The 115,878-nt window shown below is 41.9% G+C and overlaps 2 protein-coding genes across 3 annotated transcripts; one reads left to right on the top strand and one right to left on the bottom strand.

Moving 5' to 3' along the window:
• The first annotated feature begins 56,156 nt into the window (after positions 1–56,156).
• On the top strand, positions 56,157–57,353 carry NKX2-4 (NK2 homeobox 4). 2 transcript variants are annotated; one of them, XM_069955012.1, is made up of 3 exons: positions 56,157–56,526; positions 56,689–57,144; positions 57,214–57,353. In XM_069955012.1, the coding sequence occupies exons 1-3, from the start codon at positions 56,157–56,159 to the stop codon at positions 57,351–57,353; spliced, it is 966 nt and encodes a 321-aa protein (XP_069811113.1). The 2 variants fall into 2 exon arrangements, with proteins under 2 accessions (XP_069811113.1, XP_069811112.1); XM_069955011.1 differs by having other exon boundaries at positions 56,689–57,353.
• Positions 57,354–61,660: 4,307 nt separating this feature from the next.
• On the bottom strand, positions 61,661–114,899 carry XRN2 (5'-3' exoribonuclease 2). Its single transcript, XM_069954863.1, has 30 exons — positions 114,765–114,899; positions 101,786–101,913; positions 101,591–101,702; positions 100,574–100,685; positions 100,039–100,097; positions 99,874–99,963; positions 99,380–99,452; positions 99,233–99,283; positions 97,449–97,606; positions 97,290–97,364; positions 97,037–97,170; positions 96,877–96,934; positions 95,409–95,516; positions 95,272–95,316; positions 94,072–94,200; positions 92,634–92,719; positions 88,712–88,847; positions 86,428–86,535; positions 84,961–85,050; positions 81,358–81,430; positions 80,234–80,317; positions 79,565–79,662; positions 77,690–77,769; positions 76,449–76,505; positions 76,293–76,361; positions 76,074–76,208; positions 75,829–75,962; positions 64,407–64,470; positions 62,908–63,007; positions 61,661–62,488 (listed from the first exon to the last, which is right to left on the bottom strand). Exons 1-30 carry the CDS (start codon positions 114,837–114,839, stop codon positions 62,426–62,428), a joined length of 2,784 nt encoding a protein of 927 aa, XP_069810964.1. The 5' UTR covers positions 114,840–114,899; the 3' UTR covers positions 61,661–62,425.
• Positions 114,900–115,878: the final 979 nt, after the last annotated feature.

The following is a 115,878-nucleotide window of genomic DNA, read 5'->3' as shown; positions in this document are numbered from 1 at the left end:
AGATTTATCAAACTGGTGTAAAGTAGAATTGTCTTAGTTGCCCCTAGCAACCAATCAAATTCCACCTTTTATTTTTCAAAGAATCTGTGAGGTATGAAAGGTGGAATCTGATTGGTTGGTAGGGGCAACTGAGCCAATTCTACTTTACACCAGTTTGATAAATCTCCCCCATAGATTGACCAGTCTAAAACTGCACCAGATTTATCACAGTGAATCGGCTCATCTGCTGATCGCTGTCGTTATAACGCTATCTGCCTGAATTGGCCTGATGTGGCAGATAATTGCTCTGTTTAATAGGGCTCTAAGGTGCATGGGGACCTTTATCCATGGGATAGGGGATAACAAGCTGATCACTGGGGGTCTGACTGCTGGGACCTGTACTGATCCTCAGATGGATGGATGGATGGATGGAGTGCTCCCAGCTGCTGCGTGGCCACTATAGACTGAGCTCTATTCATTCTCAATGGAGCCGCTGAATTCTTCCTAGTTGAGATTGGACTATCACTTTAAGGATCAGGTGACTTCACTGTAGGGTTTTACACAGAGTTGCCATTAAGATAAGAGCAAACACTGGAAACGGGATGTGAATTGGATGGCAAAAAGAGTGAAAATCATTGTCAATTCCATAACGTGTTACCAGACTGTCAATGTAATCGGTAGCCGTGTGTCCATCTGGAAGTGAACAATAAAGGTTTCTTATTGGATGACAGAAAGCAGAGGTCTGAAAATCATTGCAACTTGATACTAAGCATATTGGAAACTTTTATTACTGTTTATTATACAATAAATATGTTTTATTTAATCTTACTACCTCTTTTAGGTATACTGGGGGAGATTTATCAAACATGGTGGAAAGGGAAACTGGCTCAGTTGCCCCTAGCAACCAATCAGATTCCACCTTTCATTCCTCACAGACTCTTTTAAAAATGAAAGGTGGAATCTGATTGGTTGCTAGGGGCAACTGAGACAGTTTCACTTTACACCATGTTTGATAAATCTCCCCCAGTATACATAAAAGAGGTAGTAAGATTACACCATGTTTGATAAATCTCCCCGTACATCTCTCTACATTTAGGACACGCTGGTTTGGGTTAAAAAAAAAAACAAAAAAACATAAGGCGGGTTTACAATTATCCGGCGATCCAGCTGTGTTTCCCTCTGGTTCAGTAGAAAAGCGCTGGAGGGAAACGCATCTTGGAACTGATCCCATGGGACAATGTGTTAACCGTGCTGCCAGATAGCCAGACACGTCATATGTCAGAACATATCTTGACACATCTCGCAGCGTTCTGGCGTACGGCCTGTCCGGTGATCCGGCCCCGCATCCATTAAACTCTATGGAGCGCAGTTGAAATCAGTACAAACTGATATATGTAAACCCATCCTAACTTATTAAAAACTGCCTGAAAACTGCACTGTGTGAACCTGACCTATAACTGACTAATAGACATCAGTCACTTTTGAATGCAGCATTTACTATATTTGTACCTAGGTAATCGCTTGCAGACTCTCAGGACTCTCAGTACCTTGTAACTCCTTCTCTCCTTCTCCTGCAGTATCAATGTTTTAGTCTTGTGCATCTTCATGTTTGAAATGTTCACTGCTCCTCCTCTCCAATATTTCTTTAAACTGGTTTTCTAGGATTAGAAAAAAAAAAACAGCTAATTTTTTCAAGATCAGTGCCACCCCTGTCTCCACCCCCTAACTAACCTGCAATACCACATACAATCTAAGGAGGAGAGTGGCGCTGTTTTAAGAAGAAAGCAGCTATGTTTTCTCTAATCCTGAATAATTCCTTTAAGGGTAAAATAAAATCCCCAGGTTTTACAGGCTACTGGAACTACTCTCAATAGCATTCGGGTGCTGTTTGTAAATACACTTGTTAGTGGCTGTGCCATTTTGCAGATAAACAACAGCTTTCCTCCCATAACTCATAGCCAATACCAATAGATGCAAACCATGGCCACATGGCCACAATTCGTGTTCTGGCAGCAGGGAAGCCTGACTAGGTGGGTCCACTCAAAAAGTTGCTGTGTGGATAAAACATTAAAAAAAAATGTCATCTGGACTCCATGATGCTGACTTTTGTGTAGACGGTAAAGGATAGAAAATATGTAAAATGAGGAAGATCAACTATGTGATATTAGTATGTGATTTTAATGAACCTTTTCAGATTTATCATTTCCCGTACCAGGAAATGATAACTGATGTGCGAAAGTGTCTGTCCTTGGCTATTTCAATTACATAGGGTTATTAAAGGGGTACTCTGGCAAAAACTATATTATTATTATTATTATTATTATTATTATTATTATTATTATTGTTATTATTTTCAAATCAACTGATTTCAGAAAGTGACATGGATTGGTAATTTACTTTTATTTAAAAATCTCAAGTCTTCCAGTATTTATCAGCTGCTGTATGTCCTGCAGGAAGTGGTGTATTCTTTCCAATCTGACACAGTGCTCCCTGCTGCCACCTCTTGTCCAGAGCCAGCAGCAAATCCCCATAGGAAACCTCTCCTGTTTTGAACAGTTCTTGTCACAGACAGAGGTGGCCACTTCCTGTAGGGCATACAGCAACTGATAAGTACTTGAAGACATGATATTTTTATTAGAAGCAAATTACAAATCTATATAACTTTCTGACACCAGTTGATCCTAAATAATTTTTGGGGGGCTATGTTCACACACAATATTATGGTCAGTATTTTGCAATAAAATTCAGGAGTGGATTGAAAACACAAAAAGGCTATGTTCACCCACTGTGGAAATCGAGTGGATGGCCATCATTGTATGGCAAATAATAGCAGTTATTTTAAAACATCAGCCGTTATTTGCCATTAATTGGCTGCCATCCATTCAATTTCAGCAGTGTGTGAACATAGCCTTTCTGTGTTTTCAACATCTCGTGGTTTTGGTTGCAAAATACTGAGCGAAAAATACTGTGTGGGAACATAGCCTTAAGGTACTTTCACATGAGAGGGGTACACTGCAGGTTATTACTGTACCAGCATGAATTACATTTTAAGAAATCTACTACTGTAAGTAAGGCTAGGTTGACATTTGTGTGCATCCGTTTTGATCCGTTTTTCCATTGACTTCTATTGTAAAAAAAAACCCAGATCAAAACGGATCCGTTTTTTTTGATGGACACAAAAACGTAGCTGACACTATTTTTGTGTCTGTTAAAAAAAACGGATCAATTTCGATCCTTTTTTATACAATGGAAGTCAATGGAAAAACGGATCAAAACGGATGCACACAAATGCATCCGTTTTTTCCAAAAAACGGATGGAAAAAAGAACGGATAGCAAAAACACATTGTGAACCTAGCCTAAAATGCACACAACAATCAGCAATGAGATTTAGCTGCAGTATGATATGGTGGTGAGTTGCTGCTGCATCCTGAATAAAAGTACCCGTAGAAAAGTGTCAGGTTTGGTTGCAGAAATTTCTGAACAATCAGTTTATCCATCTGAATAGGGTTATTTCAGCAGCAAGCACAGGAAGTTCTGCAACTTCCAATCACACAACTCAATTCCTGCTAACCCATAACTATTTTGCCTTTGGAGATGACCTATACCTCCAGCGAATGGGGACATCAATGGGTTCAAGATGTGCACCCCAGTATGCAAATCTTTTTATGGCAGAACTGGAAGGAGCATACCTATCCACATGCACCATCAAACCTATGACTTACCTTCGATACATTGACGATATCCTGATTATCTGGACTGCAGGTGAGGAGGCCTTGCTTAAATTTCATGAAGACTTCAACAACTTTCACCCCACCATAAACCTCAAACTAAGCCATTCCCATAGTGAAATCAACTATTTGGACACAACTATATGCATTAAAGACCACTGGATACTTACATCAATATACTGCAAACCGACAGACCGAACTGCTTACCTGAGAAGCGACAGTTTCCATCCCAAACATACAAAACAATCTATTATATACAGCCAGGGTACAATCATATCTGCTCAGAAAAAGCAAACCTGGACCAGCACCTCCTTAATCTTAGGACTGAATTCCTCCAATTGGGCTACAAACCAAACATGACGGACAAACAGATCAGCCAAGCAGCAGCCATTAACAGGGACACTCTCCTCACATACAAGGAGGCCCAAGATGAACCCCGAGTGCCCCTAGTTGTCACCTACAATCCACAGCTGGAGATCCTACGAAAGATTTCTAGGGAACTCCAATCTGTGCTACACAAGGACAGCAGACTAAAAGAAGTATTCCCAGTACCCCCGCTGCTTTCATTTCGGCAACCACCAAACCTGCGACAAATCATTGTCCGCAGTGCTCTAAAGGCCCCAAAGATAATAGCACCTCACCCTGCCTACAAAACCGGTGCAAAACCTGCCCACATACCCATACCTCTGACAGTGTACCAGTCCCACAGTCACAGGAGGTACACACAATCAAGGGAACATTTCCTTGCAGATCTTCCAATGTGGTGTATCTGATCATGTGTGTGCGATGTCCCACTACAGGCCTCTATGTGGGGGAAACAGGGCAGAGACTTAGTCAACGTATGAACTCACACCGATTTACTATTAACAACGGCCGGACAGATCTCCCTGTGGCTGCACATTTCTCTGGAGAGGGACACACAGTAGAAGACCTGCGGGTTACAGTCTTAATGGGACAATTTAAGACACAAAGAGAAAGAAAAGAATGGAAATATAAACTAATGCTCAAATTTAAAACTTTGCAACATGGTCTCAATATCCATGCCAGCTTCATGTCGGCCTATGTGGGACCTGTTCTGGCTATAAAGACCATTAATTGCTATCAGGCCATTAATCTGACAACAATCAGATAGCAACAAGAGCTTATCATCCTCTTGTCACGCCTCACCAGCTTTAGTTTATTGATTTATTGTTGTAAATAGCAGACCCTGTGTATATTGCATTTTGTTATTTTTAAAGTTTCTAAAATCCTTTGATGATCTCTGTCTAGTGTGTATATAAGGGCCCTATTCCACAGTAATGATAATCGGCCGGATCTGCCCCATTTGGCCCGATTCGGCCGATTATCGCTCTGTGAAATAGAGAGAACGATCAGCCGATGATCGTGTCATCGGCTGATCGTTCATTTAGGGCCAGACCTAAAATCATTGTTCCTCCACCACTCATCGCTACGGTTGAATAGCGGTGCGCGGCAGGCGACGGAGCTGACGGAGCTGACGGAGCGCTCAGCCAATCACAGGCCAGGAACATCGTGTCCTGTGATTGGCTGAGTGTGGCCTGTCAGCTGACCAGCCATTCTGAAGATAGAGAGCGCGGGACCCGGGAATGAAGACAGCGCGGAGAAGAAGCCTGGACAGGTAATGTATGATGCTGCAAGGGCTGCAAGGACATCGGTAACGATGTCCCTGCAGCCCTCGCTCAACGATCATCAGCCCGTGGAATAGGCCCAGTAAACGAGCTGCGATCTAGCAGATACATCATGTCTGACGAAGGGAGCTAGACTCTCGAAAGCTTACAATCAAATATACTCAGGTAGCCTCCAAAAGGTATCGCCTGATTTCTTCTCTATTCTACTGATGAATAGCACAGGAACAGAAATCTCTCCCCCCAAAAAAATCTGCTCTGTGTGAATCAACCCTTTAAAGTTTCAGACAATCGAATTTTATTTTTATAATATAGTATAATTCCACTAGCTCCCACCAGCCTGTGGTTCTTCATATAATTAAGGGATAGGAGCACTGAAGCCATTATTATATACATTTTTAAAGGTTTATTTTTGTATGTATCCAATTTCTTTTTGCTGTCACTCAGTAGTATCTATAGTGTTCTTCAGCGGATACATAGTGCAAGAGGAATAGGAGATCAAAAGGTGTCCTGGTCATGTGATGGACAAATGGATACAGGGCATGTTACACACAGAGCTCATATAACTGCATTGTAACTGTATTGAGCCCTGCCCCTGAATATCCTAATAAAGGGTCACCCAGGGGTGCAAGGTGTTAAATGCAAAGGCTGATGTTGCAGTACCGCTACACAGGGGTCGGAGTGGTAGTAGCAATCCACAGCTACCAGCATGAGCCTGTTAGTGTCCAGACACTAATATCCCTGATAGAATAGTATGGCTGTTAAAAGTACTAGATACGAGCAGGGAAGTAGTCATGGTAGGCGGCTCCCCGCTCGTATCTAGTCACTGCGCTCTGCCTGTCAGCGCACTCAGAGGGGATGATTGACAGGCCGAGAGGTCCTTTCCTGGCCTCTCTGCCTGTCAATCATCCCGCTGAGCGCGCTGACAGGCAGAGCGCAGTGACTAGATACGAGCGGGGAGCCGCCCACCATGACTACTTCCCCGCTCGTATCTAGTCACGAGACGGGGAATAAAAGTCATTTTCTCCGTTATAAAGCACCTGCTGCGGCCGCGACCGGTACGTGCCGGGACCGCTCCAGGTGCTTTATACAATGCTCAAGGGAAAGATATCAGCTCAAACGGGCTGATTGGTTCCCTTTAAAGGGAATTTGTCAGCTCCTGGGCCCTATCTAAGGTGCTTACCGTGTGCTGTAGTTGGCAGTCCTCTAGTGAGCATGCTGCTTTTTGGTAATTTTCTATGCAGTCGATTATGCACAATTTTATATCTCCTACTATACTTAAGAGGCAAAGAGGAGTTGTTTGTGCCACACTTTCTGGCACACCTCATCACTCCTTCCCCTCCCTCCCCTTCATGAATAATCAATGCTGCCCAGCCTCCTGCTTGCTCGGCTGTCAGCCAGTGTCTCTGATTGCAGATCAGTCCTCTGTGGGCAGTTTATGTCTGAAAGAAACATTCAGATATAGTTGAAGCTGTGGTCTAGGGGTAACTCTCCTGTCTAGAGACCTGCCAGCAGTTCATTCTCTGGCTTAAATCCCCTGATGGAAATGAAATATAGGTATTTATTGATTTATGTTTTAATCATAATTGTATGATTTTTAAGGCAATGTTCACACGCAGTATTTTTGCTCTTTATTTTGGTCAGTATTTTGCAGCCAAAACCAGAAAGGCTATGTTCACATACTGTTGAGTTGATGGCTGCCATTTAATGGCAAATAATTACTGTTATTTTAAAACAACTTCTGATATTTGCCATTAAATGACGACCATCTGCTCAATTTCAACAGTGTGGGAACATAGCCTTTCTGTGTTCTCAATCCACTCCTAGTTTTGGTTGCAAAATACTGAGCAAAAATACTGTGTGCAAACATAGCCTTAAAAATCATACAATAATGAGAAAAAAAAGACCTCTATTTTGCATATGTATAGAACCTATCACCCCTCCCCCTTCCCTGTATCCATCCCCTCCTTGGTTGAACTTGATGGACATGTGTCTTTTTTCAACCGTATTAACTATTTAATTTCCATCAGGAGATTTAAACCAGAGAATGAACTGCTGGCAGGTCTCTAGACAGGTAAGTTACCCCTAGACCACAGCTCCAACACATTAGGGAGAAGAGATTCAATTATACCTGAGTGTTTCTTTCAGACATAAACTGCCTACAGAGGACTGATCTGCAATCTGACAGCTGAGCGAGCAGGAGGTCGGGCAGCATCGATTATTCATGAAGAAGAGGAAGGAGTGGCAGAGTGTGGTACGAACAACTCCTCTTTGACTCTTCATTACAGTAGGAGACATAAGATTGTACATAATCTGCTGCACGGAAAATTACCAAAAAGGCACCATGCTTACTGGGGGACTGCCAGCTACAGCACACTGTCAGCACCTTAGGTAGGGCCCAGGAGCTGACAGATTCCCTTTAAGAGAACAGGAAATGTCTTACCTTGTCTTCTCTCTTGCACTCAACTTCCTCCCTCTGCCCGTCTCTGCTGATAACTCCCGCAGATGAGAGGGGGACAGCAGCATGTTTCGGACAGTGATCAATAGCTGCCCAATGTTACTGCTCGGGCAGCTATTGGACATTACTTGCAGGCGTGGTTTCACCTGCATGCAATGCCTGCAACATGATCGCACCTCCTCTTGTCTGTGGACATTATCAGCACAGAAGTGCAGAGGAAGTAAGCGGAGCACTGGAGAGCAGAAGAGGTAGGACCTTTCCTGCTCTCTGGATAGCCCCTTCAAACCGGCCCCCTAAAAGGGCCACTTTTCAAACCACTACAATGATACTAATTGTAAAAAAAAAATAATTCACCCAGATAGAAATGTTGGATTCCTGCAAAACCCTGCATGCAGTTATGTCCCAGATATGGTCTTAAAAGACATTAGTTTAAAATTCTTCCCTTCCCTGGCTGCCCTAAAAAAAGGCCTTGAGGCTACTTTTAGTAATATACCTCTTGGTGAGAATTCATTGACTACTAGACATATCTTTATAAGGAACTCAAAGACATTTTCCGGGGTGAAAGACAGTAAGGAGGGCTATTCATTGGACTGAGAAGCAGGATAATCTTTTAACCAATTGCCATTGTTGTCTAAAGGCCGTATTCCACAGGGCCGACTGACAGACCGATAATCATTCCATGAAATAGGGCCTTTAGTCTTTGTGACTAAGCTGGTAGGATGTGTTGGGAAAAGTAGTTAGGTGAGAGCAAACACATACACATATGATAAACGGGATCTTGACGGCCAGGCAATCCACCAGTGGAGGACTATTTGACCCACTGAAAAGCATAAGCAGCTCCCAGTTTCCTTTTTCACCATCCAGACACAGAATGGAGTTACATACCCATCTCTGCCATGACCATTTCCATTATGACCTGCCACTGACAGCCACTGTTGCTTTCATTTGCATTGGTCTCATGAATGAGAAACCTGAATTGCTATGGACTGGAACCATATCATCTTACGGAATGAGAGCATGATGATGGTCAGGTTCATTCATGGTTAGTACTTTAATTCTGCCCTTGCTTTGGGGTGACACACTGCTCCAACTGCTGGTGTGATGGTCTGGGGAGCCATGGCATCCGGCAATTAATCAGCCCTTGTGGTGATACGATGGACACAAACAACTTAATATGTACAGGACATTCTGCAGCCACATGTGCCAACACTTCCTTGGCCTGCCAAGTACCCAGATTTATTACCAATTGAGCATTTATGGGACCTGTTAGGACACCAGCCTCAGCAAACTGTGAGCATGCAAGATCTGTGGGCAAATGTGCCACTTGATGCCATACTAATCCTGTATGCCTCCATGTCCAACCATATTTCATCCAGGACAGAGGTGGCCCACCGGGAACAAGAGGCTTTCAATTGTAAAGTTTTCCCCAATAAACTTATCCTTTCGCGCTAGTATTGTAACCAATCTATCATTATAGATTAGATTCCAACAACTCCTTCATGGTGCAATACTGTTCTTTGTCAATGGGGGTGTCATTTCTGGGGAAGCGACCCATACTCTGAGCTGCCACCACACCCACTTCCCTCACGGATGCCGAAGCCCAGCGCCACCTCCCCTTCAGACCCTTAGGGCACCTCACCACACTATGCTCCAGCATTCTCTCTTCGGAGCTGACGCGCGCTTTCCCCCTTAATTGCACCTGCGCTCACAGATTTAAAGGGGCACTACGCCCCTAATTTGATGTTTGCACAAGCACTTCCCCTGCCCCGACCCTCCCTGTTAGAGCCTCTGCATTGGTATCCTAAGCATTGCAGTCCCAGCTCTGTTACCCATGATTCCTGCCCGTAGTTTCTAGCCATGAGTCCTGCCTGTGCTACCTGTTATGTTCCTGTCTGCTGACCAGCCCATGCTATCTCCAGCAGCACCTCGCCCACCACCGCTAGCAAGCCAAGCCAGGGGTAGCGACCTGTGGGTCACCTGCCGCAGCAAATCGATCTTGCTGCAATTTATCCCTGGCAAAGGCCAGCAGCCTCTTATGCCATTGAAAGTGGAGATCCAGTGGATCCATGACTCCAGTCATTACAGAGTGTAGATATCTTTACTGTCCATCTACCTGGTGCGGCACCTACAAAAGTCCTTCATCCTGTATTGGATTTTTCCTGATCTATGAATGATCTGATGTTTCTTTAATATCTAGTATAGCTATTCTTTTCGGTTTTAAACCCAGATGGCACAAATGTCCCCTTAATTGTCTCTGGTATAAAGTGCGCCCATTCTTTTTTATTTTTTTTCTCCACGTTGTCTCGTTTTTGCAAAGGACAGTAATTTTCCTATTGTCCTATTGTCATGTGTGCCAAATGTGAACAGAAATATTAGTAGGTGGACAAGAATGGCTGGCCCAAATAGCCGTTCTCGGCAGAGAATTACTGTGTTTGTTTTTTTGTTTGTTTTATTTTCCAAACCATAGAAAATCTCATATTGTGTTTCATCAATAAATTAATCATAGATGAACACAACAAGTATATATTTTACATGTATTTTCAAATCATAAACCACACAACATTGTCTGTACCCCACTATTATGTGTGCCATCTAAATGCAAGCCTATCTATTCCTATTCAAATCCCAAGAATGGGGGCAATGTTGATGGATTCATCCACTTATTATTTTTGTATCACTAACTTATCATTGGAAAGCCTATTTCATAATGTTGATTATTTTTACTAAGTGCTGAAATAACCATAGCAGCTGTGTGCGATGACGTGACCAGAATATGTAATCATTTCAACTTTATGATTAAACATTCCAAAAATGTGCACATAATAATAATGCCGATTCTTATCTTCTTCTTATGAGAAAAATATGGTCAGTATAAGAAATTAAGGGATACCTTATACTTGTCTCCTATGGGGACTAAAAATGTATGTAGAAAAATGAAACTATATTTTTGGCAAAGAAAAAGAAAAAAAAAATGAATAAGATGCAATAAAAAAGTCCAATCCAAACCAAAGTGGTACCGATGTAAAGAACAGTAGCTGAAAATGAGCCGTCATATAGCTCCATAGTGTAATGACTGGAGTAGTGGATCCACTGAACCACCACTAGCGATTATGTAGCCACACCAGGGAGTCTAAGGGGCCGCATGCAGAGGCTCCTGACTAAGGTAAAGGCAGGGCAGAATTTATAGGGAGGTGTTTAGTGCGCTTAACCAATTAGGAATATACTGTCCCTTCAAATTTTACAGAAAGTGGAGAAGCAAGCAGGAGCGCGGAGTGGTAAGGCATCCTGCAAGGCTGAAGGGGAGATGGTGCTGGGCTCCTGCATCAGGGACAGCAGAGGAGCTGGGGAGCCCAGGGATCAGGTGCAGTGGCGCCGGCCCGGAGCACGGGACGCCGCCACAGCCATGACACATTGGTGGGGGTAAAAAGGGTCTGAATAGGGCACTTTTAGGCCTATTCAATAAAATAAAATAAAACCTATATAAATTAGTTATCATTGTAAGAGAATGAAGGTACTGTCAGTTTTACTATAAACTGCATTGCGTAAAAATGAAAGCACCCAAAATTACCAAAAATGCATATTTTTTTCAATTTAAAAAAAAAAAAGGATTTTTTTCCCATCTGAGTGTCATTACAAAGTAAATGTGGTATGTGGCTGAGACTGTACCAGTAGTCAGGTTTGTTTGTGTTTTGTATTTGTCTGAACACTGTCCTACTCCTTCTACCTCAGTAATTGATTTCTTTACCACACCCAACTGTTCCCTGCATAGTTCCCTCAGCTCACTTCATAGTTAACTTTGTTTTGCCTTGGTGATTTCTGTGACTGGCAGCTGTTCCTTCCAGTCAGTGTGTTATGTTATCAGGTGTCTGTGGTTGGAGATCAGGGGACTGGTCCAATCCTGTCCTGGACCAGACCCCTCACCTCCTATAAACCATCTCTAGGGTATTAACCCCTCGCTGGCTATTAAGTCTAGTTTCCCTTAGCAAGCACAGTGTTCCCTGTTACTCTTCTGCATTAACCTTCTGGCTTTATCTGACCCCAGCTTTCTGTACCTGACTTATCTGATTATCTGACTTCCCTCACCTTTTCACTTTTGGGACCCGACCATTGTCTGGCTTATGTGTCTGTATTTCCACTGCCCGTTTGTTGTGACCTCAGCTTCCTGACCATCCCTTTCCGTTTGTACTGTCATGTCTGTGTTCCGTGTTCCACCTTTGTCGCAGGTGAAGGACCATCTTTGTGGTTGTCTGCAGTCGCTTAGGACTGTTCAAGGCAGGTCGGAAGGGACAGTGGGCGGGGACAAGTTCAGGGTTCACTGTCTGTATCCACCCCGTCCCTTCCCTGGCCGAACTCTACTTACAGCCGTTACAGTCCCCTAAGGGTTAAATAACATTGATTGCTTAACCATTGCATCTTTATTTGCAGGTTATCTGCAGGTCGCGTCAGACTTTTATATACTGAACACTGTACTGTATTTGTTGTGTTTTGTGCTTATTGCAATATCTCTGCAGCTTGGCAATATGGCTGTGGGCAATTCTGGTCTTGTGCACCATACTGCTGTTAGGTAGTTAACCAAGGCCTTGCAAGCTCAGAGAGTCCAAAGCATCCCAGAAATTCACGAGAATCCATACTGAGGTTCATGGCTGAATATATCTTCCATTTTGCAGGAAAGTAGAAGGGAAGAAGTGTTTACTGGCGCAAAGCCCGTGCCACAGGTGCCAACTTCTTATCTCCTAGGCTGCAGAATAAAATCCTGGACATCGTATGGATATGCAGAACGTTTTTCCTTTATTTCCTTTTCAGCGTGTTTTGAAAACATAACTGCTTTCTTCATCAGGCATTGTTCCATGCTTCCATTGTGAGAATGTCAGTATATTGCCCATCATACATACATACAGAAACTAAGAATATATTAGTTATTTGTCAACATCAAACATCACATAGACAGTCTTTAAAAGAAAAATTGATTGATATGTAGGAATAGTGGGAGTGCAGACTGGCAGATACTGTATTTTCCGGCATGTAAGGTCACTGTGCGTATAAGACGACCCCTGACTTTTAAGAAGATTGTCAGGGTGTCGCCTTGTAAGCCGGAAAATGTTAACCCCTGCCTGACCGCAGCCCTGCTGCCTTCAGGCAGGGATTAACTGCAGCTAAATTAAAAAAAAAAGTTAACTCACCTGGGGCCCGTTCCCGGCATCCGCGCATTTTCTATCCTGTTCCCAGGGCACAGGCTTTCCCAAGCAAAAGCTCATAACAGAAGCTCAGAGACGCTCGGCTGCCAAGAGAGCTTTGGAAGAATGACAGAGGCTTCAGGTACTTCCGGAGCCTCTGTCATTCTCCCGAAGCTCCACCAGCAGCTGAGCTTCTCCGATGAGATGCTCAGCTGCTCAGGAGAGCTTCGGGGATCCCCAGCCGGGAACAGGCCCCAGGTGAGTTAACTGTTGTTTTTTTTTTATAGTGGTCGCCCCATATGGTGGGGATGCGGCCATTTTTTAGCTCCCCCACCGTATGGGGCGACCATACCCGGCGTATAAGACGAACCCCGACTTCTAAGAAGATTTTTCAGGGTTAAAAAGTCATCTTATACGCAGGAAAATATGGTACTTTATCCCTGTAGTATTAAGCTTGTCAGCAACTCATGTGCGATAAATTGTGGCACCCAGCTTTCCTCTTAGTCGTCTTTCCTAAGTTACAAGGACCTTAATCTCAGAACCAACATATAAAATGGCACCTTCCCTGGATAAAGGTGAACTGACTAGTGCCCTCTCAAGGAAAAAAGTCCTATTGGCCAGGTAGACTAACGACCTAGGAAGGACTTTCCCAGTGCCATACTTATGGACACCAATTGGCCTTCACTTAGTATAGTGTGGGGACTTAGACCATAAACAAAACACAGTACAAAAATAATGATCAACACAGAACCCACACACTTTAGTAAGGGAACGTGTAATACATGCCATGATTTTCCAGTACGGCCAACCCCTTTCACCATCAACATCATCTGTCGGTGGTTGTTCGGGGGGTGGGGCCCAATATACTTTAGACTTTTGTAGGCTGAACCCACCACTTGTGGTGGATTTGCCCATCAGTTTAGCAGATATGGGCCCTGTCCCGAACATCCACCGAGAGATGACGTTGGTGGTGATTGGGGTTGGTCGTACTGAAAAATCTGAGATATCCCTTTCCATAGAGAATACAGGAACACTCAGCCATGCAGAATGTTCCTGTGTATGGGGAGAATGGGTGGTGGGCAGTAGATATAGCTGATGGCCAGATGATTGTTCTTATTTAGGCTGGGTTCACACTACGTATATTTCAGTCAGTATTGTGGTCCTCATATTGCAACCAAAACCAGGAGTGGATTAAAAACACAGAAAGGATCTGTTCACACAATGTTGAAATTGAGTGGATGGCCGCCATTTAATGGCAAATATTTGCTGTTATTTTAAAACAATATTGAATATTGAAATAATGGCAGTTATTTACTGTTATATGACGGCCATCCACTCAATTTCACCATTGTGTGAACAGATCCTTTCTGTGTTTTTAATCCACTCCTGGTTTTGGTTGCAATATGAGGACCACAATACTGACTGAAATATACGTAGTGTGAACCCAGCCTAAAAGTGTATGGGGGGCCTTTAACAGTGTAACAGTGGAGTGGATCACATTTTTGAGAGAGTAAATACATCATTCATTTCTTCTGATGTGCCCAAAGTATCTATGTCCAACATGAAAGGGAGAGAGAGTGAGAGAGAGAGAGAGAGAGAGAGAGAAGTTGAGAAATATAACAAAGAAATTACAAAATACTAACTGTTATACACATTGAGGCTATGTTCACACAACTTACTATTTTTGAAAAGAACAGTCACTGTTTTCTATTAAAACATCAGCCAATCTTTTCATACTGCAATGATAGACTATGTTCACACAATGTCAAAAAAAGAGAAAAGACGTCCATTATTGCTGACGGACATCCAATGCAAACAGTGCGTAAAATGACAGACTTTGTCTGCACTGACGTCAAAGTAATGATCATGTCAATTTTTTTCCGACTCTTTACTAATAAATTCAATGAACTTTTTTTTTCAATTAAAGACACAACCAAAGGACAATTACTTCACCTGAGCTAGAATAACGTACCAGCAGCTGTCATTGCACTGACTGGCGGCCAAATGACGAAGTGATAGACGTTAATTTAACCTCAAAATGTCATTTTTTTCTTTTCAAAAACATTAAGGAAACGTTAAGGAACGTTAAGGCCGTTGTTCAATTCATTCTGTGACCTCAACACATATAATTGCAGTATGAAAATAATTTTTTTTCAAAAATAGTACATTGTGTGAAAACGGTTGTTTTAATGGAAAAGAGCGGCCGTTCTTTTAAAAAATAGTACATTGTGTGAAAACGGTTGTTTTAATGGAAAAGAGCGGCCGTTCTTTTAAAAAATAGTACATTGTGTGAACATAGCCTTAAACAGGATATTAATTCTTCATGGCAATTCTAGACATAAAAAGTGTTTTTCAGCTATAACTGAATAAAAAATTTGTGAACATTTTTAAATTGAAGAGTGTAAAATAAATAAATAAATGTTTAGAAGTACAGTAAGTGGATTGCCTTTTGAACTTGAAGCCACAATCTAGCACAATGATTTCTTTACTAGTGCTTTGTAAAAATTAGGTGCATCTGGAAGCAAATTTCAGCACAATAGAACAATATTCTTTCTCCAATTGTCCTGGTTTTTATGTAGCAGATGGAGTCACAAGGCAATCAGATATTTTCTTTTATGGGAACAAAACCTTAAGAATTGTATATCAGACTGTATGATAACATGAGTTTTTATCTCAGAAGCTATGCCCACCATTGAAAACTATTTTACAAAAGCAGAATAACTTTTTTTTCTAAAATGTCTTCACATCTTTCGGTACTTATCAGCTGCTGCATGTCCTGCAGGAAGTGGTGTATTTTTCCTTGTCTGACACAGTGCTCTCTGCTGCCACCTCTATCTGTGACAGGAACTGTCCAGAGTAGTAGCAACACCAGTTTATTTAAAAACTTGTTTTTTTTCCCTCTGGAGAACCAATTTAACCCTGTTCTATGACATCCCAGTTTATTATTACCATATCGTTTCTTTGTGCACAATCCCTACATTGTGTCTTTTTTAAAACTAGAAATATGCACACAATACTTACACACGTTTAGCCAAAGCAGTGGGACTGTGTTCAAAATGGATTCACACCCAAAAAGCCCTAAAATCTCACTGGTTACGATTAGAGAGGAGTTAACCTGGAGCATGCTCAAGTCCATCCGAACCCGATCGTTCGGTATTTGATTAGCTGGGGCTGCTGAACTTGGATAAAGCTGTAAGGTTGTCTGGAAAACATGGATACAGCCAATGACTATATCCATGTTTTCCACATAGCCTTAGGGCTTTATCCAACTTCAACAGCCACCGCTAATCAAATGCCAATCGTTCGGGTTCGGATGGACTCGAGCATGCTCCAGGTTCGCTCATCTCTAGTTACAATGTAAAACACAAAAAAATCTTAGAATCTATGTAGCAACTACAAAAAAAAAAAATCTTTGCATTAACTGAGGCTTCTAGTGCACGTTTTGACCCACATTTGTCCTATAGGTGTCAATAAATAGGAATAATATGAATAGTGATGTGTAACTCACAAACAGCAAAAGTGGTCACCTGGAAGAGAGTACCTGTAACTTTAAGAAGCCAAAAGGGCAGTGGTTGCCTATGTCTTCTGTTCCTGCAGCCTCAGAGGAAGAGCCCGTTCAGTGGAATCTGTAGGGAGCAGCTCTGGTGCAAGTGGAGTCTGGTCACACAGGTAAAATCACTGCTGGGAAGAGTCTGCAGGTCAGTCTGGACCTTCTGGAATACAAGGACACCTGGAATAGGAGAGGCATGGCTGTAAGTGATTACTGAGTAGGGTTATACTAGAGCAGAGACTATTACCAAGCTCCCCACTATGTCAAAACATGTTATCCTTATTTGAGAGACTGAACTTTCATACTGACTTTTTTTATTTAATTTTTTATTACATTTTGTACAATTTGTAAATTTCTACAACAAAGGCCCATAAACAGGCCTGAATAACAAATAAAGCACATCATACATAAAGGTATATCAGCAAAAAACAGAATGAACACAGTAATTCTCTATATGTTCGAATAAACAGATAATAAATTCTACTTTGCAAAGGGCGAAGAGATCCATGTCTTCCAGTTTTTTAAAGCCTTCACATTAGGTAATGAGACAGGAGATTCATACTGACTTTTTGAACACTGCATTTGTTGTTGTTGTTGTTGTTCCTCTATCTGCAAGAATCCAACCTGCTGATATCTTCCTATTGCACACAGGGTGCTGGAGATGAAGGTAAGTTGCGAAATCTGTAGGCGCTATACAAATAATATTAATATTATTATTTCTTTCATTCTCTGCACCTTTTCCATGCTATTAGGAGTTTAATTCCTATTCTAATGAGGCATTTTGGTGCACTTGGGGCGGGGACTACCTCTTACAGTGCACCTATCCTCGCAGGGCAGCTTACTGATATTCATTGAGGTGGTGGAGAGCTTGAAGAAGATTAGTGCACTGGGAACAGTGGTTTTCTGTGATTCTCTTGTTTATCCTATGAGTTTTGTGTCCGGGACTTGGTCTCCCTTATAGGTCTCTCACACCTTTCAGTCTGTGCTCTTGAGAGCTTTGTCCAGCTTGTCTGTTCAGCTTGATCCAGCGTTTTACCTTGCAATCTGTAATCCTGGCCCTAGCCTGTTTCTTTCCTGTCTTTGTCTTCTGGTTCTGTGCCTCACTTTGTCCTCAGTTTACCTTGCTTAGTCCTCAGTCTGCCTCACTTAGTTCTCAGTGTGCCTCACTTAGTCCTCAGTGTGCCTCGTTTAGTCTTCAGTGTTCCTTGCTTTGTCCTTAGTTCATCTTGCTACTATCTCTGGCTTTTGGTTCTCTGTTTACCTTGTTGCTTCTCTGGCTTTCGTCCTCCATTCGTTTGGTCCTCCTTTCCTCGCTGCCTTCTTGGTCTTGTCCTTCTATGTGTCTTTGTGACTTTGTCTTGTCTATTATCATTGTACCTTGTTCGCCTGTATTTTGTCTTGTCTGTATTTTTTTTGTCTGTGTTTTACACTTATTTAAGAGCAGGGACTGCCGCCCAGTTGCAGACGGTCATTTAGGACTTGCTCTGCAAGCAGGTAGGGACAGGGTTTTAGCCATAGGGCCCACTTGCCCTCAAGATCCTTAATTTTTTTTTTAAACTTTTTACCTGAGGCCAGTAATGAACTCAGCACAGGAGTTATATACACAAAAACACAGAAAAATGCAACAGCTCACCGCAATGGCAAGATACAGACCCACTACAGATATGAAAATAGTTAAAAGCAGCCCCCCCAACTGCTAAAAGAAATTCCCTCAAAAATAATGAGGCTCTTGGTTACCATTTGCAAACAGTGTAAACCACCCCACCACGATAAGGTAGCCTCATATCGGGGCAGACTCTACACTGTACTATGGCCTCTCCATGGCGTATAATATACCTATGCTCTGGACATGCAGGATCCATCTTATACCTGCAAAAATAATTGCACCACCTGGGTGGGATCAGTGGAGTGCACGACCAAGTAGAGGCAGCCACTCCCCCCATCTGGAACACAGAAAAAAAAGACAAGTTTGGTCAGCTCTCCTAGAACACCATTTACACTAGGCAGGAGCACGTTGCTATGGCTGAAATTGTAAACACAAATAACAGAAGTTATATGCCCGTTTTGAGGGTCTTGCTACCCTTGTTTTTGAGCTGGCCAAGAAGTCCAGCTATTGGCCCAGAAGCTACTTGCTACCACTCCTGCCACCCCAGTGGTTATGCTCAAAGATGCTTGGGTTAGCCACCTCACCCCTAACTCCCTTGAATAGGCAATTTCTCCAGCGATTTCTATGAATCGCACGCTCAGGGAACGTTAAAAAATATAAATCAAGCCAAGATCACCCCTGTGTCATTGATGTTCCTTCCCTTTGTCTACTCTGAGCCTCTGCCTACTATGTCTTGTCCTCTGGTCACCCTGGAGGAACCTTCAAAGCTGGAACAACTTAAAAGTTCCCTGGTATGCAAAGAACACATAAGAAGGAATGGACTCTGCTTTTATTGCGGTGACAGTGTGACATTTCATCAGCTTTTGTACCAAGCATTCCTCGAGGCCAGATCATCAGCGTCCAGATGACTACCAGAAGAGTCATCTGGGCGCACAGGTGCATGTGGGTGGTACTGACGTGCATTATCCTGTTGATGAACCTGTCAATGCTGTATCTAAGAATTCATGTAATGTGGAAGTTGGCTATGTGAATCCCGCTGAGGATACCATATCTATGAATTCATGTAATGCGGAACTTGGCTCTATGACTGGTACCGATTTGAGGGGTGATGAGAGGGCTGTCAGGAGACCAGCTGTCCGTCACCTGGATTCTGACTCTGAGTGGGAGACGGACGATGATATTCCTGGTGACATTGAGACGTGCATTGTAAGAGGTCCTTTTCGTTCTAGGTCTGGTTTATCTAGTGAGGGTCTTGAGGCCCCTCATAAAAGGGGGGGGGATAATGTCATGATCGTGTCTGAAAAGGCATCAGTGCCACCCTCTATGCTTTTGGCCTTAAGTCCGTTCCTGGTTTTATTATGTTCTTTGCTGTTGTCTTCTGTGATCTGTTCCATGTTTCTTAGTTCTCCCTGCACTTACCTTGCTGTGGCTTTCTCACTAATAGTCTCTGCTGTGTTCTCGTGGACAGGTCTCTTCAGCTCTGGCTTTCTGTGTTTCTCTGGCTTTACCTATCAGCTTGGAGTCCGGGACTTGGTTTCCCTTATAGATGTCTCTCTCCTTCACTTTGGGCTCTTGATAGCTTTGTCCAGCTTGTCTGTTCAGCTTGATCCAGCGTTTTACCTTGCAATCTGTATTCCTGGTTTCCTGACCCTGGCCTGTTTCTTACCAGTCTTTGTCTTTTGGTTCTGTGCCTCGCTTTGTCCTCCGTGTACCTTGCTTAGTTCTTAGTGTGCCTCGCTTAGCTTTCAGTGTGCCTTGCTTAGTCCTCAGTGTTCCTTGCTTTGTCCTTAGTTCATCTTGCTACTATCTCTGGCTTTTGGTTCTCCATTTACCTTGTTGCATCTCTGGCTTTCGTCCTCCATTCGTTTGGTCCTCCGTTCCTTGCTGCCTTCTTGGTCCTGTCCTTCTGTGTGTCTTTGCCTTGTCTACTGTCATTGTACCTTGATTGCCTGTATTTTGTATTTTCTTGTCTGTATTTTGTTTGTCTGTGTTTTGCACTTATTTGAGAGCAGGGACTGACGCCCAGTCGCGGACAGTCAGTTAGGACCTGCTCTGCAAGTAGGTAGGGACAGCGTGGGGGGTGTAAGCCATAGGGCCCACTTGTCCTGTGTCTCTTTGTTCCCTGGGGCCCTGACACGGGGTCTCACTGCTGAAACTGGGAAAAAAATATTTTTGCGGTAAAATTGAGAATAAAATGCAATTTTTTGGGGTTTTATGTTTACGCCATTCGCCCTATGGTAAAAATGACTTGTTATCTAAGTTTGTCAAGTTGGTACAATTACAATGGTATGCATATTCATTTTATTTGACAGTTTTAAAAAAAATTAAAACCTTTTGAAAAACCTAAAAAATTGCTGTTCCTTAAAATTGCTTTATGTCCATGCTTCTAAAGTTTCTATTTTTTGGTCTATGAGAGGTGCCATTTTTTGCGCCATGATCTCTACTTTCTATCAGTACCTTGCTTGCATATATGCAACTTTTTGATCACTTTTTATTACAATTTTACGGGATTTGATGCAACCAAAAATGCGCAATTTTACACTTACGCTGTTTACCGTGCGAGATCAAGAATGTGATAATTTAATAGTTCAGGAAGGGCGCATGCGCGCGGCTCAGCGGTGAGGACACACCTCATGTGAGCTCCACTCCGTCTGTGCATATACCGGCCTCCTACAGTGCCGTTTCACGGCTCCTGCGCACTCCACCCGTACCCACCGACTGGGGAACATGTCTAGAAGAACGAAGAAGACAAAAAAACGATTTCTGTAGTGCTTATCTCAGTCAATTTACGATATCTTCAGAACCATGCAGGCCTCACAGGACAGGGCGGGCATCATCTTGGACGCGCTGCAGGCCTCGGAGGAGGGGGACAATGAGGAGAATCCTACCGATCCCTTAGATGCACCGGTTCCGGTCCATTAAGCAGCTTTTCAGGCAAGAATTTCAAAAAGCCCTCGCTAAATTCACTACGCAGGTTCAGGAACTGGGCCAGCGGGTCTCCGACGCTGAACATAAGATAGATGAGATTGTCAATACCCTAGAGGCAGACCACCTAGACTTTAACGAGTATAATGAACGTCTAGATCTTATGGAAGTAAAACTAGAGGACCTTGAAAACCGGTCACGCCGGGCGAATATCCGCATACGTGAATTGCCTGAATCGTACACCGATCTTAAAGGTACTGTGACTGCCCTGTTCAGGACACTGCTCCCATCCTTCCCCAGTGGAAACGGCTCAATAGAATGCCCAGGGCCCTAACCAAGCCACGCAACGCAGACGTCCCACGGGACATGATCCTAAAGCTACACTACTCAGAGCAAAGGGATCCTATAATGGTGACTGCCAGGAACCTAAATCCTTTACCGGTCTCCTTCCCTCGGTTCGCCTCTACACTGATTTGTCACCTTCCACCCTTGAAAGGAGACGCCAGCTACGCCCTATTACCATGGCCTTAATCAAAAATAATGTAAAATATCGTTGGGGCTTTCCTTTTTCTTTCAATTTCACTGTAAACAACCACAACTACATGGTATGCACTCTGCACGATGTGCGCGAAGCGCTGAAGAAGGAGGACATTCTGTGTGATGACTCTGACCCGCCTCTATTACAACAGAGACAGCCCCGACCTATGGTTCCTGGTCCACAGTGAAATCAACCTCTAGGAGACAAGCCGCCCGCGTGGGCGAGGACGCTGTACCCTCATGAGCCTCCCTTTACTAGTTGTCACAAACAGTTTTACATTCTTTGTCCCTGATTGCTAGCCCCAGTTTTGGTGGTAATCGGATATATAGCCGGTCGCAGACGGTTAACCATGTTGCCTACCATACCCTTGGATATGTCTGGATTAGGCTGGCCAGACCTTGGACTGCCAGCCCTTCTGGTATAATTTGGTTCTTTGTTTGTTAGTTTCTCTGTTGGTTTTGTTTTTTATTTGTTCACTCATGTCATCTTTACCTTTGTTTGTACCGTGTCATGTCTCATATATGTTCACTGTTTGGGGTCCGATTGGGTACCAGTCCTTGATGGCGGGGGAGCTGATCGCCTTAGGTGTCGGCATCTTCCTTCTGCACTGTTTCTTTCCCACTAAATGTGTAGAATACTGTCCCACAATGTATGGGGGTTTAACTCCCCGGTAAAACGTAAAAAGGCATCTCGGGATTATCTTAAACATGCCCCTGATGTCATTGCTCTTCAGGAATGCCATTTTACACCTCATTCATTCCCTAAATATTTTCACCCCCAGTACTCTACAGTTTGCATTGCCCTGTTCCAATCTAAAGCTAGAGGAGTTATGTTCCTTATCCGTAACTCCTTTAAATATAAATAATAGACCCGGAGGGTCTATTGGTCTTATTGGGTATAGTGTATGGGAAACAACTGTGTCTGGTATACTCATATGCTTTTTTACTAGGCTGTGTTCGCTTATTTCTGATTTGCAATTTGATATGCTGATCTGGGCCGGTGACTTTAATATGGTTTATAATGGCAAATTGGACAGGTCCAATGACGCCCCCTTGCACCGTACTGGTGCCAAGCAGCGTCTTTTGACCTCATCCTTTTCTGACCTAGGGGTGGCAGATGTGTAAAGGGAACATAATGGCACTGCAAGAGGTTATACCTATTTTTCACCCACTTATCATTACTATACCAGAATTGACTGGGCTTTGACCTCCACATCCACTCTTCCTGCACTTTTATATGCTAGACATGTTCTCTCAGTCTGGTCAGATCACAACAAAGTGTTGGCTGAATTTGATTTTGTAGGCAAACTCTCTATGCCTTTTAAATGGAGGCTAAATAAATCCCTACTGACGAACCCCCATCTGTGCCACCAGCTTCAGGACGATCTTATTTCTTATTTTAGAGCCAATGCTGTGCCGTCATCTGACCCTTGCTGGGTGTGGTTGGTCCATAAGGTGTTCATGAGAGGTAGACTGATTTCCTTGGCTACTGGGGTGAAGAGGGAACGTAATAGGGCCCAGGCCATAAGAACAAGCTCTTAAGGCTTTCCATTGCACACCAACGTAACCCTACTATATATTTATCGAAAGCTATGGCAAATTACAACTTGACGCGGTTCTCACCCACAGGACAAAAAAAAGTGGTCCGCTGGACACAATCCACGTATTACAAATGGGCCAATAAGCTGGACAGACTTTTAGCTATCCGTCACCTAAAATTAGGAAAAGCGCCCGGCCCCAGTTGGGTTTTCAGCAATGTACTATAAAAAGTTTTTTTTTCATATTGTTCACCCCTTAACTCAATTTTTTAATTCCCTCTCTGATCGTTCCTGTGTCATCTCTGAGTTTTTGGATGCCCTGATTACACTTATTCCCAAACCTAATAAGGACCCTACCCTATCCGCTAACTATAGGTCCATTTCCCTAATAAATTTAGATGCCAAACTTCTCACCTCTATTCTCTCTTCCCGCCTTAATCCCTTTCTCCCCCGACTAACATGTAATGACCAGGTGGGGTTCATCCGGGGGAGGCAGGCCCCAGACAATATCTGCAAAGTATTGGATATCATTTATTGGTCTAACGCCTCCACAACGCCATTGATGCTGTTGGCACTTGATATACAAAAGGCGTTCGACAGTCTATCCTGGGCCTTCCTCTTCTGGGTTTTATGCCGCATGGAATTTGGGGGGTCGTTTTTTAATATATTACGTTTACTTTACTCCTCGCCTTCAGCATTTCCTAAACTCCCGTCATTTACTGCCACTACTATTCCTATTCTACAGGGCACTCGCCAGGGGTGTCCATTATCACCAGCCCTTTTTGCACTGGCAATGGAGCCCCTGGCAACTGCTAACCGCCTCAACCCTGACATTCAAGGAGTTGACATTGCCTCTCACACGTACAAACTACATTTATTTGCGGATGATTCCCTACTTACTTTGACCCAGCCCCTTGTCTCCCTCTCAAATCTTTTTCATACTTCCGCTCGCTTTCCTATCTTGGTGTAAAACTTACTGACTCTTTATCTTCTCTGTACAATTCTAATTTCCCTTCTCTCTTTTCTGCTATAAGAGCAAATCTTCAGAAATGGAATGTGCCCCATCTCTCTTGGCAGGGTAAATGTGGTGAGGATGTTGATTCTGCCCAGGGTGCTTTATTACTTTCGCTGCTTACCGATCCCCCTGGCTCGCTCAGATCTATTGAGCTTAGAGAGGGATATTTTCCGTTTTATTTGGAATGGCCGTAGGCCCCGCATTGCTAAAAAGGTTATGTTCATACATAAACGGTCTGGTGGCTTATCAGTCCCTAACCTTCATACCTATTATTTAGCAGCTAGGCTTGCGCAACTCATGTTGATTAATGCAACCGAGGATCGCCCCCAGTGGGTCCAGCTGGAATCAGACTTGGTAGCCCCCAACACCTTTCCTGCTCTCATGTGGTCCAATCTGCCTACTCTCCCCAGACTCCATGCTTCGGCCCAAATAGTTTTGCCTTCTCTAGCTTTATGGTGTAGGGTAAGCTTAAAAAAAACTTGCAGTCTCCAGTCTCACCTTTATTGCCCTTACTTGGTAATCCCTCATTTCCCCCGGGATTGTCTCCCCTTATGTTTCAATGATGGGTTGCCAACAAGTTTATTAGGCTCCACGATTTTTTAAAACGTAAACAACTGTACTCGAAGGAGGAATTTATCGCTCACTCCCATATGCCTACTTCTGAAATGTTCAGGGCTAACCAGATCTTCTCATATTTTACAACACTAATACCCAGATCTAAAGAGGTCTCATTGACCGACTTTGAACGGCATGTACTTACCCCCCTTCTAGGACTGGCATGTTGTCCCTTCTGTATTCTCTGCTTAACCACCTACCTATGGACGAGAGATTACCCTATATGGCACAGTGGAAGGCTGATCTTCACATATCTTTGTCTCCTCTCCAGTGGAAAACAAGCAGTGAAATTCTCAGCAAAGGTAGCTGGCAGGTTTCCTTGACAGAGACTGCTCTTAAAGTACTGCACACGGCTTACTATGTACTACTAGACTCCATGCCATCTATCCAGATGTTTCCCCACTGTGCTTTAAAGGGTGTATAGCAGATGGTAGTATGCACCATGTTTGGTGGTCGTGCCCTGTGGTTTACTCATTTTGGGTATCAGTGGTTGGGGTCATAACCAACGTGATTGGACGTAACTATCCACTGACACCCCAAGCCTGTCTTTTTGGTGTTCGGCCATCCAAGATGCCGAATCAACTGTTTAAATTGTCGCAATTTATCCTTCTTGCGGCATGTATTCATATAGCTTCCTGCTGGAAACAATCTCATCTTTATCTAGATAGAGTCCTAGCTAGAGTGAACAATATTATGCTATCAGAAAGAATAGCTGCTATTTGTGGGGACTTGGTCGCCCTATATGAGAAGACCTTGTCCCCCTGGTTTACCTCCTCCTATGTACTATGTATCGCTGTGAGATCCAATCGCCTTCCCCCCATTTATTTTGCACTTACTATTTACTCTGTATTTGTACATGATAGAGTACCTTGTATTCCTTTCCCCTTTTTTTTGTTTTGTATTTTCCTTGTTTTTTAAAAGTTGGCCATGTAGGCCACTGATTGCTGTACTTGCTTGTCTGGTGTTTAAATAAACTTGATATGTTTGACACTAATTTAATAGTTTGGGCGAATATGCATGCGGCGATACCAAATATGCTTACTTTTTTATTTATGTATTTATTTTTATCTATGTATTTATTTTTATTAATTATCTATTACTCTGGTCTGCTGCAGACCATATCTATCGATTGCCGAGCCGAGATTAGCGTCTTTGTACTTAAGGCTATGCTCAAACAATGGTTTTTTTTTTAGCTCCCTTTAAAATGACGTATGTCATTTAGCTGTCGGTACATTATTCTAGTTTGGAGTTACTAATTGACCTTTGGGTGTGGCTTAATTGAAAAGTCCATTGAACTTAATAGTAAAACTGGAGAAAAAACTGTGTGTGAACAACTAATAATAAATGTCCGCTGTTTGCAAAAGACATCCGAAAATAATTGTCTTAAACATTATTTTGCTGTCCGCGGTGATAACGTCCGTTATTCAATGCATTATGTGCATTGGATGTCCATTGCAAAAGCGGACGCCTTTTCACTATTTTGGATGTTGTGTGAACATAGCCTAAGGGGTTAAAATTTTAGTAAAACACTAACAAAAACGCCATGGCCACATGTTAGCTGGAAGTCAATGGAGTAGTTTTTCCAAAACACAGTATGCTGAGGAAGTGGTGTTCTTTTTGGCAAACTGTGGTGTGTTTTTTTCCCCATAGAGATAAATGGAAGTTCTTCTCTCCAGCAAAAATACCATTGTTTACGTGTATGATGTTTTTAGTGGTGTTTTTGGGGCCAAAAAAGTAACAACCTGGCTTCCAGGGGGTTAGGTTAGCTCCCCGTGGGACAGACTGTGCTCTGTAGTGTCTTGGAATCAAAAGCTTCTGGAGACTGGACCCGGATTTCTGGTAAGTACAGCTTTGTTTCACAGCATGATAACAACAAAATAATGAATGTAAATTGCAAACTTGCTTTATATCACATCAACAGTTGATTAAGATTTTAAAAGTTATAATGACAGGTACACTTTATACTTTGTTGCTAGTTGCAAGTATAGTAAAAGGGGAAACTGTATCACTTTATGCTCACTTAAAACTAAGTAAACTTACACAGTAGTATGAGCTCCCAGAGACCCATAATCTAATCTCAAAGAGATATAAAAATTTCAGTTGAGCTTAACGACTGTGGTGCCCATAACTCCGCCCCTTCCATGATGTGATTGGGATTTAGACCCACCCCCTCCACAGCTATTGATTTGGGCCAACCTAGATGAGGTGGGGCTTTAGCCTCTAGGTCTGCCCGTTCCAAAGCCTGTGAAGGGGGCATGGCCTACACAACGACATCACAGAGGCGGTGAGGCCTATAGTTCAGGTGTTGGCAGAGTTATGGGGCACCACAACAGTTAAGCCCCGCCCCCTTGCACTATCCACCAATAACATGCATTTTTGAGGCGAGAGACCACCAATCTTACCACTTTCTTTGATAAGATATGAAAGGTCCAGAACATAAGCTTAGGAATGGTGCTGAGAACTGCTTATATGCAAAGGGGGGGGGGGGACAATATGACTTTATTAATTAAAATACTCTTTTATGTGCGATTGATAATACAAAAAAATTGGCTCTCCCCTACCCCTTCTGTAAAGGCTGAACTATGTAAAAACAACGGAAAAGTTCCGGCATAGTATAAGGAAGGAGGGACTAGCCAAATTCCAGAAAGCCTGGGAAAACTGGGAATAGGTGGAGGTTTATCTATATGTCCTGTTATGTTCTCCCTAGTCCCTCCCTCACCATTGCTTGTTGGGTGAGGGGAGGTAGAGAAGGGACTGAGGTTATGAGGTTATCTTGTTTGTATTGAGAAGAAAAAAATTAAAAGATTAGGAAACACGGCAGGAGGATCTGGTACCATCGGAAAGGTGGTGGGGGAATTGGGGGACATGACTATATAAAAGGTGACTTCCATATAACCGATTAGTCCCTGAACAACCAATTTAATTGCTCTATAAATACCTGTATAAATAAAAACTGCAGTTTGTATAAACAAAACTCACTGTCCAGTACAGAAAATCTGGCAACTAAGCAGCGGCTGAGCAGCTAATGACGCGCTGGAGGGGGCCTCCTGAAGATGTGTTTGACCCAAGATGGCGGCCGGGGTCGACAGTGATTCGAAGAGTATACGGAATCACACTTCCGCTGGGGGAAACACGGGGAAGGGGGGCATTCACTTAAATAACAAACATTACAAAGTTGTATAACTTTGTAATGTGTGTTATTTAGTGAATAAATGTGGAACACCGCACTACCCCTTTAAATGCTATGGCAATTATACTTAGTGGGCATTATTTTTAATAACTTTATCCAAGGAACCATCCAAAGCAATGTTTTTCATCCCAGAGTGACCTAACACAGCGATTTTTAAATAATTTATTTCTTCATTTTCAGCATTTGATGATGCTATGGCAGAATATCAGGAAATGTAAGTTATAGGAAAAAAATTGTGCTAAAGTGGTCCGAGGTCTTCCTGACCTGGCAACAATAAAAAGATGACTGATAAGACTCCAGAACCCTAGAAGTCTATTACATTTTACAAGCTGAAAGTTCTCAATAAAGAAATTATACTCTGTAAAAAAAAAAAAAAAAAGGTCAAGACCAGCGGTTCCCAGCAAGGGTGCCGTGAGAACCCTCCAGGTGCTGCGGGATCCTGGTGGGAATAGTCACTTTAAGCATCCCTAGAAGCTTCTAGGGATGCATCGCTCACTTTGATGTTTCGCCTGCTCACTGTAACGCAGGGTGAGCGGGCTAGACATTAAAGTGAACAGAATGTAGGAGCAGGAACTGTCAGCGTCCTACTTCTGTGTTCAATCCCATAGACTGCAGACACTTCTTGCCTGCAGCCTATTGGACACTGGAACATGATCTCTCCAGCAGGTGCAGAGATATGACGTCATTACTAGAGATGATAGAACAGCGGAAATTTTCAGGTTTGTACCGAACTGGCACCATCGATTTTGAATGAAAAGCGGATGGTTCGAGTTCAAACAAATCTGAAAATTCCCGCTGTTTGATCATCCCTAGTCATTACGCCTGCTGGAGGATCCGTCCCAGCGGCTTGGATCCATAAGAGACAAAACTTGTCCCTGTCCTGCATCCACACAGCCTGGTTTAGGTGAGTATGATGTTTGTTGGTGCACATTTGGGGGGGGGGGCTTAGTACTATGGGGGGAACAGCATGGGGTACATTATTACCATGAGGGGCACAGCAGAAGGGCATTACTTCTATTGAGGCCACAGCAAGGGGCATTATTTTTATGGAGGCCACAACAGGAGAGCATTATTACTAACGTATGGAGGGCATAGCAATAAGCATTTTTATTATGAGGGGCACAGCAGGGGCATTATTACTATATGGAGGTTCCATCAGAGGGCATTATTACTACTATAAGGAGGCCACATCAGGGGGCATTAATACTGTGGGGGGCAAAGTAAGGGGAATTATTACTATGGGGGCATAGCAGTGGGGCACAGCAGGGGGCATTATTACTATATGGAGGACACACGAGGTAACATTAATACTTTTGGGGGGCAACCCAAATACCTACTCACTTTACTGCACATAACAACAAACAGCACAATTACTACAGTTTAGGACCCTATATGAGGGAGAAAGGGAAGGAAGTTGCTGGAAAAGGGCAGAGCATAAGGTTTTTGTCTGGCAGGTACTAAAATGCCTATTATGGCAAAACCAAGAGGAAAATAAAGATTTCCACATCTTAATAAATTGTATAAAACATTCTCATCCTTTTATAAGGAAAGCCTTGCAGCATCTCACATATGTTTCATATTGGGGAAACAGGGGCACAGAACATATACTACACACTGCAGTTGCTGAAGAAATAAGAGGAAGCATTAAATGACGGCCAAAGGCCGGCCTGGGGGAAGGAGCTGCGATCGGTGACAGACTGCAGGCAGAGATAAGTAGTGCCTGGGCAGCATTGCTTATCTTTGTATAGTCAGGTTCTGACATCAGAATGAATAGAAATAATATTTACAGGGATGTCCATGGTAAATCACTATTGATGTGTATGATACAGATATTTCATCGCTCACATTTATACAATTCAGCTATGGAAAACGCAGTCCTTGCTTTGATAGGCGATTAATTGTGGTCAGTGCTTTTCTAACTATCACAGCAGTTATTGTAAGTTCCACTTCAGATACGTTATTAGCGACATCTTTATCAGCAGCCACAATGCCTTTGCCTCAACTGTTTTTTGAAGTATGCTTGGTAAGGCTTGATGGCACGACTATTTGATACAGTATTCAGTGGTAAGCAGCATGACCCTCATGTTGGAGAGCAGTGGATGGTCCTTCATTGATAGGAAGCCAGTGAGACATGTTTTCATCTGAGAGACGAGCAGGATCTTTGACTTGGTAGAATTTCCAGGCACCCTGGAATGTCGATAATTAATAGCGTTTTCATCATCAGTAGGAAAATTAGTAAAAGGACGTCTATTGTTGGACAAAGAGACATCAGAAAATGCTTTTGTACTTATTTGCAGTATAAAGAGAAATATTTGCATTCAGAACTGAAATGCAGATAGCTTGTAAGGAACAAAAGCTGGACTTATGGCATATGGCACCTGATATAGTGACAGGGATGCTAGAATATAAAAAAAAAACAGCTAGTTGTGGAAAAGCATCAATATTATATTTATTTAAAGATCAAATGAACTAGTGTATTATGTCGAATAAAGAAAAGATGGTCTCAGCATACACTAAATATATAAAAAATATATATATATATATATATATATATAAAAATATATATATATATATTATATATTTTTTCCATGTACAATCACAACTAAATTCACTATATATAAAGTGGAAAACATTACCAGCCAAAGGAGACTCCTTAAATGCATTAATGTAGCAGATAGATAACATGCAGCAAAAAGAGGGGGAAAAAACAAAAACATAGTCTCATACATATACATTACTCACAAAAAGTTAGGAATATTTAGCATATGGGTGAAATTTATGGAAAATGTAAAACTTTATTATATCTATTATACGATTATTATGCTATTATATCTTGAAAGAAGGGTGTTTGGGTGGGTTCATACTGAGGAATTCTTGCGGATAATGTCTGCGCAATTCTGCTGTCTGTCCGTGCGCACGGCCGCACGGCTTTCCGCCAGCTCCATAGACACCATTCTATGGGCCGGCGTATTCCGCTATCCGCTGAAAGAAGTGACATTCCTCAGTATTAAACAACCCTTTAAGTGGAAGCAGCAAAGGTGATTTCCTCATCTTAAACTATTTGTTAAAACAAAAACCAACAACAGTGGTTTGGTGGGAAATTTTACCACTAAACCAAATATCCCTAACTTTTTGTGAGTAGTATACATACATAAACAACATATGCACACAGTCGTTTCACAGCTAATTAGCAATATAACTCCTACTACAGAAGTCGGTGTTCTTAGATGCATTTGCTTTGCATACACACTAGTGGTACTTAGATGTAAGGTGCCGATTGGCTGTATGATAGAAAACACCATATGGGAGGAGCCTCCCTAGCCCAGTCTCTCCCTCCCTAGAATAAGCATATTCTTGGGGAGTCTAGTCTAGTTTAGAGAGATGAAGGGTGAGGAGCACCTAATCTCCTACCTTTCATTAATTAGGCCTCAGTGTCTGTTACTGTTTGGTGTAGACTTACTCCTGCGAGGAAATGATTATATACCCTGGAGCGTTACGTCCATCAGCCAACGTAAGAGATTTGTATATACAGTATATTCAAAGATAGAAGACCTTGCGGACAGTAGTAAAGGAGCCCCATGGCACATCTAGGACCTTCAAGGGCTTCAGGTTAAGCCTGAAGACATTGCGGCTGCCACAGCACAGTTATCTAAATACCTGCACCCACAGCGGGCACTGCAGCTCAGCTTCAGGGAATACCTAGCAACTAGGGATGTTCCGAACCTGCCAAGGTTCGGGTTCATATGAACCCGAACGCTCGGCAACAGAATCCCGCTGTCTGCCTGCTCCGTGGAGCGGGCGGATCCAGCGGCAGTAACGCCTGGAAAACTGGGATACAGCCTTTGGCTATGGCTGTATCCCAGTTTTCCAGGCGGTCCTCCCATTGTATCCACCCTCTCCACGGAGCGGGCAGACAGCGGGAATCATTACCGAGGGTTCAGGTTCGTACGAACCCGAACCGAACTCGGTTCAAACCATCCCTACTAGTAACTAATTTTAAAAACCTCAGGACTGGTGTAACTCAGGACTGATCCGCATTCGCCACATCATTTTTCCCAAGGTGCACCTCCCTCACGCCAGTCATCATATTGTATGTTCCTCTACAACTGTCTGTGTATTTGTCGTGGAAGATTTCTTCACAAAGCTCTCCCAGTAAAGAACTGTGTTATCTTTTAAGGATTCTCGTGCCCAGATGTTTGTCTGCACACTCAAATGAAAGCTACACAGTGTGCTCCTCGGGAAACATTTCACCATTTTGTCATGACTGCACCTGTTGGGAACTTGGTGTGGTCCTCGGTTTGTAAGAAACGCAAGAGACCACGCTTTTGGCCATGAATTTGCTCTTGTTCTATGTTTTGTTTGCATTTTGAGCTCAGTCTGAACACTGTATACGTATTCTTCCTGCTCTGGTAATTTTCCCTACCCCACCCATCTTTTTTCTGGCTACTTCACGGTTGACTTTGTTTTGCTTTAGTGATTGACAGCTGGTCTTTTTATTCATCCTTGCTGTTTTATACTCCTTCTGTGGTCCAATCCCCTTCTGGACTGCGTACCTGGCCTCCAATAAAAGGTCTGTGTCTGCCTATACCTAGCTGGCTATTGAGTCTAGTTTCTCCTAGCAAGCTCAGCTCTTCCTGTGTCTTATCTGACCTCTGCTCTGATACTCTGATTATCCTGGTTTTCCGCCTGCCCTGGCTTTTTGGCTTGTGACTTCTTTTCCCTTTGGATTACGTATTTGTACCTCTGCTGTACGCTTGTTGTGACTTCGGCCTGTTTGACCACCCCTACTTGTTTGTCTGTTCTGCCTTTGTTCTCTGTTTACACATACTTTAAGTCAGGGCCGGTCACCCAGTAGTCCCCATCCGCCTAGGGCTGACCGTGGCAAGTAGGCAGGGGCAGTGGGCGGGGACAAGTGTAGGGTTCACTGTCTGTGTCTTCCCTATCCATTCCCTGGCCGAGTGTACCACTATTCATAACACATTTATACCAACTGTTGACCCCCCCATTACTGTGTCTACCCATTCAACATTGGAGAATCCAGTGGAAACTTGCGGGTCCACTTGACCTCAACCTCAACTATTGTACCCAGCCTTTTCACTGGCACTATCCTCGGAGACTGGAGCCACCACAATTTCTTAATAGCGTAGAATAGTGCTTAAATAGAAGTGTTTCACTATAAGATTTTTTTTTATTGCAGCCAGTGGTTTGGTGGTGGTGATAGCAGAAAGATACCACATGTAAGGGGTGACACTGATTCACTGATGGGTCAAGTACGGAGGAATGCAATTGTAATTGGTTGACAGCAAATGGAAGTATTTCAGTGGCAATTTAAAAATTCTAATTTAAAATGAAAAAATAAAGCAAAAAAAATGTAAAAATTATTTGAACAACCAACTGAGAAAAAAAGAACGTTACAGAACGTTATAAAAATGCATGTTTCGTGGTCACGAAAGGGTGAAAATGGCCCAGTCTTGAATTAGATAATGTGTGATTACCCCTATGATTTCAGAATAATTACAAAATATGTAAATAATATATCCTTTTATTGAATAATAGCGAGATCAGCTCAGTGCGTACACAGCACACAGTATTACTCCCCGAACAATCAGGGTTATTATTGTAATGTCTGACCTGTAAGGCTGCAATACAATATACCATTCTGTGTCTTACTGCAACATCCATTTCCCGACTGTCACATATATTACCAAAGGATTACAAAGAAGGCTCTAAAGAGGATGAAAACAGATTTAAGTGAAAGGTATTGTGAGATATAGTCTATTCACTGGTGAACTGTTGCTAGGGGACAATCCTCATTCAGAAGAAGAGGCCTTTAGTGGAAGAAATATTTTAGCAATCCTCTTTAGATCAATATACATTAGAGGGAATATAACAAATACATGTGGCCATCTGGGATATCTAACATCTATTAGCCTTTACTCCATTATACCCATTCCTTTTATGATGTTCTTTAAATATCTTCTATTTCTGATCAAGATCTAGAATACTATTTAATGTGGCTTCTGGTTTAATATGGAGGATGATAGATAACTTATTAATATAACTAAGAATAACCTTTGTATTTTCCAGCTCGGCACAGCTTCCCATAGTTATAGCAGCTGAACAACAGCAGTTTCCGTAGCCAGGTCAGCTCCAGATTTTAAAGATGTTATAAAGTGCTGCGTGTCCTGAAACTCCCTGGAACCAAGCTGGGTTCTCTGCTGCATCTCCCTGTTGTCTGCTCTTCCCCCACTGTCCTCTCTCCTGCTGCATCTTCCCATTGTCTGCTCTTCCCCCTCTGTCCTCTCTCCTGCTGCATTTCCCTGTTGTCTGCTCTTCCCCCTCTGTCCTCTCCCCTGCTGCATCTTCCCATTGTCTACTCTTCCCCCTCTTTCCTCTCTCCTGCTGCATTTCCCTGTTGTCTGCTCTTCCCCCTCTGTCCTTTCTCCTGCTGCATCTTCCCATTGTCTGCTCTTCCCCCTCTGTCCTCTCTCCTACTACAAAACCTCATTGTCTGCTCTCTCCTGCTGCATCTCCCTGTTGTCTGCTCTTGCCCCTCTGGCCTCGCTCCTGCTGCATCTCTCTGTTGTCTGCTCTTCCCCTTCTGGCCTCTCCCTTGCTGCTTCTCCCCGTTGTCTTCTCTTCCCCCTCTGTCCTCTCTCCTGCTGCATCTCTCTATTGTCTGCTCTTCCCCTTCTGGCCTCTCCCTTGCTGCTTCTCCCCGTTGTCTTATCTTCCCCCTCTGTCCTCTCTCCTGCTGCATCTCCCTGTTGTCTGATTTTCCCCCTCTGGCCTCTCTACTGCAGCATCTCCCCGTTGTCTGCTCTTCCCCCTCTGGCCTCTCTCCTGCTGCATCTCCCCATTGTCTGCTCTTCCCCTCTGTCCTCTCTACTGCTGCTTCTCACTGTTGTCTGCTCTTCCCCCTCTGGCCTCTCTCCTGCTGCATCTACCCATTGTCTGCTCTTCCCCTCTGTCCTCTCTACTGCTGCTTCTCACTGTTGTCTGCTCTTCCCCCTCTGGCCTCTCTCCTGCTGCATCTACCCATTGTCTGCTCTTTCCCTCTGTCCTCTCTACTGCTGCTTCTCACTGTTGTCTGGCCCCCTCTGGCCTCTCTCCTGCTGCATCTCCCTGCTGTCTGCTCTTTCCCTCTGTCCTCTCTACTGCTGCTTCTCACTGTTGTCTGCTCTTCCCCCTCTGGCCTCTCTCCTGCTGCATCTACCCATTGTCTGCTCTTCCCCTCTGTCCTCTCTACTGCTGCTTCTCACTGTTGTCTGCTCTTCCCCCTCTGGCCTCTCTCCTGCTGCATCTACCCATTGTCTGCTCTTTCCCTCTGTCCTCTCTACTGCTGCTTCTCACTGTTGTCTGGCCCCCTCTGGCCTCTCTCCTGCTGCATCTCCCTGCTGTCTGCTCTTTCCCTCTGTCCTCTCTACTGCTGCTTCTCACTGTTGTCTGGCCCCCTCTGGCCTCTCTCCTGCTGCTTCCCCTGTGGCTGTAGTTCCTGGTCTGCCCTATAGAGCCCATGATGTCTGCACCGGCTGCAAGTTTAGGGCCAGTGTGTCTTTGGCTAACCTGGCCTCCACCTATCTCTGCCTGGTTGTCCTGCCCAGTCACATGCCTGGGTAATATTGTAGCTTGACAGGAAATGTCCAGGAAAGGTTTTCTATGGGTATTTGCTATTGTTGTGGACAGATGGCGGCAGCTGAAGATTTCGTGGTTGATGAGTATACTTTTTAATGGGGGGGGGGGGTTGTTGAGGGGGTGGCATAGAGAAGGGGGCGAATACCTGTAATTAAAGAATATTACAAGAATATAAAACTAAGTTGTCCCTTAAAGCTGTCTCCGCTATTTAAAGTTTCACTCATATTTAATTCCTAATACCCCCTTTCACATTTTTTTTTTTATCTCCCTTTGTTCCCCTTCACCTTACCTGATGCACTCTGTTATCAGACGACTCAAGCACTTTATACCACCACACCCACAGAGGCTTGACTGTAAGTAACCAGGTCCTGATAGGGGTGTGACACAATGATGGTTCCAATCCACAAAGTAAAATCATTTAATAAGAACAATAAGTACAGCACTGTGTCAGCATATGGATGATCAATGTTGCAAAGTCCAAGGAAATGGTTCTCAAACGCAGTAAATCTGCGATCATAAACATAGTGATGTCACAGCTAATGCCTTATTACCACAGTGATGTCATAGTAAATTCACGGCATCATATTGCACGGATAGTATACATGGCGATTTCAGTACAGACATAATGAGCATAGTAAGGTCTCAGTATGAGAATAATGGGGCAGAATTAGAGATGAGCCAATTTTATATACCTTCATTACAAAAAATATATATATTTTTGAATTTATTTAACCTTTTCCATTGAGTGGCAGCAGAATAAGCAGATTTTTTCAGACCGGAATAAAAAAAATGCTTTTAAAGGGGACAACCAGAATTAAAATAGAACAACTTTTAAAAACAGTGCCACACCTGTCCTTAGTTTGTGTGTAGTACTACAGCTCAGCTCCACTGAAGTGAATGGAGCTGAGTTGTAATACTACACACAAATTGAGGACAGATGTGGTGACATTTTTGGAAGAACACAGGTATGTTTATAAATCCTGTATAACCCCTTTAGACTGGGTTCACACTATGTATATTTCAGTCAGTATTGTGGTCCTCATATTGCAACCAAAACCAGGAGTGGATTAAAAACACAGAAAGGCTCTGTTCACAGAATGTTGAAATTGAGTGGATGGCCGCCATTTAATGGCAAATATTTGCTGTTATTTTAAAACAACGGCTGTTGTATTGAAATAATGGCCGTTATTTACAGTTATATGGCGGCCATCCACTCAATTTCAACATTTTGTGAACAGATCCTTTCTGTGTTTTTAATCCACTCCTGGTTTTGGTTGCAATATGAGGACCACAATACTGACTGAAATATACGTAGTGTGAACCCAGCCTTAAGGGAACACATAATTCACACATTGGATCGACGACTGACTCAAGTGGAAAATCTTTGTGTAAATTTTATCACAGCTACTTTGGTGTCTCCTAATCCTAGATCGGGGCACCAGTGAGCTTGTGGGCCACCTAATGGCTGAAATATACCTCTCAATCGAGAAGTGTCTACACCAGTCTTAACCAGGCACAATGGATTGCCGCGAAAAATGGCCATGGTTTGCACAGCACTCCTGTGAGCTAAGAGAAGATATGCTGTCCATTTCTGTGGACAACATGAGGGAAGGGACAAAAACTGTGTACATATCCCATGCTAGATAATATGTCACACACAAAGACTCCTGTGGCTTAGCACCGCATGTCCTAATGATGTGCAGGGCTTAGATGAACTCTCTAATGTTTCCTAGGCCACAGGCAGCATCCAAAAGAGGCCAGGAGCATCTCTTCCTTAAAGGAGAAGTCCGGCCATAATTTGGCAGCCAGCAGGGGGCAATTTGATAACTAGTACGAACTAACCTCCCCCCGTGCCTGCAGTGAGTGGTGGGACTAGCCATGGGTCCCCGCCAGAAGGCATTTTCCCCAGGTTCTACAGAGGTGAGTGGCTGAAAAAAGTTATAATAGCGGTCTGGGACAGATAGAGAAGAAAATGGAATGTGAACGACTTCAATCACGTCACCTGTGAGTCACGGGATATAACAGCACTATAATCACTTATATACAGTGGGCCAAAATAAAAAAATTGGACAAGGTCGCGGGCGAACCTTGATATTTAATGAAGAGTGCATGCAGTGTTTCTGGCACTGCCTATCCTACAGTAATTGTCCCCACATGGTAGTTACCCATTATATCCCTCAAGCAGTGCCCGATGTAGTACCCCCACCCCCAATAGTGCCCCACATACTAGCCAGGCCTACTATTAGAGCCCCACATAGTAGCCAGTCCTCCTAATAGTGACCCATATAGTAACCAGCACACGTAATAGTGCCCAATATAGTAGCCAGCCCTCCCAATAGTGTCTCATCTAGTAACAGACACCAATAGTGTCTTATATATTAGCCAGCCCTCCTAATAGTGTCTTATATAGTAGCCAGCCCTTCCAATAGTGTCTTATATAGTAGCCAGCCCTTCCAATAGTGTCTTATATAGTAGCCAGACCTCCAAATAGTCTCTTATATAGTAGCCAGTCCCTAAAATAGAAGATTAATGGACAGCGCTCCATGGCTAAACAAACGGTAAGGGAATTGTGTATGGCAACCCTCACCTGGTCAAGTTGTGCTGACAAAGAATAATAGAAATACAAGCAAACAACCTCCAGCCACCAACACGGGTCTCCGGGCGCAGGTCCAACATAGACAACCAAGAAGGTACTGTAGGTATCCAAACATAAAATGGTTTATTGTAAAGATCCAACGCTTTTCAAAACCGTACCGGTTCATTTTTCAAGAGTCAAACAGGTATGATTGAAAAAAGAACCGGTACAGTTTTGAAAAGCGTTGGATCTTTACAATAAACCATTTTATGTTTGGATACCTACCTTCTTAGTTGTCTGTGTCAGACCTGCGCTCGGAGACCCGTGTTGGTGGCTGGAGGTTGTTTGCTAGTCCCTAAAATAGTCTCTCATATATCAGCCAGCCCTCCCCAGTAGTTTTATATACTGTAGTAGCCAGCCCTCCCCAATAGTTTAATACAGTAGCCAGGCCTTTCCAATAGCCTTATAAAGTAGCCAGTCTTTTATGTAGAAGCCAGTTACTAAAATAGTCTCTTATATAGTAGCCAGCAAACCCCAATAGTTTTAAATAGTAGCCAGCCGACTCCAATAGTCTTTTATAGAAGCCGGCCCTCCTAAAGTCTCTTATGTAGAAGCCAGCCCTCCAGAATAGTCTCTAAGATTTAACAAAGCAATGGAAAAGTGCAGCGGGCCAAAAATAATGGCATGACATGACTGGTCTATATGGTCTGTAGTGATAGTGGTGATTCATGGTGATTATGGTGTTATTCAGGTATTTTATGGTGATATCATTGGTAATATATTTCTATTCATATAGTGCATTTAGCTCAGTAGCAGTATGAAGGTAACATTTCTTTACTAGTAAATCGACAACAATGTTATATGATGGTAAAAAGGAGAAGATCCACAGCGTCCAAAAAAAGCTTTCTTGTCTTTATTATGAGGCATATAAAAAGTTACAAAAGATAAAAACGTAGGCCAACGTTTTTATCTTTTGTAACTTTTTATATGCCTCATAATAAAGACAACAAACCTTTTTTTGGACGCTGTGGATCTTCTCCTCCTTTTTACCATTATTACCGGGTGCGGCCCGCTACCACTCCACTTGCTCCTGCCTGAACGTCCACCATCACACAACAAACCACCTATGGTGAGCTGAGTTTTTTCTTTGTTCATGAAATGTTATATGATATATAATGTATATGTGCATCACATTACATATCTAATAAAAATATCAATGACTGACAGACATATAGATGGTAACATAGATAAATAGACTTAATGTCTACATATATGGTAAAGAAGGTAACTGTATATAACTAAATCCTAAGCTAGGATTGGTGATTGCATTGAAAGAAGATGCATTGGCTTACTTTCTGCACCCTGGCCCTCAAGATGAATGTTGTAATGACAGTGTAATGTGATACAACAGGGCATAGGGAATTATACTATCTTATATAAAGAGTGTACAAACATTACATACACTGAAGCTATACCTATTGTTCATATAGGCTAAATAGACACAATAGAATCCCATCAATGGATGCTTTATTAAACTGTAGCATTGTTGAGTTGAGACCATGTGAAGAATACAGTTCAAGGTGCTTACCATGATACAGAAGGAAGGTGTTCATGAAGAAATATATGTATAATACACAACAAAAGATGGTTGGAGTCTAATAACAATGGCATTGCTTATGGGATTTGCACAAGGCCCAATCTGGGATGTATAAAGCTTTATGATCTACTCGAATCATGGTCAAACCCTTAATGGGTCGAACCATTAAACTGACTCTGTGGCACTTGAGGCCTCTATAAAACCCCTCATATACAAAACATACAAATAATGAGAGCAACACCAGATACAAGGGGAGACGCAACATACACAGTTTACATGTAAGATGAGGGTGAGCCATGAAAAAGAGAGGATAGATCAAGTATAAAAGAAGCTGTATACAAGGATAAATCACAACCAATGCATGTCTTTCTTTTTTGTCATTTGGACACATTACTATTGGTGGTGCCAACCCTTATGATATTTTTCAGTGCAGTAGAGAACTGTAAAAGCAATAAAAACAATAGGCTATGGGGGGTCACAAACTTGAAATAAGTTACACTGGTGTCTGTAACAAAACTCTTTTTAGCCATGCCTGCTATGATTTGCTTTTTGGCAGCAAGAAGACAGAAGCTCTCCCTTTGTTTCTGTGGACCTTTGAAAGTCCGATGTGTCGTATGTGGAGCTAAGTAGATGGTGGACCAACTTAAGTTGCTTGTTATATGCAAGAGAATCTGTAGCCAAGTGAACGTGGACTACTTGCTTTGGCATCACTTTTTTTTTCTTCCACATCCTTTATAATGTTAGGTGCCGATCACTGAGAAAGCTGCATAAACAGAGTGCCCTCCAAATCATGTGATCTTCATCAATGACCTTGTTAGCTACATGACTTGGCCATAACCTCTGATATTATGACTATTAAAGGGGTAGTGCGGCGCAAAGAAATTATTCACAAAATAACTTACATTACAAAGTTATACAACTTTGTAATGTATGTTATGTATGTGAATGGCCCCCTTCCCCGTGTTCCCCGACCCCCACCCGTGGACCCGGAAGTGTAGTGCATTATATATACCTGATTCGCGCGTTCCCGTCCGCCGTCTTCTGACAGCGATGTAATCTTTGGGAGGCCGGCCGACCCGCTCCTGCCGTCCCTCATGTCGGCCCCCCTCTGCTGCGTCATAACTATGCTCAGCCGCAATTGGCTGAGCACAGTTATGCTCAGCCAATCGCGGCTGAGCAGCTGATGATGCGGCACACGTCATCAGCTGCTCAGCCGCGACTGGCTGAGCACAGTTATGCTCAGCCAATCGCAGCTGAGCACAGTTATGACACGGCAGAGGGGGCCCGGCATGAGGGACGGCAGGAGCGGGTCGGCCGGCCTCCCGAAGATTACATCGATGTCAGAAGACGGCGGACAGGAACGACGCGAATCAGGTATATATAATGCACTACACTTCTGGGTCCACGGGCGGGGGTCGGGGAACAGGGAAGGGGGCCATTCACATACATAACATACATTACAAAGTTGTATAACTTTGTAATGTGTGTTATTTTGTGAATAATTTCTTAGCGCCGCACTACCCCTTTTAACATGAATAAACATCTCTTGGAAAGCTGTATATGGCTAAACCAATTGCAGTGACCTTGATCACTGGTCTCTAGAACCTTCTGGTATCTTCCATGTCCTGCAAAATACAAAAATTTAGGATTAATATAGAAAGACAGTGTGGAGACAGTAACAGCAAAATATAAATGAATACAAATGGACCATAAAACTGCAGCGCACAGTGATTTTAGGGGAACCACAAGAGGCTTGTAGTTTATGCCATTTCTTCACACACCCCTCCTTCTCCTTCTTCCACTTACTAGACTTCTATGGGCAGCAAGAAATTTTACAGATTTTTTTCCCACTTTTTTTTTTTCAGTTTCATTCCAAACCTGAGCGATCGATTGTTCTGTAACACAAAGCAACAATCCTATATCCAATGTGCCCTCACTGTATAAGGTCTTGAGTTAGGTAGGGCCTAAGGGGAGATTCAGATGGCATATTTTCCATTACTGTATTCACTGCAGTCAAATCCGCACTGAACATTCCCCTATAGCAAAGATAGGGAACCTGCTGTCATCCAGCTGTTTCAATGGGTTTGGCTGTCCAAGCTTGATGGGACCCAGGAGCCAAGGCGGGACTCTGCTACAGCCGCTGAATTGCTGAACTGCCTTAAGACGAATTAACATAATAATTTTAGCTTCCCTTACGTCCCATTGGCATCACAACATATGGGGAATTTAGGAAGTATGCTCCCCAAAGGGCGGGTTATCAATCACAGCCGCATTAAGAACAGCTCTTGCAAAGGTTGTTCTTGAGGAGAAGGAGGTCTCCAACCTGTAATGTCTCACAAATGTAACAAGCGAAGACCAGGTCTCCGCCTGGCATATGTCCTCAAGGGGAACAGAGGCACTCTCTGCCCAAGTGGAAGCTACAGCGCTGGTAGAATGAGCTTTGGTGAATTCTGGAGGATCCAGGTTAGCAGAAGAGTAGCATAAAGCAATAGTGTCACAGATCCATCTGGATATTGAAGGTTTTGAAGCCTTCTTCCCTCTATTTCTCCCTGTGAAGAGAATAAAAAAAATTTCTTCCTTATGAAAAACACTTACTCTCTCAAGGTATACTCTGATAGCTTTCGAAACGTCCAATAGAGAGAGGTCCAAATTTCCTTCGGAAGACTCAGCGGGAGAGTAAACTGGCAACACCACAGGCTGGTTGATGTTAGAATACGATGCCACTTTAGGAAGGAATCCTGGAAGGAACCTTAGGATAACTTTATCCTGGGAAGAAATTACATACGGAGGTGCGGAGCCAAGCTCTTCAGAACAAAGTAAAAAAAGACTGGTGATTGGGGGAGGTGGAGCCTATTTATACCACCTGGAGGAGGGGAATAAAAGATTTATTTCTTGTGTTCATTAAATATTCCTTCGTCCCAGGGGCTCGCAGGGGCGAATATACCCCATATGTTGGGATGCCAATGGGACGTAAGGGAAATAGATATTAGGGGAAATATATATATAGGGAGCAATCAGTGGAAACTCTTAAATGAGTACTCCATTGGATTTTTTTCACTGATTTCCCCGAGTTCAGTGACTGTTGTGTTTTGTTGGTCTATTTTTCATTGCCCCTGATAGCCAGAATCCTGGTCCACACTGTTGAGGGGCAAATACCCCAAAACGGCTGTCTGTGGATGGATGCCTAGCCTTGGTAACCCTTGTCTTCTGTCGTTACACTCGCAACAGAGTTAGACTTTGACTTATAGGGGCCACCCTGGTGTTTCCCTATTTAGGTCCCAATGCTCGCAACAGAGCGAGGACCTGAGGGACTACGTATCAGGGTGGTTTGGTGCTCTCCCCACTAGGAGGCACCCCATGGCAACAGGCTTCCTTCTCTGAAGAGAGGGATATCTGGCTATTCCCGTGTTTTGAGACTCGCAAATGAGGCTCCATGGACCCCTTCTTTGCATATTCAAATTTTGTAGGGGGCAATCAGTAGAGACTCTTAAATGAGTACTCCATTGGATTTTTTTCACTGATCTCCCCAAGTTCAGTGATTGTTGTGTTTTGTTGGTAATATATAGATAAACTGATTTTATTATCAAGTGGAGTAATGCCTATTGTGCCACACAACTCCTTTACTGTGTAGCAAAACCAATTTACTGCAGATGGTTGCAGTTTTGCTGTGTGGTGCCTGTTAGTGCATTTTTCATCTACCCCACCTTTCAGCTGGTAAGTACTACATTGTAAAACTCCTTAACTGGCAAGTCCTCATATATGCATATAGCAACATAACCCTAAAGGAAAAGTCCAGCGAAAATTTTTATTAAAGTATTTTATTGCCCCCCAAAAGTTAAACAAATCCCCAATCTACACTTATTACGGGAAATACTTATAAAGTGCTATTTCCCTGCATTTACTACTGCATCAAGGCTTAACTTCCTGGATAACATGGTGATGTCACGACCCGACTCCCAGAGCTGTGTGGGCTGTGGCTGCTGGAGAGGATGATGGCAGGGGATGCTCAGTGTCCCTCCAGTGCCCTGGGTCCCTCTGCTATCATCCTCTCCAGCAGCCACAGCCGCACAGCTCTGGGAGTCGGGTCGTGACATCACCATTTTATCCAGGAAGTGACATCACCATGTTATCCAGGAAGTGAAGCCTTGATGCAGTAGTAAGTGCAGGAAAAAGCACTTTATGTGCATTTTCCATAATAAGTATATACTGGTGATTTGTATAACTTTTGGGGGGCAATAAAATACTTTAATAAAAATTTTCACCGAACTTCTCCTTTAAATGTAATATAACCCAAAGGATTCAATGTACAAACAGTAGAGATAATCACAACTCGAGCGTGCTCCATTTGAAAACCGGTGGCTGTCAAATGCAAAGTGAATGGACTCAGGCATGATTGAGCTCTGCTCATTTCTAACAAGCAGTCTAAACTGCTTCATTGGTGATCTGTGATCAGGTGCTATGTAAATAAACTAGGAACCGCAAATTGAGGAGTGATTTCATGTACTGCTTAACTGCTGAGTAGTTACATAGTTACATAGTTAATACGGTTGAAAAAAGACACATGTCCATCAAGTTCAACCAAGGAGGGGATGGATACAGGAAAGGGGGAGGGGCGATAGGTTCTATACATATGCATTTATATTATTTTGGTCTAAGAACTTGTCTAGCCCCGTTTTGAAGCCCTCTACTGTTGTTGCTGTGACCAGATCCTGTGGTAGACTGTTCCACAGATTCACAGTTCTCATGGTAAAGAAGACTTGTCGCCTCCGGAGAGTGAACCTTTTTTTCTCCAGGCGGAGGCAGCTCCCCCTTGTCCTTTGAGGGGGTTTTACCTGGAACATCTTTTCCCCATATTTCTTGTAGGGGCCATTTATATATTTAAATAAATTAATCATATCTCCCCTTAAACGTCTCTTCTCCAGACTAAACAAATGTAATTCTTTTAATCTCTCCTCATAACTAAGATGCTCCATTCCCCTTATTAGTTTAGTTGCCCGTCTTTGTACCATCTCCAGCTCTAGAACGTCCTTTTTATGAATCGGGTTCCAAAACTGGACGGCATACTCCAGATGGGGCCGCACCAAAGCTTTATAAAGCGGTAATATTATATCCCTGTCCCGAGAGTCCATGCCTGTTTTAATGCATGACAATAACCTGCTGGCCTTAGAAGCAGCTGACTGACATTGTGTACTGTTCTGTAGTCTATTATCTACAAGTATACCCAGATCCTTCTCCATCAGTGACTCTCCCAGAGTAACTCCCCCCAGGACATATGATGCATGCGGGTTATTAGTACCCAGGTGCATAACTTTACATTTATCCACATTGAACCTCATTTGCCAAGTGGACGCCCAAACACTTAAGGTGTCTAAGTCATCCTGTAACATCTGCACATCCTCCATAGACTGTACTGTACTACAAAGCTTGGTGTCATCTGCAAAGATAGAAACATTGCTGTTAATTCCATTCTCAATATCATTAATAAACAAGTTAAACAGAAGAGGGCCCAGTACTGACCCTTGGGGTACACCACTTATTACCGGGGACCATTCGGAGTAGAAATCATTGACCACCACTCTCTGGGTACGATTATTAAGCCAGTTTTCAATCCAGTTACACATTAAATTTTCTAAACCGATAGACTTTAACTTACCCATCAGACGTCCATGAGGAACTGTGTCAAACGCTTTTGCAAAATCCAGGTACACTATATCCACAGCCGCACCACCATCCAGGCTTCTACTTACCTCTTCATGGAAAAATATTAGGTTGGTTTGACAGCTTCTGTCCTTAGTAAAACCATGCTGGTTATCACTTATAATACTATTAGCCACTACATATTCCTGGATGTAGTCCCTTATAAGCCCCTCAAATAGTTTCCCCACAATGGACGTTAAGCTTACGGGTCTATAGTTACCTGGGGAAGTTCGAGAGCCCTTTTTGAAGATCGGTATTACATTTGCCTTACGCCAGTCCCTCGGCACAATACCAGTAAGCAAAGAATCACAGAATATTTCATACAAGGGTAGAAAAATTACAGAACTGAGTTCCCTAAGAACTCTGGGGTGCAATCCATCAGGCCCTGGAGCTTTGGTTACATTGAGTTTGTTTAATTTATCTTGGACCATATCTATAGTAAACCAGTTCAGTACATTACATGTGTTAGCTGCACTGGCCCCACCCACCTCTGTACTGGCCCTACCCACCACAGCTCCATCCTCTTTTGTGTATACAGAACTGAAGAACCCATTAAGTAACTCAGCTTTCTCCTGATCCCCAGTTATTAATTCCCCGTCACCATTATTTAGGGGTCCTACATGCTCTGACCTTGGTTTTTTTGCATTAATATATTTGAAGAATTTTTTGGGGTTTCTTTTGCTTTCTATAGCTACCTGCCTTTCATTGTGAATTTTTGCTGCTTTTATTACATTTTTACAGGTTTTGTTGACTTCTTTGTAATGTTTAAATGCTACAGCTGACCCCTCTGATTTATATTTTTTGAATGCCCCTTTTTTCTCATTTATAGCCCTTCTAACCTCGGTTGTAAGCCATGTGGGATTGGATTTTAACCGTTTATATTTGTTACCCATAGGAATATATTTGGCAGTACAGTTATTTAATGTGGATTTGAAGATTTCCCATTTATTAGCTGTATCAGTATGCGACAGCAGCCGCTCCCAGTCTATGCCCTGAAGTTCTGCCCTTAACCCAGGAAAATTGGCCCTTTTAAAATTAAGAGTTTTTGCCCTCCCAACATGTTTTTCTTTTCTACACTTTAAGCTAAAAGTCACTATATTGTGGTCACTATTACCCAGGTGTTCATGGACAGTGACATCCCCAACCAGCTCAGCGTTGTTAGAAATAACCAGATCCAACAAGGCATCACTTCTAGTTGGCTCCTCCACAAACTGGCCCAGAAAATTATCCCGCAGGAGGTTAAGAAATTCCCTCCCCTTTGTGGTTTTAGCTGAACCGTGACCCCAATCTATATCTATAGTTGTTAAAGGGGTTAACCAGACAACGTAACCAGTGTCGAGATTCCATGCGGAACCCCCCCACCCCACGTGGACTCGGCGCCGAATCCTGCCTTCTATTTGTTTGAATGGGAGGGCTTGCATGCCTCTGCTCAAAGAATTGACGTGTTCGTGCTGGGGGGGGGGGGTTCTGCACTGAATCTTTACGCCGTAGTGTGAACGGGGCCTAATGGTGCGTTTACACAGATAGATTTATCTGACAGATCTTTGAAGCCAAAACCAGGAACAGACTATAAACAGGGATCAGGTCATAAAGGAAAGACTGGGATCTATCCTCTTCAAATCCATTCCTGGCTTTGGCTTCCAAAATCTGTCAGATAAATCTTTCTGTGTAAACGCACCATTAGGCTCCTATTAGAAATTTTTAACAATTAACAACTAACAATAAACTATCGCAAACTAGATTCTTCATCATCAACATGAAATTGCTCACCATATTACACAGAACTATAGTCGTTAGTTACAATCATTACTACGATCATTACTACAATCGTTTACTCTACCTGATCCCAGCAAAAGAATGAACAATGTGCAATTACACTGAATGATTAGTGACCAAATATCGAATTACAGTTAACGACTGTGGAGTTACAACAAATAATTAGCGATGATTTTAGGGTCAGATCTAAATCAACGATCAACAACACGAACAATTTTTTGGTTGTTACTTGCAATTACACAGGAGATTTATCAGGCTCTGGCCGCTTGCTTCATTGTGTGCTATGAGAGCTCTGATGGGGGCGCATGCTGATGCGCCCGCATCAGAACACTGCGGCCGGAAAGATCATCTGGCCGGTACTGCAGTATCGGCCGGGATGATCTTTGCAGAGACCAGCCGTTCCATGACCCGGCGGGGTCACGAAACAGCCGGTCTTTCACGTAGTATGAACATAGCCTAAGGGTGCGTTCACACGTACAGGATCTACAGCAGATTTGATGGCGCAGATTTGAAGCTGCAGATTTGCTTTGAATCAGGGAAGGATTCAACAACTCCACTCGTAGGCACCTGTGAAAGGACCTGTCCGCCATGATAGGTGAAGGTGTTGTAGGAGTGAACAAAAAAAATTACAATTCTCCCGTTGCCTGGATGTATTACCTGGAGTGCACAACTGACTATATAGTCAGAAAGTTCACTTTACCTATAGGTTTTATTCTTTGAGTTTTTCTACAATAACGTTTTATGTTTGTAAGCCTTCGGCTTTCTGAACTTTTATGGGCCTTGACTACCACTGGGTAGTATTTTTTGTTTTATATATATATATATATATATATATATATATATATATATATATATATTAGAGACATTTGTACTGGGTCATTTCCTTTCAATAATTTGCCTTTGTATTATAGACCCAGGAAATGTTTATTTTTTTACTTATTGGGAAATATTACATAGTATGTATAGTCTCAACATTCAACTCAAGATGTAAAGTCTGGCAAACGTATATAGAAATAAATATATATAAAGTATTCTGTAATTGTGAGTCATATGTATTAGAATGATGAACATGAGCATTATTAACCTATGTGGTTTATGGAAGCAGGAAAGCAGGTGCATTAAGCAAGGAAAGGGGTTAATCTACCATAAGGTCACATTCCTGGTAGAATGTAGAAGTTGTGGAGGTGGTGGTGAGGGTATTGAAGGCATGGATCTTTGTTGCTTTTCAGCAGACAGGCCTGTAAGCTTTGCCGTTCAGATCTTTAATAAGCATACGAATGTAGTGACTAGGTGAACCTCATTAACTGAAGAGGGGGATAAGTGTCCCTGCACAGAACAGTCCAGAAAGGGTACTTGGCCCAAGCAGAACAAAGGCAAAACCTAAAGTTCAGCTGCATCTCACAGCCTCCCATAATACACCCACAGTCTGGAGATATTACAATGTCCAAACTACCGGAGTCTGCATTATTGTGACTAGTTTGGTCTAAATTCAGCCAAAAATGTGGTTGCTACACAAAAGGAATGGAGGAGGGGCAGGTGGCTTTCTCTGTCAGGGATTAAATTAAGATGGAGATTATGCTATTTATTGATATTGTTTACTAAACACCCTAAATATTTACAAATAGTAGCATTTAACCCTCTAGAGACTGCTAAATCTGTTGCTGAACACATAATAATTGAGAAGACAGATAGGTGACCCTTATTTTCACATTGTTAGAACATAGCCTAATACTGGTACAGAGATGGTAAGAATCCCAAATTTCTAAAATACGCAATAACAATGGAATAATGTAAGAAACAAAGACCAAATTCAAGACACAAATGGTACACACATTCAATAGTCATCAATACACCTTTTAATTTTGTTCTTATAGGTAATATGTGTTTTATTTCATTACTTACATTTCTTTCTTTAGCTTATTTTGTAGGAGAAAAAGATGCAAAAATACAAACAAGTGAAAAATTACAAAACAAAACACATGGCGTGAAAATAGCTATTCAAAGATGGAGGTAAACTAATGATATAATGATGCCAAGGCCATCACTGTATAGCTCTATAGGCTTGGCTGTAGCGGTTAGGATTTTACAAGATTTTATAGATTATTCTGGCATTGAGTACAAATAAGGTCATGTATCCATTAATTCATCTTTTATGACTAACACATCTAGTGGTTTGAGTTACTCCGCTCTACATTTGTTGATCTAATAGTTCATACAAGCTGATTGGCATGAGTATAGAGGGTAGTCATGTAATACAAGCAAATCGTAAGTGGAGATATATACAGATGTGTTCATATTAAAATTTTTACCTCTAGTCCATTGAGGAATAAAAGTATACTGCAAACTAAGATATAGGCATCTGTCTTAAATATATGGAAAGTATACAGAAAAACATGGATGTGTATGATATAATATGAGAAGTCCAGGTGGCAATATATTATCCATTACTCAATCAACTTAGAATGTACAAATATAGGCAATACGGATGGTTAGCAAAGCCTCTATTTACTAAAGGATTACCTCTTCTGGTCAGTAGCCATCATGTCCAAGTAGGATCGAGAGGATAAGCTTTGCAGCATGGAGGTCAACTGGGCACAAAAGAAAAGAATATACAAAAAATATATGCACAAATAAAGCATTTGTTATGCGGAACCTCGGCTACCAACATGATTTAAGTAGCTCTTGACACATGTAGTGTTACCAGATGGCCAAGAGCAAATGTAGTCCTCCACCGTGGCCTAAAGTGAAAGCAGTGAACTGGTTTCTTTTATTTAAAAAAAAAAAGTAATTTGGATGACTAATCTTCCCCAGCAATATTAGTGCAATTTCGACATGACGATAACAATAGTCATTTTAATAATAGGTATTCTAATAATAGGAACAAATTCTGGCCATGTTAGAATTTGGCCCTATCAGTAGAATACCGACCTGGTGTGTTTGTGACCCTATTTTGGGTGTAAAATATATCAATAGTATGACAAAAATATGTAGACTATGCACCGCCAATATTACAGGGTGCACAGGAGATGACAAGAATCTGGATAGTACCAACCAAAACGAAAGGAAAGGCCTGATATATATATATATATATATATATATATATATATATATATATATATACATACATACACACACACACACACACACACACACACTCACTCACTCACTGGCACACCGAACAAATAAAGAAGGAAATATGTATCTTTATTTCACATAAGTCAAACTAACAAATATCACACTGGGACATAAACAGTTAAAAACATCTAAAAAACACACAAAATACATCAAGGGATAAGCCCCAAGGACACTCTGATATATCAATAGGACTACTCTAAAGCTTGTATTTTCTTGAACCTTTGGTTCTCATTGCATGATGGGAGTTGTAGTTTTGCATCTCGAGAGCCACAGGTTGGGAAATACTACTGTAAACCATTACCTGCTAGTGAAACTATAAACCATTGATTCCCAACCTGTGGCCATCCAGTAATTGCAAAACTACTAGTTCATTTTACCCTGATATTCGCTGTCAGGGTATGATGAGCATTGTAGTTTTGCAATAGATAAACAGGAACAAGATGGGGAACACTGCTGTAAACCATCAATAGCCATATATTCTCGGGGGGGGGGGGAGGGGAATAACTTTGAAGTAGTTGTTGACCACCTTCTAGCATGTACAGCGTACTAGGAAGACATAAAGGAAAACAAATAAGGGTATTCATTTAAGCTTTGGTACTAGACTGTAATAAGAGAGACACCTCTGAAACATGGTTGTATCCTTAAAGTATTCATGGGATGAATGGTTACCTCCCATGTGTGTTTAGTAGACAGTGAGGAAGATCAAAAGTAGAAAACCTTAAGTAATGAAGACCACAATAAAGTTCATAATTCTTTCAGAATTCTTCTTTCTTCATTTGCTTTTGCTGTTATAAGGATCTATTGCTATTAGATACAATAATCCCACACCCAGTATTTAATATAAAACATTCATTTTCAGAGATATTTCACCATTACCCTCCCCTAAAATCTAAATATTTTTCTATATTCATTTCAATACGTATTATCCAGGGATTGGCCACCTAGCAGGAACTATCCCACCTGACATCAGTAAACTAGTTAAATGACGGCAGTAGCCATCTTTAGAAAATGTAATGTTTCCATGACGACACAATGCATCCCTTACCATAGGCCAAAAATTGGCTTAGTGATTAGCCAAGACTTTACATCTATTCACCGTACTGCTCAAGAACATGTTTAATTGCAGCATTGCCTTTGTTTTCATTTTCCAATTATAAAAACAGAGTTAGACCAAAAGCTCCATTTGGTATCTGGAGTATTTCTGTGTAATCGCTGAACAATTACATGTAGTGCGGTGACTAGGGATCTGAAATTGGGTTTAATTACTTTAGAAGCTATTTGTTAGGAAACTGATATTAGTGATAGCAAGTGGGCAAGATAGATATGATATAGATGGATGGATGGATAGATAGATATTAGATAGACAGATATATAGGAGATAGATAGATAGATACTCTCTCTCCTTTCTTTTCTATTTATTATCTATCCTTCTAATATCTACAGTATCTATGTCATATCTATCTACCTACCTATCATCTATATGTCCTGATATCTATCTATCTATCTATCTATCTATCTTCTTATTCATTTTTCTATCGATCAATTGTATATCAATATAAGAGATAGATATGAGGATAGATAGAAAAATAAATATGAGGACAGATAGATGATAGGTAGGTAGATAGATATGACAGATACTGTAGATATTAGAAGGATAGATAAATAGAAAACAAAGGATAGAGAGAGGATAGATAGAGATAGATAGATACTAGAAGGATAGATAAATAGGGAAAGAAGGAAGGAAGGAGAGAAAGTGGACAGATAGATAGATACTGTAGATACAAGAAAGAAAGAAAGAAAGAAAGAAAGAAAAAGAAAGAAAGAAAGAAAGAAAGAAAGAAAGAAAGAAAGAAAGAAAGAAAGAAAGAAAGAAAGAAAGAAAGAAAGAAAGAAAGAAAGAAAGAAAGGGTGATGACAATCTCTGTGCGCTATATAAATAGCTAAAACAGACAGATGGCTAGATAGAAAAGAGATATATGGATATGTTAGAATAGGAGATAGATAGAAAATAATAGATAGATAGATAGATAGGAGATAGATAAACAAATACCAATGTGAGTAATGACACTCGCTGCACCATGCGGCAGAATATGTTGTTACTATATATACACAAATAAATAAATACCTAAAATAGGAGGGAAAAAAGAAAAGAAAGCCATAAATTGGCATTCCAACAAAAGTGGTCTACTGAATTATATCGAAGTGTTGATAGCTACAATCCATACAATCCAAGTGTTCTCACTCTTATATAATGCAAACACAAATATTTACACATCATTTTTCTTTTAAAGAATAAAAAAGTAGTTAGACTTAGAAGGGCTGAACTATATGATGACCCAGATCTACCTCAGCAAGCAGTTTATCATTAAACACATTGTTAGTAAGCCAATCCTGGAATACAGAATATAGAATTGTCTAGTACTTGCAGATTCATTACTTGCTGAAATATTGGTTAAAGACAAAATATATATATATATATATATATATATATATATATATATATATATATATATATATTAGACACATTTATAACAGAAGTGTAATCACATTGGGGACATAACTGATAAGAAAATAATAGTCATAATATGTGTATTGGTATCTTCCCATAATAACAACGTTGCTTCAAATTCTTGAATTATATCTCAATATCTCATAGCTGGAAATTCATTGACACCCTGTTTATTTGTTCACCATGCAACTTTCTATTAGTTTCCTTAGAAACTGCCCAAACCCTTTCCCTAACACAAAGCGCACAATTCTCAAGAAAATGAGAAAAAAAGAGAAGTCAGTGCTTGACTTGAGCTGACGGCAGAACTGTATTCTTTCATTATATTTAATGTAATTATTCATTCTCTTTGGAGGTAGAGAATTTTAAAGACGTGTCCTTGGATATCTATAGTTTCCTTCATTTTTTTTTGTCTGTCGGATTGAACTCATACCATGAATAGTCATTAACGTTACTAGTACCTAATAATGAAACCCAATGACAATCCACCATGAAGAATATAGTACTAGATAGGACCAGTTCCTTGAGCTCTATGCTATTGTTAATAAGGTTCTGCACATTTTCTGGTAAAAACAAAATAGAGATATAGGTAGACAATATGATAACTTATATTTATTAGGTACAAACTTTGAGTCTCCGATTATTATTTAATCATAAAACAAATGACTTCTATGGTCTATAAAATATACTAATTTTATTTCATATATAGTTTATATATTTACACATAGAAGTATATACGCACTACATAAAAATAGAACATTGAAAACATTCATGTATTACATGTATAAATAATGGCTACATAGATATTAAATAGAAAGACTGAAAAGTACATAGATGGGTATAAGCGCTGCGGAATCTGATGGCGCTATACAAATAAATATATTATTATTCTGAGATGTAAGTTAAGATGGATAAATTCCATGCCGAACGTAAATCACAATAAAGTTAATAATACATATCTAAATGATAGATAGATAGATAGATAGATAGATAGATAGATAGATAGATAGATAGATAGTATAGTATAGTAGAGGCATTCATATTGCAACTAAATCCTTCACTGAGACTACATTTAGTGAATGGGTGAAAGAAGATGCATTGGCTTACTTTCTGCACCCTGGCTCTCAGGATCAGTGCTGTAATGTGATACAACAGGACATAAGGGATTTTACCTTCATACATACAGAGTGCACAAAAAGAAGATACATTGAAGCTATACTTACAGATGTATGGAGTCACAATAGGCTCCCATCCATGGAAGCTCCGCTAGCTTGTAGCATTGTTGAGCGGAGACCATGTGAAGAATACAGTTCAAGGTGCTTCCTATGGCACAGAAGGAAGGTGTTCATGAGGAAATATATGTATAATATATAACATAAAGATGGTGGGAGTCGAATGACAATGGAACTGCTTGTGAGATTTGTACAAGGCCCAATCTGGAACATATAAAGCTTTATGATCTCCTCAAATCAAAGAGTTAAACCCTTAATGGGTCGAACCATTGAGCTGTCTCCGTGGCACTTGGTAAAGTAGCTCTCAATATGACTCAGGCCTCCTGAGCACTCTCTGACCCTCTTATACATATCTACAGAACCCCTCATGTACAAAGATACAAATAATGAGAGCAACACACACCTTTTATTTCTAGTTTTAAGTAGCTAAGTGGGGGAAAAAAAATCTTGATTCTTACTTAGCTCATGAGGATCCATTAACCATATTTTACCGCATGCTTGTTACCGAGCACCTACGCCAGTCACATCCCCTTACAAAGTTGAACACATCCAGACAATAATATATTGTACTGAACTCAAAACACTATAAATATCCGTAATAACAAGAAATGTGCTGCCAAGGAGGAAGAATGATCTGATCTATTAAAATGTAGCCGTACCGCCAAAGCATGGGGGCACTGATACCTCTTCTATGTCTTCTATCAAATATACAGTGTCTCTAATATTAAATACATGAGTTGAAAGTAATATTTCTAAATATTATTTCTATATTATTGCTATTATTATTATTATTATTATTATACCCTTAAGGACGCTGCTGCTATGTATCTTGAAGGCAGTATACCATCTATAAGGGTCATGAAGTTTTCTTTCCTTAAGGTAACCTGAATAAAACAATTAAAATGAGAGTCAAGTACACAATGGATAAACAGCATAGAAATCAAAAGACTAGATGAATAGATAGATAGATAGATAGATAGATAGGAGACAGATATATTTTCTTTTTTTGCTTTATAAGGAAATTACATAGATTTTTTGTAGACTTTAATTATTTATACTGTGTTGCTAATAAAAACCCCTAATAAAAAGTTACTATATATATATATATATATCCTGCTGTCGTAAAAAAATTTATCTAATAGTTACAATTAAACATGAAGTGTATTGCCCAAAGTCACTTGATAGAGACATCTAATAATAGTTTATGTACAGCGGATACAATACAAGGATATTTTTCAGATGTTACAAGAAGACAATGGCAGGAATCTTAATGAATACATGTCATACTCCACTTTCCTTTGGCACTGCAGATAGGACTGTGCATAAGTTCTGGAGGAAAAAAAAATAAGGTGAAGACAGGATATCTTTATGACTGTGAAAGTGTCCTCAGCAAACACTGCATCGTATACAACTTGTTGCTTGTAGTCAGTGCCAATGCTTATTCATGAGACGTAACAATTTGGTGGCTAGCGTCAGGAAGAAATATGAAAACATACTTACATTTTCGGGGAGGTTGAATGTTCTTCTTGGTGTCTCAAAATACTTGAGATTCTGTACAAGGGTCCTTTCTTCTTCATGTTTCTGTTTCTCAGCAGGTAGAGATGTCAAACTATTTTACTATTACTAGGAGGTGTCTACTCTTGATTATTCATGGATGCTAAGAGTTATTTACATCCCTGGCCCAGGAATGTGCTTCCAGGAATGGCTTTAGCTGGTTTACATTAGTGTCTTCATTAGGAAAGTAACTGCATCTTTAGTCAATTATCTTGGAAATGTGTGAATGAGTATTGTGTGATGGTCTCCCTTTGCCCCTCCCAGGCCTCCCCCTTCCCTCCCACTTCAGTGAGTGTTGTAAACCTGGCTACAGGCTAAAATAAACCCGAGATAAGAGAGCTTAGGTCTCGCCTACTTTGTAAGGCGATCAATCGGATCTCAGGCGTCCTCCAAGCACTCTCTTACGTAGACAACATCCATAAGGAGAAAGAATTGACACTACACAAGGCTGATCAGATCACCAGTTTTTTACCTGCTTGGTTGCTGAACCATGTCGTTGAGCCCAAAGCATACTACACCTTTTTCAGTGACCGACATCCTGAGTCCCATTGAAGAAACCTACAAGAAGTTTGCTGGCATGGACAACACTGGTAACCTGAGCACCTCTCTAGGAGCCTATAGACAAACTCACGTCTCTCAGACAGGGATGCAGCAGCACTCCATGGGCCACAACGCCACCGTGACCACCACCTACCACATGCCACACAGTGTTTCCCAATTTTCACATGGTGCAATGGGTGGTTACTGCAATGGAAGCATTAGCAATATGGGAGATATCTCTACTTATCAAGATACCATGAGGAATAGCGCAGCAGCGACTGGATGGTATGGGGCCAACCCAGACCCTAGATATTCCACAAGTAAGTATTTTTTTCTTACATTGATCATATTATCTTTCACCATTATTTGTATAGTTAGTATATGTGATATTGATAACTAATGTATGAATGTTGAGATAAAGGTCAAGTGAAATGTTGGATGAAGACCTTGCAATGTCAACAAGCTAATCACATGTATGTCAGTTTCTAGATTTATGGGACCATCTACTGGTATGAACATGGCTGGGATGGGCACATTACAAGGTATAGCAGAAGCTGCCAAGTCAATGGCTCCTCTTCATGCAGCTCCTAGAAGGAAGAGAAGAGTCCTTTTCTCTCAGGCTCAAGTGTATGAGCTAGAAAGGAGGTTCAAGCAACAGAAGTATCTCTCAGCACCTGAAAGAGAGCACCTGGCAAGCATGATCCACCTTACTCCTACTCAAGTAAAGATCTGGTTCCAGAATCACAGGTATAAGATGAAAAGACAAGCAAAAGACAAGGTCACACAACAACTTCAGCAAGAAAGTAATCTGTGCCAACAACAATCACCTCGCCGAGTGGCAGTGCCCGTTCTTGTAAAAGATGGCAAGCCATGCCAGAACAGTTCCAATAGCTCAACAACTGGACAAGTAGCACAGCAACAGCAAAACACCTCCAACGGTGTACTGTCGTCTTCTAACAGCTCTGTACACCAGCACCAGAATCAACAGGTTAACTCTTTAAACCAAGCTCCTGATTTAGAAGAAATGTCTCCTAGCCCACAATCTCTCCATAATCAGGTGGCCAACATAGCACAAATGGACAACTCAAGTGTAGACTACAGCAATGGCATGGTCAATCCTGGAATGCTCTATGGAAGAACGTGGTGAGGTTAAAGCCCTGGGCATTTGGATGCACCTCCAGGTCAACAGCTACTGACCGTCTATGCTTTCCACTGGAAGTCTACACCTTCATGGAAACGGAAAAACTGATGAAATTTTTCCTCTTTACTGTAGACTGCAAAAACTGGCAATAGGGCAAAAAGACATCATACTTTGGTGCACATGTTTACCTGCAGACTACAGTGAGATTTTAGTGGAAAAAAAAAGGCAAAAATAAAATCCTGAAAAATGTAAAACAAAGAACAGTTTATATTTTTCTTATGACGAGAAACTAATAACGTGACAATATTTAATTGACACAACTACTCAGTCAACAGGACTCCTTCAGCTGAATACAGGACAAACTGACCAGGCTGTTACTATGTGTTTAACAAACTTTTCAAGGATAGTATTTTATAGACATCCTCTTTACAGTATTTTATAGATTTTTTTTTTATTGTTCTTGTTTTCGGACGTTATGTGTACAATGAAATAATACAAGTGTAATAATATTTATAGAAAATTCTGTAAAGTAGCTGCAATGTATTCCTGAGTATTGTATATTTTATTTTATTTTTACATATCTTAGTATTTTACATACTTCATGTAAAAAAAACAAAGTCAAAAAGTTTCAAAACCCAAATCTTTTTTTCTTCATAATAGAGTAATTTAATACCCAGCAATTGTAGGACTGCATTTTCATATGAAAACGGTTAATTGGTTAATTAATTTTTTCTTTGAGCACTCATTGGATTTGTCCTGTATTTATTATGATTTTTGACAATTCTGCGTTGGTTTTAATGACTTCCATTGGTTGGATTTGTTTTGTAAATGTTTGACATGTTGTTGCCAACAAGGAAAATTAAATCTAATTATTAAGACACAGCTAAATAATAATTTAATAAAAAACACAACAACTAACTTTAAGCGCATGTCTAATGATTGTGTTGGTGCAACGGGTAATTTCAGTTCAATAACATGCATTGTATTTTCACATTGACAATGCTTTCTTGAGTTATAGAGCAAATCAACTCATGTTTTTGACATATGTGGAAAATCGCCAATCTGTTCAAGGTGCAAAGTCTGATTAATGCAATATATAAACACACATATATATATATATATATATATATATATATGCGCATGTCCACATATAACCCAACTATGGATTAGCTGCCACATGTATTAGAATGATGGTCATAGATGATAATTAACCTTTGAGGTTTATGGGAGCCGGAAAGCAGGTGCAGTAAACAAGGAAAGGGGTTAATCTACTAAAAGAACACATTCCTGGTAGAATGTAGAAGTAGTTGTGGTGGTGGGGGTATTGAAGGCATGGATCTTTGTTGCTTTTCAGCAGACAGGCCTGTAAGCTTTGCCGTTCAGATCTTTAATAAGCATACGAATGTAGTGACTAGGTGAACCTCATTAACTGAAGAGGGGGATAAGTGTCCCTGCACAGAACAGTCCAGAAAGGGTACTTGGCCCAAGCAGAACAAAGGCAAAACCTAAAGTTCAGCTGCATCTCACAGCCTCCCATAATACACCCACAGTCTGGAGATATTACAATGTCCAAACTACCGGAGTCTGCATTATTGTGACTAGTATGGTCTAAATTCAACTAAAAAATGTTGTTGCTACACAAAAGGAAAGAGGGGGGCAGGTAGCGGTCTCTGTCATAGTAGTAATTAAAATGGAAATTCTATATAGTTTCTATAAATTCAATGGTATAGTTTAACCACCTGTTTTTTGTTTTGTGGTCACTGAACATGATATCTGAGCAGTAGGTAACTACTACACATACATAGATAAGCTTTAATTTAACATTCTATAGCGATATGTATATATTCTACAGCATGTCAAGTTCTAAGCTTTACTGTATGGAAAATTTATAAGAATAAATGGGATTACCATCTAGACAATATAAACTTGTTAGGATTGAGGGGGCTCCAACCTTTAAAACAACTTCCATAAATAAAAGCATAAAAATAATGGCCAAAATTAGAATCATTCACATATTGAGGATCCAACATTATTCATTTTGTTATTTCAGATAAAATTAGCTTCATTCTAAATATAACATTTATGTAATGTTTTGATCAGGAAACATAGTAAAACTATAAAGAAAATAAATCCCTAGATAGTAGGGTTTGCTCCATGTAAATATAACTAAAACTGTGGAACTTCGAGATTTAACAGCTTGTAATATTAGATCTTATAAATATAATGTACTGCTGTAAAAGGTGCTGTACTCCTCTATCATGACTGTAAGAGCTACACTCACTTACATTTGTAATAGTTAAAAAAGGAGCAATGCTTTTTATGGTGTAATAGAGTACAACACACTTATTAACCTAAGGTAGTCAATACTTTGTATACAGAGGATATCAGTTTCATAATAAACCATAGAGATATGTATATGGATACATGACTATAGTCCTAAAATATTTTTGGTATTAGGTTTTCCAAAACATACACAAGTATTATATAAATACAGGACGGCCATTTAGGGAAGTAACGTCCGCCATTTAATCATGGAATTTTGCAACTATTAGAAGTTTTGCTGTTTGTAAAGCCTGTATTTAGCAAATGATTATCTCCCCGCCAGTACCCTTTTGCATCCATGTTGGGTTGAGGATAAGGTTTATGTTTAAGGTGGATGTTGTCTGAATAAATATTAAAAGATATGTTAACCTGGTGTAGATTATAAAGTGTCAGCAGGTGATATATTCTTGCAGAAAGAGGGTGTCACAGATCATTATGTCAGGAAGTGCTCTTGCCTGTGGCAGACGTTGACCGTTTCCACAGTTATTCAAAATCTTATCGATCAGAAATCTCCTTTACTGTTCAAGTTGAGGTTTTGTATATGCGAGCACCACTCTAAAATTATAAATACATTCAGCCCAGTTGTAAGATAATCCAACATGGTGACTGTGGTGTAAGTGTTGTATAATTTAAGGAAAGGGATACATTATAGGATATTTGCCTTTCTTACCAAGTCATCAATAACTGAAAACACATCAAATCTACTTTTAAAATCAAAGTCCTCAAAGTAAGGATGCCTTTACACATTGTCTTATATTTATCTGAGATATTTATCTGACAGATTTTTAAAGCCAAATCCAGGGGTGGATTTGAAAAGGAGAAATCTCAGTATTTCCTTTATGAGCTGTTCTATGTTTATAGTCTGTTTCTGGCTTTTGCTCTCAAAATCTTACAGGAAAATCTCTGTGTAAAGGCACCACAAGTATTAGCCCTGATGCCCCACCAAGTTCGGCTACCAGTCCTTTCCAATCTAATGGATAAACATCTCTTTATACATAAGGTAACCATAAGGCACAGGATCAGAAAATTCTACATGCCAATCTATTGTTTATTTGAGACCCAATTCTTAAAATAATTTAGGATTATTTTGTAACCAAACAAATCTACGTCTGTCCCAAATTTCTAAGATCCTGACAAGAATAATTTTGGACTTTGGACTGGAAGATATTATGAACTAGTGTTGAGTGGGCATGCAGAACTGTTTGAGCTTAGCAACGTTCTCAGAACCCTCGGCATTTAACTCCCAGTGCCTTGAGAAGTTGAATCCCACCCTCCAACTTGTCCAGTCACCGTGAATCAAATGCCGAGGGTTCGGAGAATGTTGCCAAATCCTAACAATATGGCAAGTCCGCTTAACAATTCTAGGAACCTAAATAAAAAAAATGGAAAAATTTGAATTGAGATATTGGATTCCAGCTAAATGTTACAGGAAAGTTTTCATGGTCTTAAGTCTTATTAAAATAAACATAACTTTTATTTTAGTTAACTGTGAAAGTAACCCTAAAACTCCAAATTCAGGCAGGTTTTAGGTCTAAGGAAAAAAAAAAGCAGGGTTTTATGGTTTAGCTCTAAGGACACATCCACAGTGGCGGTGTAGAAAGTTTCTATGGGTAAAATTACATCAGTCTCCAGCAATACACAGGATACATATTTTTTGCCATTTCCTTTGAATAAACTGCTGCCATAAGTGTTAAATTTTAAAGCACTGAATGTTCCTTATTATAGGATAACATTACTCATAATAAAATGTGCACAAATCATTAGTGTGCAGTACTTAAAGACTTTTTCTTAAATTTTGAAAAATTAAATATTTGATAATGGAATTTGTATTCAAATATCCAGATGGTGAGCTAATGTATAACCTTATATGAAGCCTATACATTTCAAATGAGAATTGTTGAATGCAATAAAGTATATTTATATAGATAGGTAGATAGTAAGGTAGATAGTAGGATTGAGAAAGTGCAAACAAAAACCACACCAGACATAAGTGCAGTGCTAAGAGATACAAAAGTATAGGTTTATTTGGTCTGAATGTATGACGTGATGTTGTAGTATTAAGACAAGATAAATCATAGCCATGATATTATATTTTTTCTTTAAACAATCAGTTTTTACGTATTCTAATGAATTTTACAGATGTGTGCACAGTTTACTATAACATACAAAAAACAGGATCTGAAAAACTTCACTGGTGAACTGTGACTAAACATTCATATAAAATAAAAGAAAATGACATAATGCAAGGGAAAAAAAACAGGACGCTGCAACTTCCATGAGTCTCATATCTTTATAAAATTCATTTACGAAGAAAACAAAATATAAGACAAGGAAACGCTGCTGAAATAAGATATGCAGGATATTTTTTTTTCCTTTAAAACATTTCACACATTTAGCTACAAAATAAAAAAAACAAAAAAACTTTTCATTAAAATAGGTCAGGCTCTTTGGGACCTCTGCCCATGCTGCATGATGCCCTGTCACACAAAGGTTAAAAGCCAGGTTTATACAACCTTTCAGATTGGCCACATGGAGTGGCCAACAATAAAAATTCGTAGAAATGCATTCTTTTAAGAAAAAAAAAAAACAAAAACAAAAAACCAAGACTGGAAACACGACACAATGGAATCAAAATCAATCCGCCTGCACAAAATAAAAGCACATTTACACAGTATTTTTTAATAAATCGTATCAAACAGTCTACCAGCAGAAGGACTTAAAAATAAGAAGTCCTTAAAAAAAAAAAAAAAAAAAATTTAGTTCCAGTTGTATCTTCCCGACGGACGCGGCATTGGGTAACTTCTCCCTTGGTTGTAATTCTGAAAAACACACAAAATAAGAAGAGTTTGTTTACAGGATTAAAATACACAATAGCAAAAAGCTTTATTCGGACAAGCCGTACCCTAACAATGATTTCATAACAAAAGCGACGAGGCAGAACTAATCAGAAGTTACAATATGCTCAGAACATCTCTAAACACTGCGTAAAAAGGGGAGATTTGTTCGACAAGCATTGTCGGCCAATAAACACAATAGTACATGGTCACAGAAAAACTACAATGGAGACCTCAGCAGATCTACTACATCCACTTAAAGGGAAACCAATGTACGAACAATCGCTCTGTTTCTAGGAGAAGATGTACAATACAGTTGCATATAATTGACTTAACATACGCTAAATTACATTAAAACCGGATAGGACTAGCTAAACTAAAGCCCTGGAAATGTTTTTAGTTACCTGCCGGTTCCTGTCATCTCTAGGTCGCTGGTAGTAATTGCTCGGTCCACCTTGTTGGTTTGGATACTGGTGATGCGGATTCTGCATGAGTCCATAGTTTCTAAAATAGATAGATATGGGTCAACCACAAATTATTTCTAACCCTAATTACTATTTAATACAGCTAGCAATGCTTTCGTTTAGTTCAGTTGTGTGTGTGTCCTTCCTTCTGAACACTAGATTTCCAAGTCAAAGTGCATTATCCAAAGGGTAAACATAAGCAACACCAGAGAATGCTTTTTTTTCCCCCTGAAGTCCAGACCCTCTAAGGCTTGCCATTCTTTTGAGTTAATTGCAGATTGCAAATGAATTCTTACAGCAAAGAACGCTGAATCTAGGGTAGGGTCCTTGTCAGATTTTTTTTTTTCCCATCCATTATTCTCTGCAATATGTCAGAAGGTCTGATCAGGCAAAAAAAAAAAAAAACCTTTCCAAGTTCTATTGATGTGGTTTTCAATTGACCGCCGTGACCTAGCAACATCAGCACTAATTGGCATAGACTGACATTTGGTTTACAGTTTATATGGGAACACAAATTCAACATCTATTATGATCTAGATGGGCATCCCATATTACGAACAGCAACAAATTTTTTAATTGCCTTGGTGTAGCAACCCAATTCAAAGACCATTGGCGGACTTGTACCTGCATGCATATACACCAGTCACACCAGAGGTGGATGAACTGAAAAATCTGACTTTTCGCAATGAGGTTGGTGGAGAAATAAACCCTTATTAAACAGCCACCGGACAGGAAAAAAATGTAACACGGAATGTAAGTGTCCAACTGGTAGTATAGGCTATAGGTACGTAATTCAGAAAATTGCTACAGTCCAAGTCTTATTTACTCCTTGCGGTTTAAAATGAGTTCATTAGAAGTTTTACAATGGAGACAGACAAGTAGGGACCTTTACAAACTTCTGTGTTTTGTCAGTGAACATATGTATAACATCCCTCATTATTAAATCAAGTCACATTCATTCCATTGCACGGTACTTATTAGTCTGTGGATTCTATAATCCTTCAAGACCCTTTTGCTTTTAATTCAGTTGAGTCTTAAGTAGTTAAAGAAACTGTTTTCAGTGGCAACTAATAACTACTGACCTACAGTGACACTGGCCTACAATGGGCTTGTCAGCCTTGAAAAAGTTGCACCAAAGAAGTTGATTAGAACTTCAAGAGGTTTGTAGCAAGAATCAATAGCGGGTCTGTACTAACACGACGGTTCCAGCATGGAGCTTAGGACGTGGGACATTAGTTATGCCTCGTTAATTTCCATGCAGCTTCTCAAAGGAAATTTGTTTAGCCTATCTTACAGCCAAATCTTTGTTCAGCTTCAAAACTTAGCTATCGATATCCGACAACTGAGAGTCGTTTCTATGGGATGTCCATGGCAAAGCGTTGCCATTGGAAGCCTGTTTTTTGTCAGGTCTCTTAGTTAAAGTGCTACATGAACCTTACCTTTGCGGAGGTGGCTGGCTATAAAGAGGTGGACGATTTGACCATGAATTTGGTGCTCTAGGATCTATAAGAAGAAGGAAAACAAACAGTTAGTAGAATGCAAAATGTATGGACAATACACAGTTATAAAGACAAATGTGGCCCTTGCATTAGCCACAGGCTGTTTTACCCTCCGGCCTATCCTTAATAAAAATCACGTGTCACAGTACCACTCTTACCCTCAACAACTGACCATATTATGCTAATATTGGTGGTGGTGGGGGTTGTAGTTAGAGAAACAACTTATTCAAGCTAAATATATGAAGAAAACAGAAAAAAGGAGGGGGGCAGGTTCCCTTACACCCCTTCACCATCTACAAATTCACCCCTTCACCATCTACAAATTAAAAGGAAATTAAGCTTTTTTTTGGCAAGGAAGATCTCTGTTCTACAAGACATTAAGGGGTATGCCTAGGTTTCATTTGTAGAATAGAGGTCAGATATCTGGTTCAGATACAAATCATCTTCGGGCAGAGCGTGAGTGTATGTGAGCTGGAGGACCACCCACTCTTTCCTTTGTTTCAGACAATACTACAGTAGAAACCTAGCCACAACAAAACAGGCAATTAGATGGATGCTCTTCTTCTAAACAAGATTGGCCAGTGCACAGCATGAAAGGCTTCTAATCAATAGATACTCATTCAGTACACAGCACTCCAGAAATTGTGGAGCTTGCAAATCTTTGGCCTTCAGTGAGATCATCATTGTTTAAGTGAGACCTAATTATAAAGGCCCAGACAAGTACCTTGGTCCCTAATCGATATAGCCATTTTGGCCTTGTGCACTAAAAATATTGTAGAATTGTGACAAATATATCTACATTTATTACTCTCTAGATACATATACACAAGTATCAATGTGTGTGTGTGTGTGTGTTTGTGTGTGTATTTGAACAATGTTTGTTTCACCTCCCTTGACATACTATGCAATTTTAAGACAATTGTTATGTATCCAGTTAGTATGTGCACAATACTAAGTGAAAACTAATTTCTGGCTGACACTGCAGCATAACCACTGCTTACCTGAATGACCTTAGCAGTAGTACCAGACACGGCCCCATGCATAAGGGCAGGGCCATGTTAAATTAAGCAGTAGGGAATCTATCAGCTCTATATCCAGCTGAAAGGGAGATAAAACAAGTGGCAAGGGAGATAAAGTGGCTGATGGGTGTTATAAAATTGTGTTTTCCTTCCAAGCTTAAAGGGGTTATCCAGTGCTACAAAAACATGGCCACTTTCTTTTAGAGACAACAAGACTCTGTCTCCAGCTCAGGTGTGGTTTGCAATTAAGCTCCATTCACTTCAATGGAACTGAGCAGCAAAACCCCACCCAAGCTGGAGACAAGAGTGGAACTGTATTTGGAAGAAAGTGGCCATGTTTTTGTAGCGCTGGATAACCCCTTCAATAGTCATAAAGGGAGTAGTGAGCTGCAACACGCATGCTTAAACCACCCCCTCCCACCCTCGAGTGATATACAGCAAGGATAGGGAACCTTGGCTCTCTTGCAGTTGCAAAACTACAACTCCCATGATGACTGGACAGCCAAAGCTAGTAGTTATGCAACAGCTGGAGAGCCTTTGTTCTCTACCCCTGATATACAGGGTTTGGGGTCCAGGACTGAGCCTTGTGCATCATTCATGCAGGCTAAGGAGAGGGTGTGCATGCTGCAGCTCAGCACAGACTGACACTTAAAGTGTAACTGTCATTTCAGGGTCATTTCTCTGAAAACATTAAATATCAACAGTATAAGCGATTTTAAGAAACTTTGTAATAGGTTTTATAAACCAAAAGAGTTTCCTTCTGGACTGAAAAAGCAATCTCCCAGCCTCCCCCCTCACATCAAATGAAGCAGGATTTCTGTCTCCATTATGTGGCTATGGAGAGGGGAGGGGCTGTTAGGAGTGACTGAGCACGGAGGATTTCTGCAAAGCACAACACCCTGCAATCTTCTTCTCAGTAAGATAAGCACTGACCTTTCTGACACCTGAATTTAGCGTTTTAGGTGCCCAGAGAGTCTACAAAGAGCTGACCTTCACGTCACCTCTTCCTGCTCCCTCATCTCCCTCGGCCCCTCCCCCCTTCATAGGCTTACAATGGAGAGAGCAGAACCCGTCTTCACTGGCTTCTCTGTAATGAAGACGTGTTTGCCTGATAATGAACAGATAAGAAGTCAGGGGGGAGGCTGGGAGATTGCTTCTTGAGTACAGAAGGAGGCTTTTTTGGCTGATGAAACCTATTACAGAGTTTCTTAAAATCGCTTATACTACTGATTTCTGCAATAAAAAAAAACATGACAGTTACGCTTTAAGCTTGGGAAGAAAAATATATTTTATAACTCTGCAGACAGCTATAATCTAAGAGACAGATATTGCTTGTTTTATCAGCTGTCTGTCCTCGTCTGCAGCTCAGAGCATAAAACAGGGCTAACTTTTTCCTTTTTACTACTAAAAACTCAGAAAGACTTTGGGATCTCTGGGTTGCTACATTGTTTTCTAGCCCCAAGACCTCCACTGCAAAATGTTTCTAGTCAGAAAGAAAATATTCACCTTTGTGCATAGTTAACAGAGACATGAGCATCAGCTCGCTGTTCATGTAGTTCCGTAAGCTTTTAATATTCCCAATATAAGCTGTTGGGCCTCCCACTGACTGAAACATCACTTGTGCACTAATGAACCCTGACCTCTGCATGGAGTCCCACATATTTTTACTTGCAGGCACTCTGAGAATGCAGGCTGGGGGTCATCAATGCAGATGTGATGAAGTAGAAACACCCTGTGTCATGGTGCTTAAAGGGAACCAATCACGCCGAAATTGCCCCCATTGATAAGGAAGCGTGCTGGTACATCAGCCAGCACGCTTCCCAAACATCCCCCCTGTCCCCTCCGTCCCCTCTTTTATTAGCCCGTAATCTTACTTTTGTGATGTCCCGCACCGTATGCTAATCAGCCCCAAGTAGTCAAGGTGGGCTGAACTAGTCAAGGTGGGCTGTACTAGTCACGGTCCTGGGCGCTGTAATCTTCGCTCCACCGACGTCATCTCTGGCCCGCGTTCACGTGCGGAAGACGTCTACGTTGGAACGCAAGCGCCGCCGACGTCTTCCGCACGCCGTGCACGCGCAGTACGTCAGCGTCTTCTCCCGCCGTACTGTGCATGCGCGGCATGCGAAAGACGCGGCGCGCCGCCGACGTGAACGCGGGCCAGAAATGACGTCGGCGGAGCGAAGGTCTTTGAATCACGCCCCTCTGGGCGTGATTACAGCGCCCAGGACCGTGACTAGTACAGCCCACCTTGACTAGTTCAGCCCACCTTGACTACTTGGGGCTGATTAGCATACGGCGCGGGACATCACAAAAGTAAGATTACGGGCTAACAAAAGAGGGGACGGAGGGGACAGGGGGATGTTTGGGAAGCGTGCTGGCTGATGTACCAGCACGCTTCCTTATCAATGGGGGCAATTTCGGCGTGATTGGTTCCCTTTAACTCTTTGTGCTGCAGAAACTAAGTGACAAAAAGTTCACTTACATGCTGCAACACAGAAAGGGTTAAAGAGCAGGACACAGGACATTTTTGCTTCATCCCTCCTGCACTGATGACCTCCACAGGTAAGTTCGGCAAGTGTCGCCGCCATCCATGCTCTGAGGCGGGGGGCAGTGCTCAGCCATTGGGTGCTGTGCATATGTTTTTAACCATAAGGGCGCATAATAAGCCCTTATGGTTAAATACAGTGAACCAACCAGCCATTGGCACCCTGCCCTGCCAGTCACTCTGCCTCTGGCCACAAGAGGCCGCTTTCTCCTACAGCTCCCCAATCCAGGAATGACAGAAGAGACTTCGTGGATGAGCTAACAACCGGTGGGGTGGGCGCTACCTATATGGATGCACACAGGGGCCTAACTACCAGGGCTGTGGAGTCTGTATACCACAGCTCCGACTCTGACTCCTGAATTTTATCAGGCACCGACTCCAGCTCCTTCATAAATGGCCAGACAGACACGAGGGGGGGGTATTCTTCAAACTCGTGTAAAGTAAAACTGGCTTAGCAGCTCTTCTTCGTAATGGCCTACATGATCCTGGGAGTGAATAAGGCAAAGAAATAAAGCACAATCTCCTCTTTGATTGAGCAGCGGATGCAGTTAGCCTCCAGCCACCACGTCCTAAAGAACTCATTACAAACTACTTCCCATACACAAACGGCTAACAATGCCAGATAGCTGTGAAGTAGTGGTCAGACATAGGCTCAGATTTATCAGCTCTGTCAGTGTCTGCGATCCTCAATCATGGCAGCTCCACAGGAACTATCCACTAAGCCAGTGGCATTTCTCAGTGGAACCATGACATCACAGGATCGGGAGTTCATCGTGGAACAATGTGCCGGGATGCAGCACTAAAGGGGCACGAAGATGGGTAAATTTGACTCCTTTATTATGATCCCACCACCCTCTGTTCCCCCTGGATATTTAACTGTTGCCCAGAATAACCCTTTAATTTCTGCCTCTCAAACACACACAGCCTACTGCAGCCATAGCACACTGATGAAAACCAAAAAACGGATCAGTTTTTATCTTTTTTTAGAATGTAATCCAATGGAAAACAAATCAAAAACGGATGCAAGCACATTCATCCGTTTTTGCTCTGTTTTTTGCAAAAAAAAAAAAAAAAAAAAGATGAAAAAAACGGATTGCAAAACAGTGTGAACCCAGCCTTGGGGCTTCGCCTCCTCTTTTTTACACAGGATATCTTCATATTACACTACTGCTCATATATAATCGTACAGCATCCAGGCAGAGAACAGCACAGATCTCCCCCCACAAAGCAGACTCTTCCAACTGCCCAATAGTGACAGCCACTTTTTCTCGACCATCCTTATTTAATAGGGCCAGTGCTTTATTACCGCTATATGGAGGAAATGCTTCACCCTTTCTAAGTAAATGCATGTAAGAAGGTGTTTTCTGATTTTATAAATAAGAGCCTTAGATTAATAGAACAAAAAAATATAATAATGAGGAACATTTATGAAATTCACACGAAAATTCAATAATAAAATTTGAAAGTTTTTTTTCTAACTACTATAAGAATGCACAGAAAATAACTTCTATACTATATGGGGGCACAGAGCAGTCTCTGTTACTACATGAAGCAATACAGTTGCTGCTTCAAACACAAAACAGTATCTGAGGCTGCCTGCAAGTAGAAAAAAAAGTTTATTTAGCCCACCCAAAAAACTCTTGATTTAAAAATTGTAAATCGCCCATAATATTTGAAAAAAAAAAAATCTGGCCATATAGCCCTTTACTACATAAAAAAAAAATATATATATATGTACTGATATATACTGACGGTACTGTTCCCCTATACTTCCAGACCCTGCAGGACATGCCCATTCAGTCGGGGGCGGGACACTGCCTCAGTCAGTGATTGGCAGAGGAGCCATACTTTTACGAATTGAGAAATACAGGAGACCACTGGTGGATCAGGAATGGTGGTGCTAAGGCACCGGGATAAGTATATATAACTTGTTTAATATGTTCTTACTAGCCCCTAGCCTCAGTATAGGCCATGAATGTTATAAGGCTGGATCAACCTTTTAAGCAGCTGGAACCTCAAAGACTCATTTACTTGTCCTACTTGGGAACTCCCTTACTTTAACTCAAGTACCAAAAAACTCTGTTCTCAGATCTTCTTGTATAGCAGATTGATTAAATATTTTGCCTCAATCCAGATGTTGGGTTGAGATCACCTTTTTGTACACCTCTACTTCACTGACTGCAAGCAGAGATCTTAAAACTAAAAAGGAGATTAAGGCAGCGGTCCACAAAACTCAAAGGGAGAAAGGCAGGTGGGTACTGCTGCTCCTGGGTCCCGCTGAGGGTTGCCGGATGTCATTTTCGCCTGGAATCCATGTACATCACCTATCCGGCTCTTCCAGCTCTAACATCACAGCCTGACTGAGCTACTGCCTGCTCAGCCAATCAGTGACTCAGGCAGTGTCCCATCCCAGTCACAGATTGGCTCAGCCAGGCACATGATGTTGCAGCTGGAAAAGCTGCATGATACCGGCGGCTGTCATGGGGACCAGTGTTCTGTGGTACAAGGATGGGTAATTTTACTTTATTATTTTGCTGCACCCCATTGTAATTTTACTTTATTATTTTGCTGCACCCCATTGCCTTTTTTCCTTTTTAAAATTTCTCAGAACTTACCTGCTCCTGCTGTGGAGAAATCACCGCCCGTCGGGGAGCGATTTCTCTGCAAAGGTACTGGCAGGAGCAGGTAAGTATCAGGGACTCTACTGGGGGGGGGGGGGGGGGGGGGGGGGGGGGGGGGGGGGGGGAGGGTGCGAGCTCTGCAAGATTCCCTTTAAGGAAATGTTTTCAAAAATAAAAAGGAGATAAGGTTTACCCACATAGAAACACATACAACGACTCACAATCAGATGTTACAAATAACTCCAACAGAAAAGTGTCCAGACATTATTTTGCACTCCAGGCTGAACAGACGTAATGGTAAACGCTCTATATGTTGAGACGCTCCTAAATATTTACAAGTGCATATTAATACGGCAATCTCTTATAGGAGATCGATTTCCTACACTGAACTCAAGCCATGAATGTATCTGATGAAAGTAAATGGCACTTCTAAAAAGGAGGAGATGGTCGAGGGAGATAAAGGCTATGTGTGACGCTAAAGCGCCGATGACAACAAACTATAAACTAAAGGCTCCGAACAGCTACTTGACAGAGTATTTAGCTAATCAGCTCGGCAATCACCGGCGAGACCTCATGTTTACTGATTGCACTAATCACAATCACTCTCACACTCAGCTAACTGACAAGTTTACCGAGTGCCGGGAAGAAAGTCAGGAATCACACACTCTGGTTTGCATAAACTAAATCTGCCATTCACTGAGAGCGCTAGCAGACTGTACTTGACTCCTGCAAGTTATCAGCATATAGCCAATTATTCATCAGCTGAAAATTGGCACATCAATGTCAAATCAAGGAAAAAGCAGAAAGGAACACCCACCACGGCCACTTGAAAGAGGTGGCTGTTTGATTGACCGCACTGCCCTTCTCCATAGTAATGTCACTTTGCGCGTGTACCAGACTGTGATCCCATAAATATATGGAACACATTTCATGCGCCTTTTCTTTGAAGACACAGTTATTCTTCAATCTAGTTGTCATTCACTACAGCAGCTGGAGCAATGCAATTTCCATTAATATATCCTTTCATACACAGAAATATGCTGCCATGCTCTGAAGTTTGAGGCTTCTTCAGAGGTTAACCGATGCTATGCCTCAGCGACGGCAAACTCTACTAGACCCTGTACAATGTATATTTAGGACGTCGACTGAACTTGTTTAGACATCTTGAAGGTGGTTCACCACTTCATGTCGACCATTTACTCTATATATTCTCTTAAGGGCAACTAATCACAAACCACAAAGCAAGGGGCAAGATTATATAAGTCTGTACACTGGCTACTCTTCTCCCCAAGACTAATCAGGTTTTTATGCGTTAAACATCAAGACTTTTTTTATTTTTTTTATTCCATAATAAAATAATCCTGGAAATTTGCAGATGTCATTCTGACCATTGAGTTTAAAACTGAGCCGACCCTTCCTGTTCTGCATAAGTCACTTGCACAGTTTCTACCCATCCTTACAGACAGAATTACAATGAAAGGTGACACCATTCACAATAGTTGATATGCAGAGCAGAAGAGGTTTTCTATGGGGATTCATAGAAAACCGAGACAGAGTTCCTGTCTCGGGCCGGAGAGGTCAGCAGAGAGCACTGTATATGAATGAAAATAGAACAACATTTCCTGCATAACTTTTAGTAGCTAATAAGTATGGAAAGACTTGAGATTTTTTAATAGAAGTAAATTACAAGTCTATATAAACTTTCTGGCACCAGTTGATTTGAAAGAAAAAGATTTTCGCTGGACAACCCCTTTAAGCTCAGATAGAGTGCAATACAGCTACTCTGTGTAGGTGCACCTGTTAATAAGACAGACTTTTGGAATGTCACAGGAACTAGGGCTGGGCGGTATACCGTCAAAATACCGATACCGTCACTGGCGTCGGTTAACCGACCTCAACTCTGCCAGGACGGTATCTGCGGTATTTCACCCCCCCTCACCCGGCGGCCGCATGCTCTGCATCCCTCAGATCTCTCTCCCTGATCCTCCGATTCACCTCCCAATACCAGCCAGGGCGCACATATGCAAGGTATGGAAGAACCTGCTGCGGGGGGCTGAAGATGAAGAGACTGACAGGCTGCGCACAGGCGTGCTGTGTGCTCAGCGCTGCCGCCGGCGGCTCATTTCTCCTAGCTTCTTTGGAAGCTGCACCGTGTGCCCTGCCCCCCCCTCTCCCGTACATGAAGTGGCTGCAGGAGGTCAGCTATAGGTCGGCATATCCTCGCTCCCATGGGCACCCCACTCTCTCCAGCACAGGAATCCTCGGCGCCCGTTATCTTTTGCTGGAAGCAGCCATGTGTGACGCTCTGCCCGGGACACAGATACATGTGCTACATCACTGAGTGACAGGGGCCGAGGATTCCTGTGGGGGGTGCGGAGGGGGGGGGGGGTGAAGAGAGAGAGCGGTGCCCGGGGAGCACGGAGGTGCCGACCCATACCTGACCCCAACTGTGTGTGTGTGTGTGTGGGGGGGGGGGGGATAGGGGGGACAGAACAGCATGTGACAGTGACTGGGGGTAGAGAGATGAATAGATAGGAGGTAGATAGTGAGATAGACAGGAGATAGATAGAGAGATAGATATCTCTCTCTCTCTCTCTATCTCCTATCTATCATCTATCATCTATCATCTATCTCTCTCTATCTCCTATCTCTCTATCTCCTATCTATCTATTATCTCTCTATCTCCTATCTATCTATTATCTCTCTATCTCCTATCTATCTATTATCTCTCTATCTCCTATCTATCTATTATCTCTCTATCTCCTATCTATCTATTATCTCTCTATCTCCTATCTATCTATTATCTCTCTATCTCCTATCTATCTATTATCTCTCTATCTCCTATCTATCTATTATCTCTCTATCTCCTATCTATCGATTATCTCTCTATCTCCTATTTATCTATTATCTCTCTATCTCCTATCTATCTATTATCTCTCTATCTCCTATCTATCTATTATCTCTCTATCTATCTATCTCCTATCTATCTATTATCTCTCTATCTATCTATCTCCTATCTATCTATTATCTCTCTATCTATCTACCTCCTATCTATCTATTATCTCTCTATCTATCTACTTCCTATCTATCTATTATCTCTCTATCTATCTACTTCCTATCTATCTATTATCTCTCTATCTATCTATCTCCTATCTATCTATTATCTATCTATCTATCTATCTCCTATCTATCTCCTATCTATCTCCTATCTATCTATCTCCTATCTATCTATCTATCTCCTATCTATCTATTATCTATCTATCTATCTCCTATCTATCTATTATCTATCTATCTATCTCCTATCTATCTATTATCTATCTATCTATCTCCTATCTATCTATTATCTATCTATCTATCTCCTATCTATCTATTATCTATCTATCTATCTATCTATCTATCTCCTATCTATCTATTATCTATCTATCTATCTATCTATCTATCTATCTCCTATCTATCTATTATCTATCTATCTATCTCCTATCTATCTATTATCTATCTATCTCCTATCTATCTATTATCTATCTATCTATCTCCTATCTATCTATTATCTATCTATCTATCTCCTATCTATCTATTATCTATCTATCTATCTCCTATCTATCTATTATCTATCTATCTCCTATCTATCTATTATCTATCTATCTCCTATCTATCTATTATCTATCTATCTCCTTCCTATCTATTATCTATCTATCTCCTTCCTATCTATTATCTATCTATCTCCTTCCTATCTGTCTATCTATCTCCTTCCTATCTGTCTATCTATCTCCTTCCTATCTGTCTATCTATCTCCTTCCTATCTGTCTATCTATCTCCTTCCTATCTGTCTATCTATCTCCTTCCTATCTGTCTATCTATCTCCTTCCTATCTGTCTATCTATCTATGCTGTATAGATATCAAAAAAAGAAGTATCCGTAGCACACCAGCGTATAGTGAAAAAAGGAATAGTATTTATTGCATGTGGCAAAAAACACAAGACAGGGATGCAACGTTTCCGTCTACTCCAAGACCATTGTCAAGCATGACAATGACATGCTTGACAATGGTCTTGGAGTAGACGGAAACGTTGCATCCCTGTCTTGTGTTTTTTGCCACATGCAATAAATACTATTCCTTTTTTCACTATATGCTGGTGTGCTACGGATACTTCTTTTTTTGATACTTGTTGGGATCCCTAGCCAAGGGACTTACTCCTACAGCACCCGCTATCTGGAACTGGAGGTGCGGCTTCTCCCCTTTTTCTATGCTGTATAGATAGATAGATAGATAGATAGATAGATATGGCTAACAATATAGGCAGCACACTAAACGAACTGTGGGTGCCAGCAGACGAATCCCAGACCTTTGACCAAGTCAGCTTGTAAAAAAATACTCTGCAGCACTCCGATGGTAATACAAACGTGAAAATGTGAATTTATTCCATATAACAATGTGCAGCAAACTTCACAAGTAATATATGACGTTTTGGCGTCTCCTATGCCATTTTTAAGTGCCACTTGAAAATGGTGTAGGAGATGCCAAAACATTGTGTATTACTTGTGAAGTTTGCTGCACATTGTTATATGGAATAAATTCACGTTTGTATTACCTTTGGAAAATCGGGTTTTCAAAAGGGGTGTTGCTTTTAAAAGGGGCGTGTCATAATTATCGTTGAATTTATCGTTACCGCAACGACATGTACGATAAACCGCGATATTCATTTAGGCCATTATCGCCCAGCCCTAACAGGAACACATTAATAGTTTTGATCAGTCAAGGTTTTACTGCAGAGACCCTCACCAATTATGAGAACGAGCTGGGAGAAGCATGCATAGAATCCACTTGGATGGCAGTACAACATTAAAATGCACACCCACGTTTCTCCGGGCATACTGATCGATGGGGGCAACAGCAGTGGGCACCACATGTCCTTGTGACTTGTTCGAAATTTCTCCTAATAGGCAGCACCCATTTAAACTATTGCTGTAAAAAAAAAGGGGTGCAGAGACCTCCATAAACCGCTGAACAAATAGGGAGACTCACAGCTGTTTCTCCCAACCATCCCCTTGCTGCAGGAGATGGGCTCCATGGGTATTATATAGAATTCATCTCCGGGATGAGCACATACTTGCTAGGCAGCAGGAAGTGAGCCAACATTAGATTTATAACAGAACTTTAAACATACACTTTTACTTACTCTGCATCAAATTGGGCATCTGCTGGCGATGGCTGGGCATTCTGTATGCGTTTACAGGATTATAAGTATTTGGTGGTGGGGCACTGCTGTATTGCCCACCTCTTGGGGGTCCTCTGGACTGTGGCATGACATGGCTAAAAACATATAACAATTGTTAATATATTTAACATTTAGAGAACCAGAAAAATATTTTTATCTGCAATTAAATTGCTCAAAACTAAAATGGAGTAATGATGTCAACTTACCCCAAAGTTCTGAAAGCCGATTGGTCCAGATGAACTGGTTTTCTGTTTGAGTTAAAACCAAGCTGTGGCCTCCAAGGCCTGCCATTGTTATTGGTCCTCTCCCAATCACCTGGTTTTAATGTAGGTGCTGGTTTTCTATATTAGCAGGTGAAAAAAAATATTTTTGACATAAAAGCAGGAATAATCGACTCTCAATCCCAATATACGAATGTTACTTACTTTGCCCCTTGTAAAACCACAGCTTTAAATACAAAACCATCTTCATACTGTGGGTCTTTGAACTTGATGCTAAATTTGATAAAAAAAAAAAATAAGTGTCCAGGGTTTTAGCACAATCTCTTCTGCCAGCACATTATAGATTTGTAGAATACATACCTTATTGAGTAATTGTGTGTTAGACTTCTTAACATAGGCACAGGCGACTCCACAACCCTAAAAAGCGAAAAACAATCTGAATTCAACTAACCATTACCAAAAGTAATAAAAAAAAAGGCAACACATACAAATATCCTAAAGGAGTCTAAAAGGTCCCTATACACTTTATACATTTGTTCGGCCATCAGTATACGGTGCATGGGGCTCTCCAGATTATCCACAGACAGATGATGTTGGTGGAGATAGTGGTCAGGTGCGATGGAAAAATCACCACCCAACCCCTTTGGGCCCTATTCCACCGGACGATTATCGTTTGCATAATCGTTAACGATTAACAATCTCAAACGACCGCTATTGCGAAAGACCTGAAAACGTTCACTCATTTCAATGGACCGATAATCGTTACTTATGATCGTAATTGCCATAGTTTTTTCTTCGCTCTTTATTCGCTATTGCGTTCGACCGAACGATGTCTTATTCAATGCGAACGATTTGCGGACGTTTGGCGAACGAGCAAGGATAAAAATAGATCCAGGTCTTATAAAGCGATCAACGATTTCTCGTTCGTCGTTAATCGTTAACTGCATTTCAACCTAACGATTATCGTTCAGATTATCGTTAAATCGTTTGAATCTAAGCGATAATCGTCCGGTGGAATAGGGCCCTTTGTTATGAGAGAGATAAGACGCAGCCAAAGCTCTCTGGCTGCGGCTTATCCCTCCCCTCCGCATTGAGAACACAGGATCGCTCAACCGTGCTAAACATATGGGAAGGACGGGGCCAGACGGGAGGGATAATGGACGTCAGTTATTGAAGGTGTATGGCCACCTTAAGAATTGCTAAAAGGTTTTATGGAACTGGTCAACCTGTTCAGTATCAGATGCCGACTTCATTGGTTTCACTTATGTGTGCATGCATTTTAATCTGGTAGAACTCACTTTATTCTTTTTAGTATGATGTCAGTGTAGAGAAGCTGTTCATATTACCAATAGGAAGCACATTATCTAACTTTTCCATAATATTAAAGTAGTCATCATACGGCATGCTATGGGCAACAGTAACACTTTGTTAAATATGTTTTCAGGCAGGGGGACCATGTGTTTTGTGCACACATCTAAAAGAATGACCGTGCATCCCAATGGATTATTTATATGGGTGCTAAATGACCAACTGTGTGCAAGTGAATGGAGACCCAGAGAAACACCGAGCTGCCTCACATAAGGAAGCAGTGCTTTTCTTACTCATTGGGGAGGACTGCTCCATCATCAGTTTCCAGCATTCCCCCAATTCCATGGCATAGCTCTGGTGGGATTCCAGTCGGCTGTGGAAAGAATTCAACAAACATGCACAAAATTAGGCTATACAAGCTATTCAACATACCTTACAATACAGGAAAAAGGGGAAAAAGTAAACATTTTATTTTAATTATGGGTACACAGAAAAAGGGGTGTTTATTTCTATTCCATATACACAGAGTTTGTATGGATTCCAGTGATTTAGAGGGCAGCACTTTGCTTGCTCCTGCAGTCCAGCAATGCAACCTGACTCACCATTATTATATTTGGTGAAACAGTAGGACAAATGCTATTTACTTAATACGAGTATGTTCACACTGCGTATAACAGGCACCCTACCACTGCACATAACAAGTCGCCTAGTGTGGTGTCCACATGACCATGTCACTGTTTTGTCTACAATTGAACTAAAACAACTTCAGAATTTTTTTTTACAGCTCACACTGTGCCTTTTATAATGAATATTTATGACTAAATGAACAGCTGGGTGTCATCATAGCCCATTCTCCAGTAGATCTATTCTACTGGTCTGTCAGGTCCAGAGCAAATCAGATGCCATAAAGGGGTAATTCCCTCAAACAACTTTTGATATGTTGCTGCCCATGGTGAGACTAAATTCTTTCCACACTCATCTATTCAGTCTCCTTCTCCCAGTTCTGAGCTGCTGCTTTCTGCTGAAGACAAAAAAAACTGTGAGCTTTTTTCTCCGTCTCCGTCCCCCCACTTGTTTCAGAGACAGCTGATGTAAACAAGTCCCTATCTGCAACTTTGTAATGCCGGAAGGGTGAGTTCATCAGCAACTTGACCTCAGATTAACTCTCCCAGCATTACAAAGGAGCTAAAAATTAGCAGACAAAGCCTGCCAGGGACTTCAGCCATCAGCCATCTCAGAATGTAGGGGAGAAAGCAGAAAGCAGCAGCTCAAAACTGGGGGAGAAAAACTAAATAAAAAAATGACACGTTACCTTTTGTTTAGCTGACCTTGCTTGCAATCTACTAATAAAACGCGGTTTTATGCTGCAATTTAGTGCCAAAGAGGCATGGTCTAAAGTTCTAAACTCAAGTACACAGGCCACACCTCTTTGGCACTTCACTACAGCATAAAACTGCATTTTTAATAACTATTTATAACTCATGTGTGATCCGGGTTTCTCTATATGGGGGAGGGGTTAAGCTGCAGCCAGAGATCGGGTACGGGTGAGAAACGCTAAGGTGTATAGGGATCTTTACAACAACAACACATAATCTAGTATTAAAGTTACAGCCTATATAATATTCCAGAGCTGAATTCACAAGTGCTGTAGACTTCAGAGCCGACGTCTCCTAGCAGTCGTTACTGGTTCATAATTTGCAGTGTTTTTTTTTTTTTTTAGTCAGAGAATCGATAGCTCCAAACGATGACCTTCTGTATGACATTTTCAATACTTTCAAGAAGAAATTGGGAACCCTCCTTTACAGCAATTGAGGGATCACAGAAATGGATCACATGTGTCACTATAAAAAGCAACCGTCTACCTCTTCTATTTAGATATCCTAAACAGATATCTCATCTGGACTGGAGAAAAATACCCAAAAAAAGGAAAAAAAGAATTGCACTGTGTGAACATCAAAACCCCTGCAGCGTTTCACCAACAAATAATCACCTCTAAGACATCATAAGGGTGTCTTTACAGGGGATAAGGGTATTGTGGTCTTCTTTTAATGGTCATTAAGAGTCTATAATAATTTTAGTGAAAGTTACTTCCCTAGATCAGTTTACAGGCAACTAACGTGAAGAATAAATTACAGTATTAACAACATTTTCATGATTTGTATAACTACCTCTCTAGTATTGGTCTTGTACAGCTCATGTATGAAGTCGTTTAGGGGATGGTGTTTCCCAACAAACAGATGATCCCCTCCAAGACTATTTCTTCTTACTAAAAAACACAAAGAAGGCAAAGAACACCACTTAGCACAAACCATTCCTTATTCCAAGTGTATCTTCAACAGCTGCCATTAAGTTCATTAATTTATAATCCAAAGACAAGCTAATTCATTCCCGCGTATGATTTTGGCTTTCATAAAGCAATTAAAAAAACAAAACAAAAAAAAAAACGTAATTACACGGCTAAAATTCCCACTTTTTCTAATTGTTTGGTGGTTGTGGTTTTTAACAGATACTCGTAAAAAGGCTTTCCTGTGAAAACAGATCATTTAAGTCACACAAGAAACCTGCAAATGAGAGTTTAATTAACAAGTTTTAATGCAAGGTGCCTCTATTCTACTTTGTACCCGCTAAGGCTCCATTTTTGCATCAAGGATCATTCAATTTACTGCAATTAAATCATCTATGAAGCAAAAGGTTACAGATTTGTTTAAAGGCAATCAATAGCAGCCATCCATTATATCTTGTTCATTTGCAGCCTAGCAGAGCATAAACGACAAGTACGCTAATGCAAAAAACCTTCGTGATTACACAGACAACACAGGCGAATATCATAATCTTACTTTCATCAGGAGTGAGGTCAGGGTAAACCTCTTCCAAAGCAGCTCTTAGACGGCGCTCATCAACAAATGGCAACAGAGCAACACCTGAAGGGGAAAGGAAGCAATCAATTAACTAAAGAAGGCGAGGAGAATCGTAAGGAGACTAATGAGCCTGAAACAATACAGGCCAACTTCACAAAGTCCGAGGGGGGAAGCTGCAACTTTTCTCATCCTATTGAGCAAGTCTGGACTTTATAAAAATCTGACCACAGCATATGGGAAGTAATTATACCACATTTACAATCTTTAACAAGTCAGTTTGCTTAAAAGTAATGACCCTGAAATGATACAGGCCAGCTTCATATAGTGTCAACTTTTATCACATAAGCTGGTGGACCACAGAGGCCAGCTGTCCGGACCCCTGCTGCAGCTCAGTATACCTGGGGGAGCGCAAAGGGGGGCTATACACTACTCGGGGGAGCTATATACTACTGGGGGGAAATTACAGGGGGGCTATACACTACTAGGGGGAAGAACTCACAGGGGAGCTATATACTACTGGGGGGAGCTCACAGGGGGGCTATATACTACTAGGGGGGAGAACTCACAAGGGGGCTATATACTACTGGTGGGGGCTCACAGGGGTACCCCTGACATAAGCTATTCCTTACAGATGAGCACATGTAATAAAATGTTGTCCAGGGTCAATATATCCAAGATATATATTTATATACTGGTGCTAACAGATCAGCCCCCTATATGCGCTTATTCTCTAGTCCTGGGTATAGGCAGCCATGCCTTGTATAAGCTCCCTTTTCCTTTATCCGCTCCAGCATGCTCCCGTTGCCAGGGTGGACAACTGATCCAGGAATCTGGAATCCACAAGCTGCCTCGCTACTCTTTATATAGAATGTAAATAAAAGTCCCTACAGTTAAACAGAAGATCAGAAGCCATCGAGGAGATGAAAGACTAGATAAAAAGCAGGCGGTATATTGCTTTTCTTATACATCATACAACTCCTGAGAAGGAAGGATTAGTCGATGGTATATCAGAGACTATAAACATCACGTGCTTCACATTGACTTTTAGATATATAAAAGGGTAGAAAAACAAGATGACAAGATTCAGTATTATTCTCAGTTACCTTGCCAGGCAAACTTTTTCCCATTTAGATCGAGAGCAAAGTCATCAGGATAGAAGTCAATTATACTAGATTCCTGTTGACAAAAAATAAATAAGTTATTAGGAATATGGTACTTCTATTTCCATTTTAAATCACACTGTATTTAAAGAGAAAAACACACAAACTATAGTGAAGAAATTTTAAAAGGAAATTCCCAGTGACTATATTAAGAGCCATGATGGGTGTAATGGGCCCCTAAAATGGATTTAAAGTTAAATTTTCAGCTGTAATTCACATTCCAGACGGCCGACACTGGGCAAGGAGACAGTACTTTTCATACATCTGTCTGTGTCTAGACCAGGGATGGGGAACCTTCGGCCCTCCAGCTGTTGCAAAACTACAATTCCCAACATGACTGGACAGCCAAAGGCTGATGGGAGTTGTACTTTGCAACAGCTGGAGGGCCAAAGGTTTCTCATCTCTGGTCTAGAACAAAGACCAGAGATGGTGCAATGTGTCAAAGGGGCTTTCCCAAGCTCCTGAACGGCTGTACGGCCTCCTTGCTCCCCCTCCCATCCTTAAACCTGGTTAAAGTGTACCAATTGTTTCGGAATTGTTTTCTGGATAAACTGTCCTGTGTGTACACATAAGCAACAGCACTATAGCATATTATTAAACTTGTACAGGGCTCCAGACTAAAAAATTTACCTAGGAGCCATTGGCTCCTAACCTGAAAAATTTAGGCGCCAAATAGAATATTTGGTCGCCAACATTTGAAACCATGTAAAATTAATGTTATGGTAAATGGGACTTACTGTGTGCAGAGGCCGCGGCAGCAGCCTCCTCCTCCTTTACTGTGTGCAGAGGCCGCGGCAGCCTCCTCCTCCCTTACTGTGTGCAGAGGCCGCAGCAGCCTCCTCCTCCTCCTCCTTTAGATTCTCTCTTTTCTTAGTTTGAAAACGTTCAACATGGAAACTTGCAACTTGACAACCATATCCAGTCTGACAACCATATCCAGTCTGACTCAGTACTTCAGCTTCACTTGGCTAGCCTATTAATGAGGCTTACTCTTCTGAACTTGAACTTAAAGGGAACCTGTCGACCCCCGTGCCGGGGTGACAGGCTCCCAACCCCCCGTTAGAGCCCCCTATACTCACCTCATCGCGCCGGGTCCCGCTTCTGAAGATGGTCGGGTCACGGAGATCTCAGCCGCTGCAGCCTGACGCGCACACTGAGAGATGAGTCCAACCCTCAGAGAATGATGGAGCGCTGGACTCTCCCGTCATTCTCTATGAGCGTTGGACTCATCTCTCAGCGCACGCCGGGCTGCAGCGGCTGAGATCTCCGTGACCCGACCATCTTCAGAAGCGGGACCCGGCGCGATGAGGTGAGTATAGGGGGTTCTAACGGGGGGTTGGGAGCCTGTCACCCCGTCACCGGGGGTGACAGGTTCCCTTTAAAAGCTTGCAACAGTCTATACATACTGAGCTAGACTTATGACTGCAGCCATAGTGACCCCCCACAAGATGTGTATATAGATAGATATATCTCTCACCTAGTGACTAATGCAAGTGACCCCCTACAATACAGACACCTGAGGGGCCCTGATAATAATAATTGTGCATATATCTCCCAGTGTCTGCAGCCAGTTTGCCCTACACTTATAGATGGCCCCCTCCCCTTATAGATGACCCCCTCTACCCCCATTATAGATGCCCCCTCCTCCCATTATAGATACCCCCTCTTCTCCCCCCCTTTATAGATGCCCCCTCTTCTCCCCCCCATTATAGATGCCCCCTCTTCTCCCCCCCCATTATAGATGCCCCCTCTTCTCCCCCCCCATTATAGATGCCCCCTCTTCTCCCCCCCATTATAGATGGCCCCCTGTCCTTATAGATGACCCCCTCTACCCCCATTATAGATGCCCCCTCCTCCCCCCATTATAGATACCCCCTCTTCTCCCCCCCATTATAGATGCCCCCTCTTCTCCCCCCCATTATAGATGCCCCCTCTTCTCCCCCCCATTATAGATGCCCCCTCTTCTCCCCCCCATTATAGATGCCCCCTCTTCTCCCCCCCATTATAGATGCCCCCTCTTCTCCCCCCCATTATAGATACCCCCTCTTCTCCCCCCCATTATAGATGCCCCCTCTTCTCCCCCCCATTATAGATGCCCCCTCTTCTCCCCCCCATTATAGATGCCCCCTCTTCTCCCCCCCATTATAGATGCCCCCTCTTCTCCCCGACCATTATAGATGCCCCATTTCCCCACCATTATAGATGCCCCCTCTTCTCCCCCCCATTATAGATGCCCCCTCTTCTCCCCCCCATTATAGATGCCCCCTCTTCTCCCCCCATTATAGATGCCCCCTCTTCTCCCCCCCCATTATAGATGCCCCCTCTTCTCCCCCCCCATTATAGATGCCCCCTCTTCTCCCCCCCATTATAGATGCCCCCTCTTCTCCCCCCCATTATAGATGCCCCCTTTCCCCCCCATTATAGATGCCCCCTCCTCCCCCCCATTATAGATGCCCCCTCCTCCCCCCCATTATAGATGCCCCCTCTCCCCCCATTATAGATGCCCCCCTTCTCTTCCCCCCATTATAGATGCCCCCCCCTTCTCTTCCCCCCATTATAGATGCCCCCCCTTTCCTCTATGCTAAGCAATATTTAAAAAAAACAAACACACAAACTCACCTGACAACCCGCTCCCCCGGCGATCCTCTTCTTCTTCAGCCGCTGTTCCCGGCTGATGCGCGGCTGCCGGGGGTGTCCCGTCCTATCCCCGGCAGCGCGGCGCGTCAGTGAGCTCCCTGTACGCCGGGGCTGTGACTTCTGACACAGGAAGCGTCTCTGACGCGCGCTTCCTGTGCCGGAAGTCAGGGCCCCAGGCAGCTCACTGATGCGCCGCGCTGCCGGGGATAGGACGGGACACCCCCGGCAGCCGCGCATCAGCCGCGCATCTTAAAGAGACAGCGCGCTGCCGCCGGGGCCAGTCGCAAATGGCGCCCAGATTAATAAATCTGGTCGCCATTTGCAAAATGTCGGTCGCATTGGCGACCATTTTGGTCGCCATCTGGAGCCCTGTTGTATACATCATTTCAGCAGATTTCAGCTCTGCAAATTATATATTAGCTGCATCTCTCTCCTGCACTCCCCTTCCCATCTTCCTCCTGTAAAGAACTGCAGCTAGATCAGGGAATAGATCAAACACTGTAACCAGTAAGCAAATGTCATTGCCAAGCTAATTTTGACAATGGATGACTGGAAGGGGGCAGGAGGAAGCATTTTTACTATAAGATAAGATATATCACAAAGTTTCTGATATTTGTTTGTACTATTGATTTATGCAAGGCTTTCTGAAATGGCAGAGCCTATTTAATGGCCAGTTATCTTCCAGTGCTGATCCCTGCTTTCACATCTTGCTCCAGTGCATACAAATTGTGTGCAAGTGGGAGCTATGCAAGGCCGTACTTCCTTGTGTTCCGAACACAGTGGAAACCAAGCCCCCACTTCTCGCACAACATTATCAAGATTATCAGTAATATTGTGGGGCTATTGGTGGGAAAAGGTAAAACAGAACATTCCTTTCACTAGTAAGAAAACACAAGAAAATCAACTTACTGGGTCACTCATGAGTCGTCTCCATGTGACAGGCAAGAAGTTACCACTAGCAGCTGGAAACACTCCCATCAGCTGCTCAAGTGGTTTGAACTAGGAGGACAAGAGCATAAGAAGAATGAACATTTAAAAAGGTGCAGCACCAGTATGCTCCATATGATCAGTTTAACCCATTATAATATTTAATAATCATGCCATTAGTCTTTAACACCCCAAAAGGTCTCACATTGCCTTTAAATTAAGGAAAAACTTTGTAGATGAGGAAACAGAAGCCCTGCATTTTAATAAACTTAACCTTTTGCCTATTTTTGCAATATAATGGTATAACAAATACGATATTTAAATAAGCAAAATCCTGTAGTAATAGCGTAAACCCCCTTCCTCCAACCTTTCCCACTGACAAAGCGGTCAATTATTGTTAGCTGTAACAGCTATAATTCAGTAGCTCATCAAAAAGCAGCAACTTTTTTTTTTTTTTTTTTTCTTTTTTTTTTATAATCCTCCTTTTCACCCTCTCTTCCCCTTCAGTTTCTACCAGGCACCCAAGTGTTTCAAAAATATACCTTTCCCCTTCACTCTTGCACAATGAAAAACAAAAAAGTTTCTTGTAAATTAAGTGTACCATAAGCACAGAGCAAAAAATAGAAAATGCCTCCAAAAGGGCATCCATAGCCTTTAAAGCACATCTACACGAAAGCATTTTAAAAGACTAGGGCTACGTGCCATTTTTGTCCAGGACCATGGTGATCAGGCAACCAAAAATCACCATACTGGACTGCAGTGATAGCACTGGAACCATTTCTGATGGTGCAGGCCCTTTAATTAATCTTAGCTGGGATGCTGCATGATCACTTCAATAACGTCGCCCTTTTTTTGCACATCAACCTATTGGGGCTAAAAACCATGTGTAGGCCTAGTTTAATAGAAAACCTGATAAAAACTGTGGTGACATGAGAGTAGCCATGTTATATTTCAACAAGTCACCTAACCATTTGGAAACAGTAAAATCCTACACCACAAGCAAAACATTGGCTAAAAAAGAATGGCTAAAACCCTTGCACCCATCATTGTAATATATGGTTCACTGTTCGGGTGGGTTCACACTACGGAATTCTCACGGATAAACTCTGCGGAATTCCGTCGACTGTCCGCCCGCCTTTCCGCTGGCTCCATAGACACCATTCTATGGGCCGGCATATTCTGCTATCTGCCGAAAGAAGTGACATGTCACTTCTTTCGGCGGATAGAGAAATACGCCAGCCCGTAGAATGGTGTCTATGGAGCTGGCGGAAAGGCGCGCGGACAGCCGACGGAATTCCGTGAGAATTCCGTAGTGTGAACCCACCCTAATAGCGAAATGTCTGGTATATAATATTACATTTTTCTTGCAACAAACCGACAACATAAGCTACAGAGTAATGCGACACATCACAATACACTATCATAGATATGAGCACAGAGTTTACTTACCGGTTTGGTATTCTTCTCAAACTCTTTAAAAAGCTCAGAAATATTTTCGAAGTCAGAAGCAAAAGGAGCGTAATGAAATGGGAAGAACCATTTCCAGGAAGCACAGCCCTAATTCAGAATAAAAACATAAGCAGCTTTTCAATCTGTAAGTTGACAGTTTAGAACAGAAAAATTATTTCTCGAGAGGAGCTGGGGATAACATTTTCTAGCAAGTGAGAAGATATATGCATCATAAGGACAGATCAATGGTTCCTATTCATCACCAACTAGAGCACTGGGATTTAACATGTTTTTAGTTTAAAGGGAACAAATCACACTAAAATTGGGCATAAAAGGTAAGGAAACGTGCTGGTACATCAGCCAGCACGCTTCCTAACAATCCCCCTGTCCCCCCCCCCCCGTCCCATGCGCAGTGCAGCCTGAGAAGACGCTGCTGTACTGCGCTTGCGCGGCGTAGTACAGCAGCGGCTTCACCCACTGCATTGCGCATGCACAGCTTAGTAGAGACGACGGGGCGCCGCTTTACAACACGCCCGGAGGGGCGTGATTACAGCGCAGGAGCCGGCCCAGGACCCAGTGACTACTTGACAAAGACCCCACCCACCGTGACTACTTGTATGGTAATTTGCATAGAGCGCGGGACACGATTAAACTAACTTTGCAAGCTGAATGTTCATGGGATGGGGGGGGGGACAGAGGGATGGTTAGGAAGCGTGCTGGCTGATGAACCAGCACGCTTGCTTACCTTTATGCCCAATTTTAGTGTGATTGGTTCCCTTTAAGGCCATGTTCACACAACACTTTTTGGCTGTATTTTTAGATGTCTAGCATATAGAAGTAAAAATACAGTCACGTTATGGCAGCTACGGATGTAAGCTGCATAATACAGACCTATTTTCACTTTAAAATGACGGTCATCCAAAAAAAAAAAAAAAAGTAACTATTGCCCATTACTATAAAATGCAAATCAAAGGGAATGTGTCAATAGAAAATATCCTATTGTTTAAAATCAAGTTAAACAGGTTTCTTAAACATTTTTGACAACGGAAAAAATAAATATCCAGAAATCTTCCAGTTTTCATGCTCGCCAATGAGACTCAGGTCAGCATGATTACAATGGAATGTAGAAAACAAATGATCACCTCCTATTCTGCTAGCATTAATGTGCCCTCTCTACAAGAATAAATAGACTGCACTCTGGTAATTTGTGATAAAAATTGTACCAAATTTCTGGCATATTTGCAACAGTAAGTCTGCCCCTGTGCGCCAATTTAGGTCTATTAAAAACAAAAAAAAAAACACACCAGTATGCATTAAGCACCATAGCTCCCTCTAGTGGCAGCAGATGGTAGCCTGAATTTAAAATACAAAAAGAGGCAGATTTACAAATATTACCAAAGAAGAATTATTTATTGCCAATTGCAATTAAACAGAGCAAAGTTTATTTCCTACAATGCTCAAAAAAAAAAGAAAAAAAAAAAAAAAAGTGGTACTACAGTCAAAGTTTCTCTCTAAATACAACAACAGGTCACAGCCTACAGAGACTGTTCGGTGTAATTTTTTTCCCTTTACTTATATGGAATATGGTTGATTTTATTTTGGCAACCAAAATAAAATAGTTTCAAAAATTTTTATAGTACCGTACTCATTTTTTTCCTCTTTGGAGCCCTGCAGAGCAATATTTTAATTGCAGCGGCTGAAGACCGCGGTTATTCATCTTGTGACTATCCCGATCTAAATCATTACTGCAGACCTCAGTGTGAAACGCTTGACACCAGTATTGCAAAAGATCATTTTAACAATAATGACATAGAACACAGCATGCCTAATAATAAAATGATGATATTAACACTTTGCACACACAGCAGGTAAGGGTGACAACTGTTGCTGAGCAGGTAAACTTTAACTTTCCGCAACCAGATATAATATTCGCCAACCAATCTCCCCAGGCACTGCAATGCTTATTAGTCAGCCTTGTACAATCGCTCTATATTTGTTACTAATCTTTTGCCTAACATTTCAATTATGAAAAGATTTTCATCAGGCACTGATCACTTCAATTACACTGCACTTCATGTAACATCACAACTGACTGTTCCTTTGACAGCTTGCCAGCACTTATTAAATAATTGCAATTCTTTGCAATTTTGTCTATTCACCCTATTGACATGCGGCACGGAGCTGATGTAAGCACGGTCTGTGCAGAAAACAGTAGCTCCAAACTGGGTTTCTAATAAAAGCAGAGCAGTCTGGCAGGCTCATACAAGAGATATGTCTGGTGTACCTGGTAATAGTATCGGAGCACCCAGCAGAGACCTTCAACGTACGACTGCACAACCTTGCGTCGAAACTTCTCATCGGAGGAGTCAACATCAAATTTGTTTTTATAGTAGCGTTGCTTCCATCCATCTTCCCATAACCTGCAAAAGAGAACCAATGCTACATAATTACTTGTTATGTTGCAAATCAACTGGTGACAGAAAGGGCCAGAGATTTGGAATTTACTTCTATTAAACATCTCCAGTATTCCAGTACTTATCAGCTGCTGTATGTCCTGCAGGAAGTGGTGTATTTTTTCCAGTCTGATACAGTGCTCTTTGCTGCCACCTCTGTCTGTCGAGATCAGCTGAAGTTCACATTCCAAACTGCTGAAACTGTTAGGCTCTTTTCACACTTCAGGAAAATTTATTTATCGCTTATCCAGGAAATTTGGATCAATTTACTGACCCATAGGGTACTACTGGGCACAGACCATGCCAGACAATGGAGCCAGAAATGATAGGACATATATTATGCACTAGGAAGTTCTGGCACCAATGTCCCATAGAACCCTATAGGGGCACACAGAATTCTGGATAGCTCTGGACGCGCATCTGGAAATTGCCGGGAATTCAAGATTAATTTCTTGACAGCTGGACCCAGCACCAGCACCTAGGCAAGTGCCGCCGGGTGCAGATACTGGCCCTTTAATCAGGAGCGCATACAATTAAATGCTGCATTGTTTGACAGGGCTGGAAGCCATTTTCCAGTGATGTCAGTCGATCACTCACAGAGAGGGAGAAGCCGGAGGAGGGCAAGGCAGTAGGTTTTTTTTTTTTTTTTTCCTTAGTTTTACGGGCAGGAAACACTAATGGTTTCCTAAAGCTTCCTGAATAGTATTTTCAGACCATAAAAATGGCCACGGAGGTGAAAACGTGGTCTAAGATAGCTGTTAGATCAAGGAGACACACAGTGCCTATATGCTGTCTGAGCTTCCAGGACATAGAAATATGCTTTTAAGGCATAGTGTCAGAGGTGCTGGCAAACCCCTGAAGTGCTGAGCGCTGGAACGCCTCCTTGCCCCACCTCCTACCCCTTTCTTAGGACTTAGATTCCACCTGACAGTCAACCAAGCAGAACGGGAGAGGGAGTGAGGTGGTGTTACAGCCTGCTGCAGCTCATAGGCTTGGGAACACCTCTGATACTTTGTGCAGATGAGTAAAAGGGATTTTTCTACATCCTGGAACCACAGACAGATATAAGGTACCATGTGTCTCCTTGACCTAACCGCTATCTAACAATGGAACACAAGCTGAATCTGTCAGGACTTCCATTATTTCTTTTACTTTTGTACTATTGAGACAATGGTAACTAATGTTATGTAAGGCGATTTAAGCATTGTTTTCTATTTTACTGCAGAAAATGGAATTAAGAGTAAAATAACCCGCCAGATGCAATTCAAGGCCCTTTAAAATGGGCCGCAGGGCTTCAGATAGATAAAGTAGAGAGGTTTCTGAGCCTTCACAAGGCTCCATCATGCAGGCCTTTAAATTCATAATTGTCAGCCACACAATCTGTTTACACAGTGATGTGTGAGCCGATACATTAAGGGTGGGTTCACACATGACTACTTGCAGCGGAAATATCGCTCAGAGTTTTGCAGCGAGATCAGCTCCAAGGTAAGGTCCGGGCAGGTATCTGTCAATACATACTTGCAGCGATCTGAAAGTAGTACGTTGCCCAGCTGCAGCCACTGATTGGCCGGGCGGGAGAGCAGGAAGCCGGGACCCGGTGCAGCAAGGAGACAGGTAATGTATACAGACAGCGGGAGCCGATTAAGGGGTTAAGGGGGTAGCTGAATTACATACTCGCAGCGGTCTGTACTGACAGGAACAAGCCAGAACTTTACTTCGTAGCGGATCTCGCTGCCAGTCTTTCATGTGTAAACCCCCCCCCCCCCCCCAAAGGGTCATACAAAAGAACCAACAGCAAACGAATGAAAGTATACTTGTTTCATCGCATCACATTATCTAGGTGTCCTGGGTAGTTTGATACATATGTTGAACCTTTAGACTGTCCCCCAAGCCCCCCCCCCCCCCCCCCCTTAAGTGTCATGATTTGAGGATACCCCATACAAAACACCCCCTGAGGTGATCTCATAAGTACTAAGCAAATCCTCAAAAGATGACCCACTTATATAGAATATTTGGGGACTGTTCATATTTTTGACCATTTAGATATTAAAATGGGCAGAACAGGCCATAGAATGTGTCACCGAAATAATTTTAAATTTTACTTCTAACCTTTATAGTTAAACCATGGTGGCGGTAACTGGGTATAGAGAGGGCTCAAGACTTGAGCCCTGTCGATACCCTGTGGCTCCTGGATACCACGGCTAATAGACGCCAGGGAGCGAGCTTAGTTGACAGAATTTAAATATTCGAACTGCATGCCATTAGTGGCCTGCTAGCTGGATAGGCTCCCTATGATATAGTGGGAAGCCGTTCCATGACAGCTCAAAGCCTCTGCTAAGCCTCTGTTGCTGCTATGGCTCAGCGATATCTACAGACGTTCAGCAGCCTGTACCAATCGAATGCCAAGATAATGGATCAATGCAGTACATAGGTACCACACTGATCTCTATAATTCAAGATAGCAGATTTGTGTCACATCACATGCCAGAAAAAAAAAAAAAAAAAAAAAAAAAAAAAAGTCACATTTGTGCAAGCTGTGGTACAGATAAAAAGGGAAAAAAAAAATTAGTCCTCAAAATGCCCTATAGACTAAAAAAATTAAAACATTGTAAGGGTCAAAATAAAGCAGTTTTCTTTTTTTGTTTAAAATTTTAAAAAGTAGTAGTATGAGTTATATAAAAATTGGGTATAAGAAATGTACTGACTTGGGGAATACAGACAAGATGTCAGAATTACCACATGACAAACTGCAAAATACACCTGACATTTGCAAAATAACTTTCAATAATTTTTTTTTCTGGTTTCGTAGCATATTTTCGATGTATGATTAGCATCCCAAAAAATAAATGAGAGAAAACTGGAAAGTGAAAAAAAAATTAAATTGCCTGCGTCATAAAATGGTTAACCAAAAGGAACACAAAACAAAAATATTAAAAACAACAACTTCAAAAACAGCAAACAGGCACCAGTAACAATGGTGTACTCATTACATAGGCAATAAAGGCATTCCACCATTTCAGATCATTAACAAAAGAAACCACTCCATCGCATAAAACTGCCCTCTAAAACTACATGTTCAGAACAAGACTATGTTTAGCTCACAGCTTTACCCCTAACAATGTATTGTCAACAGTAACATCTAAAACACAAGCAACACACCCAATGAAAGAGATGCAGTGCTAATGTATCCACACATTTACTTTACATACCCATCAAACGGAAAAAATAATCAGCCAAAAATAAGCAAAATGTCCACACAGGCCACGTGGTAGGTGTTAATGGGACACCTGCACAATTACATTTTTGAAGTACAATTTTACGGCCTACAGATCAAAGCCAGACAATTGGAATGCTAAACAGATGCCCCATTGAAATCCGCTAATGTGACACACTTACAGCAACTAAATTTAAGGGTTAATATTCATAAGGAATAACACTGGTATTCAGATCACATAATCAAATCAAAATCATTCAAAGTCTAGCCAATGCAGCACCCGGTCTCAAAGGGAAAAGTGGCATGAAGAAAGAAAGCCAGCGTGCATACTAATCTAGATACTTGGATTTAACAGCTTTAGCTTACTCATCTCTCTGGAATTTACTGAATATTGTTACTCTCCATATTAATTACTGCTGGATAAAAAGATCATAGAAAATTATCCAAAGGCGCTGCTGCCATAAGCTAAATGGCATTCATTAGACTCTACTCAAATTCAGCAATTTGCTAACAAAGTGATACATAAAAAATGGCTTCACCTGATATTATCTTCTGGCTCCGGCTCACTGTCACTATCATCCGCTTTTCTCTTTGTTCCTGCAGGAGTCTGGCTGTTTCCAGAATTCTAAAGGACGAGGACAGGCAGAAATTAAACATATGCAAAGGGCACGGTGTCCACATAAACAAGCCTTTGGTGGAAATTTACATGCTACGAAATAACAGGAACTCATCCCTGCTCATTCTTCTATTAACAGTTCTGAAATAGTCTGCAGATGCAAGGCATGATCTGCCAATTATTTCCTTAAAGGCCATTTTTATATTTTTAAAGTTTTTTTTTTTTTTTTAAGACTTAATTACAAATCATCAACTTTTCAAGTGTTCTGCACTTATATTGGTTGTGTGTCTACAACTCTTATGAAGCCCTGTGTATTGCCAGGGTTAACAGACTAAAAACCTACACTTCCCTTCATACCGGCATACATCTGTCCAGTGAGCAAGAAGTAGGGTGCAGATAGAGGGCCGTATTGACTACATGATCAGACTACAAAACGTTTGTAGTCTGTTGCCACGGCCACAAAATTGTCTCTATACCAGCTGTCAACACAATAGAATATTTTTAGTTAAAACAGATCTAGCACCAACCTTGCCTTTAATAATATTTTAGTACAATCAGAGGGTTAGTGCTAGATTATGTGCAAAGCTTTTCAGTTTCATTTTAAATATTTAGATGCAATAACAGGGAACATTTTAAAAAAATATATAATAATGAATAAAAAAAATAATAGTGTAACTACATAAAAGACTTAATCCAGGTAAATTAAAAAAACTGAAGGTCAGCAGGGGGTGACATGATAATTATCATCACAGGAACTGCCCACTTGATCACTAGCTGCAGTGGAACATCATTCTGTATGCTAAATAAAAGCAGCAAGTCGCAGCTCCAAGCTAGTGTTGGTTTTTAGACATATTGTACATAAAACCAGTGAGCAAGTGCATTGGCAAAGAACTACTTTAAGGCTGGGTTCACACTACGTATATTTCAGTCAGTATTGTGGTCCTCATATTGCAACCAAAACCAGGAGTGGATTAAAAACACAGAAAGGCTCTGTTCACACAATGTTGAAATTGAGTGGATGGCTGCCATTTAAGGGCAAATATTTGCTGTTATTTTAAAACAACGGCTGTTATATTGAAATAATGGCCGTTATTTACTGTTATATGGCGGCCATCCACTCAATTTCACCATTGTGTGAACAGAGCCTTTCTGTGTTTTTTATCCACTCCTGGTTTTGATTGCAATATGAGGACCACAATACTGACTGAAATATACGTAGTGTGAACCCAGCCTATGACTGGTGTAAGACACCCTAATCTTGAAAAATGAAAATTTGCACCCTACCCCTTATAACTTAAAATACTTTAATTTGGAAAAACTGAAGCATTAAAGTAAACCGACAGTAAAAAGGTCATACTTACAGAACCTTGCATTCTCATTTCATAGGCAGCTTGTCTTGGGTTGACAATGGGGTTGGGGGCTGAATGTCTCTGACCAAGCGCATGAGGAGCAAACTGTCCAGTGAGGGTAAATGATTGATTCTGTTCTCTCTAAAAAAAAAAAAAACATAAAATAAATAAAACATAAAATAAAATAATCTTTATAAACGTGAAACTACACTGTTGCATTACACGACTCGGGTAAAAAAAGGCCATGACTGCTTATGTGTGCATATTAGTGCTACATTTTTGCTTGCTCAAGTGCTTATTCGGAAATATGCCATTAATGTAAATAAAGGAAAATCACTTGAAAAAAAAAAAAAACTTGTTTATAGTATGAAACTGACCCAAAAACATAATATCCTATAGGTACATGATATATCCATTATCATCCGACCTCAGATTACACAAGAGAAATTAAAGATGGAACAAAGCTTGCACAGTTATTATACAAGGGGTGGAGAACCTAAGGCCCTTCAGCTGATGCAAAACTACAATTCCTATCATACCTAAAAAGCTTTGACTGTCCAGGCATGATGGGAATTTTAGACAAAAGGTTCCCCATCTCTGTCATACACACACATCTATATAATATAATATAATATAATATATATATATATATATATATATATATATATATATATATATATATATATATATATATAATTTCTTAAGAGCCACCAACAATGTATTGTACCATGTGTGAAGAAGCAGCTTTGAGAAAAATAGTTAGCGGGGCAAGCAGATATAGGCTCAAATTTTTTATAGATTTCTTTAATCAAGGTTTTGATTCATTTGAGTCCCTTGCAGTATTTTAGATAAGTGTACTGTGGGATATGGTTGATTTACATGCAATTCTGTTTTGTCTTATTTTTACGAGTGCCATAACATTTTCTGCATGCTTCCCGTCTCCGTGCAGTTTAGCAGCTTACAGGGATCAAGCTGCAGATGAAGACACAGATCACATCTCTTCTCAGTAACAAGGACAACCCCTATTAATGTCACGTTGCCATGACAATGCGAATGAAGAAGCAAAACGACTAATGCCTTGTTTTGCACTATAAACAGAGGGGTGGAGCATGAAGTGGGTGGCAAGGGGTCCAATCTAAGCCCCTTGTGCCGGACAAGGCCACTTACATACAGTAATTCCGTGATGTAAGCAAGTTACACTACTCCGCTCACCTTCATTCGCTTTTTCTTCTCCTTGTTCCTCCTCTTAAAGTTCTCCTAGAATGAATGAGAAAAAAAAGTAAATTAAGAGAATGACATTTAACAAAAAATAAATAAATACAAAACACAAGGAATAAGTAGAAACATACATCATCCTCTTTTCGTTTCTTAAAAATATTATCTTCGACTTCCCCAACAGCCAGCATGATCATCTGCACCCTTTCTAAGTTCACAAACCCACTCTCAGTAAGGTAGCCCTGTAAAGCAAGGGTACAGAAATTAAAGTCAGGAAGGTAGACAAGGAGGTCACATGTCCAGATGGCACTCTCCGCTAATTTCAGGTTTTAGAGTGCTTTAACATACGGCAAATAATATACAGTGGTGCCTTGAATTACGAGCATAATTCGTTCCGAGACCGTGCTTGTAATCCAAATCCACTCTTAAACCAAAGCAAATTTTCCCCTAAGAAATCATAGAAATGCAGACAATTGGTTCCACACCCCAAAAATAATGATTTATTATTCAGAACAACATGTAAAACAGATGAAACAAACATTCAGAAACAGCAGAATATGAGATATTATACAGTAATGGAGAGGATGGGAAACACAAGGACTGACAGACTGCAGGGAGCATGAAGGAATGAGCAGGACAGATGTGGGCACATACATGCAGCAATCTCTGTCTGGGACAGAGGGGAAACAGCTATGGAGATATTATCTCCACAGTCCTGTCCCCTGATGCAAGCTCCAGCCTGAAGTTGATCTGCTATGATTTGGAAGGTGAGGGAGACTTCCTGCGTCAGAGTACAGTGCTGTAGACCCCGCTATGCAGACCATGCCCCTCCCCCACTCCCACCCAGTACAGGGAGCTCTTAAACCAAGTCACAATTATGAAAAACTGTGAGCTCTTAAACCAAAACAATCTTAAACCAAGTTACTTTAAAAGGTACCACTGTAATAAATTAAAAAATAAATAGAAATAATTTAAGACTGGTTGCCACTGCCTGCTCTTCTCCCCTCCAGATTTGAATGATGCATCACTCCCTATCCCCAAACAGGGAGAGATTTATTAATCAAGACTGGTAGGATGGGAAGAAGCCACTAGGCACAGTCTCTTTAAAAAAAGGGAACCTGTCCTTACTTTTAAGTCTCAAATCAGACTGCCAAAGCTACAAGACGCTGCAAAAAATCATCATCATGTGTGAAACAGTGCTGCTATCACTTCATTCACAATAACCACTTCAACAGGTGACAGATGTCCTTGCTCCCCGCTCCGCAGCTGGCAAGATGCAGCGGGACAAACCAAGTGACCTCGGCATCGCTGTATCTCTGATATTACACATGTATCCAGGGATAATCCAAGCCCTGGAGACATGTGGGGTGTGAGAGGGAGGCAAAACAAGTGAACATACTTACAAGGTCCCGACCACCAGTCCTGTCACCGCCTGTCCGCCGCTCTCATAGCGGAGAACGGTGATCGGGATTGTTGGCAACCGCTGTTAACGTTACAGTTAAAGAAAGGGGTCAAACTTCGCAAAATTTCTTTCTTATTTCCCATCACCTAAAAAAAGTTTAGACAATGGAGTGCCCCTTTAAGAACATAATGAACACTCACCCCAGTCTTATGGACAACATCTTTGTAAATCTTAACAAGCCGGTCAATTGCACCTTCCCTGAGATAAAAGATTATACCAGTTAACTACAAGTGTAAAAAAGGGGTCATGCAGAGTTTTATACTTTGAAAAAACAAACAAACAAACAAAAAAAAAAAGTACCTGATTTCCAGTGATGGCAGATGTGGCAAGAAGTCATTGCCAACAAAAAAGCACATAAAGACCCAGTCATCGACACTTCTCTCAAAGTCAAATGGGAAAGGCAAGTTTGACATGGTCAGCTCTTTTTCCAGGTACTAAAAAATAGGTTACCACATTAGCATATAAGTTTGGCGCAACAAACAGTATCAATTACAACATAAGCTGCAAATAATGTTAAAAGTTAGAGAAAACTAACAGCTTTAAGGATACATACCTCACGTAATACACTGAGACGAATGTAGATAAACTCCTGCTCACATCCTGGGGGGGTATCGGCAAATTCATCATGCTAAAAAAAAAAAAAAAGGGTAGTGTATAGTGAATAGTGTATGGAAATATGCACTAGTTGTTTCCAGCATATTTAATTCCTCACCTCTCCTTTCTTCTCACGGGGTAACCCTTGACATTCTTTTAACTCATGCCCAAACTGACCACACAGCGCACATGGTCTAGGTTTATTAGGCTTAAACTCCTCTCTGATGATGGTAAAGTTGGGTTCATGAGTAGCGAGCCCAAGCATGATCAGGTCAGCTAAGAATAAAACAAACCATATGATTTTTTTTTTTCTCCAAATAGGTTATTGTTAATGTAAAGGCAAAGATAGCTAACAGAAGACGGCTTTTAGTGTGCTTATTGGCAAGTGCAAATACAAAGCCTTCTACAAGAAATTCTTGGTGAAAAATGAAGGCTTTATAATGCAAAATAGCGTCTTTGCAAGAGCTTGTATTAAAAGGGGTAGTGCAGTATAAAACCTTTTTTCACTAAATAACACACATTACACAGTTATACAACATTGTAATGTGTGTTTATGTGAATGGCCCCCTTCCCCATGTTTCCACCCCCCTACCGTTGACCCGGAAGTGTGATACAGTATACTCATGGAATTAATGTCGACCCTAGCCGCCATCTTGGGACGATCAAGTCACTCTTCAGGAGGGTTGGCCCTCCCTCATGCCGCCCCCCCCCTCTAGCGCGTCATCAGCTGCTCAGCCACGATTGGCGTCTGGGGATTCTGTTATGCTCAACCAATCGCGGCTGAGCAGCTGATGAAGAGCTGGAGGGGGGCCGCATGAATGACGTGATGGTCCCAAGATGGCGGCTGGGGTCAACAGTGATTCCATGGGTATACTGTATCACACTTTCAGGTCAACGGTCGGGGGGTGGAAACATGGGGAAGGGGGCGACACAAACAACACACATTACAAATTTGTATAACTTTGTAATGTGTGTTATTTAGGGGGGGGGGGGGGGGAGAAAAAAAAAAGTTTTAGACCGCACTACCCCTTTAAGATTTTGGCTGTGCACAAACAAATGCAATTGGGACTGGAAACATACAGACCCCCGAGTGTGCCCCATTTACAGCTTGTATATTCTCTCACGATTGCTATTGACAGCTGCATGTAAAGGGTAAAAGTGCCCGCAACAGACTCTCCTTTATTCCTGGCAGTAACAGGGGGCTTCTGGCTTTTGTTATAACTCTGCTTCCGCTGTTTGTTTGTGGGGGCGCAGTAATAGTGTCCCTGCAATCAACTTTGAATTCAGCTTGGAACAAAAAACCCCAAAAAATGTTGATTCTTGCGAATTTTTTTTCTTTTTTTTTTGCACAATTTTTGCTTAACACAGATTGGTAAAAAAAAAAATGCCAGGGTAACAGTGGAGTACTGCTGCACATTTTTTTGTGTGCAAAAATTAAAAAGTTACGCATGATAAATAAGGTAAAAAAAAGCTAAACTAGAGAAATCTACCTACTGTAATTTGTCTTGATAAATGCTACACAAAAAATACACTGTGCAAAAACTCAGGGACATCTTAGAAGATATTAGTGGTTTAAACCAAACCATATAACACCCAATACCATCTTCACTTTAAATTAGAAGTTTAAGAAAATATGTTACAATTTACCCTCATATTAGACTCCTCGCCAAAGCATCCTAAGGTAAACATTAATCTATTTACTGTTAATCAGCTAAAACGGCCACCATTTATTCTAGACCAGAATTGTTTTGCACAGAGATTTAGAACAAGCTTCATCAACGTATCTAAGAAGCTGACCTATAAACTGCATGGAATGCATAAATTAATAAAAACAAGCATAAACTGCACAAAGGAATTACTCTAATCTCCGCATTATACAGAAAGGCACAATCTACTGCTTACCGTCAGCTCCACATAAGCAATGATGAGTGTTGGGGTCATGATGGGGCTGGGCTGTTCAGATAAGAAAAACAAAAAGTTATATTTACTGTATATAGTTAGTTAATCTTGGAACATAGCAAAGTGATTTAACAATTTAGTACAGCATACCTCTTTGCCGTCTGATGTAATCCATAATTTTATGTTCACCTTCTCCGGGTGCACTTGCATCTGATAAGATGACCTACAAAAAGGACACTGCTATGAGTTTTTCTTCTTTAGTTTTCTTAGTTAAGTCAAGAACAGATTCTAAAGAAAATGTGCCTATTGGCTACAAACAATGCACTGTGTGAACACTGCCTACATAAACCTATACATAAAACCACTGCAAAATACGTTTTCACAGTAGGTGATATTCAAATCTATTTGTGTCTGTCATAAAAGTTGGTTGTTTACTAAACTAAAAAAAAAAATAAAAAAAAAAATATAAGTGTTTAAAGGGGTTGTCCACTGCAATGCCATAAAATAACAAAACTATTACTACTACTGTTACCAGTCCACTGCTTACGCTTTTCAGGTACCCTTTTAGTCTGCTCACTCAGCATCAGAGATTATATGATTATATGTGAAGATACATAATTCCAAACAGAACACACACAACTTACTGTAATATTTTTCCAGCCTGGGTCATTATTTAACCGATCAGCAATATAGTAACGAAGACACTTTGCCAAGTTGTCCATAAACTCTGTACCCTATATACGAGAACATACCTGTGTTATAAACATGAATAAAGAACAGAAGGTAGCAAAAAGTCTTGTGGTACTTACAGGAGTAATACAGTTGCTATCAAACCTCTCCTTCACCTCTTCAGATGGAAGGTAGCCACCTGGGGGCGAAGCAGAATAGGCAAAAGCATTATTAGTCATGTAATTTACAATCCATTAATAAAAATAAAACAAGAACAAAAAGGAGAGCCCACCCTGCCGGCAGTTTTAAAAATAAAAATCATCGAAACATAGAAGATTGTCAGCAAAAAAAAAAAAAAAAAAAAAAACTGGGTAACTGCAGCTCAAATATAGGAAATTTAGCATTTACTAAACACACATCATAAAATCTGACAGATGCTCTAATCTAGCACAGATGTTTTGATGGGAGGGAAGGTGATCCTTAATAGACTGAAACTGTGTAGTAGATAAAAGTAAAGTATCCAAGAGCACCGGAGATCCCAGTTATCTGCACAGTAGATGATGCACGGAAACAACCCACAAAGTTAGCTAATATGACAGAAGTCCTACAGCATCATGCACCAAGACTTCTTGAACTGTGTAGTAGATGTCACATAGATGTCAGCTATCTGCATACCTTTGGAGATCACCTCTTCACGGACACGGTTTTTCTCCTCTGTCAATTCCACGCCTTCTTTGGAGGCCCTAAAACGTCTTGAGCGCTGCTGGTTCATCTTGGCTCGAGGGGCCTAAACCCAAATGCAAATAAAACCCGAAAGACTTACTTAGTAAACATAAGACCTTGCATATCCAGGCTGCTCTAGTATAAGGTCATAGAGCAGCGTTTCCCAACCGGGGTGCCGCGGCACAATGGGGTGCCGGGAGATCCCGGTGGGAAATGTGCACTGTCTCTTTAAGCATCCTGAGAAGCTGCGGCCGCGCAGCTTCTCGGGATGCACAGATCGCTTTGATGTTCCACCCGCACAGTGAGCAGATGGAACATTAAAGTGAGCAGAATGTAGGAGCAGGACCTGTCAGCGTCCTGCTCCTACATTCAATCCCATAGCCCGCCGACACTTCATACCTGCGGCCTATGGGACTCCGGGACGTGACCTCTCCAGCAGGAGGTCCTGTCCCTGCGGCAGAGGAGAACTGCACACAGCCTGGATTAGGTGAGTAGGATGTGTTTTTTTTTTTTTTAGGGGCATCTCTGAGGGCATTATTAGTTCATGGAGGACTGGACAGGATAAAGAGGAAAAGGGAAAGTGACGCCTCAGATCAAAGAAGACGTCACCTGTGAGTCACTGTATGACTTCATATTTTGTAGATTTAGTAGAGGTGCCCCGAGGTAATTTTTTTTTCCAAGGGGTGCCCCGAGGTGGAAAAGGTTGGGAAGCACTGGTGTAGAGCATGAAATTTCCAATTGTTGGAGAAAGAGGAGACTAAAGAAATAAAGGATTTATTCAGCCCTATAATCTCTAACTAAATCCCCCTAATGTATTACACTTTGGAAAATGTCAGGGTAAGTGCACACTGCGGAATGGCGATGGATAACAAATCGCACAGTCTGCAGCTCGCACCCGCTGGTGGACTGTGGCGGACGTGCGCGTCTCCGCCCGTGACAGACTCCATATTTTGCACTTCAGAAACTTACCACGCCATCTATGGCCATGTACAGCAACCTCCTGGGCCTCACAATATTAAACAGCCTATCAATGTATTCAAAAATGGCCACCATCATCTCATCTTCGTTCTTAGGTGCTGGCCTACAGCAGACAACAGAAATAATTATATTCTTGTCATTTTTTACAGGGGAGAAAAAAACCCTCTAGAAGACAATGACACTTACTTATCCTCAGGGTGGGTACATGGATGGATGATGCCATTCATATCCAGGTACAAGTTATCAAACTCCACCTCATTAGGGTTTGGCTTGCTGGTATCAACTGGGATCTTGATGCCATTGCATTCCTTTGGCTTAGGAGAGAAAAAAAAAAAAAAGATTTTTTTACACAAGTAACATAAACCTACGTTCACACACAGTAAAATAAAAACTAAATACGACCATAATAAATTGAAAATAAAAATTTGTGGATGAAAAAATTGCCTTCCTTTGCAAAAGCAGGTGGTAAAAAATAAGTGTGTTCAAAGAAACAGAAGATTTTTGGAAGAAAGAGACCACTAGTAGGGCTGGGCGATATTGGCCTAAATAAATATCGCGGTTTATCGTAGATGAAGCCGCGGTAATGATAATTGAACGATAATTATGACACGCCCTGTTTGCAAGCCACGCCCATTTGGCCGTGTCAAACTGGTGATTTTGTTTCAATTTTTTAAAGAAAAGGAACTCACTGAGCAGCAACACAAGGCTGGGTCATTTACTCTATAGTCATTATTATTTGTGATTATTAGGGGGTCTCAGAAGAGATCTGGACGTGTATAACCAGGTATACAGCCATACCTGTATATACACATCCTGTATTGTGTACATAGCTTTATACCTGTATATACACGTCCCGTAAAGTGTACCTAGCTTTATACCTGTATGTACACGTCCCGTAGTATGTACATGGCTGTATACCTGTATATACACGTCCTGTAGTGTGTACATAGATGAGGGGTGTAGTAGTAGTACAGATATAGACGAGTGTTGTAGTAGTACAGGTACAGATGAGAGGTGAAGTAGTACAGGTATAGTTGAGGGGCAGACTGGCGGGCGCTCACACTGATCAGCTGTTTGAAGGGCCTGCAGCCTTTTTAAACAGCTGATCAGCAAGTGAGCCGACATGCTTGACCCCCACCATACTGATACTTGTGGCCTATCCTGAGGATATATTATTTTTTAAAGATTGGATAACAACTTTAGGCCACAATCTCACATGCATGCAAATGCATTCTAATCCCAGAAACATTGTGCAACTGCTGGAGAATGCCAGTGGCTAGGTTTCAAGCACATGTGTTTGCATGCATGTGGGAATGTGGCCTTAAAAGGGGTTGGCTATCTTATAGCTGTTTTTAAATAAAATAGCATTGTTAAAAATATTGGATTTACTGCCTCTGTGCTGTATAATAAAACTTTACCCCTGCTGTCCCTCATAGCGGCCAGCTAGACAGCTTTCCTCTGCCTCTCCACAGCAGTGCAATGCATCCAGAAAACAGGCACAGTTATGCAGCAGTTGGGTATGCTGGGGCAGTAGTTATGCACCGTTTCAGCTTTTGGGTATGCTGGGGGCAGTAGTTATGCACCATTTCAGCTGTTGGGCGTATGATGGGAGTAGTAGCTAGACAGAGGAGAGAGAAGACTTACAGCAGGGGCAAAGGATACTGGACGCTGCAGGAATTGCTGAGGAGGAGGCGGCACACGGCCTGGCAGAGGTCACAGGTCACCACACAGAACGCCGCAGCCGACTGATTTCTGTCCTGTTGACCTGTCCGTTACACAGATCAGCAGGCTGCAATGTCAGGGGCTGCAGCGTCCTCCTCGCACACCCTGCTTACCTGTCAGTGTGATGAAGTGATTCCCACCGCATTATCACTGATCTCCGCACCAGCAGACTCTCGAGTCCCGGCCTGCTTCCCCCCACCTCACAGCTGCGCTGATCCTCACAGGCACATCTCCTCCTCCGCTCTCTGCATTGTGCATCCCTAGTCACCACTGCCCCAATCACAGGAACTTAGCTGTCCCTGCGGCCTCCTCCTCCAGAGACCGGAGAGCTCGTTCCGCTATAGGAAGGAGCAGGTCAGTTCCGGCTTCAGCAGCTAGAGACCGCCCATCCTGTACCTCACCTCGCCCCACCACCGCCCTGCATTTCGCCCCACCACTCGTCCTCAGTGATTTTTTGTGAAAATCGAATTTACGATTTTCACTAAAAATCTAATAGATTCTCAAATTCTGCCCTACTTCACACCCCTCTATCCCCAGCCTCAGGCACCCCCGCAGCGGCACTCAGGGACCTCTCCCTGTAACTGTGCGCAGCCCCCTCCCCAGCATCAGCACGGCACCTGTTGGTGTATATAGAAGATGCTGTGAGACCGGGAAGCTCAGTGTGAGAGCGGCCGGAAGGGGAGTATGATCTGTCAGTGTCCTGGGGCGGGCGGGTGAAAATACCGCAGATACCGTCCTGGCAAAGTTGAGGTCGGTTAACCGACGCCAGGGACGGTATCTGTATTTTCACGGTATACCGCCCAGCCCTAACCACTAGGTCCATCTAGTCTGCCCTTTTAGTATTCCCTTTCTTATTATCTTAGGATAGATATATGTTTGGCCCAGGCAGGTTTACATTCACCTACTGTAACATTTACATATTATACCTGCTGAAGTTTGTTCCAAGCATCTACTAACTGTTCAGTAAAGTTATATTTTCTCATATTGCTTCTGATCTTTCCCCCAAATAAACTCATTCTCCTCTTGTTCTAGAGTTCAGTTTTTAATAAAAAAAAATAATAATACACAATTCCCTCTTTAAAGGGGTTATCCAGTGCTACAAAAACATGGCCACTTTCTTTCAGAGACAACACGAACATGACTCTTGTCTCCAGTTCAGGTGCGGTTTGCAATTAAGCTGGTCATGTCCCCCCTTTCCTCCAGACTATAAACATTTACATCCTTGAGGCTGGTTTCACGTGCATTTTTTTTTATTTTATTTTTTATAAAGAACTACCACTGCGGTTTTGAGCCAAACATAGAAGTGGATACAGCACGGAGTAGAATTAGTTGTTCCGTTATATTTCCCATTTCTTTTGAATCCACTCTTAGTTTTGGCTTCAGAACTGCAGTAGCAGTTTTTTTATTATTTTTTTTATTTTAAATGTCATGTGCGAAAGCAGCCCCAGTCTTTTCTGATATGTTCTATGTTTCACACTGTCCACCATTTTTGTAGCCCCTCTTTGGACCCGTTCTAAATTATCCATATCTTTTTGCAGATGATGTCTCCAGAACTGGACACAGTATTCCAGATGTGGCCTCACCAGAGCTCTATACAGCGGGATCACAATCTCCCTCTTCCTGCTGGTTATACCTCTAACTACAGAGCTCAGCATACGATTTGCTTTCCCTACTGCCTGGTTGCACTGGCCTTTTAAAGGGGTTCTCTGAAATTGCTACCTCTAAATCCTTCTCTTCTGCAGTCTAACACAGAACTTCCAATATGATATTCAGATAGAGGATTCCTCCTCCCCAAGTGCATTATTTTACATTTAGAAACATTGAACTGCAGTTTCCATTGTTCTGACAACTTATCTAGCAAAGCTAAATCATTTTCCATATTACTGACACCTCCGGGAATATTAACCCTATTGCACACTTTAGCGTCATCAGCAAACAGACAAACCTTTCATATGTTAAAAGTTGAAAAGAATAGGACCTAGAACAGACCCTTGTGGTACACTTGTAATTAGTCTCTACTCAGAATTAGGGATGTCACAATACCAAAATTTGGATACAGATTCTGGCTTTTTATTTCGATACCCGATACCAATTTGATACTAATACTAAATAAAGTTTGGAAGAAAAAAAAAAAAAACCCTTAAAAACACAAGTATAATGCCCCCCTCCCCCCAAGACTGCAGATATGATGGCCCCACATTTTTATTTGTGACTTTTTGATAATTTTTTTGTTACATTTTATAGTTCAATTACGCATTCAACGCATTTTACTTTAACCCTTTGAGGACCAGGCCCAAAATGACCCAGTGGACCGCGCAAACTTAGTGTTTTCGTTTTTCCCTCCCCCCTTTCTAAGAGCTCTAGCACTCTCAGTTTTCTATATAAAAGCCATGTAAGGGCTTGTTTTTTACAAGAATAGTTGTACTGTGTAATGGAGTCAATCATTTTACCATAACATGTATGACGGAATTCCAAATATATTATTTATGAAGATATAAATAGGTGAAATCGTAAATAAGAATGCAATATGGTAACGTTTGGGGGGTTCCTGTGTCTACGTAACGCACTATATGGTAACAGCGACATGATACTATTATTCTATAGGTCAGTCCGAACACAACCATATGCAGGTTACACAGATTCTCTAATGTTATATATGTATTTTTTTATGAAATCCTTTTTTTTGGCAATTAAATATTAATAAAATGGTCCTATTGTGACGCTTATAACGGTTTTATTTTTTCACCTACGGGGCTGTATGGGGTGTCATTTTTTTCCGCCATGATCTCTAGTTTTTATTAATACCATATTTGTGAAGATCGGACGTTTTGATCACTTTTTATTGATTTTTTAAAAAATATATATAATGTAACATAAAATCGGTAATCTGTGCACTTTTTCCCCCTCTTCGTGTACGCCGTTTACCGGTCGCAATGACGCTTGTTATATTTTAATAGATCGGACAATTACGCACGCTACGGTATATTATATGTTTATCTATTCATTTTTATATGTTTTATTTATATAATGGGAAAGGGGGGTGATTTAGACTTTTATTGGGGGAGGGGCTTTGGGGTAGTGTGTTGGGTGTTTTGAACTTTTTTTTTTTTTTAGACTTTTGAAGTCCCTTTGGGGGACTTCTACATACATTACTTTGATTTCTACACTGATGAATGCTATGCCATAGGCATAGCATTGATCAGTGTTATCGGCGATCTGCTCATTGAGCCTGCCTGTGCAGGCTCAGTGTAGCAGATCGCCGATCGGACCGCACGGAGGCAGGTGAGAGACCTCCGGCAGTCCGTTTCAATGATCGGGACCCCCGCAGTCACACTGCGGGGGTCCCGATCGGTAAGTGACAGGGGACTCCCCCTGTCACTTACACTTAAACGCCGCGGTCGCGCCACGATCGCGGCGTTTAAGGGGTTAATGACACGCGGCAGCGCGATCGCTGCAGCGTGTCATTACCGGTGAGGTCCCGGCTGCTGATTGCAGCCTGCCCCCACCTGCTATGAAGCGCGCTCCGCTCCGGAGCGCGCTTCATAGCGGGAAAAACACCCAGGACGTAAGGTTACGTCATGGGTCGTCTGGGGACAGACTTCCATGACGTAACCCTACGTCCAGGGTCGTCTAGGGGTTAAAGTGTCACTGTCGTTTATTTTTTATTTATTTTTTTTTGCAGAAATCAATATTCCAGGTGATTTTAAGAAAGTTTGTAATTGGGTTTATTAGGCCAATTATATGCATTTAGGGTGTGTTCACACCTACAGGATCTGCAGCAGATTTGATGCTGTGTTCAGTTATTTAAATGAAATCTGCTGCAGAAAATCAGCTGCAGATCCTGTAGGTGTGAACGCACCATTAAAAAGACTTTTCCCAGGTCCCCCCTCCTCTCCTTTCTGTCATCCACTGTTCATTATCAGGAAATCTCGACTGTTTTCCCATCAGTCGGATCCTGTCTGTGCTATGGAGAGGGTTGCGGGGAGGAGGGAGATTAGTCGGAAGCAGAGAGCAGAGAACATAGGATTACAGAGCAGGGAGCTGCTGAAAGCCGGTATTCAGAGGGCAGTGCTGATGTCAGAGGAAATAGCCTGGTGATGTAGCTGTAAATTAACTCTTTGTTGTCCTGTTTTGGTGCCTCATCTCCCTCCACCCCTACCCTCTTCATAGAGAACAATGCAGAGTTTCAAACTGCTTTTTTATGATAATGTATTTTTTAGCTAATAAACCCAATTACAAAGTTTTATAAAATTACCTGTACTATTGATTTCTGCAAAAAAACAAAACAAAAAAACTAACAGTGACACTGCAAAAAGCAAAATGGGATTATTTGAACTTTTCTTATGAATTTTTATTTTTAAAGCCACTTTTTTTTCACTTTTTAATTATCCTCTTCCTCACAGACCTCCTTGTGCACAACAACTCCTAGCAGACCTCCTTGAACATAAGGTGGTATCAAACCGTTTTTTCGCCGAAAATAGCAATAGTAGTATTGATATTTTGTGCATCGCTACTCAGAAAACCCACTGAACTATCCAGGGATTAAAGGAGAAGTCGCGCCAAAAGTATTATATATATGGCTATTACATATATGGCTATTTCCCTTAATTTACTGGATCAGGGAGACTTCAATTTCTCATAAATACCGTGACGTCACAAACACAGGGTGTAATTCCAATGGAGTGTCCAGCAGGAGGCGCACTATATATATAGAAGTCAATGAGTACCATTGACTTCTATATACAGTGCGCCCCTGCTGAAAACTATTGATTCAATGGATGACTGTATGTAAAAATGTTATGTACAGTGCGTTTTTGATTGAATACATTTATGGAATACTTTGAAAGTTATTCAATAAGTACATTTGGAGGGCACAGAGCAGGGAGGGAGAGAGGTGCCTATGCATCTACCTCCCCCTCCCTCCCAGCTCGGTGCTGGACACATACACAGTACTACTCCTCCCATCATCTGCTCATAATATGAGCAGATGCTGGGGGAGTAGTACATGTGCTATCCCCATTACCAGAACCCCCTGCCGCGCCGCCCTTTACACAAGGGCTTCAGCATGCCCCCTCCGCCTCCCAGCTTCAAACGTCAAACTATCCCGCCGTCGATTCGCGCCCGGCCACACTGAATCACTCGCCGCCCGGCCGCCGCTCTGCTTAAATGCATGCCGGTCGGGGACACCGGAAAGCATCAGCCCTCCCTCCCCCCCCGCAGGAAGCACAGCGCTCCCGATGCTTCCCAGTGTCCCCGGCCAGCATGCATGTAAGCAGAGAGCGGCGGCCGGGCGGCGAGATAGTTTGAAGCTGGGAGGAGGGGGAGAGCGGAGAAGGGGGCATGCTGAAGCCCTTGGGTAAAGAGCAGCGCAGCAGGGGTGCTGGTGATTGGGATAGCACATGTACTACTCCCCCCTGCATCTGCTCATACTATGAGCAGATGATGGGAGGAGTAGTACAGTGTATGTGTCCAGCACAGAGCAGGGAGGGAAGGGGGAGGTAGTTAGATGCACAGGCACACCTCTCCCTCCCTGCTCGGTGCCCTCCAAATGTACTGATTGAATACATTTATGGATTACTTTGGGGAGCAAGGGCACTTGCTCCCCAAAGTATTCCATAAATGTATTCAATCAAAAACACACTGTACAAAATATTTTTACATACACAGTCATCCATTGAATCAATAGAGTGTCCAGCAGGGGCGCACTATATATAGAAGTCAATGGTACTCATTGACTTCTATATATAGTTCGCCCCCTGCTGGACACTCCATAGGAATTACACCCTGGTTCGTGACGTCACCATATTTCAGAGAATTTGAAGATTCGCTGATCTACTAAATTAAGGGAAATAGCCCTATATTTCTCATTATTAAAACATTAGAAATTTGTCTAACTTTCCATAAGTAATAACATATTAAAAAATACTTTTGGCCGGAGTTGTCCTTTAAGTCCAATTTTCACCAACTTCTCTATTAGCTCTCTATATGGAACTGTACAAAAGGCTTTGCTGAAGTCCACATAGGCGATATCCACAGCACCACCTTCATCCAGCACTTTTGTGATAATCAAAGAACTGCCGTCCTATTTCCCATTGACTTCAAAGTGCTTTATTATATTGAAAATATGGCCATAATCTCAAAACCATGGCCATTTTTTTACCGTGTGTGAAGATAGCCTTCATGTGATGGGAAGGAGGAGACATCAACTTTGCGTTAGTCTTGGTTATGACCAAGGGGGCACTACTTACCAGGTGGGCCAATTCACAGAGAAGCCCTCCTATACTATAAGGAGGCTTTATATCACATCTACTGATTTAGATTTTGAAAGTTATAACAATAGTGACACTTTAAAGGCTCTATTTGTGCACCATGATCTGTTGTTTCATTGTTACCACTTTTGACTATACAGTGTGAGCCAGCCAAAGCATGTTTAGTAAGTACTTGCCCTAAGGTAACCACCGCTCCTAGCATCTTTTAAAAGCCTAGTCAGATTGACCTAGATTGACACAACCATTGTGCTTCTCTCAGTCCAATTAAACCCCTTCTCAATGTCTTGACTGCAGAAGATTTCAATAGTACCCATACGACCAATGGTGAGCACAGGTGGACACATAAACAGGGTAGTAACCTTATAAGCGCACGGAAACGGTTTCCTCTTGACGCTTTAAATAACATGCGGCAAGAGGCCATATTATAGAACTTATATTTATTGTGGTAATGCGTTTTGGCCCTTTAGTCAGGAAGAGCCTTTTTTTCCCCCAAGCACTAACATACACTAAAACCACACTTTAAATACATTTAGTATCCTCCCAGTTTCTGGAAAATTTCCAGTTCAACCGGGTTGCTTCTATGCAATATACACCTTCATCTAGCCAATATACAGTATAAAAGTTTTCCAAGAAACCCATATAGAAAATATTAAAATAATGATAATTAATTGCCTTGAGGGATTCCCACATTGCAGCTCGCACACTATACTATTCTTCAGCCAGAGACTGGATAGGAGAAGTGATGCAAGGTACCAGCCCCCAACCTAAGAGCTTCATTACAATTGGCAGTCAGCTTGACATGCTGCTGGCTGTGAACTCTGTGCTGCTCCAGGAGCCTTGAAAAGCTGGATCCAGTCCTGGGAAACTTCTCCCAGATTCCCAGGACTGGGATGCAGCTTTTTCAGGCACCCGGAACGGCACAGAGTTCAAAGCCATCGGCATGTCAAGCTGACTGCCAATCGTAACAATGTGCTTCACTAATACTGTATACTCATATCTCTAGTAGCCCACATTCGCAATTTAATAAATAACAAATAAGGATATGCAATCAAGATTTTGCTTAATTTTAAAAGTCTCTTCCGTCACATTAGACTTAAAGGGGTACTCAAGCAGGGGGGCACTTTTTTTGCTGGGCCAGGGAGGAGGTGGCTGAGGGAAAAGACGTCCACTCACCTCCCCGGTTCCAGCGGCGGGTCGCTCAACGCGGCGCTCCGGTGCCCGACGCGGGCCCGAGACGTGAAGTCTCAGGTCCGCTCAGCCAGTCAGTCAGTGATGGAGGCAGGATCCGTTTTAAGTCCGGTCAGATCCCGCCTCTGTCACTGACTGGCTGAGCGGACCTGAGATGTATAGTCTCAGGCCCGCGTCAGACACCAGGAAGCGTCCGGGAACCGGAGCGCCGTGATGGGGGACCCGCCGCTGGAACCGGGGAGGTGAATGGACGTCTTTTCCCTCAGCCACCTCCTCCCCCGGGTCAAGCAAAGAAAGTGCCCCCCCCCTGCTGGAGTACCCCTTTAAAACAACTTTGTGTGCGATATTCTCACAACATTGGCACATTTTCCCAGTATTTTTTCTTAAATTATTTGCTTTTCTTTTAGCGTAGTTTTTTTTTTAAGCACTCTAATGTTCAGCCAATTTTACCATATTAGAAAAAAAAAAAAAAAAACTGTACTAAACTTGAAGATTCTAAGGATGTGTACATTACACAGATGTAATACACAAGTTTTTGTTTTTTTTAAACACAGGGCTTTGAGTCATTTAACACGAGAAAATGAAAAAAAAAACAAAACTTAAAAGTCTTCCCGACCGAACAAACCACAGAAGCGGCTGTAAACACATGCGCCTGTTTAAGCAAACTGATCGAGGATTTATAAAACTTGCCTACAGTCAAGCATTACGATGAGAGAGTCATGGTTTGGGGCTACATTAATGCTGCTAGGTGGAGGGAGACAGTTCATTGAGGGAACCGTGAATGCCAACATGTACTGTGACATAATGAAGCAGAGCAAGATCCCCCTTCCACTTTGAAGACAAGGATGCAGGGCAGTATCTCAACATAATGACCCCAACACACACCCCAAGACCACCATCTTGCTTAAGAAACTGGTGCTGGACTGGCCAAGCAGGTCTCCAGACCTAAACCCTATTGAGGAACTAATGCGACTCCTCAAATGGAAGGTGGAGGAGCACAAAGTCTCTAACACTGATGTCATCATGAAGTCGAAGAGGATTCCAGCAGCAACCTGTGAAGCTCTAGTGACCTCCATGCCCAAGAGAGTAGACTTGGGGGCGTTGAGACTCTTCAGCAATCACACCTTCCTGGAAGTGTTAGTGCTCACGGTAGGCCCCTGTGACTCTGCTCCTATATGCCAATGTTTCTGTAAAAGAGGTTTAACGCCAGCTGTGACTGGTTAACAGCTGAGGACTGCCCCACCCCTACATAGATGGGGTTTACAAAGTATGTTTTCAGCCCATATAAGTAATGCTCTGGGCCATATAGCAATGTATTTATAGCTGCAGGGGTCAATTTCTAGTGAGTGGTTCCCTTTAACCTCTTAAGGTCGGAGCCCAAAATGGCCTTAATCATCCAGATTTTCAATTTAGCGTTTTCGTTTTTTCCTCCTTATCTTCTAAGAGCTATAACTCTTATTTTTCCGGCTACAGGGCCATGTAAGTGCTTGTTTTTCTATAGGAACATGTGTACTTTGTATGTGTTTATGGGGTAAAATTGGGGACAAAAATACAACTCTGTAAATTGTGTGAGTTGGGGTAGGGGGGGCCCTGTTTACATAATGCACTTTACAGTAAAACTGACATTTTATCTTTATTCTATAGGTCAGTCTGAATACAGCGATATGCAGGATATATAGCTTTTCTAATGTTTTACTGTTTTTATTAACAGTAAAACTTTTTTTGCAGACAGGTGTGCTTAGAATGGCCCTTTTTTTGACTCTTATAGCGTTTATTTTTTTACCTACATGTATGTTTGGGGTGTCAATTTTTGCGCCATGATCTCTAGTTTTTATTAATACAGGTGGAGATGAGACATTATTGATCCAATTTTTATTCATTTTATTTCAAATAAAATGTAATAAAAATGATCAATCCTGGCGTTTTTTAAACGCTTTTTTAACGCTCACCGTGCAGGAACAATATTGATTTATTTTATCAGATCAGATGATTACGCACACTACGGTATATATATATTTATTTCTATGTGTTTTATTTATAAAATAGGAAAGAGGGATGATTTAAAGTAACTCTACCCACAATCTGACCCCCCCCCCCAAACCACTTGTACAGTCAGATAGCTGCTTTTAATCCAAGATCTCTCCTGGGGTCCGTTCGGCAGTTATTGTCATAAAAACAACTTTTAATCCAGCAGCGCTGTGTCTAACGGCCGGAGCTTACATTTGTATATGCATTAGGCTGGCCCAACCTCTCTGTCCTTCCTCCCCACCCTCCTCATCATTAAGATTCGCACAAAATCTTGGTGCCGATTCCGTAGTGTGAACAGGGTTTAATGACTGTGTGCGTGTCAAGTTATTTTGTGGACAGACCAAACTTACCACTGCTATACAAGTTGTGCACTACTTTACATTGTATCAGTGTCACATCTTCAGTGTTGTCCCATAAAAATAAATAAATATTTACACAAACGTGGGGGGAGGGGCGGCTGACTGATATACTGTATCTGCACGCTGAATTTTACAGCAATCTGACATTTCTATGTGCATTATTTCTTTTGTCACTGCATCTCTCCTGTCCTGAGAGTTTACTATAAAGTAACATTGTACACAGGCTGCAGCCATGCTACATTTAGATACTGTACTTACAGAACCTGGCAATAAAAATAGACACACAAAGCAATACATGTCTATCTGCACAATGGGGACCAATAAAGGAGTTGTGTCACAGTATATACAGTATACACCAGGTTTGTGGAAGATGAAATCAAACATGAAGGTTTTCGGGCGCTTCTATTAATATACACTTTTTCCTTTCTCCCCTAATAGATTTGTGCCCCCCTCCAGCCTGGCCTGAGCCCCCCGGGCTGGGGATGTCAGGGCCTTTTTTCTCTATACTTGTACAGTCTATATGATTCTCCTCTACAGACTGACTGCCTTGTATCTGCTCTCCAGAAAAACACCCTGTGGATGAGCTTCAGAAACCTGAGGCCTACCCACGGAGCTCTACCACAAGCTTTCACTTTATACACTGCAGTCTTGGGGTCGGACTGTCCATGTCGCGCCCATCTAACAGTCCATGTCCCAGAAAATACCCCACACTAGAAAAATTCAGCGTTCATGTGTCCTAATGGAGAAAGGAAGGATGAGCCGCTGCCAGACTCCTGTTTTCGTAGAGCGTCTCCCAGACGGCAGCGGACATCCATTATGGCTGACTCTTCTCTCCGACGGCCTCCATATGCATTATATACTTAGCTGACAAGATCGAGAGGGTGAACACTATATTCTGGTGTATATGGAGTGAACAGGACTGTTGTGGGAGGAGCAATGGAGTTTAAAGGGGTTTCTGCCCATATCTTTTACTGTTTATAAGTGCAGATGCTGGACTTAACGTAACAACGGCCATAGTCACCAGCCACCACACCGCTCCTACAGTGCTCAGTCTATGCGGACTGACACAAAGAAGGGCCCACTCTGCCAATCACTGGTAAAGTAGGTCACCAGTGTGACTGGGAAGGGTCACTGGTCGGGTCAGGATGCAAGGACGTAGCTACAGGGCAGGGGTGGCAAGCTTTCAGCCCACCTGCTGGTACAAAACTACAATTCCCATCATTCCTGGATAACCAGAGATATAGCTGTGGATGCCAAGGCATGATGGGAATTGTAGTTTTGCAGCAGTTAGAGGCCCATAAGCCTACGGGGGGTGCCCAGAAGCCTACGGAGGCCATAGAGTCTCTTCCCTACAGGAGGCGGCCAGGACCGGACATAACAGCCGGACAACCCCAGAGACTCCTGAGGAGACAAGCAGCCGCCAGACACCACTGATTCCCCCTCATACACAAGCAGACAGTCTTGTATGTCTACGGGCGCATGCTCAGGAAGGGTCACCGTATATAGACAGACAAAGCAGTGCGGATAGCCGGCAGCCTGAGCGTTACAGCAGCATGCCGCAGCACCGTGTGCACACAGCGCGTTATACAGCACCATTACCTTCTCCTCCACGCAGTGCACAATGATGGACGGGTACTTGCGGCTCAGCCATCTGAAGAACGCCGGGACTCCCATGGTGGGCAGCAGGAAGATGGAAGAATAGGCCGCGGCGCACACGCGTTACGCACTCACGCAGGAAGTAGTGACGCGGAGAAAGGGCGGGGCTTCCAGTCACCATAGATAAAAAGGGCGGTGCGCGGCGGAGTGCAGTCTGGCCCCGCCCCTGTGCAGAGTGCGTGCTGATAAGTGGTGATACGGTCTCTATGAGGGGACAGATCTGACCGGGCAACTCCGGTATAAACACGGGGCAGACACCGGGGATGCTGGCCGTAGTCGGGTCACTGCTTGTGTTTACCTAGTGAGTATACCTAGTGCTGCATGGTCTTTACATCTATCAGAAATCCATCAGCACAGGTTTTTGTCGGTTCAGGCTAAAAGCTCGTCTGAATGTATTTGCGTTTTTAGGGTGCCTTCACACGTACTGTATCGCTGCGTTTTTGCTGCAGTTTTTACATGCATGTTTTGATTTTCACAATTCTCATGTGAAAATCAAAACTGGCATGTAAAAATCGCACCAAAAACGCAGCGATACGGTACGTGTGAAGCTACCCTTAGGGTATATTCACACGGGTGGGCTCGCAGCGAGATTCTCACTGCGAGCCCGGCAGGTCCTGGCAGTTCCCATACATTACATACTTGCTGCGGTCTAAACGACCGCAGCGAGTATGTAATTATATCGCCCTTAACCCCTTCTACTCCCGCCGGCTCCCCCGCTGTAAGCAGCATACATTACCTGTCCTTGCTGCACGGGTCCGGCGTCCTGCTCTCCCGCCCGGCCAATCAGTGGCTGCGGCTGGGCAACACACTAATTGGCCGGACGGGAGAGCAGGACGCCGGACCCGTGCAGCAAGGACCGGTAAAGTATGCTTACAGCGGGGGAGCCGGCGGGAGCAGAAGGGGTTAAGGGCGGTATAATTACATACTCGCTGCGGTCGTTTAGACCGCAGCAAGTATGTAGTGTATGGGAACTGCCAGGACCTGACGGGCTCGCAGCGAGAATCTCGCTGCGAGCCCGCCCGTGTGAATATACCCTTAGGGTGCCTTCACACGTACC

This window comes from Dendropsophus ebraccatus, chromosome 15 (assembly GCF_027789765.1).
Source record: "Dendropsophus ebraccatus isolate aDenEbr1 chromosome 15, aDenEbr1.pat, whole genome shotgun sequence".
NCBI lineage: Eukaryota > Metazoa > Chordata > Amphibia > Anura > Hylidae > Dendropsophus > Dendropsophus ebraccatus.
The sequence above is the reverse complement of the archived record's forward strand: the minus strand, read 5'-3'. Positions and strand labels throughout refer to the sequence as shown.

Bases quoted from the DNA above. Each gene is read 5' to 3' on its own strand.
- NKX2-4 (XM_069955011.1), top strand. From the start codon at position 56,157: ATGTCGTTGAGCCCAAAGCATACTACACCTTTTTCAGTGACCGACATC. The intron at 56,527-56,688 runs GTAAGTATTTTT...CATGTATGTCAG, and splicing joins AGACCCTAGATATTCCACAA to TTTCTAGATTTATGGGACCA.
- XRN2 (XM_069954863.1), bottom strand. From the start codon at position 114,839: ATGGGAGTCCCGGCGTTCTTCAGATGGCTGAGCCGCAAGTACCCGTCC. The intron at 97,365-97,448 runs GTGAGGAATTAA...TTTTTTTTTTAG, and splicing joins CCCGTGAGAAGAAAGGAGAG to CATGATGAATTTGCCGATAC. The intron at 62,489-62,907 runs GTAACTAAAAAC...TGTGTTTTTCAG, and splicing joins GAGATGACAGGAACCGGCAG to AATTACAACCAAGGGAGAAG.